At 38.7% G+C, this 144,179-nt stretch overlaps 8 protein-coding genes, 3 long non-coding RNA genes and 3 pseudogenes across 14 annotated transcripts; 4 read left to right on the top strand and 10 right to left on the bottom strand.

The window, feature by feature from the left end:
* Nucleotides 1–11,482: 11,482 nt before the first annotated feature.
* Nucleotides 11,483–19,906, bottom strand: LOC112184915 (annotated as a pseudogene).
* Nucleotides 19,907–38,401: 18,495 nt separating this feature from the next.
* LOC112188694 (7-deoxyloganetin glucosyltransferase) lies at nt 38,402–40,284 on the bottom strand. The gene is made up of 2 exons (XM_024327865.2): nt 39,678–40,284; nt 38,402–39,467 (listed from the first exon to the last, which is right to left on the bottom strand). Exons 1-2 carry the CDS (start codon nt 40,198–40,200, stop codon nt 38,539–38,541), a joined length of 1,452 nt encoding a protein of 483 aa, XP_024183633.1. The 5' UTR covers nt 40,201–40,284; the 3' UTR covers nt 38,402–38,538.
* Nucleotides 40,285–52,201: 11,917 nt separating this feature from the next.
* Nucleotides 52,202–54,531, bottom strand: LOC112184137. The gene is made up of 3 exons (XR_002930017.2): nt 54,417–54,531; nt 52,720–53,151; nt 52,202–52,283 (listed from the first exon to the last, which is right to left on the bottom strand). It is a non-coding gene; the product is annotated as an uncharacterized LOC112184137 (long non-coding RNA).
* Nucleotides 54,532–63,814: 9,283 nt separating this feature from the next.
* LOC112184914 lies at nt 63,815–64,737 on the bottom strand (annotated as a pseudogene).
* A 5,402-nt stretch (nt 64,738–70,139) lies between these two features.
* LOC112189738 lies at nt 70,140–72,012 on the bottom strand (annotated as a pseudogene).
* Nucleotides 72,013–73,065: 1,053 nt separating this feature from the next.
* On the bottom strand, nt 73,066–74,147 carry LOC121051923. Its single transcript, XR_005807472.1, has 2 exons — nt 73,798–74,147; nt 73,066–73,569 (listed from the first exon to the last, which is right to left on the bottom strand). It is a non-coding gene; the product is annotated as an uncharacterized LOC121051923 (long non-coding RNA).
* Nucleotides 74,148–78,971: 4,824 nt separating this feature from the next.
* LOC121048784 (protein TIFY 5A-like) lies at nt 78,972–80,582 on the top strand. The gene is made up of 3 exons (XM_040514759.1): nt 78,972–79,214; nt 79,492–79,570; nt 80,174–80,582. Exons 1-3 carry the CDS (start codon nt 79,117–79,119, stop codon nt 80,366–80,368), a joined length of 372 nt encoding a protein of 123 aa, XP_040370693.1. The 5' UTR covers nt 78,972–79,116; the 3' UTR covers nt 80,369–80,582.
* A 942-nt stretch (nt 80,583–81,524) lies between these two features.
* LOC112188827 (carnosine N-methyltransferase) lies at nt 81,525–90,989 on the top strand. 2 transcript variants are annotated; one of them, XM_024328044.2, is made up of 18 exons: nt 81,525–82,511; nt 83,784–83,856; nt 84,482–84,525; nt 84,912–84,954; nt 85,151–85,375; nt 85,516–85,632; nt 86,729–86,800; nt 87,000–87,044; nt 87,140–87,219; nt 87,394–87,458; nt 87,539–87,605; nt 88,671–88,784; nt 89,270–89,343; nt 89,576–89,673; nt 89,774–89,833; nt 89,923–89,991; nt 90,079–90,132; nt 90,481–90,989. In XM_024328044.2, the coding sequence occupies exons 1-18, from the start codon at nt 82,375–82,377 to the stop codon at nt 90,547–90,549; spliced, it is 1,506 nt and encodes a 501-aa protein (XP_024183812.1). In that variant the 5' UTR covers nt 81,525–82,374; the 3' UTR covers nt 90,550–90,989. The 2 variants fall into 2 exon arrangements, with proteins under 2 accessions (XP_024183812.1, XP_024183813.1); XM_024328045.2 differs by having other exon boundaries at nt 82,199–82,511; nt 85,151–85,360.
* An 861-nt stretch (nt 90,990–91,850) lies between these two features.
* On the bottom strand, nt 91,851–97,548 carry LOC112183624 (protein PAT1 homolog 2). Its single transcript, XM_024321991.2, has 6 exons — nt 97,234–97,548; nt 96,457–96,608; nt 96,065–96,121; nt 95,150–95,225; nt 92,324–94,383; nt 91,851–92,229 (listed from the first exon to the last, which is right to left on the bottom strand). Exons 1-6 carry the CDS (start codon nt 97,289–97,291, stop codon nt 92,143–92,145), a joined length of 2,490 nt encoding a protein of 829 aa, XP_024177759.1. The 5' UTR covers nt 97,292–97,548; the 3' UTR covers nt 91,851–92,142.
* Nucleotides 97,549–98,998: 1,450 nt separating this feature from the next.
* On the top strand, nt 98,999–102,723 carry LOC112190705 (UDP-arabinose 4-epimerase 1). 2 transcript variants are annotated; one of them, XM_024330175.2, is made up of 10 exons: nt 98,999–99,472; nt 100,007–100,142; nt 100,385–100,498; nt 100,606–100,713; nt 100,817–100,908; nt 101,001–101,142; nt 101,343–101,437; nt 101,558–101,687; nt 101,797–101,941; nt 102,055–102,723. In XM_024330175.2, the coding sequence occupies exons 2-10, from the start codon at nt 100,017–100,019 to the stop codon at nt 102,291–102,293; spliced, it is 1,191 nt and encodes a 396-aa protein (XP_024185943.1). In that variant the 5' UTR covers nt 98,999–99,472; nt 100,007–100,016; the 3' UTR covers nt 102,294–102,723. The 2 variants fall into 2 exon arrangements, with proteins under 2 accessions (XP_024185943.1, XP_024185942.1); XM_024330174.2 differs by having other exon boundaries at nt 100,004–100,142.
* Nucleotides 101,428–103,316, bottom strand: LOC121051457 (pentatricopeptide repeat-containing protein At5g08510-like). Its single transcript, XM_040513840.1, has 2 exons — nt 102,733–103,316; nt 101,428–102,224 (listed from the first exon to the last, which is right to left on the bottom strand). The coding sequence occupies exons 1-2, from the start codon at nt 103,314–103,316 to the stop codon at nt 102,215–102,217; spliced, it is 594 nt and encodes a 197-aa protein (XP_040369774.1). The 3' UTR covers nt 101,428–102,214.
* Nucleotides 103,317–103,354: 38 nt separating this feature from the next.
* Nucleotides 103,355–110,976, bottom strand: LOC121051329 (pentatricopeptide repeat-containing protein At2g35030, mitochondrial-like). The gene is made up of 9 exons (XM_040513568.1): nt 110,760–110,976; nt 110,559–110,639; nt 110,311–110,385; nt 109,454–109,534; nt 109,206–109,280; nt 104,491–104,658; nt 104,294–104,397; nt 103,846–104,190; nt 103,355–103,792 (listed from the first exon to the last, which is right to left on the bottom strand). The coding sequence occupies exons 1-9, from the start codon at nt 110,974–110,976 to the stop codon at nt 103,355–103,357; spliced, it is 1,584 nt and encodes a 527-aa protein (XP_040369502.1).
* A 10,271-nt stretch (nt 110,977–121,247) lies between these two features.
* Nucleotides 121,248–130,440, top strand: LOC112184912 (UPF0481 protein At3g47200). Of its 2 annotated transcripts, none has more exons than XM_040513482.1 (2): nt 121,248–121,526; nt 128,798–130,440. In XM_040513482.1, the coding sequence occupies exon 2, from the start codon at nt 128,844–128,846 to the stop codon at nt 130,212–130,214; it is 1,371 nt and encodes a 456-aa protein (XP_040369416.1). In that variant the 5' UTR covers nt 121,248–121,526; nt 128,798–128,843; the 3' UTR covers nt 130,215–130,440. The 2 variants fall into 2 exon arrangements, with proteins under 2 accessions (XP_040369416.1, XP_024178912.1); XM_024323144.2 differs by having other exon boundaries at nt 121,250–121,526; nt 128,805–130,440.
* LOC121051286 lies at nt 129,097–131,689 on the bottom strand. Its single transcript, XR_005805453.1, has 2 exons — nt 130,962–131,689; nt 129,097–130,872 (listed from the first exon to the last, which is right to left on the bottom strand). It is a non-coding gene; the product is annotated as an uncharacterized LOC121051286 (long non-coding RNA).
* Between the last annotated feature and the right edge of the window lie 12,490 nt (nt 131,690–144,179).

Here is a 144,179-nt window from a genome sequence, read left to right as displayed (position 1 = left end):
TGGCCCAAACCCAGCCCAAGTCTCCATCTCCTTGCATAATGGCATTAGCCGTGACCACGACCATGGAGATGCCATTATGGCGCAACCATACCCGTGTCATTCCAATCCCAGATGTCGTCAACAAAGCCACTCCGACCACCCATGAGCCCCAGACGCTGAAAACCAGGCAAGAACCATACACAACTAGGTTTACGTTCACCCAAACTCCAAATTGACAGAGCTCACTTGACGCCGGCGTTGCCTCTTGGAGAAAAAGCATATCAAAATCCAATCCTTCCTAATTCGCCATTGACCTTCCCAGAATCAAAACAGCCTTACCACCATGCTTCAGAGATGCATCACCAGACTCACCGCAGTTAAAGCCGCTCCTGCCAGACTTCAAGCACCAACACTCCAAGGAAACTGCCCCGAGCCCTTTGATGAAATCATCCATTCGGCAGCAGGCCACGAAAAGTCAGTAAAGCAGGTGGCCTGCCCAGACGTTGTGCGAATGCACATATCAAACTCTGCGGCCTTGAGGGCGCATGAAAGCGCGTTCTCCTCTCAAAATACCATTTCAATACTATTTTTTTTTAGCTATTCAATTAGGATATGTTATTTTAAACGATTGTAACCGTTAACTTTTTCAATGAATTTATATATCAATAAAGAAAATCAATATGTTTCTTTTTTCTCAAACGAAAAAAAAAATCTATAACCCTAAAAGTTTAGTCAATTGATTCTCCCAAGAAAACCCATCACCATTACCATAATCCCTTCATTGTGAACAAAATCTCAACCCTATTGAGCAACAAATACATCAAAGAACACTTTATCTCTCAATCCTGGCAATCTCATGGTAAAACGCAATTAACCCTTCCTTTGAGTTGAGTCTAGTCTTACATACCTTAAATTAATTAACCCAATTCCAATCCTTACAGGTCCAGCTTCTTCCCTGACTACTAATTGAGAAGGGATAATGACCACTTTACCCTCTTTGTACTAAAATACATCCCTTACACCCCACCAACTTATTTTATCCTCACTCACACAAAACTTTTTCCTTTTTCTCCCAACTTTTAAATTCACTTAATATTATACCATTAGTACCCCTTTTTCCTTACACCATCTTTTGCTATTTTACTATTATTGTAAACAATATTTTTCAATTTTAATGATGGAGCAAGATGTGCCTGTATCTTGAAATTATTTGTTTAGAGAGCAATTACAGTTGAAATTCATCCTCTATATTCGCAGGTAGATAGTAAATTTCACTATTCATAATTTCAATCTTTTCCTTATTAGATTTACTTGCTATCTGCCACAAAACTAGCAAAGAATTAGCAGAAGAAAGAGAAAAGTTGAGAAACTTAAAAGACTTTAGATCAAGGCTTAAAAGAGAAACTTCAGACTACTGGGATATTATCTTTATATATAGTCCAGAAAAGAATTTGTAAAGGCTAAATACTGATTACTACCATGTAGTTTGGCTCTAAAATCAATTCAGTCCTTGAACTTCTAATTTCAACAAGAACACCCATGCACTTTCAATTTTGATCTAATAGGTCCAATATATTAGCTTTCCATTAATTGAATCATTTAACTTGTTGACGTGGCTCATATATGGCTTATGTTTTATGATGTAGTGTTAAGGTGGCATGCATAGTCAGTTTAAGAGTGGGTCTCACTATTAGAAATTTATGAAATAAAAAGTTTTTCAACAAATAATCAAACTATAACTGGAACCCATAATAGAAGATTAACGAATTGGACCTATTATATCAAAATTAAAAGTTCATTGGACCTATTTTCCCTTATTTTATTTATTCTTTTTTTTTTTTGACAAGTAAAACTCAACCTAATTGGGCAATGTTAATTTTTTTTTTTTAAAAAAACAAAAAAAACAAAAAGAAGAAGCAGACAGAGTAATTAATCCCATCCCTTTATCTCTTTAATTTCGTGTTCAGCTTGGGCTTGGTCTTTGAGGTTACAGAGTTCGACGAAGCAAACAACTCAGAATCCCATCACCGAATTAATTCCAGCCTTCCAGGTATCCAACCTGAAAAATGCACTTATGAGAGCTTATTGTCACCCTTGGCTATTGAGCATGCACGAATCTAAAGAATTCTGAACTAGAGAATTCTCCTATGAATTTCAAAACCAGACATTGATGTCATTTCTGTTATGGTATGATGACCTTCTCTATCTATCACTTTCTTATTTGGTTATTGGTATAAAGTTCTTATCTATAGCTGAAATATTTGGTTACCATCGTAATTCTCTTTGCAACTGACTGTCATGTTTAGAACCAATTTAGAGCAAACAGAACTGTATATATAGTAAAAGGTTCAATACATCTTTGCTTGTTTACGGTGGCAATGGGCGTTATATGCAGTGCCCCTAGTTATTACAACTTACCCAACAATAAAAATAAGAGAAAAATGCACTATCAGTGCCTCAGCTCTTGTGCATAGGCCAGTTTGATACCCACAGTCTCAATGCTATCAATGTGATACCTGAACCCATATTTTACTATCGACGAGGTACTTCCATCATATTTCTCTAACGGCTCCGTTACAAAAGTTTGCACGTGGGCTAAAAAAAAAGGGCAAACACATCTTTTTGCCTAAAATGCATCCCTAATTGATAAAAACCTCTACTTTTCCTTCATCGTAGATCATCCAAAGCAACCCATGCTGGAATTTCCACAACCGACGACAAGTACTTTCTGTCCCTTGTACTTCTCACAGGACTTGTGCTCACAAGCATGGACAACTTCACTGCCAAACTCGCTGAGTCCATCTATGTTAGGCACCACACACTCGACATTTTCACTGGTGGCAACTATGAGCCACCTGCAGATGTACTCGACCTCTGACCAGTTTGATCCAGTTGTTGAAACAGTCTTGACCCTCCAGAAACTGTTGGTCTTGTTGTAGAGGGGCTGATTGGACGGAAGAGTTGGATTTTGGGTTGATTTCAAAGTGTTCAAGGTAGTCGATGAATTGTCTCTTTGTTGGGTACTCAGGGAAGTCCTCAGGGAATGGAAGTTTAGGGAGTTGGCAAAATGCCTTGGGAAGATAAAGCTTGAGCCTGTCATATAGGTACGTTTTTGCCACAGTGAGGCTAGGCACTCGGTGTTTCTGTGTGAGAATACTGGACCTAAAGTAAGAAGCATTATGGAGAGAGAGAGAGAGAGAGAGAGAGAGAGAGAGAGAGAGAGAGAGATGACACAAGCATGTATAGCGGTTCACCTTGCCCTTGAGGCAAGGCTAAGTCCACTTAGAGATTCCACTAGTAGGGAGGCTAAGTAGCCTTTGTAATGATACAAGTATGGGGATCCTGGATCCCATCCCTTTCCAAGAAGGGGAGGACTTCCTCTTATAGCTAATGGAAGTTTCATTCTATTCTATATTTCCGATGTAGGACAATGATACACATATTTGCTTCTCTTGAAGCCTTTTGGAGAGCATGGGAGGGTGGCCCCCCGACTAGATACCGGCTGACCTCAACCATGGCAACATAGCTTGATGTGCTCATATTTTCCTATATTTCTTTGCCTCTTAATCTTGGTTTTTATGTTTAGTTTTCCTTATTTATGATTCATTTACATCTTTTAGTGTTTTTGTAGGTTTGTTCCATAGAAGAAGAAAAGAAGCTAAAATGAGCTAACTAGGATTGAAAAACGCCCAGGTCCCAGAATCTTCCTGTGCAGAACTTCCAACTTCGCCGAATTATTGGGAGTTACTCAGTTCGAATGAGACAATAAGCCTTATATGTATGGAAAGCTACGGATGTCTACTTTCTGTAGAATTTTATGGATCTTGATTTTGATTCTTCTGGAGAAAGTTATGATTATTTGAGTGAAGATAGGTCAGACAGGCAATCTGTTCGGGAATTTACAAACATTCATGGAGAATTCAAGTTTCGCTGCACAAGATGGCCAATCCTAATGTTTCAAGGAAGTTAATTCATCTAAAGATTCAATGATGAACTTATTCCTACTTTTACAAGAGATATTTCAAGGTTTTCCCATTCCAAATGAAGAAAGGAATCTAAACCCAAGTCTTACAAGGAAATTTGAAGCCAAAGATGAGCATAAATCTTCCCTATATAAGGGAGCACAAATTTTACATGAGAAGGGAGTCTCGGAGCACATTGAAGATGCCTAAGGAGTGGAAACAACTCATCCATCTTCCCTATCTTTTTCCTTTCCATCTTTTCATGTTTTTCCCATGTTTTATTTAGTTATCTTTTGCTAAACCTTTTTCTAGGGTTAGGATGATACCCTATCATGATTGTTTATGTACTTTGATATTTTATTGATGGATTTATAGTTTCTTTATGATGAATGCTTAATCACTATTTGAATTGATGCTTTATGTTTAAGTTCTTTGATTGATCACCTTAGGGCTTTGCATATAGTAATTGGAAGACAAATTTGAAGCAAAGATGCAATATAATTTGATTAGCTTCTTGCGATTAAGTGTGATAAATTACATTATTACTTGAGAAGGACTAATGGTTTGCTTGATTCTCTTGTTTTCTAAAGCATAATGAATCTTGCATGTTAAATTTATACCTGAGAAGGATAAAATGCATAGTTAGGATATAAGATCTTTACCCAAGAGGGAGAGCATCATATAAGGAAAACTATGGTCTAGAGTACTTGAGAAGGACTTAGATACGGGAATTATCATCTAGATAAACAAAAGAATCTGTTAATTGCATTGAAACGTAAATAGGATTGTTAGTGGTTGATTCTGAAACCCTAGGTTTTATCATTATTTGTTTGTTTCTTATTTGTTTAGTCGAAAACCTTAAAACCATATCTTATTTAGTTTGATTGTTTATGTGTTTATGTGTTTTTGTGTTTGGATTAATTAGGTTAGGATTTAAATTGATTATCAATCCTTAGTTGGAATGACCTCGTATTTGCATACTATACCAACGACGATTCGTGCGCTTGCGAGTTTTAATTAAAATTTCACAACATAGCTCGGGTGTCGATCTACCTGATGCATGCCATAGGCGGGGCTATCCATGTCGTGGGGATCATCTATGAGGTCGTTGCTTATGCTTGGCGATATGTGATATAGGCGGTATGTATAAGTCCCTCAAGTCCCCGAGTAAGAGGCGCTTCTTTGTTGGGGAGTTTAAATATAATGCCACCAAGTATGAGTAACGATCTCGCTGAGCGCCATACCCGTACTAGTCCCCCAAATCTATAAGTAAAAAGGGACTTTTCCAGGCTTGTAAAGTGTTCCATGGCAGGTTGGTGCCACAGAGGGCTAATCATCGTGCTAGTACCTAAAAATAAGATAAGAGTGTACAAAGAGCATATTGATTGCGCTAGGGCAATCTAAGTGACATTTGAGTCAAATGCATCAAGGTGGATGAATGTTTATATGAGATGCATGTTACACATTGTGTGTATGCCCGTATTATGTAGTGTTGACATTCGACGTATAAGTCTAGAATGTATGTGGTTGTGAAATTATAAGAAAGTGCATATGATGCATAGATGTGTGATGAACGCGATGACGCATACATAATGATATGTATATGTTGTATGCATATGATGCACATGTGGAGCGGGAGTGTTGTTACTCGCTGAGTCCTCCAAGTCACATAGTTAGTAAAAAGGGAATTCGGACTTAGATTATGTTCAATGGTGCCGGTGAGGCTAAGTATGAAGCTCTGGTATCGAAGTGACTACTTGTCATATTAGCGAGACTATGGCAAGACCATGATAATCCCCCGAGTATGAGTGTGTAAGAATTGCGCTCGCTCATATTGAGCGAGTGATAGGTTGTGTGAGTTCTGTCCTATGGTCTTATTAATGGGATGTAAAAGAAATTTAATTGTTGCGATCAACAATAGGCGAAAAATTTCAATATTTCCATTAATAGACCATAGCACGAAAAGTATGAGCGTGAATCTCAATGATAGTCCATGTCGGGTACTACCCCCACTTGTGATAAGTGGTATGAATAAGTCCCCAAGTGTAGAGAACGCTCGGAAGGTGAGATGACTCAAAAGCAAGGGATTGGACCTTGGCTTACCCGTTGGGTGTACCTCGCTCGGGGCAAGGATTATAATGTAAGGGACTGGACCTTGGCTTACGTAAGGGAGCTATCCTTTAGTTATCATGTTGGGATACCTCACTCGAGTAGAGAATTTATGAGGGCCTGTAGGCCTCATGTACAGCGACTTTGGTACCCATTGGGGTATTGTATAGGTGTCGGCCTCCAGTACCCATTGGAGGGCCCGGTCTCTGGTACCAGGCTGGGTAGTGAGATGGCTTGGTGCCTCTGGTACCCGATGGGGTAGAGTGAGGGCTTTAGCATTGTGACCCGATGGGATCACATGAGGGCTTGAGCCTCCTTGACCCAGTGGGATCGAATGAGGGCTTGTGTCTCTCGTACCCAGTGGGATAGAATGAGCGTGATTGGAGGGATTTTATGCAAGGATTTGACCTTGCTTACCCGTTGGGGGTACCTTGCTCGAGACGAGGATTTTAAGTGCCACACATTACACTTATTTAGTGCCATATGTATATGTAGCAATTTTAATGTGTTTGCAATTAAATTAAGGCATGACATTAATAAATAGGCACAATGAATATGCTATTGAAAGTATCAAATGTTGTAGGCATATGCTTAGATTATAGAAATTGTTATTGAAGCATGTAAAGCATTTGTATTAGCTCAAATTTAAAGAGTATAAGTGAGAACTTATCTGGAGACGTTCGAAATTATGTAAGTGGTGTAAAAATTTAGGGTTGCCCATGCTTAGGATTCCATGTGGGCTAAGAAGTACCCATAGTGCACTTGCTTTGCTTTGCTTATATAATAAAGGTTCCCATTAGGGTAATAGTTCCTCGTCAAAAAGAAGGAAGTGAGCAGCAATTTATTCAAAATGTTGAATTGACTAATTAATTGACCATAGAAATATGGAATCGATTAAGCTGTTTTTCTTTTTTTAAGAATTGAACTGAGCATGTTCAATATATAGCTGATATTGATCACTATCAATGTATGAGAATGTTAATCACAGATAACTGTGCTAGGGCAATTGAGTAACAATTTCCAAAATCAAAGTACTTGAAGAAGTAACATAAAGAAAGAAAGCAAATGTGCTTAATTAAACTTGTGTTGTATATATAAATCAAGTGTGCATAATTGGTATGCATGTGCTATGCAAGTGGGTACGGGATCATGCTCGATATACTACAACAATGATAGTCATTTCCAAGGGTGGAGTTTGGTCGAAAAAGGCACTTTCCCTGTCGGAAAAAGCTATTTCCGACAGCTAGGTGCCCTCGGTGGTCCTCGGAAAAAATATCATCGGAAATAGTCTTTTTCCGAGCGTTGGATGTGGTCGTAAATAATTTTTCGGTGGTCGGAAATTGTTACTCCTCAACGACGACAAATAGTATTTCCGACAAAAGATGTTTGTTGAAAATAATTCGTTGCTTGTAGGAAAAAATTGGTTGCTCAGTCCATTTTTTTCCAAGGAATTATTTCTGACGAATAGGAGTGGTTGGAAAAAACTATTTCCGATAAGAATATTTAATTCCGATGACTAGTTGGCATCGAAAATGAATAAGTTTCGAGGGTCATATTTTCCTCGGAAATTGATATTTTCTGTCGGAAAAATATAACCAATATTTCCGAGAATGATATCGTAGTCGCAAAAAGTGGTCAGAAATGTTTTTCACGAGATTTATTCATTGAAATTTGTCAGGAATTTTCACGGAAACTTGCTTGCCTTTTCAAAAAAAAAAAAAAGTACTCGCTAGTATTCTATTTTTTCTCGTCTAGCTATTCTATATAATTGTATATGATCAATCAATGTCTATTTTATACGAATGCATATGTGTGTTGAGGGACAGTCGTACTATATATGTAGTATGTATGCGATCAATAATGAATAGTACTATGTAACAGTATAGTGTGTGTGTGGACAAGCACACATGATCGATCGACAATGAATTGTGTGTGTATGTGTGTAGGAGTCTTTCACTAACGGATATTTTTTTTGGCCATTTTAAGAGATCTCTTGTGAGACCCAATTTTTGATTACATATATCGACATCTTCACTATTCAATTTTAGGTCTTCATGAGTAGATCACTTATACAAGTTTCCAGCACAATTGATGATTGCTAATGTAGTCAAAATCATGATTTACTATTAAGGTTTAGGATTTTAGGGCGGAATCTCCCAGTTAGCATGATCAATCTCTTATCCAAATAGAGAGGAATTTCCTAGTTAGCATCCCAATTAGCGTGGAATCTCCCAATTAGCATGATCGATCAATCAAGTCTTATATAAATAAAAAACACATATGTATTATGTATATATAACTATGAGACTTATAATATATATATATATATGTGTGTGTGTGTGTGTGTGTGTGTGTGTATTATGAGATTTATTCGATCTTACCTTATAACGAATATATAATAAAATTATTTTTTCTTTAACATATAATGCAACAATTCTAATAAACTAATAATATGTCATCAAGTAACCTGTGGAAAAATGGTAAAATTAATTTTGAAAAGTTAGAGATCCTATGCTCAATTCTCCTCTTTAGACATAATATTTATATAAAATTAATACAATTTGGAGAAATATTTTCAAGGGTCACTAGCCGTCGGAAATACTTTGTTCATTACCGAGGGTACTTTGTTGCCCTCGAAATTAAGAAATCATTTCTGACAAAGTCAACTGCCTCTCGGAAATAGGTCTACCATTACCGACGACACAAAATGTTGTTGAAAATAATACTGATGCCAAAAGGTTTGTTTTTCCGACGAAATTGGAACTCTTTTCCTACCGCATATTGTCCCTAGGAAATAAAATATATTTTGACATAACATTTCCGACGACCATTTTTTGTGGTCGAAAAAGGATTTTTTTTGCAAGAACAATTATGTGCTGTCGGAAATTTTCGTCGGAAATGAGGACTCAAGGTGGCATGAATCACATGCATACTTCTACAATTATGCACCACGTAGGGCTGAGTAGCCACTCACGTATAAGAAATTATATGAAGTGGTGGAATACACTGTGCATGAGAAGACAAGTGGTATCATGCTATTTGAGACGTGCCATCAGTTTAGTAGAACGGCAGATCATTTGTCAAGGAAAACATGACTAGTATTTGCATGATAGCTTATGTGTTAATTTATGATAGATACACTATATATAAGCGAGTAGTAGACTTATGTGAAACACTCGAGTAGTTGAAATACTTATCTTGTTGGTAGATAAACACATTGAAGAAGTGTTTCTCGGTTATCTGGAACAGAGTGGTGAGTGCCTTGAGTCAGAATGAACCATAATGGGCCGATGCCCAGAAAATATGTGTATACACCGGGAAGATGAACTTGGAGGCACACTGTGGGTATAGGGATGAGCTATGAGGGTGGGTCACCGAGATGAATTGATGAAGTGGTCGACTCTGCAGTATCTTTTTAAAAGTGGTGGCCACTTAAGTCGGTTAGAAGAATAATGATCAGGGTCGAGTAACTCCGGAGAGGAGGAAAGGCAAAGGGGAACCGGAAAAACCCAAATGGGACTGGTTCTGATGTACAGAGTAGTTTCTTTTCTTTCTCTCTATTTTTTTTTTTATCTCTGTTGCTGTCATGGGCATGGGCGAGACCGCAGAGAGCGAAATATCGAGCTCACACCTTTTGGGAAGCTAGAGAATTCCGGTGAGATACCGGGAGGTGAAACTCTGAGTGCCGGGATAAGATATTGATAATGGGTACCGGAGGCTTCAACCAAGAAGGTGAGTTGGAAGTGTAAATTCCCGGTGACCCAGAGGGGTGAGAGCAAGACCCAACAAGTCTATAGGTGACAGTGGACTACTAGCGGTGTTGGGAGCGACTCGGAGTCCCAGATAATGGTCATGGTGCTAGAAACTGATGGTATTGGTGACCGGGGTCGTGAGGAGTGTTACATAGACGGGTCTGTAGGGAGTTGAGAATGCAGGGATGGTCACTGAAAGGAGGTACCGGGGTGGGTGGTGCCGGGAGGTTGAGTACCAGCCTTCCAGGTGCCTAGAGCTAGCTGACTAGGATGAGTTTCTCCCAGGAAAGAGCTCCATGGTCTGATCGATGGGCTTGGCCCCGTTGGAGGCTAACAGGGTTGGACCCGATAGTAATGCGCATTGAGGCTTGCCCATGATGTCCGGGAACTAATGGTGTTCGAGAGAGTGGTGGTGATCACCGGTATGCGGAAACGAACAGAGACTCAGATCACTTCTTTTCTTCTCTTTTGTTTAAACCCCGGACGAGTGTCTGATGCTTGGAAAGAGCAAGAGTTGGAGGAAACTAGTGGGTGTCGGAAGAAACTTCCGGGAAGTAATTGAGTTTAGCTAGTTCTAGGTTGGTCGTCGAGAGACATTGGCATGAGTCACCCAGACCGGGATGTATGTGTCACTGAGGCTGATGGGGATGAGTCACCGGTAGACGAGTACCGGGAGGAGCCATCGGTGAGGGTACGGAAGATGATCCGAGATTCCTGGGTGCCCAGAGAAATTCTATCCCTTTTTTTTTTTTTCATTTGCAAGCTACCGTGGGCGAGACCCGGTGGGTTTGAGAGTGAAGGTTGACCCGATACATTCAACTAGTGAAGAGTGAAGGTTGACCCAGTACCAGGCTGGGTGTCGGAAGCAAGTTCCAGGTTGCAGCGGATCCAAGTAGAAGTTTGTCCAACTAAGATTTGGCCCATGAGGAGAGGGTGCGGAGTGTGCACGTACCAGCTGGCTCATGAGAGTCCAGGAGAAGAGTGAGGCTTGGGAGTGTGGTTGAGGGCATGGGGATGTGTATGTACCCGCTGACTCACGTACCTGCTGTCTCACATACCTGCTGGCTCCGACCCAAGGTCAGAGGTTCATACCCTCCACTTAGGGGCCCTTCATCTAGAGCCAATGTTTCTATGTGAGAATAGGGGACCTAAAGTAAGAAGCATGAGAGAGAGAGAGAGATGACACAAGCATGTATAGTGGTTCACCTTGCCCTTGAGGCAAGGCTAGGTCCACTTAGAGATTCCACTAATAGGGAGGCTAAGTAGCCTTTGTAATGATACAAGTGTGGGGATCATGGATCCCATCCCTTTCCAAGAAGGGGAGGACTTCCTCTTATAGCCAAAGAAAGTCCCATTCTATTCTATATTTCTGATGTGGGACAATAATACACATATTTGCTTCTCTTGAAGCCTTTTGGAGAGCATGGGAGGGTGGCCTCCCGACTAGATACCTGTCGACCTCCACCATGTCAACGTAGCTCGGGTGTTGGTTTACCAGATGCATACCTTAGGTAGGGCTAGCCATGTCGTGGGGATCATTTATGAGGTTGTTGCTTATGTTTGGCGGTATGTGATATATGCGGTATGTACACTCGGCTCTTTCAAGGACTTCGAATGGGACTCCTTAGTCCCTGAGGCAAGCTTCCATTGCCAAGCCAGACGAACCAGTTCCAAAAGCAACTAATTCTCCACATAGGCTCTCTCGTAAACTGCAGGCAACACCTCCACTTTCGCCCATACCCAAATTGACTGGAAGGAGACCCCAGATGCCCATATCTTCAAGGAGACCTCCTCGGACTGAATAAGGAAGACATGAAGGTTTAGGTTGCCAGTATGGTCACCGCCTCCGCCAAAGCCTAGAGTTCCCCTCAAGTCGCCAGCGGTGAAGTGCTATTTGAAGTAGGCGGCGGTGATTGAGTCCGGGAGCGAGTGGCCAGAACACATAATTGGCTTTGATATGAATAATTTGATGCCGAGAAAATGGACTAGTGGTGTTGCAAGGTTGAATTGAAAGAGAGGAGGATTGAGGAGTAATCTTGAAGATCTATGAATTGAAAGCTCAATCCGCAGCAACTTTTGAGAGAGTGATTGGCGATGTAGTAGGAATTCAACCAGGACCGAAGACATGAAGATTCTCAATGTCAAAAAAGACGGCAGCGAAGGCATTATGTTCATTATTGATGCAAAGAGAATCTCGGTTTTAATTTGTTCGGTTGTTCCTCTGTTCTTATGTTAAAGCTTGAAGCTTTTAATGTGGGTTTGGATTAATGGGTTTCTCTCAAATTGGAATATATTCTTCCATAAGTGATTTCTGGGCAAGCATTGATTAATGGGTTTTTGATCTAGCTCCTAAAAAGGAAAGAAAGCATAAAGCTTGAGTCTATGTTTAACATATGGTTTTTTGATTTTGAAGGATGGTGGAGCACCTGCTTCTGTTTGCGTTTGGTTTACAATGGCAATGCATTCATACCATCTGCGTTTTAGGCCCTTGTCTTTATCTTCTTAAACCTCACTTTCCCTAATTAATTTGCTTTGTACCCTGTTGAAGGTTTGTGTACCATTTGTTAGGTTTTGGTTGTGATTGGAGAACTGGGTTTTGGTTGTGATTAGAGAACTGGATTTTGGTTTAATGGAGCATTGCTTTAGTAAAGTTTGGAACTTTGGATTGAGGTGAAATCGAAATCGCATTGGACATTTTGTATGCTTAAACTTAGAGTTGAGGTCGTGGAGATGGGAGAGGCAGGAGTCGGTTCTGGAAAAACAACGACGGAGGAGACGGTGGTGACGAATTCATTGATGGAAAGGAATTGAATGGGAAGTTTGGTTGGGTTTATGCTCATTACATGTGGTTCAGTGCTTGGAGGGAATGGTGGTCATTCCCTATGGAAAATGGCGGGAAATAAAGGTCTGGTATAGTCTGGGTCATTTAAGTCATTTTATGACATTTTTGGGGTCCACGTACTTGCCACGTCAGACATCTGACAGAACCGTAAGAGAAATATGACGAAAGTACCTCGTTGATAGCAAAATATGAGTTCATGTATTCATGTATCACATTGATACCACTAAGAGTGTGGGTATCAAACTGGTCAGTGCACAAGAGTTGAGACACTGATGGTGCATTTTCTAAAAATAAATTCACAGCCTCGACAAAAATGTTGGCAACATTCTTACGGAGATACTGTATATATTTTTCTTAGTAGTCATTTGATTCACTAAATTGTCTTAGATTGTGGATGAACAAAGATGGGGACTTCTGGCTCCTTGGGCCAGTTTCTTCCTGGTAGACATATATCTTTCTCAATCAGATAAACAAAGTTTAGAAGGTTGTTTTGCATTTTATCTAGTTTTTCTCACTTGCAACCATTTCACTAAATTGTCCAAGTTTTTGGATGACGAACCATGTGGAGCAATGGCTTCTTCTGCTAGTTTCTTCCACTCCATGACCTTATTTCTCATTTCTTTACCCTTCTCTCTTTCCATTAACTCTCTAACAAGCTTCTGTACTTCATCTCTTTCGACATCATTGTTAATCTCCAGGATAATGCCCCATTCCTTGCAAGTATAGTAAAAATTTGTTTGCTGCTCCACAAAGAATGGTAGAGACAGCATAGGTACTCCTGCACACAAACTCTCGATGGTTGAATTCCAACCGCTGTGTGTTAAAAATCCTCCAACTGATGGATGGTTAAGGACTTGTTCTTGAGGGAACCAGCTTGTAATTAGACCTCTTTCTTTAGTTTCAGCTAAAAACTCTAGCGGTAAAACTGTTGATTCACCAACAACCAAATCAGGTCTTATTATACCCACAAGAATGGAAGCATGGTAGTCGCAAGTCCCCAACCAAACTCTACAAGCTGTTGTGGTGTCATGACCACTATGCTTCCAAAATTCACATAAACAACTTAGTTTGGTGCCTTATTGTTTAGCAATTGTAGGCACTCAGTTTCTTCTTCCCATAGGCTGTATCCTATAGGCTTCAAAGGGTCTTCTTGTTTTTGATTGAGAAGTAATTGCAGTGGGCCAATGGCATAAACTGGTGGGAGCATAGATGTAGTGCTAAAGAGAGCATCCAAAACATCTGTCTCCAATGCGTCAAATGTGTGAAGAACAACTGCTGAAGCTCTATGAAGGCTACCCATGACATCAAGAATGCCATTGAAAATGAGGTCACTGGGATTCGTAGTTCGAAACTTGGTTGGTAGATCTTTTAAGCGGATACCTTTCATTCCTGGAATCCAATCTATTAGCTTGTCCAGAAACCCCATTCGTCAAACAGATCTCATCTGTTGGAAGTTGGCATAGCAATTTTAGATAGCGGAGGTCTATCTTAGCCGAGGAGTGGGGGACTCCCTGGGGGACCTAACAGGGGCCCACCCGAAAGGGTATAAAGCGTTTGCTCAGTAAGTCCATGGTTGACAACCCACTGACGCTAATTATGCTTTTGCGAGTATAGGCAACTCCCCAACCAAGATTGCCCTCCTTGACTGGGGACTTGTATTTACATGAGCATTTGTCAAGCATAATTAGCTCTAATGAGCCACGCTTATGCTACTGCCAGCGGTACCAACTCCCACCAGCGGAGTGACCTAAGGTAGCACAGCCAAGCAGGCTACCACCCAAGCCCCAGCTCACCCCCAGATCACCGCCAACGCGCCGCCACGCGCCACATCAAGATAGCATCAGAAGCTCCAGAAGCTGTGAACTGAAGCATCTCAGTCCCACATTGAAAACATGGAAGAGATCAGCCTCTTCCCCACCTATAAAAGGTTCTCTCCTCTCTCCTCATCAATAACGCATTTACTACTTACCTACTGTTATTCTGTCAACACAAATACATTGACTAACTTAGGCATTGGAGAAGAGAAGATTGCCCAACGCGGTCTCCCTCTGACGCCACTTTGTATTTCACTTAACAGGTAGCGGAATCTCTGAGAACATTGCAAGTAGCGATCCACCCATCGGATCAGCGTTAACCAAAGACTTTGGCCACCGCTCAAATCTTAATCATTAACACTACTCAATGAGGTCCTCTTATTTTACCTTGCATGTTTAAATCAGAAGTGGCATTCCTTGATATATGACTGGGCTTGGCCAAATTCGTCTTGTCTTCATCTTAACCTGTCAAATTTCATGAGGGAACTCACCCATATGTTTGATTCAGTGGTGAGTGTCTTATTTTCTCTTAACTTTGTTCTTAATGTGGTTAATGATATGATTGGTTGGTTTCTGGTTTTGTATCTATATACATACTACATGCTCTAGTATTGCTCAACTTGTATTTGAGAATTGCGTTTACTTGATCAAACTCCCTGATTTTTAAATTAACTCCGGAAAAATAATTTTTGGATTGAATTCCTTGCACATCAATGCATGTTCTTGTGAATTTCAATTTGAAAGAGACTCCATTTGCTCTCTCTGAACACATCAAAATTGATTGTGTTTTTATTATGTTTTATCTCTGGTTAAATGATCGGCAAATATTGTGAATCCTTCACTACAGCTCAGTGATGTTATTAAAGGCGAACTATCCAAAGCTTGTTATTTTCAGTCTTATTAAGGAATCTAGAAACCAATTCAGTTTCGTTCAATTTCTGACCAGCTGAAATGTTTTGAGCATAACTTTTTCAATTTTCATCCTTTTTACTTGATTCTTTCTAGGATGTATTCAGTACACCTTGAACTTTATTTCTAGAAATTTTTAGCTTGATTGATCAATGTTTACTATGCCTAAACCATCAGACTATCCAGTTCCAAAATAATCCAGCTTTGCCATCTTTCACTTCCATATAGTTAGTGACACTTGCTTATTTCTGGATTAGGGCCTCCTATAATTCAAAGGAGATCAGTGGACTATGGCGTTGCATCCAACATCGCTTAGCTTTGGACTCCAGGTAGGGGGACTCGCCCTAGTTAGTGGTTTTCTATATCATTTTATAGTTTGAAAATTGGTTTTCTATGATTATTCTTATTTGACATAATGAGGGTGATCTGAGAATGAGAGGAGCATAGCGACTTCCTTGGGCTTCGATCCCCTAAACCTCCGGAGGGGCCATATGGATGGTAGAGTGTCTGACATCCTTTGAGGTGTGGCACTGCTTCTAGGCGATACGGCGTAAGTGGACACTCTCACTACGCCTTGCCGGTTTAAACGATAGTAATCGTGGTAAGGGTGTAGTTGGCTTTCTGATCGATCATCAGGTTGTTAATCGATCATCAGGTTTTACTTACTTGTCGGCACCTATGTTTATATATTACAATTGTTTTCAAACCTAGCTATGGTTGAGCCATATTGGGCTAGCGAGGACAATTGCTCATCCCTACAACAGTTGTGTGATTGCAGGTACTGTGCACGTAGATGGGACAGCTAGGATTGGCGATGGGTGTGGCATGCTTTCTCTCAATTTCGAATTTGTGTATTGATACGTGCAAAAGCAATCGCCAATTTAAACCCTGAAAAATGTAGTTGTTAGTATAGAATAAGAAGGAATCGTTCAAGCCGGGGATTGAGGGTACTTACATGTGAAACAAAAATAAGAGAAAGAATTTACATGACAAATGAAAATAACAAATATATATATATATACAACAATTCGAAATTTACAAAGAATCCAAGTTAGAGTTAAATTAGGAATCCTACTCCTGCTAGAATACATTTTACAAGTCATAGTCAAGTTAGAAAATCCACATACAACAAGGATTACTACTTCTACACTAATTAGGAATACTTAATCTACAAGAAAACAAAATCCCTAAAAATAAGGAACCAATCCCTAAAAAAATAGGAGCATACCCTAAAAAAATAGGAAAACATCCCTAAAAATTAGGAAACCCTAACAAACACAAAACAAATTCCTAAAAATAACCAAATTAATTCTTATAAAACACTATACATGAAATAATATACATGGATTTACTATTCAAGAATTTAAAATATATTTTCAGATTATTAACTTAATTATTTACGATTTCATGCTTCCTAAAAATCTAAATCGATTTTACATATTTACAAGAACACAAAACATAAAAGATAGGGGGTTTTAAAGATCAAAGTATAAATTTTCAGAAAATAATAAAGAACAAAAACTTTTTATATACATAGGTGGGAAAAGAAGAACTTTTGGAAAACAATTTATCAAGAACTAATCAAGATCAATTCATTCATGCTATCTTTAATCTTTGTAGTTACCATGGGACGATATCAACCCAAGAAACAAAGTTACAAGTGAACAATATCCCTTATATGACTTCCCTTTACACAATTGATTAGAACAAGCATCTAAACAATATATTTCAAACGCAAATATCACCGAAGCGACTCATAATCTCATGCATTCAAATCATTAAGAGCAAGTGAAAGTTTAGTCAATAAATATGCAAATTCAAGTACTCGAAGCAAGTCTTTTCATTACATGCATAATCTGATTTCGACCTTTGTACAAAGCCTTTACTACCATATTGAATTAGGATCAACAAGCGTTCACCTAATTACTAGCTCCAATTACATGCAATCATCCTAAGTTGTGCACCAAAGAACAAGAACATGCAAAAGTTTTCTATAAAACAAAACCAGATTATCATTCCATATATTCGGCAACTAACAAGAATCAAACACACATAAACAAATCAAACATTGAAAAGAACATCAAAATTGTACTCAAAAATCAAATTGCATACTCAAAAGTTTAGATTCACACATAGAAAATCCAAAGCAGAAATTCTATCTAACAAATACACCAAACCGTGAATAAATGTATGGTAAAGCATATGAACAACCCTTAATTACGTCTCAAAGACCAAAAGCAGCTCCAAGGTGTCGCACAAGTGAAGAACACAGCGAAGGAAGAGGAGGGCACGGCAAAGCTCCTAGAAGATTGTGAAAACTTGAAACTAGAGAGAAAGCAAGTGAGAAAATGAAATTGTGGAGAAAATTGTTCACCTTGAGACGTCATAAACACTAGGTTTGTATAGGGAGACGTCCAAAGCACTCCCATTTCGTTCCTACTTGAGTTCTCTTAGTTTGTGTTGACTTAGGACTTTGTTGGCACAAAACAGATTTATGGCAGAATGGACCTCAGTGCACTCAAATGGCCATAACTTCCTCTAAAAATAGATATTGACAAACCGTAAAAATCTCTGGAAACTAGACAACCGTAACTTTCCAACCATATGGCAATCAGTTGAAGTTGACTGATCTGCACAGGAAGATTTCTGAATCTGTAATGGATTTGACTTTAAAGCATAACTTGAGTCCAATTCAGTTTTCTTTGCCATCACATGCCTTTCACATGCCTTCCATGCCTTGTTTAAGATTGATATGTCAATAAACTTCAAGATCCAAAGTGTATTCCTCCCATGTGCACGGCATGTGATGATTCAAGAGACTTCTAGATGCTTCATGGACGTTCCATGGGCTTCTCCTAGCTTCCACAGGTCTCCTAGTACAAGTAGAACTCCATATGCAAGTAGGTTTCCTAGTCAAATACATACTTCTTTTCTGAGATTCTTCTACACTCTTTCGGAACCTTCTTGAGTAATCCTTATCCAACAGGGACTCCTTGTCACACTAGGATTCCTTATCTGAGTAGAATTGGGTTTCCTTGTCCAATTAGAACTCATAGTCCAATTCAGCTTCAGACTCCTACTCCAACTGGGATTCCTTTTCCTAGTCAAACTGGGAGAACTTCAATTTATTTATTTTTCTCCATTTCTGCGCCACTTGTGCATCCCTTAGCCATTTTTGGACTTTGAGACTCCATTTTACCTGAAAAACACTAACTAAGTTAAATTGATCAAGATAAAGGAAATAACTTAGCAAAATATAGGGTTTAAACATTATAAACATAGCATTTATGCTCCTATCATGTATTGTTGAAAAGTTGTTCCCGTTAACAGGTTTCGGATTGAGGATTCCAAATCCTATAATCTATTTCATGATTCTACCTATTTCATAATTCCTTGTTTTGTAGTAAGTTTGTAACGATGGATCAGAACATCTTCTTCAATTATTTTCTGCCGGTTATGTGTTTATTATGAAGTTATTGGTTCAGAAATTGAATACTAAGTTCCTTTGGTATTCTACTCAACTTGATTAGCTTATCTCTTTCCAATCTTCTTGAAATATGTTACTTGTGTGCTCTCAATTAACAGTACTCGGACAAATGATTTGGAACTCCATGAAACTTGGTTTTAGAAATGGAATTTATTTTGGTATTCGATGTAACAAGTTATTGCACCAAAAGTCTTCTCAATTTCACCTCATTCATATTCATGCTTCTAGCTCGATTTTACCTTCCATCTCAAAGTAATTTTATGTCAAATCTTATTCAAATGCCTTGCGTATCTTTAGGAGTGTGGCTGAACTATTTTTAGCTTATGCTCCTAATGGTTCGCGGCACTGTAACGTGACCGATTTGAGGAGGTGCAAATTGGGGCATTACATTCTGGCCAAGGCCGAAGGCGACTTGATCTATGTGCAGGGAAAATTAACAGTCTCCATCGACCGAGATATGGAGAGGGTTGAGAGGGTAGCACAGTTGGAGGGCGATATGGCTTTGCTGCAGGAGCAAGTGAACTCCAAGGGCTGGCGTGTCGAGCATCTTCAGCGAGAGGTTGCCACTCAGACCTCCTAGGTGAAAAGGCTGGAGGGCGAGGTTACCCGACTGGGGGCTAAGAAGAGCAGTGCAAAGGCTGCAGTCGTAGAGGCCTACAAGTAGTCTCCAGCATTCAAGCATTCCTTGACGGAGGCGGCAAAGAGTGGTGCCGCTGCCAACCTGGAGCTGTTGAATCAGAAGGGTGCCATTGACTGGGTCAAAGCATCTGGACCTGCCAGACCGTCTCGTGCTAGCGGGTGGGCCTACCGCCGACCAGACTGAGGGTGCGCGCTCTGGTAGTAGTGAGAGTGACCATGGTCCGGCTGACGATTCTCAGCGGACTCCACTGCCTACCCAGTCTGAAGTGTCCCGTGCCGAGTTCTTGGCGCCCCATACTCGCACAGATGGTATGGTAGAGACGCCGAGTCCTACCGCCTATGGCTCCTATCAAACCAGCCGCCTGGCCGTTCAACAGCCCCCAGTTGACAGTGAAGATGCCGCTGCTCCCCATAATCCTTGATGACCACCCAGTCTTCGTAGATGATTTTTTTTTATTTTTGTCGCTTAGGCGCTTTGCCATACTTAAGTTTGACAATATTTTTGGGCAGGGATTCCCGGCCCTAAATATATGAAGTATGGTTATTCTTCTAAAATTTTTGTCAAAGTATGGGATTGTTGCAGATAACATGTGTGGTGTTTGAATGTTGATATACCGTTAGAGTTTTGACTTGCTTTTGTTAATCACTGAAACATTAAAGGAATTAAGATTGTTCCAGGTGCACTGTGTAGCGGACGTGGTCAGCTGAACATTGTTGGCGTTGCCAGTTAACTTTTTGTGCTAGACTTGGTAACAATGGTTTGAATAATTCCTCGTTTCATTGATAGCTGGTAGATCAACGTTTACAAAAGAGGGGTTGTACCCATTGGGTAGCTTCCCTTTGCTAAATACTGAACAAAAATTTAGCTAAGTCAAGATGCTCTTGGGTAGCGGCATGACTATTTGTAATAATACCGAAGGTGTTAAGTATTCCAAGGGTGGGTCGTTGTGACGCCATCCTTGTCCATTAAGTAGAAGGTGTCGGGGCTAACGATTTCCACTATTTTGTATGGTCCTTCCCAAATGGGACAGAGTGCCTTTGGCAGTGGAATGACCTTCTTCATAACCCAGTGCCCCAGTTGGAGGTTTCGGGCCTTAACTCTGGCGTTGTAGAAACGTGATACCCGCTGTTTGTTTTGCAAGTTGTGCGAATGGGCCTTGTGGCGTTTCTCCTTGAGGAGATCCTTGTCGAGGTTGATGCCTTCGCCATTAGTCTTGGAGCAATAGCCCTCGATCCTAGCGGTAGGTAGGGTGACCTCAATGGGTAGTATGGCCTCAGTTCCAAACATCATACAAAACGGTGTTTCACCGTTAGCGGAAGTTGGGGTTGTCCTGATGGCCCACAGAACTTCCGGGAGCTTCTCCACCCACAAACCCTTGGCGTCATCGAGTTTCTTTTTTAGTAGCTTCTTGATGATCATGTTTGCCACTTCAACTTGGCCATTGGTTTGAGGGTGAGTGACAGATGCAAAGCTCATCTTGGTGCCCAGGTTAGCGGCGAAAGATATGAGCTCCTTGTTGGTGAACTGTGTTCCATTGTCTGTAATGATGGTGTAGGGGATGCTATAGAGGCAATAGATGTTCTTCTAGAGGAAGTGAGTGACCTTGGCGGTTATTATTGCTGTCAGCGGTTCCACATCAATCCACTTGTTGTTGTAGTCATTGGCAACAATGATATACTTGAATTGCCCTTTTGCGGTTGGTAATTTGCCAAGTAGGTCGAGGCCCCAAGTGGAGTGGATCCATGGGCCGATGATTATCGAGAGGGGCTCCGTTGGGGCATGAGGTAGGTCAGTGTATTGTTGACACTTGTGGCCGAGCATGGACCAAAAGTACCCTTGTCGCATTGTGCGATTTGCCAATGACCTGGCGCCTGAGTGATTGCCACACTCCCCAGCGTATTATTGCTAGAACAACTTTGCCCTCTTCTGGGGTCAGTCATCGAAGGTTGGGATGGATGAACCCCTGGCGGCAAAGCTTGCCGTTTTGTATGTTGTAGTAGGTTGCTCTCCGCTTGAGTTGCCGCGCTTCGACCTTATCGGTTGGCAGCATTCCATTGCGCTTATACTCGATTATTTCATCCATCCAGCTGGGGTTGATTTCAATGTTGAAAATCTCCACTAGGGTGATGCTTGGCCTGTCAAGGCACTCTACCCTTGTCTACGCTAGACTTTGGTGTGGTTGAGCGGTTGCTAGTCTTGCCAATGAATCTGCCTTGGCGTTCTTTTCCCTGGGGATCTGTGTGATGGTGTGGAATTTGAACTTCCTAAGGAGAGTTTTGACGTACCCCAAGTATGCCGCTAGCTATTTTTCTTTGGCTTGGAAATTGTCATTGACTTGGTTGGCGACCAAATGGGAGTCGCTGAATATGTTGACGCTGTCAGCTTTGGAGTCGATAGCAAGGAATAAGACTGCAATGAGTGCTTCATATTCTGCCATGTTGTTTGAGGCTGTGATGCATACTCGAAGTTCCGCCTCCTCCCCCCCGGTCCTGTTAGGGTGACTCCAGTGTCACAGGCTTTGGCGCAGGAGGAGCCGTCCACATGAAGGTTCCAGCTTGACTGTTGTGTGGGTGATGGTTCTTCAGCGGTTACTACTGTTGTATGGCTCTCCTCTGCCATGGGGTTGGGTTCATCTTGACGCTCCGTGAGCTCAGCGATGAAGTCCGCTACCGCATGGCCTTTCATAGCGGTTCTTGGCTTGTATTCAAATAAAACTCACTGAGCTCGATAACCCACTTACTGAGGCGTCCTGAGTGCTTAGGATTCTGTATGACCTGCCTCGGTGGTTGATTTGTCAAGACATGGATTGTGTGGGCCTAGAAGTATTGGCGGAGATGTCTGGCGGCAACTATAAGTGCAAGGGCAAGTTGCTCTAGTAGGGTATACCTTGTTTCAGCGCCTTTCGTGCCCCTGCCAGTGTAGAACACTGGGAGCTCCTCTTATCCCTCTCTTAGTAAAATGGCACAGCTGACCGCCGAGGGGGATAGCGCCAGATATATGTATAGTATCTCACCCTGTACAGGAATGGAGAGAAGGCGGATTGCTGCCAAATATTCCTTTAAAATTTGAAACGCCGCCTCACAGTACGGGGTTCAGTCAATTTCTTTTTTGTGGGTCCTCTTTATAGCTTTGAAGAATCGAAAACATCTATCGATGAGCTTAGAGATGAACCGAGATAGAGTAGTTAACTTGCCCTGGAGACTTTAAACATGGACCTTCCACACCGGGGACTTCATGTTGAGGATGGCCTGCACCTTGTCAGGGTTAGCTTCTATGCCCCGCTTGCTGACGATGTAACTCAGAAACTTACTGGCGATGACACCAAAGAAGCACTTTTCTGGGTTAAGGCGCATACCGTAGGCCAAGAGGATGGCGAATATGATTTAGAGGTTTGCCACGTGTCTGCTGGCCTTGATGCTCTTAACCAGCATGCCATCCACATAGACTTCTATTATCTTGCCGAGGTGCTCAGCTAGCATGGCATTCATCAACCGCTGCTATGTTGCTCCGACGTTCTTTAATCTGAAAGGCATGACATTGTAATAGTATAGGCCCTTGTCGGTTGTGAACGTGGTGCACTCTTGGTCGCTGGGATGCATCTTGATTTGATTATATCCGGAGAAGGCGTCCATCATGCTGAGCAGCTCATGGCTCACTATTTCATCGACCAATTGATCGATGCGGGGTAGCGGGAAGCTATCCTTGGGGCATGCCTTGTTGAGACCCTTGAAGTCTACATACATTTGCCATTTTCCGTTTGGTTTCTTTATCATGACCAAGTTGGAAATCCATTGCGGATAGTTGACTTGGCGGAAGAATCCTATGCCTTGTAGCTTTGTGACTTCTTCCCTGATTGCACGATATCTTTCTTTGACGAAGGCCCTTCCTTTATGCTTTATTGCGTAAAAAGATGGCTTGATGCTCAACTTGTGACTGATGATCTCAGGGGAGATGCCTAACATGTCAGCGTATGACTATGCAAAGACAGCAGTGTTATCTCACAGGAATTGAGTGAGTTTCTCCGCTACATCTGGGGCGAACTGAGTGCCGATGCTGATCGTCCTCTCAAGGTGTTCGTCGGAGATGCTGATAACTTTCAAAGATGTCTCTGGGTTGATAGGTTCCTTCTTCACATATTTCTCCTCGTTGTCTCGAGGATCTTCCATTGCATCCCTCAACGGCACATGGATTCCCACCGTTAGGATCTCATGGCGGCGCGTTGACCTTGCCACAATTGTTGAATACCACTCTCGTGCCAACTATTGACTTCCCTTCACACAGCCCGTGCCGTTGGGTGTAGGAAACTTCATGAGAAGTATATACCCTGCGATGATGCTCTTTAGCTTGTTGAGCACTGGTCAACCAATGATGGCATTATACGAACTAAAGCAGTCGCCAACAATAAATTCTGTATGTATCTCCGATGTGCATGGGTTGGTGCTGATGGCTAGGTGCATGTGGTCAGAACCTAGTGGTTGTGTGACATCGCAAGAGAAGCTGAGCAGGGGCTCATGATCTTGGAGTAGCTTTCTATCCGTTGAAGTTGGTTATAACAGCCATTCAAGATGACATTGACAGCGAATCCGTTGTCGACAAGGACTTTTCCTACTGACCACCTATCGAGCATGGCGTCAATTAAGAATGGATCGTCGTGGGGGAGGTGCACTCCGCGTTCTTCTTCCTCCGAGAAGGTAATGGGTTCTCAACCAGACCTTGGTAGTTTAGCGGATCTCTCATAGCAGATGTTGCAAACTTCTTTGGGGTAGTTAGCGCGTGCATAACGCTTCCTCGCCCTACGAGACATGTTGGTGATAGGAGCACCGCCATCGATGGGGCGCATGGCTCAATGTTGGCGACCACTGCTGGCAGCTGCCACACCTTGAACTATTCCAACTTACTGTCACGATACAAAGGCTCAATTGCTGTTTTGAGAGCATTGTAGTTATTGGTGTTATGACAGCTGTCCTCGTGGTACTTGCACCACTTGCAAGTGTTTCTTGGCTTGCCCACCCTTAGGTATTTTCTTAGTGGTGGTGGGATTTGGTTCTTGCATTGATAGTATATTTCTTCATAAGAGGCTGTGAGGACCGTGAAAACTGCGTACTGCTGGGAGGACTCCGTCTGTTTATTACGGTTATCTCCTTTGAACGAGCGGTTGCCCTTATGGTAATATTAATCCTTTTGCCGTTTGCTCTGGTAGTTACCTTGTTGCCACCCTCTCTTTTTGTCAATTTGCGGCGTAGTAGAGGGTTTGTTAGCGGTTTTCTGCTGGCTGCAGAAAGGTTGACTGGGTTTAGCTAGAGTTGACGGTGGTGGGGTTTCTCCGTATGTGATGGATTTTGCTTGTGCATGGAGGACGGCCTCACCCATGACATGGTCATATGAGGCATTTAGATGGTTGTAGTTGAGATGATAGAGAAATGGTCCCTTTAGAAGTCCTTGCTTGAAGGCTGCCAATGCCATTGTTTTGTCAAGGTCCGACACCGAGATACCGCTGCTCTCCACCTAGTAACGAATGCCTTCAATGTTTCTTCCGCGCCCTGCTTGAAGTTGAACAACTAGCTTGTGTTGTGATGTCCGACGGCCAATAGGATGAATCGTGACAAGAAGGCGTTTGAGAATGCATGGAATGAGTCTACGGATCCCGGCGGACATTCGAAGAACCAGCTCATCGCCTCACTATCCAAGGTTTCACTGAACAAGTGGCAGAGGGTGGCGTCATCGAATCCCTTATTGTTGATTACCTTCTTGAAGGTGTCCATGTGGATGAAGGGGTCAGTTAGTCCGTTGTATTATGGCATCTTTGGCGTCTTTGCATGTGCTGGTATGACAGCCTGCAAGATTCTGGCAGTAAATGGTCCTGGCCTATAAGCAAAAAGCTGATTTTGAATTGACGCTGGGGCGCCTGCCTCTGCCTTGATTAGCCTTTGTTCCAATTGTTGCATTCTTTCAAGGATTAGGGCGGTTGCGTCACCAGCGGGCCTAGTTTGGGTGTTTCGATGTGCCAGCTTTCCTAGGGGCAGGTATATTGCCTTCAGTTCTTGCTCTGGTTGGGAAGCGGTTGGTGTGCGGTTGTGACTCCCCTTCTTGTTCTATCATTAATTGTGGTAAGGGCGGTGGGCCCATTCCCAATAACTCAGACTGGTTTAGCAGTACTTACATCTGTATGATTGGTGCTGGCACCAATCCTCCGACATTTGGTCAACTACGTCTGGTGCTCTGCGATTTCTGGCTTTGTGTTGGGTTAGCGTTTTCTTCCAGTGCCTTTTTTAGTTCGTCGAACCTTGGCATTAGCGTGGCCACCTGTTTTTGGGGCTCGGCCTTCTCCCTGAGCTCCTGTTCGCGCTCCCTGTTTGCCAAGTGAAGGTTCGCAAGTGTCAGCTCATACGTAGCGGCGAGATCACGGATAGGCGGGCTGCAGCTGCTGCTTGGATGAGTCTCAGCTGGAGTTTCAGTATACGGGATCTAGGTAATGGCCTGTGGCTCCACACTAGGGTTAATCGGAGTGCTGAATAGTGCGCGGTTTAACGTTGACCGCTGGGTTAACGTTAATCGTTGGGTTGGTGGGTTGGGGATCTACGGATTGGTCCGCTTGCTTCTCAGTGTTTCCCCCATTACCGTTAGTCATGCTGATTGTTGTGGTGGGATGGCATTTTGCTCAAGCTTTCCCACAGACGGCTCCAATGTTAATGTCTGAGATTCAGCGGTAGCCAAATCTAGGTTAACGCTGGTCTGATGGGCGGACCGCTACTTGTGATGTTTGTATGACCTCCGCTATCTGTCAAATGAAATACAATAGGCATCAGAGGGAGATAGCATTGAGAGGTCTTCTCTTCTCTGATGCCTAAGTTAGTTAATGTATTTATGTTGACAGAATAACAGTACGTAAGTAGTAAATGCTTAATTAATGAGGAGAGAGGAGTGAACCTTTTATAGATGGGAAAGAGACTGATCTCTTCCTTGTTTTTGATGTGGGACTTATATTGTTTAGTTCCCAGCTTCTGATGTTTCAGCGAGGCGATCTTGGCGAGGCGAGTAGCAGTGTGTCAGCGGTGATCTAGGGGTGAGCCGAGGCTTAGGTGATAACCTGCTTGGCTGTGTTTTTGTAGGTGACATTCTTGGTGGTTGTTTGTATCGCTAGCGGTAGCATGAGCGTGGTTCATTATAGCTAATTATGCTTGGCAAATGCTCATGTAAGTACAACCGCTATACATTCTCCAGTTGATCGATTACGAGAAGATCTCGCATAAAAGGATAACAACAACCGAACCAAAATAGATCTTAGCAAAGAAACCTGAGATTTGAAGAGGTGATTGTAGATCGAGGAGTATGAACTCTTCCATGGCAGGGCAATGTAGACAAGAAGAAGGAGATTTGTTCACAGTTTGGACATCTTGAGGAGCAAAGGCAGAACAAAAACTGAGAATGACCATGAGAACAAATCTATATCTTAGAGATTCATATCTAAGATCTAAAAACATATTTGAACAGTGAGAACAAAAATCAGTTGCAGAAGAAGAGGAAAACAAGGAAATCAAAACACGACTTGGGTGAGGAATCACCACAGAGGGTGAGAAGTCACCACATGGGTGAGGAAAATCAAAGAAGAAAACGTTGCTGCAAAAAGAAGAGAGAGCCTGGGTAAGAGAGAAGCAGGAGCTTCTCTCACTAAAGGGAACATGAGCTTCTCTCACTAAAGGGAACAGTACACGATTCTCATTAATGAATTTTTTTTTCAATACAACCAATAATAGTAATTATTCAATAAAATTCTCAACATATTCGAGAAATGATACAAGGAGGGAGAGGGGGATGAATGCCAATACCTCTCCCAATAAATATACAAACAAAAATACATGATTGAACAAAAAAAAAAACACATTCTCCAGATTTATTCTTTATTTTTCCATCTTCCCGTTCTCTTCATCTTCTCCTTCATTTGCTGCATCTCAAGGAGACCAGAACCCCCCTATGTTTTTGTCAATTGATGATCAATAACACCAATTGAAAAAACATTACATAAAAAATCAACCAATAAATATTCTTAAGAGAGCCCAACTAATGCTGGAACTGAAAATGGATTCAAAACCACCACAAACAAGTACCCAATTTACATAAATCTCCAGGAACTAAAATGCAAAAATCAGGGGAAAATATATATCACCTTATGCCAAATGACACCTGAGATCAACACCAAAGTATCTGCTATCTGTTGGAGTACGCCATTTAAACAAAAAAGCATCGACGATCAAATTATAAACCAAAGAACCCATGAAAGGCTAATTTCATTGATTATAAACAAATCAAACTAGTTCCCAAAATAAAACCAAAATTATAACTAAAAAATCCGATTTTACCTACGTCTCAAATTTTTCATCTGAGCTCTCTTTCACCTCCTCAAATAACCACAAAAAAATAAAAAATAAAATAAAGATTCAAGATCCAATAACAAATTGAACATAGAGAATTGGGATAAGTGATTAAAGAACAGACCTGGAATCGATCTACTTCCCCATCTAACAGAGGCAGGAAACGATCTATTTCTCTAATAAAGTTTTGGCTCATAGAAAAGTTGTTATTTCTAATATCCTTGGGATCAAACACATATCTACCATTGGTAAATATTTGGGTATCCATCACATTATTTTCTGGAAAGATCCAGTGAATGCTAAGGAATTGTTACTCAAAGTTACTAACAAGCTTAGTGGTTGGAAGAATGCTACTTTGTCTAGAGCTAGGAAACTAACCCTGATCCAATCTAATATTTCGGGAATTCCTAATCATGTTATGTCATGTTTCAAATGCCCTACTAAGGTAACTAATGCTTTAGATAAAGAAGCTAGAAATTTCTTTTGGGGGAAGGATGTCCATTCTCCTCCAGTTGCTTGGAGTTAGGTTTGTCTTCCTAAATCTGCTGGAGGTCTTGGAATTAGACCTGCTGCCTTCTTCAACAAGGCTGCTGTACTTACATAGGCATTCGCCAAGCATAATCAGCTATAATTAGCCACGCTCATGTTGCCTCCAGCGGCACCAAATACCATCAACGGTGTGACCTACGGAAACATCGCCACGCATGCTACCACCGAAGCCCTGGCACACCCCCAGATCACTTCGGAGGAGCCGCCACGCACCGCGCCAAGATGACACCAGAAGTTCCAGAAGCTGGGAACTGAAGCACATCAGTCCTATATCGAAAACATCGAAGAGATCAACCTTTTCCCCATCTATAAACGGTTTTCTCCTCTCTCCTCATTAAATACGCATTAATCATTTACTTACTATTATTCTGTCAACATAAATACATTGACTAACTTAGGCATCGGAAAAGAGAAGACCGCCCAGCGCGGTCTCTCTCTGACGCCGCTTTGTATTTTACTTGACAAGTAACAGAAACTGAGAACTCAGCAAGTGACGATCCGCCCATCGGATCAGCGTTAATCAGACTTGAGCTACCGTTCAAATCTCAGACATTAACAGCTGCTTTAGCTAAATTAGGATGGAAAGTCCTCACCAGCCCTAACAACTTGTGGGTTGAGCTTGTCAAGAGAAAGTATCTTAGGAAACATTCGTTCTTTACTTAAAAAATCAAGCCAATCACTCTTTGGCTTGGAAAAGTATTTTGGATTCTAGAGATCTTATCTTAGAGATCTCTAGAGGGTATGAGATGGATTGTTGGAGATGGTCAGGATATTATGTTTTGGACATTTAATTGGATTTTTCCTTTTCCTCTTATTAACCTTGTTGATACAAATGTTAGATATCGTGTTGATTTGAATGAGAAAGTGTGTGACTATATTCAGAATGGTTGTTGGAATGTTCCTAAACTTGGACTTGTTTTAGATCAAAATACTATTAGTACTATTCTTAGTATTCCTATTCCTTTTAGTGATTTTAAGGATGAGTTTGTTTGGGGCCATGTTGCCAATGGACAATTTTCTATAAAATCTGCTACTTGGATGCAATGTAGTGATATTCAACCTCACTTGAATGCCAAGATTATGAATGTTATTTGGAAATTAAATATCCCTCCCAAGACAAAAATCTTTGCTTGGCTGCTAGTGAGGGGTAGATTGAAAACTAAATTAAGAATTGCTCGTTTTAATAACAGCTTTGATACCAACTGTGATCTTTGCCATTTCGGTTTGGAAGATATTAACCATTTATTTTGCTCTTGCCCCTTTTCCGCAAGAATTTGGAATTTGTCTAGACTCACTGCTAACTCCAATCTTCTTTGCAATTTTAACAATATCTCTGATTGGTTTCATCAGATTTTTAACATTTCAAAAAATCTCACCTTTATTGAGAATACTATTGTGCTTTGTTGGAAAATCTGGCAAGCCAGAAATAATCACATCTTTAGGAACATATCTGCTTACCCGAACATGGTGGTGCATGCTGCAGCTGCAGCTGGGAATTCTTATAGAGCTCACAATCCTTCCCACATGAAGAGATCTGTTAACAACTATGGACTGATCAGATGGCTTCCCCCCTCTGAGAACAAATTCAAACTCAATTTTTATGGCTCAGTGAAGCATGACAGGATGGATGCAGCTGGTTTTGTCATTAGAAACCATGCTTGCATGGCTCCTCTGTGGTGGCTGGAACTAGGAAGATTGGCTTCACTACTGTTCTTGTGGCAAAGTGTAGCACGCTCAAAGATGGTCTCCTCCATGCGCTGCATCTCAACTGCTCTAAGATTCTAGTGGAGGGTGATTCAAAGCTAGTGATCGACTGTGTTAACAAGATTAGTGACCCTCCTTGGAAAATTCGTTCTCTTGTTCGTGACATCCAAGGCATCTCTAGTATGTTTGAGGAAATCTCTTTCTCTCATATTCCTCGTGAAGCAAATTTTGTGGCGGACGCAATTGCCTCCCTTGGACATCAATCTTCGGATGCGATTATATGGCGAGACAAACTTCCTCTTTCAACTTGCTCGGCTTTTAATTTAGACCAATTTAGTTTTGGTGTTGTTAGAGGCTTTGTGTTGTAATTTTCTTTTCCTCTAAAAAAAAAAAAAAAAAAAGGCAGGAAACGACAAGTTTGGTTTTTGCATATATTAGGGTAAAATTATATCCTGCCAAATCTGACATTTTAGAGAAAAGAAAGGAGAAAAAAATAGGGAAAATCGTCCGTACAGTACCTGACCTTTGCCCCATTCTAAACTTTAGTACCTCACGTTCAGAAAATATCAGAACGGTACCTGACATTCTAACCCCGACCGAAGATTGGTACCTGGAGCCGTTAGCTCAGTTACAAAAATTGACAGCTGCCATATTTTGATTATTAAATGACTAATTTACCCTTTCCCCCCCCCCCCCCCTCCCCCTTTTTTCTCATATAATTAAAAAAAAAGCAAAAAAAAATTTGTTTTATGAAAATGCCAAAATGAAAGGGTGAGGAGGGCCGTAGGTGGGAAGGGGTCAAGCGGCGACGGCGGGAAAGCTCAAGTCATGATCTGCCCCCAGCAATTTCAAGGCGGCGGTGCAGCACAACAACACTCCAACAAAGTCGGTGAGCAATCATCCATCAGCTACAACCATCATCACCATTACCACAACAGCACTCCAACAGAGTCGCTCGAGAGGCGAGAGTGGCTGGCTTCGTTAGAAGGTAGCGGAGGAATTGGAAAGTCATCATCCATCAGCCACCATCACCACCACCACAGCCAAAACCACAGCCACACGACCCCGTCCCCAAACTTTTTGATTCAAACAACACCTGTAGCAAATTTCAACCCAGACAAAGCCAAATCCTTGAGCAAGTCATTGGGTTTACTTCTAGATTCTGAAAAATTGTTTCTGGGTTTGGTGGGTTTGACCCAAAGACCCCAAAATCTCCATCAGCTCCGTCCAGCTCCCCTCCTTCTCCATCCTCAACTCCACCATCAACTTCACCTTTTCCCAATACGTCGTCGTCCGCAACCCCAGCCGCTCGCCACCTTCTGCCATTACCACAACACCAAATTGGCTTCATGTTCATCCCTCCCAGCAAAATCGAGCTCGGTCAGACCCAATACATAGCTGCCACTTTCGCAGTCAACTCCTTCCCCATTTCGGATCCCAATCTTTCCGGGGCGATCCATGGCCCGATGGTCTCTCCCGAGTTCGGTGTCGGTCTGAGCATATTTAACTGCGGCGGAAGAGGCGGGTCTACGATGGAGATAGAGTCGAGGCTGCAGACGAGAGAGAGAGAGAGAGAGAGAGAGAGAGAGAGAGAGAAGGGAAGAGAAGAGAAGAGAAGAGAAAAAGGAAGAAAATAGAAAGAAAAAAATGAACAGTAGGGAAGAGAAAAAAAAAAGAAAAAAATAATTAGATAAAACAAAAATGGATTAAAATATGAAAGGACGAAAATATCCTTGAACTCTTAGTTTTTGTAACCGAACTAACGGCACCAGGTACCAATCTTCGGTCGGGGTTAGAACGTCAGGTACCGTTCTGATATTTTCTGAACGTGAGGTACTAAAGTTTAGAATGGGGCAAAGGTCAGGTACTGTACGGACGATTTTCCCAAAAAAATATTGTTGACTATATGATTGTTACAGATATCTGTAAGTATGAATTTATTTTATAGGGAGAATTCCACAAATTGTCACTCAACGATGACTCATTCGACACTTTGGTGACTCAAGTTTCAAATATATCACTTTTGTCACTCAACTATTACACTGTCAATCATTTGAGTCACTCAAGGAGTATTTTTTTTCTCACTTTAATCACTTCTCCCAATCATTCTAATACATATTTCTCAATTTTTCACAATTGGTTTGATGAAAATATCATTAATATTGTGGCAAATAATTTTTTTTAATGAAAAAAATTAACAAAGTGACTAAAGTGATTGATAGTGTAATAGTTGAGTGATCAAAGTGATATATTTGAAACTTGAGTGACCAAAGTGTCAAATGAGTGGAGTAACCATTTGTGAAATTTTGCTATTTTATAAATTATATTTTTGTTATGGGTCCGGATCAAGGGACATATTTTTTTACACAAATTTTGACACACCTTGTGAGCCATTAGATTTTAAAATGTCCAATGGTTCAGATTTATTATTTAAATGATGTCAACAACAACAAAGTGACGTGGCAAATGACATGGCATTACATTTTCAAATCTAAAATTAAACTTCTCTTCATTAAAAGAAAAAACAAAATTACTATTTGAAAAATCAAAATCAAATCAACAAAAACTAAAAACAAATAAAAGAGGAAGAAGAATAGCAGAATAAGGATACTGTACACGATCAAAAGGAAAAAAAAAATAGCACAAGAACACGCCATTGAAGCTCTTAACATTCTTTAAAATTGCCTAGGTCATATTCTTTCCCTGATGCATCTACAAAATTGCCCAACTTTCCATCACCATGAAGCTTGAGTGACAGCTCTTTGCCATCATAACCTGGGTTTTGATTGAGCATGTGAGACTTGACAACACAGTGAGCATTGTTATCTCTTACCTGGTTATGAGAGGCCCCCATAATATATCAAATTCTGGTCGATCGATCAGTCATTGCAGTACAAGACTTCTCCTGATTAAGAGAATGGCATGGGATCTATATATAGTGCGATATCCAAACATATCATTTAAATAGAAGAGACCATTCACCTTTTATTGAATCATATGGAACAAAGATTACGGTGTCACCGGGAATAATTCTTCTGAGGTTGATAATTCTGTTGTTATTATGTCTTGAGGATGACAAAGTCGTTTCATGCTGGACTTCTCTGCAGGGACATCCTTATTTCTCCAAGTGAGGGCAGCAGAAAGCAGCAAGATGCAGACACAATAGCTTTGATAACATTAAGTCCCATGTACGGACTACAGTCCGTGCTACTTGGGAGTGTATTGCATACGTGATAATCACTGGTTGCATTTATCAATTGTTGGCAGTTAAGTTAATGAGATTGTTGAATGGGATTTTACTGTATTGGCTTTGTTTCATAGATAATTAAAGTATCTAAAGCATGTTTTCCTTGTGTGTATATATATTGTTATTGATGGTCTTTTAAGAGCCCGAAGAAGGTATTAATTTGCACACACTCGTAATTGCCACACTCATTGTTTGATTGGCACTGTACCAAGTTGAATGTGACCAATATAGACCCGATCACTGTCATATTTTAGGTTTTCTGAGAAATGTCCTTTCAATTTCCAGTGCTGGTGTCCTTTGCTCCAGTCAAATTCATCAGGTAAAAATACAGCTGCAGCCTGCAGTCTAGTAATTAATCCTTGTCATCCAACCACTGTTAATGAAGAAGTTGCAACTAGAGATCAATCTGATATGTGTATAATTCACCTATTTTAGCTAGCTAGCTAGCAACACATGGAGCATTCTAATGAATCTGGTTGACTCATTAAAACAACAAACAAATTAATAAATGTAAATGCAGAAGAAGATATATAATTTCACGTTCATATATGTAGAAGTATAGATCTGATTTTCCTCCTTCCATGTGTTCTCAGTAAGTGCTTGTCACTTGCTGTGGATACATCACGTATTTGAACTAACTACAGCAAATCCATTCTTCTTGGTTACTGTATGAATCTTCCTTGTTTGAATCTTTGTCCGACTCTTGCATATTTCTTCATCATCTTTCGCTTCTTCCTTTATCATATCATCCTCTTTTTGAGTCTGCATGACATGTTTACCTTGATGTGCACAAACAAATAATCTACTCGTCACTTCATTTGACTGTGATCTAGACTTTGATGAACTTCGAATACAAGTCCAAAAACCTTCTTGTCGACCATAATCTTCATAATATCTTCCTGGCTCTTCCAATGTTTCAAAAAAACATTCCCACATAAGGTGATTTTAATTTTTGAACATTTTTCTCTGGAGAATGGTGACTAGCTGCTTCATCGCTTGTAACTTGGTTCAATGAGGATCCAACATATATTGCAATCTTTTGAAGTTAAGTTCATCAAGGCCAACTAAAAAAAAAAAAAAAGGTGATGAAGCAATTGCTAACCAGATTTGGGGGGCCGGGGGATATGCACAGATAAAGCAATTGCTAAGTGAAAAGCATAAATTAACATGACTTCTATTCATAATAATCTGAAAAACAGAAGGAAACACCATACCAAACACATGTAATTTATATTTTGTTTGTTGGTCATCATATAGAAGTAATGAGTAAACATATATCTGTAAGCATAACTACATTACCAAGCTGCTATTTGATTATGCTATTTAGGTTACCATGAAAATCTCTAGAAAAAGTTGGCTCTTGTTACTATGATCAGTGCTATGTGGCATGATAATTAAGGGACACTGCTATAATTCCTACTCCAGTTGCAATAAGGTAGCACAGGTCATGCAATCATATAATATAATTTGGATTCGTTATGAACATTAATGCCAAGTAGTTAGAGTAATGTCTCTGCATCTTTTAAACATTGATCATCAATGCCAAAGAAGTTAAATTAGCCCCTTTGTTGGGAAGCAAATTGTTTTCTATATCAGAAAGTTCAGAGTTATAAGTTCCTTTTTTTTTATACAAGGGATGAATTCATTAAAAACCAAGAAACGTACCGAACAAACTGAAAGCAAAGATACAAAAGCAAGAAATCTGCTTAACAAGCAAAGTTATAACTAATCTAACTAAGAGCAGGAATAGCGTCATAAAGGAGAATATGAGACAAAGTTTGGAATGCTTTTGTTTTAGCTGCTAACTGTATTAAACATACTTCTTCTAGTTCACAGCCGCCAATATTGGTCAATAGAGGATAGGAAAAATCTAAGTTTTCGACCCTGAGGTAGAAGATTTGCAAAAAGAAAGAAAGAAAAGAAGATGAAGAAGCAAAAGCTAGGAAAAGAATGTCAGACGCAAGCTTGGTTAGCAAGATTAGTATAGGTAATTGAATACCATAAACTTCACAACCAATTCTAGGTCTAAACCCTAAATTTCGTTGTTTTTGTGTCGGCAAAAGAACAAGATAAATATGTACATGTGTTCTTATTGTAAGTATTGTTTAGTTCCAATTAGCTAAGTAATTGGGAAGATGGAGATGAGAGCTTGGAGTTGGAAAGGACGATGAGAGCTTGAAGTTAAAGAAGACGATGTTCCTTTTGGTTTTTGGCGTGTTCTTGTGCTATTTTTTTTTTCTTTTGATTGTGTACACAGTACTCCTTATTCTGCTATTCTTCTTCCTCTTTTATTTGTTTTTAGTTTTTGTTGATTTTGATTTTCTAAATAGTAATTTTATTTTTTCTTTTAATGAAGAAAAGTTTAATTTTAGATTTGAAAATGTAATGCCATGTCATTTGGCACGTCATTTTGTTGTTGTTGACATCATTCAAACAATAAATCTGAACCATTAAACATTTTAAAATCCAATGGCTCACAATGGCTCACAAGATGTGTCAAAATTTGTGTAAAAAAATATGTCCCTTGATCAGGACCCTTTTGTTATTACCCATAAATATCTGTGTGTGAAACTTTAGCTACATAACTATGAGTTTAAAATTAATAAATAACTTATATTTTTGTTATTACTCACATATATCTATGTGTAAAATCTTTATCACAGATGTTTGTGAGTATAAAATTATTTAATAAATTATATTTTATTATTACCCACAATTATCTGTGTGTAAAATTTTTCTCACAGATATCAGTATCTGCTAAATATGTAGGACATACGGACATCTATGAGAAACTTTATATCACACTGATTTCAATAGGCAATAGTTGGACACACTGACATTACAAATGTCTGTGAGCATAAAATTATTTAACAAATTATATTTTTGTTATTACCCACAATTATCCGTGTGTAAAGCATTTCTCACATATGTTAGTATCTGCTAAATACGTGGGACACAGATGTCCGTGTGAGAAACTTGATGTCACACTGATTTCAGTAGGCAATAGTGTGAACATGTGCTTATGTAGGGTCCAATTGATCAATTCACACTGTTATCTGTATCTAGAAATCAAATGTCATAAATGTTTTATCAGTGTGAAAGTCAGTGTGGGTTGTTCATTTTGCTAGTAGTGATAATAGAGGTCTCCTTATATAGAGGCTTACAATGCATAGAATCTGAGCTGTACAAGGAAATGTACACACACACACACACACACACACACACACACACACACATATATATATATAGCCCTTCCACTAAGGGATCCCTTTTTAAGTCTTTCCTAGGGATAGGGCATTAGACCAACTTTTCGATCACATTTCGGCATCTCAACCTTTCAGATTTTAGGTCCTAATGTGTAGATCACTTCTGCAAATTTTCAGCCAAATCGGGGATCGTTAAGGTATCAAACTAGGTTAAATCAGTGGACGAACCAAATCTGTCAAACCTGAACTGTTCATACTTATAATTTTAAATCGCTATTTTGAATGCCTTAATGATAATCAATTTGGCTGAAAATTTGCAGAAGTGATCTACACATTAGGACCTAAAAATGAATGGTTGAGATGCCAAATTATGATTGAAAAGTTTGTCTAATGCTTCCCTATAAAAGACGAAAAAATGATCCCTCATTAGAAGGGCCTTGTATGTGTGTGTGTGTGTCTATATATATATATATATATATATATATTTATATTTATATTTATATATCATAAATTAATTATCGAATAGGCAATATTTTACTCTTTAGATGTGTTATCCGCAGGTTATTATAAAGTTTTACTTTCAATAAAAATAACACCAAAGAGTAATACAGAACATAACAATTTTTTTTTTTAAATTGAATAATCATCTTTACTGAATGAAGCCTCAAACAAGTTTTTTTTTTTTAACCGGTAAATGATTAGGCGATATTAGTTCCTCGGAGGTAGACGATGTAGGGAACAAGTCTCACCCTCAATCCTAAAGGAGAGGGGCCTACCACACTCTGGGAACCCACCGCCCGTCCCCTTATCGTAAAATTTTATTAAAGAAAAAGCTAAAATTACAAAAACATGGGACAAAAATGAACCCCCAAGTACAATGCAGAAAAAGAAAAGATGGAAAAATTGAATTCCATCGGCTACTCTAAAAAGGTTACAACATAACCATAAACATGTGGTGCTGCAGTAAATCCTTGTTGCAAAGGAACCATGAGACCACCAACCCTTAGGTATCACGCTGATAGGGAAAACCCAAGTCATCCATTCGAAGAAAAAGAGAGAGAGCAGGCGGTGGAACCTCATACCATACCAACGAAGAAGAAGCCAAACCCAAGTTTGCCATTCTGTCTGCAACAGTATTCCCTTCACGGAGAACATGAGAGCAATAAAAGGACATGGATCGGATGCATGATAAGCAATTTAACCATGCAATATGAAGAGGCCATGGTGGAGAGAAGGAAGAAGAGGTAATGCATGCAAGAATACTAGTAGAATCACTCTCAAGCCAAATATAGCGCCAACCAAACTAAAAAGCATAGTCAATCCCAAGAATAACTCCCATTGATTCGGCGAAGAAGGCAGTTTGGTTACCTAGCCCACGACAGAAACCACCAATGTAATGACCATTACTATCTCTAAACACACCACCACAAGCTGCAGGCCCAGGATTACCCTTAGCCAAGCCATCAGTATTAAGTTTAACCCATGGAGGGATTGGGGGATGCCATAGAAACAATCTTGAAGCAGTGTGAGACCTTGAGGTAGGCTGAATACCCAACCCAATCAATAAATTATTATCTACAATACCACTTGAGTAACCAGGCATGTGGGGAGCAGCGAAACGAAGCCAAGCTTTAGTGGACCGGAAAACTCTCATAAGAGAAGGAGGTTTTCATCAAAGCGTAGCCTATTGCATGTCTTCCATATAGCTATTAATACATAAAGACAGCCACCAATCCAAAGATTCTTCAGTTGAGGAGAAAAAGGCTTACATGTGATTGAGAAGTTGATTACAATTTGATTGTACAACGTCCAGAATGCATTATGGAGCCTTATCAATCCAAACTGATATACTTATCATCAAAAGCTATACTAGCTAGCTATACAGTACATAACAATCTTAATCAAACTTGAATACCAAATAACGTTGTGCTAGTTTTATTGACCTCAGTTGTAAACTCCTAGCTTCTTCTCATAGTAGGACTTGATTCACCAAGTAGTCCAAGTTTGTGGATGAAGAACCATGTGGACCAGTGGATTCTTCTGCAAGTTTCTTCCACTCCATGGCCTTGTTTCTCATTCTCTTACCCTTCTCTCCTTCCATCACCTCTTTAACAAGCTTCTCTACTTCGTCTCTCTTCACATCATTACTGATGATCTCAATGCCAATGCCCCATTTCTTGCAAGCAGACCAAGTATTTGTTTGTTGGTCCGAGAAGAATGGCCAACAGAGCATAGGCACTCCTGCACACACACTCTCAATGATTGAATTCCAACCGCTGTGTGTTAGAAACCCTCCAACAGCTGGGTGGTTAAGCACTTGCTCTTGTGGGCACCAACTTGCTATTAGACCTCTTTGTTTGGTTTCTGCCACAAACTCCGGTGGCAAAATGGCTGGTTCACCAGCAACCAAATCAGGTCTAATCACCCAAAAGAAGGGAAGCTTGGTATTTGCAAGTCCCCAAGCAAACTCTATAAGAGTTTTTGATGTCATGATCATTATACTGCCGAAGTTCACATAAATAACTGAATTTGGTGCCTTGGAGTTGAGCCACTGGAGGCACTCAGTTTCTTCTTTCCATAGACTGTATCCAATAGGGTCCAAAGGGTGTTTTGGTATGCGATTGAGGAGTGATTGGAGAGGGCCAATGGCATAAACACGTGAATGAAGCATAGAAGAGAGAGCTTCCACAACATCTTCTTCCAACGCATCGAATGTATGAAGAACAACGGCTTCAGCTTTACCAAGTCCTTCAATTACTTCAAGGACTAAGTTCCAGACGCTGTCATCAGGATTTGTGACTTGAAAGTTGGTGGGGAGATCCCTTAACCGGATATCCTTCATTCCTGGAATCCAATCTATGACCTTGTCCAAATACCCGTTTGTCAAACAGCTCTCATCTACATGTTTTTTTTTTAAATAAAAAAATAAAAAAAATAAAAATAAAAACTAGCAAATTAGTCAAGGCATAGATGTTATTCACACTCTTAGAATGTCGTCATGCACTACACGGCAACGAATGTTATCAAATATTTTGTTGTTTAAAACACTCGTAAAATAACCATGAAGTTAATACGAAGGCCAATAAGCTAGTAATAACTATTTCTCACCTTTGAGTGGTGCGAGTCCTTTTTCCATCAAAGTGGGGAAGTGTGCATAGGCCATGATGCTGCTTGCACTCATTGTAAAGAAGAGTGTGACAGGAATTTGATGTTTTTCTGCTGCTGTAAGGACATAGGCATTCCAACCATCTGAAACGATGCGAGTCACCGGAGGATAAGTGTTTGAAGTACTTGCCAAGTCCTTGAATTTTGTGAGGAGGCCATGAAACGGAGCCAAGAAGTTTTTCCTCAAAGACTCGCAAAGCAAACTGACGTCTTGCGATGCATCTTCATCCGAAATCGGAAGGCCATCTGGAATGGTTTCAAACCGGAAATCGGGCAATCCATCGAGGGAGTTGGGTCCGAGAGATTTAAGAAATCTTTTGTGGTTGAACTCTGTGTTGACAAAGGTTATATGGAAACCTCGGTGGTGGAGGAGTTTTGCTAGCTTGAGCATTGCCTTTATATGACTTTGAAATGGGAGTGTAACACAAACAACATGAGGCTTTTTAGCTACTTCCTCAGAACCCATCTTAGACTGTGTATATGAGTGTGTTCAACACTGGAAAGATGCAGGTTTTATAGTGATCAATATAAGAACAGCGTAAGGCTGAGTCACTAATGACATGTTTCCTGCATCAATAATTCAATATATGGCTTTCGCAGTGGGGTTTCCGGCTGTTAATGCATTTAGCTAAGAAATCTGTAGTAGGTCGGCCCAATTCTTGAAGATGCTCTAGAGATTTCGAATGGACAGATACAGATGATGAAAACACATGGTTAAGTCGGACCAATATTTATATTAAAAAAAAAGTACGTAGGGCACCAATTAGTAAAGACGAGAAATGTCAGAAAACGATGGAAGTGATGAATTCATAATTTATTTGGTGGCAAGTTCTGATGCATACGGATAGCAATTTCGAATGCGCTGTGAAATTTCTAGCCACTCAGGTCACGTAACGGCAGGGGAAAACGTCGTCTTCCATACAAGTTGCCCTCGAAGCATTCCAGACTTGCCGAATGCGCTGTGAAATTTCTAGCCACTCAGGTCACGTAACGGCAGGGGAAAACGTCGTCTTCCATACAAGTTGCCCTCGAAGCATTCCAGACTTGCCCTATAAACTTTATATTGGAATGAGAATGATTTAGGTAGTACAGTCTCCGATCGGAGCAAGTAGAGCTCGCCTGGTTCCCTAGTCGATTCGGGTTTTTTTTTTTTTTCCCCTTGTCTTAAACGTGAAAAGGCAGCAAAGCAGGAAGCCAGGAACGTACACTGTAAATTAATATTGATGTATATATGGATATATGTGTTATGCTCAAGATTAAGAATACGAACTCACTCATGCATAGGGAATGAAGATTGTGGAACTTAATACAAACCTGGTGTAGATATGGTCGAATCTTGGTGCTTCTCCTCTGAGCTATCCCTTAGGCTGTCTCTAATGGGCAGATAACAATGTATGCTTGATAATAGCTAGAGCAGGGACCAAGTACTTAAGTAGGCAAACAAAACTAGCCACCTTCCCATAAAGGTTTGCTAGTCCTAATTGCAATAGGGATATCAATCCTGGTTCAAATACAGAAGAGTTTACTAATGATACAAAGCATGGCCATTACATAAATTTGTATCCTCAATGCAGGAGGAATTAAACTAGAATAGCACAACTCTGTCCGATTACTTTTTTTGCAAGTAGAGTAGCAAGTTATTGCATTCCTAATCGAGATTGATAAGTCCACAAATTCTTACATACACATGTTATTAAAAGAAGATCATGCCAATACAAAAACGGATTGGACCTTGGAACAAAGGCATTCTCGATTCTCTTAGCACTAAGACGTGACAGAGAGTGTGGATTGGAACACGAGACGTACGGCTAGGTATTTTCTCTATATAGTTGAACCAAAAAACCTTACAAACTGCATCAGTAATCGCCAACAAAGTGCATCTTGTGGCTAACACATATTATACTCTTGTCCAGTGAGTAGACATGTATTACACTGTGTATCTTTTTCTTTGATGAAAGAGGTTTATTTCTCAATCTTTCAAAATCATCCTTGAATTGGATTCCTTGTCCTTGACCTCTGATCTAAATAAATAGGAGGTTGACATTTCAGTAGAAAGTGTCTTAATTGAGGAGGTGAAGACAATGTTGCACCCCTTTCCTTTAGTAGTTTGTACCTATTGCCCAATATACATGTTAGCTAGCAATGCGCTTTTGTTTCCTACATTTCAAGTTTAGTAGAGGAATTAAGTGTCACAATGACTCTCCTATGTACTTTTTGCTTATGTATGTATCTAAGTGTTTCAATCAATATATTTCTTGAGCGGTGCCAGGAAAGAAATCTTGATAAAAGCAATAAGTGATTCAAACGGTTCCAAATTATGTGATGAATTGTTATATGTTGCCTCTTGGTTTATGTGATGATTTGCATCAGTTGTGTGTCGAATATTGGTGGGGTGGTTCTGAGGAGAAAAACAAGATTCATTAGAGGTCATGGGAACGTTTATGTGTTCCAAAGCAGGAGGGTGGAATGGGTTTTAAAAATTTACATTGGTTTGACCTTGCAATGCTGGCTAAACAGGGTTGGTGTTTAATACAAAATGGGTTAAATTCTGTTTAGTCCCTGTACTTTGCCTCTCTCGTCGTTTCAGTCCCTGACATTCTAATTTAATCTAAAAACTCTCTGACCTCACAATTTCCCTCCAATAGGTCCCAGCGGCGTCAAATTAGGAGTTGCTTGGGTGAAATGTCCAATATACCCTTCTGTTATTTCTTTTTTCTTTTTTTTCCTTTTTAATTTTTTTTTCTTTTTAATTTTTTTTTTCTTTTTTCTTTTTTCTTTTTCCTTTTTAATTTCTTTTTTCCTTTTTTTATTTTTCTTTTTTCCTTTTTTATTTTTCTTTTTCCTTTTTCCAATTTAATTTCTTTTTTCCTTTTTTCTTCTTAATTTCTTTTTTCCTTTTTTTTTCTTTTTTTTCTTTTTCCTTTTTAATGACCATCGTATTCTGCTGCATCAGTAGCGCCACGTTAGCGAACCAATCCATATCGACCAGAAACCCCAATTCTTGTTCTCCACGTCAGTGACCATTTTTCTTTTCCATCACTATTCTTCTTCTTCACTTTTGGTTTTTGTCAACTTGGCCATCAAAAACCACCATTTCAACCAAACCCAAAATCCAAATCACCATTTTGAGCAAGACCTAAAAACCTCAGAGTCTGAAAAAATGGTAGTTTTCAGTGAAAAGTTAAAAAATGGTAATTTTCAGTGAAAAGTTTCCAAATTGAGACTTGATGTGGAGAGAGAAAATGGGATTTGAATGGGAGAGAGAGAGAAGTAAGCTGTGAAAACAAGAGAGGAGTGGTTTAGCGGCGAATTTCCGAGCTGATTGGGAAACAGATGGGTTGTGGAGTTCGATCGGAATGAGATTGGTGGGTTGAGGAAGGAGAAAGTAGGCAGAACGAAAAAGAAAAAAAAAACTTAAAAAGGAAAAAAATTAAAAAGGAACAATAAAAAAAGAAGAAAAAGAAAAAAAGAAATTAAAAAGGAAAAAAGAAATTAAAAAGGAAAAAGGAAAAAAAAGAAAAAAAGAAATTAAAAAGGAAAAAGAAAAAATGAAAAAAAGAAATTAAAAAGAAAAAAGGAAAAAGAAATAACATAGGGGTATATTGGACATTTCACCTAAGACCAATTCCTAATTTCCCGTGGAAATGACCTATTGGAGGGAAATTGAGAGGTCAGGGAGTTTTTAAATTAAATTAGAATGTCAGAGACTGAAACGATGAGAGAGGCAAAGTACAGGAACTAAACAGAATTTATCCCATACAAAATCATGATTCTTTAATTGTTCAAATGCATCAAGCATTATATTATCCTGAGGGTGATTTCACTAAGTCACAGTCCCCTTCTTTTGCTTGGCGTAGTATCCTGGAAGCAAGAGAAGTCTTGGTACGGGGTTTGAGATGGCAGGTGGGGAATGGAGAAAATTGCAATATGCATGGAAGGATAGATGGATTCCAGATGTTTATCCTCATTTCCCTTCTTCACCTTCAAGTAGGGATGCTCCTCGATTTGTTTCTGAATTGATTGATCTGCTAACTAGAAAATGGGATCAAGAGAAGTTGGAGAGTTTTTTGCACCGGTGAATGTGGATCTTACTCTTGCTACCCCCTTAAGTAGTAGAGATTCAGTGGATCATCTTAAGATGAGATCAAGAGAAGTTGGAGAGGTATTTTGCACTGGTGAATGTGGATCTTATTCTTGATATCAACTTAAGTAGTAGAGCATTAGTGGATGGTTAAATCTGGCATTGTCACAAAAAAAAGATTTTTTAGTACAAATAGTGCATACTATGTTGTTAAAGACATTGCATTGGGACTAGTCTTAGCCTCCACATCAACTTTGGATCCTTACACAGGCCTTTGGATTGCCACCTGGAACTCTAAAGTTCCTAGTAAAGTAGCATTGCATGCTTGGAGAACATGTACTAGTATCTTGCCTACAAGAGAAGGTTTGAGTAAGAAGGGTTATGTGGGAGACATGAACTGCTTGTTGTGTAATCATGTACGTGAAGATGGATAGCACTTATTTGTGCACTGTACGTACGCTCAAGGGACTTAGGCAGCAACTTGTTTAACACATGCTACTGGAGCTACAAATGTGCAGGATCATTTGCTTGATATATCTCAAAGTATACAAAGGAAAAATTTATGCAAGTACTTATGGTCTATATGGAAACAAGGAATTCTCAATTATGGGAGGACAAAAAACAGAGACCAACTGAGACAGCTATGTTAAGCTTGAGTTGGTATAATGACTTCAAGAAGGCTAATAGTAGTGAGGCTACTCAGTAATGACAAGTCATGCATTGGGCTAAACCAGAGTAAGAATGGTTCAAGTGTAACAGTGATGGTGCTTACATTGCAAGCTCTAGTAGAGAAGGTTGTGGTATGGTTATAAGGGATGAGAGAGGTGATTTCGTTATGGGGGCTATCAAACCTTGCTTGCAATCGATGTCACCTTTCCATGCGAAATTGATGGCTCTCTTTGAAGGAATGAAGTTGGCTGAAACTTTGAATTATTGCGAAGTTATATTTAAGACAGATTGTTTATTGTTATTGCACGCTTTGAATCAAAGTGCAACTGACTTACCAAGCTTGGGTCTTATACTTAATTAGGTGGAAGACATTATGACTAGACATCCAGATACTCAGCATGAAACTAATAGAATAACTCACGTACTTACAAATCATGTTCTACTTTCTTATGAGAGTCAAATTTGTAACTGCTCCCAAAATGATAGGGGATGTTGTTCTAAACGATTGTAATAGTTAATTTTTTTCAATGAATTTATATATCATAAAGAAACATAGAAGGACTTTGTAGTTTACAAAGTGACCTTGAGAGGTGAACCTAGGGTTCACGTGGTGGTGACGGCAACCTTCTGGTCCCCTGACCAAGCAACGGTGGTGAGAAGACTACGACGTGACTCGTGTGTTGTTTTCTCGACCTAATGTAGCTTGACAGAAAGGTTGAAGCGATGTCCAAGGCTCTGATCGCGGCTATAGGCTGTTATAGGTATGGATCCGAGTGCGTAGTTCTGCGGGTGGTTCTCTCTTAGGTTGGGCATCGAAGGATCCTGTAGCGATTGCGTCGGAGGTTTCTGGTTCCAAAGAGGGCGACTGTTGGCTTTTGCTGCTGATCGAGGTTGATTGAGCCCAAGTCAGGGTTGGGGTTTTTTGTCCACTATGATAGTAGAAGAGCGCGGTCATCCGCCAAAGTAGTGACGGGCGGCTGCTCTTAATGGTCGGTGTAAGCGGATCTAAGGGTTGGGGTAGGGATGGTGGGCTTCAGGCCTTGGGCTTCAGCTAGCCTGGGTTGCAGCACTGTAACCTAGTTGGGCTAGCCCACTTTTTTTTTTCTCTTTTTCTTAGATCAGGCTTGAGTTAGGCTATTGAGGAGCAGCTCAAAAAGTCCAGTTAAATTTTTTCCCTACTGCCCTCGATTATATCTATTTGCTGGTTGATGAGTGGCGCTGTACACCATGAAGGTTTTAGGCGTCAACGCTTGTCAAGACAGTGGCTCTGATTTAGGGCTGAGTTTTTCTATTAGAACCTCTAAATTTACTCACTTGACCTCCCATGCTTTTTACACCTCCTATCAAATTTTCAAATACTAAATTTACTCACTAAACCTCACTGAATTTCCTCAAATAACCTCACTCATATAAGTTGCAAACAAACTATTATCTTTAAAAAAAAAACTTAGTTAATTCAATGATTAATTACTCTATAAATCTTAATTACATATCCATTCCTTAATCAGACAACATAAATATTTTTTTCAATAAAAAAATTAAACACAAGGTATTGAGTTTTAAAAATTAATTTCTAATCAACAAGAAAATAACATGAACTATTTTATGGTTTTTTTTTAAACTTTTTTTTGTCTGTTTTAGCTCTGCAAAAAAAATGAATTAATCATTTTTTCTTAATGTTTATTTTATGTACCTCATGATTAATTATTTAAATTTTTTTTTTTAATTGCTAGCTCATTTTTTGTTTTTGGTTTTTTGCAAATATAAAGGATAAACTTAGATTTATGTCATAATATGATTTGTTTTGTTTTCCCTCACCAATATGTGTTCAATATGTATATCATACATTTTTATGTCGCATAATCATAGTTTTAATTCTTATTAAATATATATATATATATATATATATATATATATATATATGAATGCTTTAATAAGTATGTAGTGAAATTGGAAAATGAAAATAGATAAGGAAAATAATAAATGCAATCTAATATTATTGAATTGGAAAGTCTATAGAAAATTAATGTAATATTTTTTGGTATAATTATTGTCCTTAATAGTCATTTTATAGTAGGTTATATATGTCATTTAATAATTCATAATAGAGTGATGTCAAGTGAGCAAATTTGGAGATCCTGATAGCAACACTTTTTTTTTTTTTAAAAAGGGGTTTGGAACCCAGCCTAACTGGGAGACTCAACCCCACGCCCGATAATATTATTAGTAGATAACATAGAGTACAACGGGGAGGACATAACACCTAAGCCCCGGGTAGAAATACAATTATCCTCGTAGAGCACATCTTGAATAATAACAGGAGCCTCCTCTAACCATAGTTCATCAATATTACTAAAACTAGCAAGGTAAGCCAGCCTATAGGCTACACCGTTTGCTTCCCGATACACATGGCGAAAGTGAACAAAAGAAAAGTCATGAACATACCGCTTGCAATCATCCACTATCCTGCCAATAAGTGAGAAATCTTGTTCAATGGTAGTAACAGTAGTAATAAGAGCCATACAATCACTCTCCACTTCGATCTCATCCCAACCTTCAAGAATGGCAACAAGTAGACCTACATGGAGGGATTCAGCCTCCATATGTAGAGCAGAACAGGCATAAGGGAAGTGGCATGCCATGGCTGCAATGATAAATCAAAGGAAATTAATAAAGGAGAATCAGCTCTTAAAGAGTGAATCATTCTCTTAAAGACCCTATCAATGTCTTTATTTCCTTTTGTCTTAATTAGCTTGATTCTAGCTCTCTGATTTTGTAACTGTTACTATCATTGAATCACACATTCATTGTATATGGACCCAACTGTAATATAAATAGAAAAGCAATCTCAAGTTTGAGGTATGCAATCCAATTACAAAATCATTGTTTCACGGTATCACATCCCTAGTCTTATGACACAAATTTTTTTTCCTTCCTCCCATTCCCTTGTTACGATGACTACCTCCAGTTCTACTTCTAGTACTATTTCCTCTTCCATTTCCAGTCCCACTTCCACTACCATCACTTCCTCCAGCACCAATTCCAACACGACTCCATCCATTACCACTGCTCCTGCACAGGCCTGCTTGTCGCCATTCCTTGAAATTATCCCACCTACTTTTCTCCTCCACAAACTTCAACACCACATAACACTACTCTGCCAAATTCTCCTCCACATACCACTCCTTCTCTGCCAAATTCTCCTCCACACACTTCAACCCCAAATAACACTACACCTTTGCCAAATTCACCTACCCAAACTGCAGACCCTACAAACCCACCAACTCCAACGTCTCTTCCTTCTTCTTCCCCACATTCTCACCCACCTTCAAATGTCGTCTCTAGTCCATCCCCTTCTAACAATGCCCATATCGACCCTACCCCACCAGCGCCTCCTCCTCCACCTATAATACCACCTCATAATATGCTTACAAGAGGAAAGTGTGGTATACGAAAGCCAAATCCCAAATATATTGTTGTTGCTTCTGTTACGACATATCTCATTGAACCCAAGTCTTATAGTCAAGCAGTAAAGCGGCTTGCATGGCGTCATGCCATGGGTGATGAATTCAATGCCCTTCAGCAAGCTAGTACATGGACTCTTGTTCCACCCTCCTCTTCCATGAATATCTTACCCAATAAATGGGTTTTTCGGATCAAGCGGCATTCTGATGGTTCGATAGAGCTGTATAAAGTATGATTAGTGGCAAATGGTTTCCATCAACATGAAGGTGTTGATTATGGTGAGACTTTCAGTCCCGTTGCTAAGCATTCCACCATACGCCTTATTCTTGCCATTGCTGTCAATTTTGGATGGTCTGTTAAACAGTTAGATGTTCAAAACGCCTTTCTACATGGATTTCTCACTGAGGATGTATACATGAAACAACCTACTGGATTTGTTGATGCTCAGTTCCCTCAGTTTGTTTGCAAATTAAACCGATCATTATATGGCCTAAAACAGGCACCACGGGCATGGTTTTCTTGCTTCTTTTCATACCTTGAAGAACTTGGTTTTGTGTTTTCCATGGCTGACTCTTCCCTATTTGTCTACCATTCTGGAACTGTGATAATTTATTTATTAATCTATGTTGATGATATTCTGATCACAGGAAATAATTCATCTTCTATTGCTACACTTATTACTCATTTGGGCAAACTATTCTCTATGAGGATCTGCGCAATCTTCATTATTTTTTTGGTATTGAAGTTCAACGTTCTGCTGCTGGTCTCTCTCTCACTCAATCTAAATATGCTCTTGATCTCTTACACCGCACAGATATGATTAATGCCAAACCCTTTGCCACTCCAGCTGTTAGTGGTAAACTTTTGAGTATTCATGATGGTGATGCCTTATCTGATCCTACTGTTTTTCAAAGTGTTGTCGAAGCCCTTCAATACCTCACAATCACACATCCAGATATTTTCTTTGTTGTTAATCAAGTATGTCAATTTTTACATAAACCTACTAACACACATTGGGTTGCAGTGAAGCGTATTCTCAGGTACATCAAGAAAACTCACAATCATGGTCTCCTTTATAGGCCTGGTTCTCTCAATATAAATGCTTTCTCTGATGCGGACTATGCTGGAGATCCGGATGACCGAATATCTACCGGTGGCTCTTGCATCTATTTGGGTCCTAATCTAATCTCTTGGTCTTCTACGAAACAAGGAGGTGTCTCTCGATCAAGCACAGAAGCTGAATATCGTCAGCTAGCTTATACGGCAGCAACCATTTCATGGTTTAGACATCTATTCAAATACTTCAAATTGCCTCTCTCATGTCCCACTTTATGGTGTGACAATATCAGCGCTCTTTCTCTAGCATCTAATCCAGTATTTCACAGCCGTACTCTCCATGTAGAGGTAGATTATCACTATGTACGTGAAAAGGTGGTTCGTCGTGAGCTTACAGTTCGTTATCTCTGCACAACTGATATGATTGCAGATCTATTTATCAAAGGTTTGCCATCCGCTAGATTCTCTTCTCTAGTTCTCAAGCTTCCTATTCGTGCATGACCCGTCAGCTTGCGAGAAGGTGATAAATCAAAGGAAATTAATAATGGAGAATTAGCTCTTAAAGAGTGAATCATTCTCTTAAAGACCCTATCAATGTCTTTATTTCCTTTTGTCTTAATTAGCTTGATTCTAGCTCTCTGATTTTGTAACTGTTACTATCATTGAATCACACATTCATTGTATATGGACCTAACTGTAATATGAATAGAAAAGCAATCTCAAGTTTGAGGTATGCAATCCAATTACAAAATCATTGTCTTTCATGCAAGACACACTCCATCAGCATCACGTATCACTATTCCCACACCACCCACGCCACTGGCATTAATAAATGCTCCATCCATGTTAAGCTTAACTCGGCCCGTCAAAGCAACTGACCACTTCCCAGTCTCTTTCCTGTTATGCCTCACATGTGTAGGCCCCAATGCATGGGAAGGACGTGCACCATGAATTTCCTCCAACCACCTTACTGCCCAATTAAAGACATTCTGAGGGCTAAAACAAGAATTATTCCATAAAACATTATTACGTTCAGTCCATATAGCCCATAATAACACACAGAATAACTCAAGGAAAGGTCCAAAGAGATACTCAAAAGCAAACCTAACCTACTCATGGATGGAGAGATGCTGAAGGCTAGAAAAATTAAACTTGAAATTGCTGCACTTCCAAACCATTCGCACAATCTCACAATGCAAGTAGAGGTGCCTATCTTCAAACTTGTTATAGCACAAGATTGGGCAGCTGTACCAGTTTGGATAACGCCGTCTTTGTGGGTCAAGGACTTAAAAATCGATATTTTCGCCAAAATATCGGCGAAATTTTCGTTTTTTTGAGTTGGCGATATTATCTTCATATACCACCATTATTTCATGTGATATTTTCGAGATATCGCAATATTTATGGAAATTTCGGATATTTGGGTGAAACTCGCGAAATTTCCTCCTTTTTCTCGTGGCCCAACTTGAATTTCCTTAATTTTCTCGTGGCCTAACAGCCCAATTTGCCAAGTCAGATTGAAAATTCGAAAAAAAGAGGGCTGACAAGCTTGGGATTCGAACCTTGGTTGTGTAGGGAGAATACAATCAATGCAACCAATGCTGCTGGAAGAAGACTTCATCATTTACCAGTATCATTTTATATATATCCTTCTTCATTAATCTCCTCTGTTTTTATAATCATTTTTTCAATAGTTTGTTTTATTATGTTACTAATTAGAATTATTATTTTAGATACTTTGTATCCTAACAAACTATAATGAAATGTATTATATTTTGTATTAAGATTATAAATATTCATTAAAGTTAAATTTCAATAAATGTATGTACTCAATGTATATTTTATTCACTTTAAATTATACTAATGTATTATGTAATAATATTTGCCTAATATATATATATATATATATATATATATATATATTTGAAATAGAGTAGATTATTGATCAACTAGACATATCCTAAAGTTTAATTTAATTTTTTTATGTTTTTCTCCAAGTTTCCATAGATTTTGTCGAAATTTTATCGATATCGATATTTTCTCGAAATTTCCTTCGAAATTTCCATTTTTTAAATAGTCGATATTTCCTCGATCATCGGTATTTTAGTCATTGTTGTGGGTAATATCATCCCCTTCACCAATCTCCAAGTATGCATCTTAACTTTAGGAGGCACCTTTACTTTCCATAGCTTCTGCCAAAACTGATCCTTCTGACCCCAAGTAGTAGAAGAAGAGGACGATTGTTGGTACATGTGATAGTTTAACAACCTGGCTATGTGATAACCATTATTCACAATATATCTACCAAATTTGTCATAGTGCCAAATAAGCCTGTCTCGTGAAGAACCCATGCTCAATGGGATACGTGAAATCAGTTCCACCTCCTCGCACTAGTACAAAATCGAAAATAGATAATGGTTCCGCACCGTTGTCTGAAAAAATATATTTTCATTGTCTAGGTGAGTGTTGTCTTTTAACACTTCACTCCACAACAGTACTTCACTGATGTTGAACTTAATAAAGTACAACAGCTTTTATTCAAAAATCGTTATAGATATACTTAGCACATACTGTTAGCACTAAATAAACCATTGTGTATTAATCATTCAATAACTGTTTTCACTCAGATACCTATGCGGTAATATAATTAACACATCACTTTTGGCCTTCAACAACTTTCATACACAACGGTTGTTACCAAAAAAATGTTGACTTCGACAATTGTATACACCGGTTTTTAGTTGAAAAGTATTTTCCAACTTCATTAGACAACGGTTTCTCGTCAAAAACGTTGGCGTTGAGAAATTGTTACATCGGTTTCTAAATTGACAACGTTGTTGGTGATGATGAAGATAGTAAATTACAACGATTTCTAGAATAAATCCATTGTCTACTAGCCAGAGAGACGATGATTTTTTTCAACCATGATCTAACACATCAATTCAGGAAATTGAAATGAAATTGCAATATATATATATTAATATATAGAGAAGTACTCAAGTAATCACATTTACAATGCTTTCTCAATTGAAATTTTTTTAGTGAAGTTTGCAAAAAGTAAAAGAAACCTAAATAGTACTAGCTGTCATAAAGGTACTTAGCTCTCATATAAAGGAAAAGATAAATTTTACAACAAATTAAAGAAGTTTCACTAGGTACGTAGTTAAACCATAGAACTAAGGAGTCTAAAGATACTTCTCGCTAACGAATTATGCCCACTCATCACGAACTTCATCGATTTCTTCTTGAAGGTATGTGGTCTTCATAGTTCCTTCCCACTACGAAGAAAAAAGAAAAAGAAAATTATTAAACATTGGAGCATAAAACCATATGCAATTAGTCACCAGTCTGCTAAATAAAAAAAAAGTATTGTAAAATTCAATTGTGAATGCACACATCGGTCATGTAATTCACTAAAAATTGAATAGAAAGAACCTGTTCACATGCTAAATATAATGAATTACTTCTAAATATATAAATGAAACATAATGCAAAATACTCACACAAGATGCATTAATCATGCAATAGTTACCTAAAAAAACAATCAAGTCATGCCAGAAGTTACAATCTCAAACTGAAAACCTTGAAGCTAAACTAAATTTCTTTTAAGGACATAATGTAGCAAAATTGAGTACCAATCCAGGCCAAGCAACCAATTGAAGCTACCAAATGATCATGCCAGCAAATGCTGAATAACTTAAATAATGAATATACCTTAGCTAGTACACCTTGAATATCTTCAAGTTTGAAGCTGACTTGGAAGGCTCTCCGTGCCATATTATCATCCATATGCACCGAGTCAGAGTCAATCACAGGTTCATGTTCATCTACACTATCAGCTTCAGGTTTATGTGTATTACCAGGTCCACGTTTATGTGTACTATCAGCACGAGAGTCCAAGTTTGAAGCTGACTTGGAAGGTTATCCGTGCCATATCCAATTCTGATAGTTTGGTGTAATACCATAGCTAAACAAATGACCTTTGATAATTCCAATGCCAAAGTCTTTTGTATTTCCACACTCCCAACAAGGACAAGGAATTCTATTTTCATTTCTAGCATTTTCTACTGCAAACTTTAAGAATGCTTCAACCCCTAGTTCATACGCCCGTGATCTTCTATCCTCAAGCATCCATGACTTATCCATCTTAAAATTATTACAGAATAACAAGAGGGGTCCATTTACAAAACAATACTTCATCTTAAGAAAAAATAAACAACTAAATAGATAGATAGAAAAGTGTAACTCCTAACATATATAGATCAGCATGCATGTAGAGAAATCACATCATCAGTTTCTTTAATGATTTATGTCAATAAAGCAGAAGAGTCACATATTTGGACAAATACATATCAACATACATATCAAGCATAATTAAGAGAAATTTTAAATACACACCCCTAATCACTCAATACACATCCCTATTATTTTATATTTCAAATTAGATTTTGTAGGTATGTTAAATGACAAAAACAGACATCTATGCATTTTAGAAGAAAAAAAATAGTCATATTTTCCTTATATTATTCTATTTAAATATTTATGTATAAATAGTTTGATAAACACAAAAAATTTCTAAACATGGCCTCCCAATTTAATACAAGAATAAAGTTAGAAATTATCTAATTTAATTTTTCCTTAAATAAATTGTAATTAAATGAGGTTAGAAACCATAATATTTAGAACATATCACTAATTAACTCTATTTTTAAAACATATCACTTTACTCCCATTTTTTAGTTAATTTTATTTTTTGTTCTAAGAGTTATGATTAATCAATTTATTTTCTAATATAAAACATCACATGTGAAAAAACTTTGTAACTGTTAATTTGTTTGATCCCTCTAATGACAACTTTTTAGTTCCACTACGGTGGAGAAAATGAGAAACTACTGATATAGTTTGGTTGAATGTTCAACTCATAATTTTATACTTGATTAACATGGTGTTTGGTGGATGTGAGCTCAAATAACACAAAACCTATTTATATGCATCTATTTAAAGGGAACAATAATAAATGTTTATGGATTTCTCAATAACAAACACAAGTAATCAATATTGTTATTTACAAAACGTCAATATAATAGAATATACTAATCATATTAAATAGTAATCCTAATATAGTAAAAAAGTAGGATATATATTTCATGATTTTTTAGATTAAGGATATTTTAGGTACTTTGGGTTGTGTATTTAGTAAAATATTAGAATGAGAAATTAAATGGGTGGTGTATTAAGTATGGAATGTGTATTAAGTAATTAGGGGTGTGTATTTAAAACTTCTCCATAATTAAACAAACATATCGGGATAATTAAACACATATCAACATACATAGCAACAAACATATCAGGCATATTTAGATTTTACTACACAAACATAAGGAAAAAGTCAACACTAAAGGTAAGTTTACCTGAAGCAGAATCGAAGTAATCCAAATCTTTTTACCAACCAAGTAGCATCCCCAAATAGCAAACCCATCAGATTAAGAAATTGTACCTGCCCATGACGAAGTGAACTGATCAATTCCAAGAAAAAAAAAAATCTATTTCAATCCATGAAAATATTAAAGAAGAGTTTGTGGGCCGGCCATTAGAATTATTAGAGAGGTGTTTGATGCCTGCATTGCTATAGAAGTGTATTGAAAAAATAAAGGATTCGAATTAGAAGGAGCACAGAAAATAATCAAAGTAACACAAAGCTCTAGCTAGCTACTACAGATTTAACATATGCACCAGTTCCAAAAGTACAATATATATGGAGTTTTGGTTTCAGTTAAGATTAAAGAAAAATAACAACTCGATCAAACAAGAAAAGAAACAGATCATAACAAACAAATAAAGACAACAAAATTAGCACAAGCCAAAATACTGGAAAAATCTCTACTAACAACATACCAGCAGTAGCAGGTGGTATAAGCCTCTCACTCTAGCAAGCAAGGTAAAATAAAGCTAACGAAAGTCTTGACTCAAGCCTCTACCACAAAATAAAAATTGGAATACGACAGCAACAATTATCTGAGGACCATTGCTCTTATACCATTTGTAAAATCCCAGACCCAAAAAAACCAAGTTCAGTACAAAAGTCAAGTCAGTTATTACAAAAAGAACAACGAAAAGTAAAGAACAGAAGCACACAGTCCAAACCCTTCTAAACTCTCTCAAGGATCTGCAAATCAACCAAAATGGGTGATGAGCAAAACAAAAGCTCAGTGAGTAACTAAAAAGGTTTTTTTTTTAAAAAAGTCAAGTAAATCTGAATTTCAATTTACAAATGTACAAAAATTCAAGAATGCAACATATTGCTTTTCCAAGTATAAACACACGAATTCCACAAACAAGATCAACACGATGATCAAAAAAATTGTAGCAATAAGCTGCCACTGAAATTGAGGCTTTCACAAATGAATCAAATTCTCAATGACCAGTCTACTACAAATTCTCAGAAGAATAAAACTTTAAAAAATGAACAGAAAAAATACAGCTTTACAGAAACAATCAATATACCAAAGAAGAAGCACCAAAAGCTTATTTAAATTTTCAAAAGTAAAATCCCCAAGAAAAATAAACTGTACATGATTAAGGACTACAAGAACTACTAACATGAGATTCATGGCTGGAAACCTTGAAAACTAAATGAAACTAAAACTAAATAAGATCCATAAATATTGAAGATATTGGAACAGAAACCTTTTAAGAGATTGCAGAAATCATTGGGTTTAAGCTGTATATTTATATGCACAAATCTTAAGTGTTAAGGGAAAGGGCGATCGCAGCCTAATGCAATGAACAAAGGAAATTTCTACTACACAGCTACCTATACTACTAATGCTTTGCGAAACCCAGACCAGCTAATGTCATTGAAACTTGATGTCATTAGCAGTTACTACTCCAGCAAGATCATTTTTGCTCAAATACGATGGATAGGCTACCCAATGAATGAGATGGTACTACATGATGAAGCTACAAAGAATCATGATTCTAATTTCATAAGCCTGGTACTTTGTAGATAAACGATGTGTTCTTTGAATTCAGGCAGATAGCCATAGGTTATTACTGATAATCTAAAACCAAGGAATAGGAAAACACGATCTGTAAAACAATTTCCATCAAAGACCACTTATAAGGCTTGAATAAACACCGTTACTTCAACCACATGGATTGCTATTCCATTCTACTGAAACAGAGGTTACAACAACTAAATTAAGTATTGCAATAAACCCTAAAATAATTGCACAGATGGTAATCAAGAGATCCTTCTTTCAGCATAAGAGAATGCACCAAGAATGAAAAACACAATCCGTAGACAATTCAAAATGACAGAAGTTCTTGAATAAATTCAAAGTTTCGAGTTTAGTTTTGTTCCCTCAATCTATCACATTTCGTTTATCGTCAATGCAAAGTGGTTGAAAAAAGAAAGATTAAACCTGAATCTACATAGCCTAAGCAACTTATCTGTGTAATGCATTCATGATCAAGCAGCAAATAAAGTCTAAATAATGCTGCTGTCCTTTTAAATTTTGCATGCCTCCTGCACCACATCCATCTCATTACAACCATTAGAACCGTAAATCATGTATAAATGAGCATAGGATATAGGAATTAAATTCATGACACAACACAAGAAGGCAGTGTAGTTGACCATCCATGATCTACTGCTAGTATATTAGTTCACAATCATGACTACATTACCTTCATTATTACATATAGGTATTACTGATAAGCTGTTACATTTTTCCCTCTGAATTTGCTTCTTTGTTGACTCTTATTCTAGGATTACAAGCAGCAAATTGGATCTTTATACACATACCACTAATTGGACATAAAAAAACAAAGACATCAACTACTATTAACATCATTTCTAAGGGCCATTTCCAAAACATTCAGCATGCTTAGTGGAAGATCAACATCAAGAATAGACACGACTTAGGTCAAACAACTAAATTTTAATGTTTTTATTCAGAAGCTTTATAAACTAAAACAAAGGAATACCTTCTTTTATCAACAAGTAGGGGACTTCTGTTCTACCAAAAAATTAAAAGTAGATGACTTGAAATTGATATATGATCTTAATAACAAGGACATGTAATAGGATATGGAAAACCCTACCAAAAGAGAATTTTAGAAACAGATATTGAATAGATGTCAATAAACTTTTCTTTTCCTTGTTTTTGCCTAACAATTAAGAGAAATTTGTAAAAATAGCCACTTTTAGGACCTTAAATTGAATTATAACCCACCTTTAGAAAATAGTTGAATTCTAACCTTTTTAGCGTGTTAAAAGACATGAATACCCACAGTTCGGTTTTGTTCCAAACAGTTTCGACTACTTTTTTCTTTTTTCCTTTTGCTTGGCTCAAGAACATCATGATAGGTCGGGTCGAAGGAGGATCCGAGCGGCGGAGGGGTTCAAAGTTGCAGGTCGGGTCGCCGGAATCGGAAGGTACTTTGACTTTCTTCTTCAGTATGGTACGGGTACTGATTAGATGACGAACAAAACTTGTTCTTAGTATCTTAAGGTATGAGTTTCTGCTCAATCTTGTTCAGAAAAGAATCAAGGCAATTTGATTCTTTTATGGGTACCTGGAGTGTGTTATGGGTAATTGGTATGATGAACAAGGTTTCTGGGTAAGACTTAAGAGCACTTGCTTGATGTTCAAGCACAAGTTAGGAATGATCTGGGTTTGGTAAAAAAAGGATCAAGATCAGTTTATGCCACCGTACAATATTCGTCCAATTAGACATGAGGAATCACCACCTTCTCTGAGTATAAGCCACCAGCATGAAATTGAAGCAATTTCATCATCAAACACATCCACCACAGTCAAACTAGTCCCATCCACAGCTATATACCCTTATGGCACCACATACTTGAGTATTTCCTTCGTTGTCTTCACCTTGATCCACAGTGAATCCGGCTCGTCGGCAGCACCGCCCGCTCCAGATTGACCAGCGAACCCGGCTCGAGCTCCACCAGCGAGGTCTTTCTGCAACGTCTCCTGCACCAGACCGACGGTGAAATGAGAATCGTCGAATTTCGTGACGGTGAGGCAGGTGCCATTGACAGCGATGCTGTCTTCGAGGTGGACACCATCGAGCACGGTGGCCGCGCCGATTTTCATGTCGAATCCCGGCGGCGCCGAGCTGCTTGATTTTGCCCATTTCCTCGACGGCGCCGAGCTGCTTGATGCGTGAGGGGTGGTTTCGCGAAGAGCCGAAGAGATTTAGGGTGGAGGGTTTGGAAAGAGGGTTGAAGGTGAATCTAGCTTATGGTTTTGGTCTTTTGGAGGAGATACTGTAGAAGGTGTTTTGGGTTGCCATTGTCGGACCAGAGGAGCAGGTTTGAGGAGTTAGTGAGAGTGAAGTGAGAGAGAAACAAACTGCCTTTAGTGTAGGGTATTCATGTCTTTTAACACGCTAAAAAGGTTAGAATTCAACTATTTTCTAAATGTGGGTTATAATTCAATTTAAGGTCCTAAAAGTGGCTATTTTTACAAATTTCTCAACAATTAAGCCACTGCTACTAACTTGTTGATACATATATAGTCAAAATAAGTGATTCCAGAATCCTAAACTAACACATTGGCCTCCCCAAATCATAAACCCAGAAAGAATAAACTACATTAGGATATCAAGACACGGACAAAAGCCCATGGTAGCTAACATGATACCACTATTGCACTCAAGGCCAAACTTAATGTCCCAAGAACTCATTTCAGCTTAGTAGTCCAAAACCCAAGTTAAACTTACTATACATACTAAGACCTACCCCAACCAAGAGGACAATCAACCTCTACAAAATTCCAAGAACCAATAAAGTTCATTCTGATCGTCAATTAAAAGTTCCCGTAATAAGTCCATATCCCAACTCTTAGAATCAGGGTTAATCAAATCACTCACTCTAAGTTCCTCAGTGCTTGGCAGAACAACAGAAAATGGTGTAAAAGTATAGGGTCGTGGCAACCAGGGGTCATTCCAGAGTGAGATTGCGTCACCATCCCCCACCTGATATCGAACACCCCGATGGAGAAGATCACAGCCATAGATAATGCTCCTCCAAGTATATGAAGCTCCCTGAGGAACAGCAACGTGCATGAAATCTGTATGAGGAAAGTACCAGGCTTTGAGTAATTGAAACATAAGAGAGTCCGGGCGACACAACAAACGCCAGCCTTGTTTCGCCAGTAAGGCCTGGTTAAAAGAAATCATATTATGAAAGCCCATGCCACCCTTAGATTTTGGGATGCACAGGTTTTCCCAATTCATCCTATGGATCTTCTTTTCAGAAACACACTCTCCCCACCAGAATCTAGCCATCAATCGATGCATTTCCTCACACAAATAAATTGGAAGTTCAAAATAGCTCATAATGTAATTCGGAATAGCCTGTGCAACTGCCTCAATCAGAATTTCTTTACCAGCAGTGCTAAGCAATTTATCCCTCCAACCTTGTGTCCTCTTGCGAATCTTTTCATTCAAGTAACCAAAAGCCTCCTCCTTTGAATAGCTTACCTCAATAGGCAGTCCTAAATACTTGTCATGCTTCTCTACTCTTTGAACACCTAGTCCAGCCGCCAATTCATCTTGAAAATACAGAGGCACATTACGGCTGAAAGAGATGCAGCTTTTTTGAAAGTTAATTTGCTGCCCAGACAATTGTTCAAAATGAACAAGTATCTATTTGAGAGCCATGCATTCCTAGACTTCAGCTTTACAGAAGATGAAAGAGTTGTGAGCGAAAAAAAGGTGAGTAATGGAAGGTGCACCAGTACAAATACGAACTCCATGGATTAAACCCCTTGTCTCCGCCTGAACTATGAGCCTAGAAAGGAATTCCATATACAACAGGAACAAGTATGGTGAAATCGAATCTCCTTGTCGGAATCTCCGTGAAGGCTGCAAACAACCAAATGGCTCTCCATTCACCAGGAAAGAGTATGACACCGTCCGAATACAGTTCATAATCCAAGTAACCCACTTATTACAGAAACCCAGCTGCCGTAGCACCCCCTCTAAAAATGACCACTCCACTCTATCATAAGCTTTACTCATGTCCACTTTATGAGCACCATAACCCACATGACCACTTCTTCGACGCTTCAGAAAATGAGCAATTTCAAAAGCCATCAATGAGTTGTAGAAATCAATCTTCTAGGAACAAAAGCACCTTGAAATGGAGAAATTAAGTCTTCCAGCAGCAGAGGCTTGAGTCTATTGGCCAAGACCTTTGAGCCAATTTTGTAAATCACGTTGCAAAGGCTGATTGGGCGTAGATGACTCATATCCTTCGGCGACTTGACCTTAGGGGTAAGTGTGACTTGACTCATATCCTTCGGCGACTTGGCTCATAGCAACACTCTTTATTGCTGGATAAGGGTAGGAGTTTTTACTATTTGTTTTTTATTTTCTCTTTCTTTCTTTTTTTAGTTTAGTTTCGTTTTTGCTAACTCTGCTATATGTAGTCTGATTTGTGCATTGAGATGTAATCTGAGGGAATTTCAAATTCCTCTAACTTGACCGAGCGAAGTCGTTATATTTATCGAACCTAATTCCGTTCCCCTAAAAAAAATGAAAAAAAAAAATCTACCCTAAATCTAATTGAAACTTTAAAAGTTTAGTCAATTGATTCTCCCAATAAAACCCATCACCACCACTACCACTCCACTATAATCCCTTGATCGTGAACAAAAACCCTATTAAGCAACAAATACATCAAAGAACACTTCATCTCTCAATCCTGGCAATCTCAATCCTTTGAGTTGAGTCTAGTTTTACATACCTTAGATTAATTAACCCAATTCCAATCCTTACAGGTCTAGCTTCTTCCCCCAGGCTAATTGAGAAAGGAAGCAGCAAATCCCTTACGATGTAAACCCAGATGAGTTGTCGACATTAATTTTCACGAAGGCCAGGTCAGGAGTCACCCAATCTTCAAACTCATTATTTTCAGTACCTTGATGAGTATAATGTATACATAACTATTGATTGAATGAGCCGTGCAAGAATCCAAAAGATTCTCTAGTAGAATTCTGACTATGTAAAACGTAAATAATATCAAGTTACCATCTTAATTTTCTTCGCAATTGTTGCAAGCAAGCAACACTGGATCATATAATTATGCAAGACATCATCTTTATTTAGAATTAACCAATTGAGATCACTTAAAGCTTAGAACAAAACATAAACTCCGTTGAAACTATGCAAGGCCTTTAGAGGCAATACAATCTTTCTAGATCCTGAGACTCAACGATTAAAAAAATTAGCAGCCCAACAAAAACTAATAATTAAGCAGTTGGTTGATCACTTGATATTATTTCTTTTCTGAATTAAACTTCGTTCTGATCTTTTCTTGGTAGCACTTGATTCACTACATTGTCTTTAGTTTGTGGGACGAAGAACCAAGGTGGACTACTAGTGCCTTCATCTGCCAAATTCTCTCACTCAAATATTGTTCTTTAGTCTCTTGCTACAATGCACGGATACGTGAATTTCGATCCAGGATACTGGTACGAAACGGCTCGGATACGCTCAGATACGTGTATCCTGATTTGGATATGGTTTGGATACGTCCGTATCCTATGCAGATACGCAAGTATGTAAATAAATCGGATACGTAGGGGTAATACTGACTTTTTACCCTAAAAACAAAAAAACAAAAGACCCAGATTGAGACCCACCTAATCTCAGATTCTCAGTGCCGCTTCGTCGGACTTCTCTTTTGGTCTTCTTCGCAAGTCGCAACGTATCCTATTCAGACTTCTCCAGTTCTCCTCTTCTTCGATTCCCTTGGAGCTTAGAGCTTCAATCAAACTCTCTTTGAGTACTTTTGTTCTCATATTTGTACTTCAATCAGCTTGGAGCTTGGTCTGATGGTTTAAGAATCAAATGCAACTAGGCCCTAGTAGTAGAAATCAAGTGCTTCAGTTGTGTTGTGGGCATGGTGCGGCTACGTGCAATAATCAATGCTATATGCTTTCTGGAAATGTTGAAAGGAACAAACCGGTTTGTGAATTCAGATATGATGAAACAAAACAAAAGGGTTTGGTATTTGGGGGAGGCCCGTTTTTTTTTTCTAATATATATAGGGGCCATGACTATTTACCCAATTTCAGCTTAAAAATTGCCCATTAACTCCACTAAGAGTTTTTTAACCTCATTTACCCAATTTAACAACTATTGACAATTTTTCCCCCATTAAACAAATTAAAACTCATCATCTCTCTCCTCTCAGAATCTCTCTCTTCCCGGACTCTCTCTCTCTCTCTCTCTCTCTCTCTCTCTCTCTCTCTCTCTCTCTCTCTCTCTCTCTCTCTCTCTCTCTCGGCTCTGACGGCACCGGAACGGCTATGTCAGATTCCTCCAACCTCAGGTCGCGGCCCTCCATGCCATGCCCATCGTCGCCTCCGACGCCACTGACTCCTTGCCTGTCCTGAAACGCAGCTTCTGTAGCACTGATGATGTAGAGGTGCTGTCTAGGCTCAGCCTGAGCCAGTTGTTGCAGGTGGTGGTGAACTCGCCAGTGGTGCATATGAGGATGTCGGATCTCGGTGGAGCAGCTGGATTTGCTGAACAAACAGAGCGTCATCAGGTCCATGGATCCCTCAACTGCACCCAATGTCTGATCGGTGCAGAGGTTTTCTATTTTTCCTCTTATCTGGAGACGTCAAGAGATGGTGGCTGTGACGGTGGAGAGTGCCGGCGTGGGGCACCTGCAGGCACGGATGAGGCTGGTACGGACGAGCAAGCAGGGGTGTTGCTGCATCAAGGCTGGGACCGGTCAGAGACGGGCTACAAGTGAGTGACTGGAGAAGACGAAGGCGGTCCTATTGGAATCGTGCTAGAATCGGGCTGGAGGAGCATGGGTGTCCACAGGGGAAGCGTGGGTGGCCGGAGAAAAATTCTGATGGTTTTTTTTTTTCTTTTCTGATTTCGATGGGAAGAGCTTCGAGAATGGGGAAGGAAAAAAAAGAAAGAAAAAAAAAGTGAACGTGTACAATTGAACATATAAATTCCATTGATCAATTGTGTTGGTAGTGTATTCATTTTGGTTTTGAGAGTTTACGAAATTCACTTGAGGGCAATAATATAATTATTAGAGGGAATAATATGATTATTGGGGGCAATAATATGATTATTGGAGGGTAATAATATGATTATTGGAGGCAATAATATGATTATTATGAGTCAATAATATAATTATTGGGGGGGGGCAATAATATGGTTATTGGGTATTATTAGGGGACAATAATATGATTATTGGGTATTATTATGGGGCAATAAATTCAAACGCCAGAATCTGGTCACCAGTCCAGTAGCCGGATTCCGGTCACTGGAGTCCGGCAAGGTCTCCTATCACTTCTCTCTAAGTGAAAAAGGAGGGGCAAAATTGTCCTAAAAATAAATAAAAAAGAATTAAAAAAATACTTAATTGGGTAATAGGGAAATAATCTCTCAGTGTTTGGGTAAGTGAACAATCTCTTAAAGTGTTTGGGTAAATTGGCAATTTTTAAACTAAAATTGAGTAAATGATCATTTCCCTTTTTAGTATGCATGGTTTAGATTCTTTTCTTTATAAGACCATTCATAGGGAGGGACTGAGAGTTTTGTTATTTATTTGTACAAACTTAAGATTCAAAGTAGATATATGGGAGCGAGCATTGAGATCGATTAGAACTTTAAATCTCGAACGAGATGGAAATTTACCGGGATAATAAATCTTGCTAAATTATTGAGTCAAGACTAGTCATCGGTAGAACTAAATTTAGTTATTAAGATAGATCGACAAGAATAAGATGAAGAATGTCTGTCATTCTTATAGATATATAGTGGATATTTTATAGCATCTCCTGTGTTCGCAGACTCGCAATTGATTCACTAAGTTGTCTAAGTTTGAGGATGAAGAACCATGTGGAGCAGTAGCATCTTCTGCAAGTGTCTTCCACTCCGTAGACTTGTTTTTCATTTCCTTACCCTTCTTTCCCTCCATTAACTCCTTGACGAGGCTTTGTACTTCTTCTCTCTTCACGAGCGTCATCACTAATCTCCATCCCGATGCCCCATTTATTGCAAGCACACCACTTATTTGTGTGTTGTTCTGCAAAGAATGGCCAACAGAGCATAGGAACTCCTGCAGATAAACTTGTGGGTGAATGCCAACAGCTATGTGTAAAGAACCCTCCAACTGATTGGTGGTTGAACACTTGCTCTTACGGACGTTCAGCTAAAAACTCAGGTGGAAAAATTGTTGATTCTCCAATAAATAAATCAGATCCAATGACCCAAAAGAAGGGAATCTCGGTATTTGCAAGTCCCCCAACCAAACTCCAAATTCATCGATCTTTCATTCCTTGAATCCAGTCCATTACTTTGTCTAAAAATCCATTTGTTAAACAGCTCACATCTACATGTTAGAAAATAGAAACTAGCAATTAAGGCATGTAGGCTGTAGCTGTTGTTCACACTCTTAGAATGTAATTCTGCACTGCATTGACATCCTTAGTATTTTAAGATACTCACAGATGCAGTAAAATGACAAACTGGGAGTAGAAATAACCATAAAACCCAAAAAGATTGTAACTCACAACTTTTCTCACCTTTGAGTGGACAAGAACTAACTAGTTCTTTTTCTACCAAAGTGGGATATTGTACATATCCCATTAAGCCACTTGCAACAATAGGAAAGAAGCTTGTGACAGGGATTCCAGTTTCTTCCGCAGCGGCAAAGGTAAAGGCCATCCAACCTATCGGTACAATGGTGGGTCACGGGCCACGCTTGTCGCTGTTTAACATGATATCAGAGCAGGTCTCTCTCCAATTGTCATGGGCCCGAATTTGGGTTCCTTATATTGCCATCGGAAAATTCCGATTGGATTGTTACCAAGTGTCCGATGTGGGCCTTGGATTGTTATATTGGCCAAGTCTCCAATATGAGACTTGTGTCCCAATTTCTAATGTGGGAATTGGATTGTTAATTAATTTCACTTGCAGACCTAGGGTTAGGTTGCATGTGAGGGGGCGTGTTGGAGAGAAAAGATCACACATTGGAAAAGTGACAAATAAAATATAACTAATAAGTGGGTGGATCTCACCCAATTGTACCGAAGCCTTTTGTTATTAAAACCCAACACCTATCGGGGGTTAAGTTGGGACAGTATCGGTACAATGGTGGGCCACGGGCACGCTTGTCGCTGTTTAACACAACCATCTGAAATGATGCTAGTCACAGGGGGATTGTCATTGTTGGAAGTACTTGTGGTGTCATTGAGTTTTATGAGGAGCTCATGTTGTACGGGGCCAAGAAATTTTTGACACAGAATCAGACAGAAAATAGAAGTCTTGTGTGGTATCTTTATCTGAACTTTGAAGGCCATCTGGTATGGTTTCAAACCGAAAATCAGGCAAGTATCAAGGGAATCAGGTCCTAGAGATTTAAGAAAGCGCCTGTGATTGAACTCTGTGTTGACAAAGGTTATATAAAAACATCTGAAGTGGAGAAGTCTTCTAGTTTGAGCATTGCCTTTATATGGCTTTGAAACGGCAGTGGAATGCATACTGCATGTGGCTTTTTAGCTACTTCCTTGGAACTAATCTTACTTCCTTAGATTGTGTGTATGAGTATGTTTTTCATTCTCATACAATGTTTGATAGTGAATACAATAATTATGTATCAGTGAGTTTATACCGGTAGCTAGCTCACCAGTACGTCAAAATCGAATTTTGGAAATAATTCTCAAGGATACCAATAAATAGATTAATTAACCTAAATGTTTTTCAGGTTGCATAGCTTATTAGTAAATATAATTTCTCATTTCTGCAACTTCCAACTTTGTTTTTTCCATGCAACTGCTCTCTGTATATGTTTCTGTCTACATCAAGTTGTTTCTCTTGTTACACATGATTTATCAGAATTCATTCACATTCTTTTTGGGATATTGCTTTTAGTTATCCTGTGGTTCAAGTATTTATCATGTTATTGTTGGGTTAAAAAATTATACAAAGTGTAAAATGTCACCCAACGTAATTTCAGTTGTATTCATTAACATAATAGAGTTTTAATTATTTCAGATTCGATCCATTCAAGACAGAATGTGTCTCTTAATTCCAATCTCTCGTTACAAGGGAAATACCCTTTGATTCCATTTATAAAGAAACCAGTATGTGGTTGTTTGTTTTTGTGGTTGCACCCAAACTTTCAAATGGGTTGCCTACATACCCGGGAGGGGATCAAGCCAATCGTAGTTCGAGAGTTCCAATGAGTGAATGACCCATTGGAAAGCTTGGATTTTTGGGGGTAGAAATAGTGTTTGGGATGCAGTTGCATCTAGATTATTTGATTTCAGATTGTCTACATACCCTTGCAGGATCAAACCACATGTAGTTCCTGCATTTGGGATTTAAATGGGTAGATGATCCATTTATTTTTGGATTTGTGTTTAAGATATTTGTGAGCATTTAGAGCCCTTGAATTTGCTTTTGGTTAATTTAGGAATGACTTGATTTTTCTGGAGTTTTGGGTGAATTTGACTGGTTGAGTCAGATATTCAGATTGGCTGAATTTGACTGGTGAAGTTAGGGATTCGATTTGAATTTGTGGTTGCATCTAGTGGGTCACTAGATTGCCTACATACCCTGTGAATGGATCAAACCATTATAGTTCAAAATTTTGGATTTTTTTGGTTTTGTACCGATTTTGGGTATTTGTCTTTTTCTTGGTTTTGTACCCAAAATATTTCCATTTTTGGTTTCGAAGCATTTTTTTTTTTTTACGAAACCAATATTAGGGCATTTTTAATTTGGACATTTTTAATTTTCATTTGAAGATTAGAGGCACCCATCGAGCTTTTCTTTTTCTCCTTTGGACACCCGGATTTATTATGGGTCACCATCAGAAGCTTCATAGAGGCCCAAAATGGTGCGTAGGCCCAGCTGCCATATTTTCCCAATTTCCTTTTTCTCCTTCTTTTTTTCACTTCTTATATTTCTTTCTTTCCGCCGTCTTTACCCAAAACCCAGGCAAAACATGAGCTCGGTGCTACTGCCAAGTCGAATTGGAGATGGGTCCGAAGATGGAATATGATTTGGAGATGGGAGCACGCATGGGTCTTCGACTAGAAGAAATCTCTCAACACTTAGAAGCTTGAAATTTGCTGTATTGCTTCTTCCCGTGAGAAATTGGGTAAGGTCGTAAGGACTTTCTCCTCCTAGCTCTCGCTTCCAGCTTTGTAATGAAGGCCAAGTACTGATGACACTCCTTCTATTTTATTTCACAAGAAAATTGGCCGTCGTTTCGTAGGTGAGGCCAGATTCATTTTATCACCTAATTCAATTGTGAATCGACAACTTTGTGAAGCGGTAAACTTCTTTGTCTTCATTGAACATTTTAATTTTCTTCATTTGTGTTCACAGGGCCAGTACGAAAGGCTTACAACTTTGGCAAAAGCAAAATCTTGGTTGCAATTTTTAATGAACTATTTTGTCTTATGCATATATAGCTTAAACAATTAAGCTTTATCCTCTGCAACATCACCACATTCTTCCTTCTCTCTTTTTCTTTTCTTTTTTGCTTTGTGCTTTGTCAACTACTGCAATTGTCTTGTTCACATTGGTTATCATTGTTTAAACTTCCAAGTTCAATCTAGAATACCACCGCCAACCTCTTGGAATGAATTTGGTTTAGCCTCGATGTATGCTTCAAGCCAGAGCTTGTTAGTTTCTAGAAAAACAATGGCTTTGGTCCTTTGTGAACGAGCAGACACGCGGCACCCCATTTGTATCACGAACCCCCACGAATTTGGGGCTTTTTAATTTGACAAGCCCTTTTTATGCAGGTATAAAACACGGACGGCAGCTGAAATGTCATAGACTGTCAAAGTTTCAAAGCCTTAAATTCGAGGGTGAGTCCTTTGTTTATTTCTTTAAATTTCTTTGCGCCGATTGTGTTATTTTCATCGGTGCTTGTGGATGGATAGTCATGGTTTTGTTGTTATTTGACAGGAGATTCGGCAAAGCTTGTAGCTATGATGGCTTTGGGAGACGGGGCTCCGGGATGAGTTCATCAGGACACTAGGATGCAGGGCAGGCCTTGAGCCTAGGAGAAGCAAGCCCAGGCCTAGAGCCTCAGATTTCAGGGGGCCTCAAAAAAAAATTTATGTAGACCTGCAATAATAATAATAATAATAATAATAATAAAAAGATCGTAAAACTCATCTTTTTGTAAAATCTCCTGTTCTTCTCCTTCCAAGGCTCTCTCTCCCTCTCCAGTGTTCTTGTCAAACAAATCACCAGTTTAATTTCACATCATTATCACCACCAATCCCCCATCCTCAGTTTCTTTCTTCCCCCCTTTTCTCTCTTTCTCTTCTATTTTTCCTCTCATTCTTCATTCTCACAACATAGAGTTATCTGGGTTTTGGTTTGATCTGACAATGGGAGGGTGGGTCTCTTTGATATGTTGTGTTAGTCTGTGAACATTTTGAACTCAGTTCAGAAAGAAAGAAATAAAGAAGCAAAGTATAATATTGCATACCAAATTATTTTGAATTCAATTCAGAATCTCGACCGCATTCCGGCAATCGTAGCCCCCCTGTTTTGCCTTTATGCAGCAACCTCATTGCCTCACCGTTCCTTGTAATTAAACCCTTTTGCTCTACTCATTTGGTTTGGATTTTTCTCTAAATTAATACACAATTTGTCATCAATTCCTTATTTGTCATCAGTTTCTTCTCATCGTTTGGGTTTTTGGTTTTTGGTTGTGCTATTTCTATCTCTATGTCTTTGGTGTTTGGGTAGCTTGATCTACTAAGATTTTGATCAATTTGGTGTCTGAGTAGCTTGACTTGGTAAGAGCTGTGATCAATTTCATGGTTTTTGCTTTTTTTCTTCTATTTTTTCTTCTTCTGGGTTTAAGAAATGGTTTTTGTTCAAAGACTGAGTATAATTTCTCACCAGAAAGGCAGAAATTTGAGTTCTTGCATGCATTCCGATTACCAGAAATTCGATTTGGGTTCCTAGTCAGTGGCAATAAAGACCTCTGATTTAGATTATGAGAAGAAATAAGAAAGTGCATTCGTATTGGTTTGAGCATTTGTTTTTGGGGCCTCAAAATTTTTTTAGCATTGAGCCTTCAAACTCACAAGGTCGGCCCTGGACGCTACCCGACATGGTTCATTGGAGACGCTGCTCCGGCATGTTGTCTTTGACATCATCTATGGTGGTTGACACAGAGCAGCATGGATAGTCATGGTTTTGTTGTTATTTGACAGCAGATTCAGCAAAGCTTGTAGCTATGATGGTTTTGGGAGACAGGGCTTCGGGATGAGTTCATCGGGACGCTACCCGGCATGGTTCATCGGAGACGCTGCTCCGGCATGTTGTCTTTGACATCATTGACACCCGGAGGTGCCGTTGTGGGGAGAGCCTGCAACAGAAAAGAAAAGGTGGTGGAGAGCGATGGAATGAGGTCTGAACCTTTTGTCTTCCAAGCTCCTTTGCTGCTTTCTTCTTCTGCTTGTCCACCGCTACTGTGCTCCTTTGCGTCCTCCCCTTTTCTGCTCTTCATGTGGTGCTTATATACTGCACTCGAGATGAGTTTGGCTTGTATACAACATAGAGAGTTTTAGAGTTCAACTTGAAGTGAACTAGTTGGACATTTTATCTCCTTTCTCTTTTGACGTGAAGACTGCAACTTCTTTCTCAATTGCTTGTCTAGACTTTCAAACAAGCTAGAAGTCAGATGCTTTGCAAACCCAATATAAGCAGCTTAATTATTTCCTTTGTTTAGAGTTTCACTAACTATCAAACTCGTCCCCTATTTTTCTTGAAATAAAAGGCTTTTAATTTTACATAAAGTAAAGCACACTCTTATTTTCTTTCAGTGGACGAAACTCAATGTAATTGGGTCTGTATTTTTTTTATTTCAACAGTTATCAGTCTTATAGTACACCTTTGAACCAAAGAAATCTAAGGTCATCATCTCTCATGAAGAGAATTATTTGAGTTTTCTAAAATAGAATTGGACCAAGAGTGAATGATTAGTGATTGGTAATACCAATGTCTGAATATTTAGGGAATGCATAAATATACTCGGCTCTCTCTTACAGTGGCACAGAGCATTTTCTTACAGTAGCACTTGATTCACTAAATTGTCCTAGGTTTTGGCTGAAGAACCATGTGGAGAAGTTGCTTCTTCTGCACATTTCTTCCACTCCATGGCCTTATGTCTCATTTTCTTACCCTTCTCGCCCTCCATTAACTCTTTAACAAGCCTCTCTAGTTCATCTCTCTTCACATCACTACTAGATCCCAATACCCCATTCATTACAAGTACAATAACAATTTGTTTGCTGGTCACCAAAGAATGGCCAACGAAGCATAGGCACTCCAGCCGTCACGCTCTCAATGGTCGAATTCCACCCACTGTGTCAAAAACCCTCCAACTGATGGGTGGCTAAGCACTTCCTCTTGCGGACACCAACTTGCTAGTAGACCTCTATCTTTAGTTTCGGTCACAAACTCCGGTGGCAAAATTGCTGATTCACCAACAACCAAATCAGGCCTTATCACCCACAAGAATGGCAGCTGGGAATTAGCAAGTCCCCAACCAAATTCGACGAGATGTTTAGGTGTCAAATTCACTATACTACCAAAGTAAACACACAGAACTGAGTTTGGTGCCTTGGAGGCAGTCAGTTTCTTCTTTCCATACACTGTACCCCATAGGCTTCAAAGATTCTTCTGGTAATTGATTGAGAAGTAGTTGGAGAGGCCCAATCGTATAAACAAGCATAGTTGAAGAGAAAGCTTCCAAAACATGTGACTCCAGAGCATCAAAAGTATGAAGAATGAAAGCTGAAGCTTCGCCAACTCTTTCAATTGCTTGCAAGCAAAAGGTCCAATGGGTGTCATTGGGATTTGTAATCATAAAATTGTTTGGGAGATCCCTTAAACGTATAGATTTGAATCCTGGAACCCAATCTGTCACCTTGTCCAAGAAACCATTTGTTAACCAGCTCTCATCTACAACAAAAGAAATAAATAGATTCTATTTAGTCATAAAATTTGACAACAAATGCAAATTATTTCTAGGTATATCCTTTGAGTGGTGCAAGTCCTTTTTGGACCAGTATGGGAAATTGCTTGTATCCCATAACGCTACTCGCAGAAAAAGAAAAGAAGAGCACAATGGAGATGCCAATTTCTTCAGCAGCTGTGAGGGTGAAAGACATGAAACCATCCGAGACAATGCGAGTCACTGGAGGATTGGTGGTGGTGTTTTGAGTTTTGTGATGAGGTCAAGCAAGGGAGCCAATAATTTGTTTCTGATGGACTCACCAAGCAATATGTGGTCTTGGGTGGTATCTTCATCCGAGTTTTGAAGACCATCCGGAATAGTTACGAAACGAAAATCAGGGGAGCCATCAAGAGCGTCAGGTCCTAGAGATTTCAAAAAGCGCTTGTGGTTGAACTCTGTGTTGACAAAGGTGATGTGAAAACCTTTATGGTGGAGGAGTCTTGAAAATTTTAGCATTGCCTTGATATGGCTTTGAACTGGAAGAGTGGAAGTGGTACACAAACAACATGAGGCTTACTATGATCAGATTTGGAACCTCCCATCGTAGGTTAGTCTCTGTTATTAGTTTGCTGTTATGTGTTTAGAGTCCCACAAACAGGAAAATCCTGCCAATAGAACCCATTTGCAACCCTCAGTTCCCCATTGCTGTACTCAAATCAGATCAAAAGTTTGGAGTTTCGATTTAAAAAAAAAAAAACCCAAATCAACCCATATACCAAAATGCAGACTTCAGATTCAATAGTCATTCAAACTTGGGGATAAAGAGAGAACGTTCACGGTCATCCAAAAACTGATCGAAATCAGATAAAGAGGGACTTACCCAGCCATGGGTAAACAGCGATGATGACAATCGAAGATCACTGACTCTGTGCCTCTTCAAGTTCCTGGATTGAACAATCGTAGGCGGTATTTATATGATTAATACCCAACTTGCTTTTCCTTCCTTTGGTCTGAAGAGGAAGAAGAAGAGGGAGAATGAAAGAGTGAGAGAGAAGAAGTCGAGAAGGAGATAATGAAACCAGAAGGAGAAGGACTCGAGAAGGAGAGAAACATAGTTTTTTTTTTTTCTCCAAATTGAAGTATATACACTCAAACTTAGTACTCAACTAGAACCAACAAGATCGATAACGTTAGCCAGAGCACTTTCCTAATTCATCTTTGACTTGACCCTTTTCATACTAAAACCTAATTTTGCCCTAATTTCTCAGTGATCACTATAATCTGATAACTAGCTAGCTATGTGGAGTTTAGGATTAGCCAAATTAAGCAAGCATCTAATTTCTAGGACGGTTGGTGAGATTGTGAATTAAAAAGCGCGCCTCAAGGCGCGCCTGAGGCGCAAAAAGCCATAATCTGGCCTGAAAATGAGTGTGCGTAAGGGGCTAGGCGACGACGCTGGTGAGGCGTTCTCAAAGGCGTGAAAGGCGTGGAAGGCTTCCTCCAAGGCGCGAAAGGCGTACGCGCAGAAAAAAATGGGAAGTGACATCGTTTTGAAATAGAATGGGTTTAAAGCTGTCTAGGTCGCGACTGCTACCCCGATTTCGATTTCAGCCCCGATTTCAGCCCTCTGCCCCTCTCTACGCAGCAGTCAATTTGAGCTTGATTGGAGGTCGATTCGGAACAGGCCATTTGAACTTCTGAAGGTATGATTCCTGATTTCCCGTCTATATTTGCAGATTTTGTGATCCCATTGACTCTGTTCTAGCTCTGTTCTGGATCCCGTCTATATTTGCCATTTGAACTGGGTTTACTATATTGAGGAAGATGATTAGCTGATTAATTGTTAATTGATATATGATTATCTCTTGTGTTAATTGATATATGATTAGCTGTTAATTGTTAATTGATAGCAGCAGGAAGATAGGAGATTTTGATTGTCTCTTGTGTATGAGTCAAGTACTCATTTTGAGCTGCAGGGGAGAGAGATCAAAATGGGAGATTTTTTCTTTTCTTTGTGGAGAAGTAATCTCAGAGTGGGGATTAACCAAAGGCAGTGGTCCACAAAATACTTTAGCTGTAGTATGTAGATGTGAATATATTGCGAATACAACCCACACATATAACATTTAATTAGATCCAGAAAATACGACGTGGTGGTATGAACTATGAACTATATAGGTAGTTTCTTTAGTTCCATGCAGCATGTTTATTTGGATCTAGGATCAGCTCAGTGCATTCAGTACTTCTACTCAGGCCAACTTATTGTAAGGTTGGATGCGAATGTGAAACCCTTCTTTTGGAACAGGATTCAAACCGCCTGCAATTTTGGCCTTTGTATTTGTCACTTCCCATTTGTATCTTGTAACGACGTGATGGAGGAAACACATAAGTTGAAGTCGAGCATATTCTTTTCCTGGACAGATTCGAGGACCGCTTCCGAATGGGATATTTGAGTAAGCTGGAGCGGCCTTTCCATTCCCAAACCTGCTCGGATCAAACTCTTCTGGTGCTGGAAAATGCTCTGCAATTTTATTCGTGCTGCTGGAGGACCAATATACCTGAAAACAATAAGATAAAGTAGATATTAATAGGAGATTTTGAGCTGCAGGGGAGAGAGATCAAAATAGGAGATTTTTTCTTTTCTGTTGGTAAGCTGCACATTTTGAGCTGCAGGAAGATATTAATTGTCTCTAGTACTTAATTTATGGTGAGTGAATGACAATTAATAGTGTTATTTTGGTTACTCTTAATGTGGTATGTATAAGAGTAGAAATTAGTTAAATTACATGAATATATGTGATTTATACGAAAGGCTTACGCCTTATGCGCCTTATGCCTCAAGGCTGCAAGGCTCTCCCGAAAACGCCTCGGGTACGCCTTCAGCGTTTTAAAACATTGGGTGAGAATGTGAGATACAGGGGAATATATAAGCTAACATGGCATGTGCATATATAAATCATCTACGCTAATCTGTGGTTATGGTTTTGCTGAGGGATCGATCGTATCCGATATGAGATCGAATTCTGGTATCTCTTTGCATTCTGAAACCAGAAAAGAAAACTCAGATCGAGCAGAACCCTCAACAGCATCTCAGTTAATGATTCCAACTCCCTTTTCCACATGGATGTTGATATGATCATGATCTTAGCCAGCTCGCAAGGTAGGATTTCAAGCACGTGCTATATAAGCATATGTGATATGAAAGGGGTTAGAGAGACAAGTTCATGTGCCAATGGCCCCACACTTCAGTGAAAGGAACTTATCCTCCGAGAAATTATACGTTCTATGAATAATAGGTGCACGTTGGAAATTTCTAGCCGCCGAGGACTCCTTGTGATGAGGAGGACGTTTGATGTAACCGAAAAAATGAGAATTGAGAAGGACACTTGTGGAGCAAGTTCCATAGGATCAAATATTGTCTCATAAACGACCAAAAATGACATATTCTGTCATATATCATTTGGTACATTTCAAATTTAGAGTTGATGGGCTTTCTGGACAATGTGATTAATCGGATACCAACAAATGGAGAGTTTTTAATGTAAACCACTAAATTAGGATTTTATGAAGACTTTTTAGTCAAAGGTTGTAAGATTCACTTTTTTATTACATTACGCTAAATGAACCGTTAGATGTTTATGTATGCATGAGTAATTCACTTCTGAAAATTTTCTTTCAAATTATTAATCATTAAAGTACTAAACTAGGTCAAATCAATGCACAAACCAAATCTGTCAATTTTGAATCGTTCGTGTTCATAGATGATAAATCATGAGTATGAATGCCTTAACTATTTTCAATTTAGTTGAAAATTTTCATAAATGATCTACAAATGAATATCTAGACATCTTTGATTTACGAAAATATAATCGAAAAGTGGGTATAATAAGAAAGTTCTCATAAAGTCTTCATTTTAGTGATTCTCATTAGAAACTCTCCCACCAAAAGAAAGTATCAAAATTACGGCATTATATGCCTTAAAAGGGTTACTAATCATTTTATTAGCTGAGCAATAGCTAAAGAGTATGCCCAAAACTAAAAATACATCACTAGGCATGATCCAACTCAAAATCAACATTGTACGGCTCAAAACGACCTCAAATTGATGAGTAGGCCCCTAGAACAAACACAACCTTAATGTTGATAATCTAACCAGCCACTGGTTCTGGACCAAGCTAGATGGACGCCCCGACCAGAGGCGGACCTATCAATAGGTTTGAAGGGGTCCAGACCCCCCCCCCTCCCAAACAAAATTTGGATTAGTTCAGTTAAAGCAACTCCAACAGCTTTCGTATAATTTCTGTATTATCGGGAAGCAAAAGTTAAAACTTTAGGCTCTTTTTCTTTTCCAACTCCAATAGATTTCCTATTTTATAGCAATCTCTCATATCTCCATAATTCTTCCTTAAAATTTTAGAGATTACTGTAAATATAAGGAATTTGATTTTCTCTTTCCTCACTTTCCCTAAAATATGAATAGTTATAGGGAATCTGTTAGAGCAAAATATGGTCATTTTCCCCTACAATAGAGAAAAATTAAAATATGGGGGAAGCTGTTAGAGTTGCTTAAAGTAATTAATTTGTCTTATAGAGGCTTAATTCAACCATTAGATCCCCCTTCTCTCGTAAGTCGTAACCAATCAATATTATGAATGTAAAAGTCAATCAGTAATAATGTTCGGTCTCTTTAACCAATCAAAAAAGGTAAAGTAATTAATCAATATATCAAAAAAGCTAAAGTAAAAAAATGAATAATTTACTCCATTTGAAACAATGATCACAATTTTGAGTGACCTATACAAGTTCTCTCTCTCTCTCTGGAGAAAACCCTAAAGAAGCTGCCGACTTCTACAACCTCGTTCTCTTCCGATGGTGATCCAACGTCACTTCACCGACGTCGTGATGCTGCCGGATGGGTGATGAAGGGAATATAGTATTTGGTCCTTTGGATTGTTGTACCCATGGATTTGACAGGTTTAGTTTGGCGTGGTTTTCCCATATTGCTCTACGGCGGGGCAACCATGAACACCGATTCAAGGCATGAGTGGGCGGCGCAAGGGTGACTGGATTATGATCCAGATCTTCTCCAAGTGGGGTGATGGTGACATCGAGTTTGGCCGGGACTTAAAATCTGTTTGGGGTTAGGTTTTTCTCGATGCGGCTTCGTGAGTCTTCTTGGTGTCCTTGAGTCATGGCGGCGTTGATCGACTTTCGATGAGCTGCAGGTGGCAGGTTTGCCTGCAGCTAATTGTGGTGGCAGCGCTGGCCGGGGCATGCCTGCTTTGCACAAGGAGGAGAAGGGGCTGGGCTAGACCAAGTGTGTTGGGTCTAGGGTTTCAGCCGTTCTTTGGGCTTTGGGCTTATATTTAGCTGGATTTTTCCTTCTTGCTTTAACTCCTTTTGTTTTGGGAGCCCTAGGTTAATAACGAGTCTATTTTCAATAATTCTCTTGTTGTTAGAGAGCTATGCATTTTGTTGTGCTTTTAGCGAATCTTTTGGATTAGTGACGAAGGAAGATTTATGCTATTTCGATGTATTTAATGTTAAACGAGTGCCCTAGTTTCTATGTACCACTGTGAGTACTAGCACAACTTCTTGCCAATCCCTAATTGGTAACAAGAGGATATGTAATGGTTCGTCATTCTGGTTTGTGATCAATATATTGGTTTTTGTTTTGATTCAAAAAAAAAAAAGATCAAAATTTTGAAGAAAACTCATTCGGCTATATATTTTCTTCACTAGTATTTATATGAATTCTAGTATCTTTCAGTGTTTAGAGAGTGTATAAAATATAAATTTTTCTTGATTTAATGATTAAATATTCTTTTATAATTTTTCTTTAAAAGAAGAATACATGAAACTTTAAATTTAATATTGTATCGCTAAATATTGAGTTATTGACATTGCGATGTTGTACACTAATGTAATGTCTTGGACCCCCAAATTCCAAATCCAAGTTCCATCCCTGGCCTCGATACCTCCTAAGCCAACCAAAGTATGATTGAAGCAATGCCCACCTTGCAGACCGCAACGACTCCTCTTGAACAAAATGTATCGAAAAATCGAGTAAAACTTCTTGGACTCATAGATGGCGAGTAGAAGTCGACTACCAGCATTGACAAAAACTAACGCCAAGGTTGCTGCCCCTATACTTTTTTTCTTTTTTTTAAGGGAAGACAACAAACTGTATTATGTGAAACTAATGAGTACATGGAGCGATGTAGAGGCATCGAAATAAAACAAAAAAACATAACAAGATGCACAAACGCATCTATAATGAAAAAACAATAATAAAAGATAACAAGATGCACAGACGCATCTGAAATGGGAGGTAACTAGGATGTGACTTGATGCTGAACGACATAGCTGCACTGCATATGTCATGAAAGCAGCATAAATGTAATAGTAACTGTAGCTGTTACGGGTGATATGACCACCTAGGAGAGGTGATTGTTCGAAAGTAACTGAGGGTGTCAAAAACTTGAAAATTAGTAAACGAACTCCTAAGAACCAGAACCAATACCAGTTCAAAAAGAGCAACTGTCTTGGATCTAAGATCAGGATTTGAGTGTTTCCTGGATCCCAAATCTGGCCTGAATGAATGAGGTCTGACCAAGTAGGCTTGACACAGATATAGGCCCAAATAGATCTGTTGTGGGCACCCTCGCTCCAACCCAACTTTGGACACCCAAAATGCAGGGCACCCCTCCTGAGTCGCACCGCCATGACGTCGAGCCGCACTGCACCGCCACTGCCATCCCCTGACCAAGACCGGACCGGGGGTCCTCTTGCAACCAAAGTGTCCAACTCCGGCGCCTCCAGCCTTCACCCGAAAGGCCCGATCTCTGTGTCGCTACCCACGACAGCCAGGATCGCCACTAACGTAGAGAAATCAAAAGCAGCTTCTCCAACCATCGCCGGATTTCAGCAACAACCCGGAGCCGAATCGCTATCGCTGAAGAAAGTCCGACCGTACCTTTTACCAGACGCCTCCACTTGGTAGATCCGGGATCCCACGTCTGGTTTGGATCCACCAAACCACGGCTTCGCCGTCCGTCACCACCTCTGAAAAGGGCGACAGAGGCACGAGAAAAACCCGAAGAGGGAGGATCCCACCGATAAACCAATGAGATGAGGGTGCAGCAACCGTATGGTTGAAAGGGAAATGTACATGAGTTCAGAGAACTCACCGGGCAGTGACCGCGAACACCATTGACGCAGGCCAAAGAAAACGAACAGCAAAACCCTAGGGTTAGCCGCCGCAAGGAAGAGGGAGCGAGAGCTCTCATTGTTTTTGTATATTAGTTATTAGCTTATTTAAAAAAAGTTAAAACAAAGCCGATAATTATTTTAACTCGCGTAAGTTACAATATTGCTGCCCCTCTACTTGAGATCATGAAGTCTCCCACATTAATGCTATTCATGCATTTAATCTTAAATGTTTATCATATATCCATTAAAAACTTAAATGTTTATCATATATCCATTAAAAATGTTCAAAATCAATCGGTCACATTATTTATGACTCAAATTTAATACTAACTTTAAGTTTCTTTATGTTAAATACTAACTTTAAGTTCGTTCATGATTTTAATCTCTTGCAAGTCAAGTAAACCATGATTCTAAAGAATCTGTTGGATGCAACAGTAAAGCAGCTCCTCAGAAAGCTTAGAAAAACGTTCCATTTTGAAAAAGCACGTGTTAAAAAAAAATTTGGTTACAAAAAGCACGTGTTAAAATCAACAAGTAATTAATCCCCAGAATAGATATTTATTCATTTATCTAATAAATGCGTGAAAAACTGAAAACTAAGAGGAGTGACCCTACTCTCCCGGTGTGTTCGTAGTTCGACAGGTGGATCGAGAGCGCATTTTAAACGTGGCCAATAACGTAGCCCGCACGATATTGAAATATTCACCTTTCCTGGTCGTCCTTATAAAACATTAAAACAAACCGCACGAAAGGTCTCTGTTCTATGGCCCTAGTTTCTCGCTAACTTTTGACTTTTCTTCTCCACTTTCTTTATTCTTTGTTTCAGTGGAGTGTATTGTAGGGTAGAAGTAGAATCTTCCATGAAAGACTGACTCTCTCTCTCTCTCGCGACTATGGCAATGGAGAAATGCAGCTCGAAGGAGTTGGACCTCGGCCTTCCTCCGATGACGGTCGATTCTTTATCACAGATGATTTACCGGAAAGCTTTGATGTAAGTTCACCAGTCCCGGTCAGTTTATCGTTTTCCATTTCATTTGCTCAGATGCTCTGTCCATCATCATACTCCGTACGTATGTACGGGTGATGGTTTTCTTCTTCTTCTTCGATCTTCAGCTGGTTCGAGTGTTCGTGTGATGTGACCACAATCACCACACGTAAATAACACATTGATAAAGAGATATGTCAATGCAAAGATATGTCAATATTATGCGTTGTTGAGAATAATATACATGAGTATTCCTATGATCTTTTTATTTTGTTACGTTTAGGGATGATCCGACCAGCCAGGAACCGATCACCATTTTTTATGATGGGCGGGTTTATGTTTTCGATATCATGGAACTTCAGGTAATGCAAAAAAATATGTTGTTACATTTACTATAAAAGATATTACATTAATAGGTTCTAAATATGAGGTATTTTAAAATGTTTCTTTGTGCACGTGTTTTATGAATATATGATACTTCTTATTGTTGTATATGTTGTGTGGTGGTTATTAAAATTATAAAATAAAAATATTTTGAACCTAAGTATATACTATTCTAAAGTTGTTGCTTTGCAAAAAGGCAATGGAAAAACATAATATTTAGAAAAGTAACAGAATTCAGGAAATCACTATTGTTTTTCTCATTTTCATTTTCTCTGTTCTGTTTGGTGTGGTGTGTTTACATTATTTTAAACGTGTTCCTTACCCACCTAATCAAAAGTAAAAAAACGTTTTGCATGAGGAGAGACCAAGGAAATATTCTTGAACGTACCAAAGGAATCGACAAAGAAAAAAACAGAAGACTTCATTTCCAAAACATTCCTCTTCATCAACTGTCATATTTTCCTATTAATACGTACAATTACATGTCAATAAATCTCACCTTATCAGACAATCTAACACGTAATCTTACGATATGAATCAAGTCGAGAATATTATTAAACCATAATTCTGATTTTGTGTAGGTTAGAGCCATAATCTTGTTTGCAACTAGAGAAATGGAAGGAGGGATGACATCAAGGTCCTCCAAAGAAACAGTATCACTTGCATTGCAATCTCAAATACTTGTTCCTCCATGTGGATCCGTGAAGAAATCTCTCCAAACATTTCTGCAAAACAGAAAGAACGAAGCTTCTGATCCGTACAGCCACAATTCATAGTCAACTGGAATCAAATATGGCCTGGCTTTTGGATCTAATAAAGAGGATAGTGAACTATATATGGTACCTAGGATCTAATATTTGCTAGAATGTCAGATGATCCCCATAGAATGCTCTTTTTTAGGACAACTGTTTTTTTCGGAGGTGTGATATTACATCCTCCGTTGTACTCTTTGGTTCTCATTTAGTAAAACTTTTCGAGCGAATTAATGTACTACTTAGGCTAAATTGAACTTTTAATGCTTCTTAAATTAAAAAATATAGAATTTCAGCTTTTGAAAGTTGGATTTAGGAGAGAACGTACTTGTGACCTCATCTCCTTCCAAACCCCTCAAATTAGAAGAAGCAGAGGCGGAACGTCATTGGGGCCAGAGATGGCCCGCGCCCCCCCCCCCAAAAGACATATTATAATCTGATGTGGCCATATATAATTGGCTGGAGTTTATTGAAAAATAATTATGTTGTGACCCCTCCACATTCCAAATTACTCTATTTTATATGATTTGTGAAAGGAAAATACTAATAAATTCTTTGATGTATGGGATTTCAACCTATTAGTTAGTGCTTTCGAGAAGGAAAAATACATGTTAAGGAATCAAATTTAAATGGAAAACATTAATACATGCTTTAATATCTACGCTCTTAATGAAAAGAATAAATATATTTTATGTCTTTTTTATAAATAAATATTTATTATTTTTTTGGCCCCTCTAGAAATAATTTTCTAGTTCCGCCACTGAGAAGAAGGCAAAAAAGCGTAAGCTTCATGATTAAGAGTTCCCTTGTTCTTGTACCCTATGACGAGGGCCCGTCTTCTTCCTGTTGCCGCTAATCTCATTTCCCAGCTCATGCTCTCCAAATTTGAGAAGAAGATGCAGCAGCTGGAATTACTCAACCGGAAAATTTCCAAGCCCATGCATAGTGTGAAGAGAAATTGTCTCACAATTAATACACACAATGGAATGAGGAAACCGTCATTTTCAACTTGCCACAAAATGACCAAAGTATGGATGAAGAACAAAATTATTCAGTACGTGGTTTGGTTTGTAGAAAGAAAATTAATTTTTTTGTATTTTCTATAGGAAAGAAAAACCACCCACGAGCTTTCATTTCCACTGTTTAAAAACGTCAGGTAAGCAACATGAAAATGTGTGTTTATTCAGATTTTCTCACCTAAAGGACAGTTTTAAGGGACTGTGAGTGACAAATGCATCTCAACCACATGTGTTAAGCAGAAACTATAACAACTTAAAACTGTGCATTTATTTTCAGCCATTAGATTCATTTGTCCCTCACAGTCCCTTAGGTGAGCATGCATTTATGTTTATTTCCATTTTATAGTGTTTAGTTTGTGTAAGGAAAGAAAACTAAATCATATTAATATTCCATTTATATCCTCATATATTAAAATATATAATTACACAAATTTCTTATTTTTTAAATAAAATTGTCAATAATAATATTCAACAAAGACATAAATGTATTTATATTATGTAATTAATGCAAGGAAAATAGAAGAGAAAATGAATCATTTGGAGGATAGGAGATTCATTTCCCCCCATATTTTTCCTTCTTAAAGGAAAATTGTTTCTTTCTTTGTGGACACCAAACATAGGAAAGAAATAAGTTTCATTTTCCAATCCCTCAATTCCGCAAACCAAACCGTAACCAGCAGAAATGACGATATTTATATGTGGAAATACCGCACTGCCCCCTAGATTATACCTTTTAGTGTCACTATGCCAAGGGTAGTTGGGTATATTCCCAATATCATTTTTGTGACAATGTTCAAGAAAAAATAACCTTTTTTGTTGGTTGCTCCTGGGGCAGCTGCGGATCTGTAAAGCCCAACGTTACAGACATCCAATAACTGTTGAAAGGAGCCCAAAATAACGTTGGGCTTTGGCTCCATATATATACGTAATTTGACTCATTTGGGTAGTGTTAGTTTGAGTAGTTGAGTCCTCCAGCAAAGAAGAAACAGCGGAGGAGAGTGAGTGGCACCAATGTCAGTCCCAATGAACGACACTCTGATTCTCCGAAGAGAAGAAGAAGAAGACGACGAGGAACGACGTCGTCAAAGGAAGCTCGAAGAAGCCCTAGAAATCAAATCTCTTAGGCGCATCATCAGCGCCTACCTCAAGTACTTCTCTCTTTCTCTCTCTCAATTCTGTAACGCTTTTAAGTTTAATTTTCGTGATGGTTTCGGATTTATTGGTTTCTTATCTGAATTTTGAAGCGGAATTGGGATTGATTTTGGTAATAAGAACTAGGAGCTTCGAGAGCTTTCTCATTTCGTTGTTGATTTTAATGTAGAGTCGGTGGTCTCGACATTGCTGTAATTGTAGTGATTGTTAGATATTGAGGGTTCCGATTTTGATTTGTTTGTGTAGGATTTCGTAAGCATTGTCTCTTTCATTTTGTAGTGCTGGGATTTGGTGAAGATTTTTGAGCTTTGTCATTGATCATGTATATTTAACCTATTTCTTATGAAATACCGCCATCTAGTTTGAATAGTGTTTCTCATTCTGAATCCTGATGTACAAAGTTTTTGACTTTCTTTTTAATTTGGTGATTTTTGTGAAGATTTTGATTGATGATGTATGACGAATTTCGTCAGTTGCCGAATACATATCAAATATTGCGCTGTAGTTTTGAATGAATGTGTCGCATCATAAAGTTTTTTCCTTTCTTTTTAATTTGGCGGTTTATTTTCATATATAGCTTGAGCTTTTTCATTGATGACGTATAACGAACTTCGTCAGTTGCCAAATACATATTAAATATTGCACTGTAGTTTTCAATAAATGTGTCTCATCATAAAGTTTGTTCCTTTCTTTTTAACTTGATGACTGACTTTCGTATATAGCTTGAGCTTTTTCATTGATGTTGTATAACAAATTTCGTCGGTTGCCAAATACATATCAAATTTTGCACTGTAGTTCTGAATAAATGTGTTTCATCATACTGTTTTTTCCTTTCTTTTTAGTTTCGCGATGGATTTTTGTATATAGCTTGAGCTTTTTCATTGATGATGTATAATGAATTTCGTCAGTTATTTTTTAATAAATGTGTCTCATCATAAAGTTTTTTCCTTTCTTTTTAATGTTGCGACTGATTTTGATATATAGGTTGAGCTTTTTCATTGATGTATAACCTATTTTGTTAGTTGCCAAATACATATCAAATATTGTACTGTAGTTCTAAATATATGTGTCTCATCATATAGATTTTTCCCTTCTTTTTAATTTGGCGATTGATTTTCGTATATAGCAGCTTTTTCATTGATGATGTATAACCTATTTCGTCAGTTGCCAAATACATATCAAATATTGCACTGTAGTTTTGACTAAATGTGTCTCATCATAAAGTTGTTTCCATGCTTTTTAATTTGGCGATTGATTTTCGTATATAGCTATCCGGAGGCTGCAGAAGAGGACGTGAGAAGATATGAAAGATCTTTTAAAATGCTTCCACCAGCCCATAAGGTACTACTGCCCTTCTCTCACCAGTTACAGTTCCTGTTTTATATGAGGGTTAACTTTGAATCAGAATGATTACATTCATCTGAAAAAAAAAAAAAAATTAACAGAAAAAGGTCTAATCTTTACTAGAAATAATAGTGCTAGAGTGCATTGTATACCCTGGAATTCATGATTGATGATAGTACAATTTGAAGGAAACCGTCTGCAATCTGGAGCATGTGCTGTTGCCATTCTAAATGGTACTACGTGCTTAATTCTATTTGGGATTGGTAGCATAGTGATTATGAATTATTAGGGTATAGGATGTTTGGCCAGAGTTTATTGCGGTATTTACTTTGATTTCATAGATTTGACATGATTGATTCACATATTTATTATAGTCTTCATTATGAATAAAACTTAGTTCGGTATCTTTCACATCTTTTGTCATCTACCTTGGCGCTCAGAATATCTATACATGCCTAACATTAGTATGAAGGCTTTTGTTTTTGCTAAAAAAAATAACAAGAAATCAGAAAAGATTAACATTCTTCGAACAGTTTGAAACTATGCATGAATTGATCTTTCTTTCTTCATCTTTTCATTCCCCAATCTTCCAACTCACCTTCCAACTTTCTCTTCATTGCAGGCTCTACTGTCTCACTACCCTTCTAAGTTTGAAAGACTAAGACGGTAAATTTTCCTTAATTCATCATTAGTTTTTGAGTTTATAAAATTGAGATGACACACCAAAAACTGGCACATGTATTGTTTAATATTCTGGAGTGCATCTGCAAAGTGGCTATGCTGCAACATTTAACGAAGGAAACTTTAGAAAATCAAGTTTGTGTCTAATCCCAAGGTTCAGTGGAGGAATTTGCTAACAATTTACTTGTATAATCTAGACTAATATAGTCCAATTGTGTTTCCAACCAGCCAGTATCTTCATATATATAAGCTAAGAATGCCAAAACTATAGCACGTAACTTTCAAGTACTCTCTTACAATGGTAATTCTGAAATAATTTGGCAAAAGGAGAATTTGGAAAAATGCAACTGATGTGGCAGTTAATTCTGCAGGTGTATTTCTGCCAATTCATATTTCATTTTTGATATGCTTCAGGTTAGTTCCAACTTCCCTCGTATCTCTTTTTCTTTTTAACGTATCATTTTGATGATATTCTCATGTCTTTTTGATATTGCAACATTTCATGACTTGTCAAAGGACTTAAATATGTGCACGATGCCCCCAATCAAGATTAATTGGTATTAAGGTATATTGACTTATTTTGTTTTGCCAAAACTATATTATGTTACAGGAATTTGAACCCCCACTTGATTTGAGCCAGGATGTAGATGTTTGTGATGGCCTACATGAAAACATCCCATCTGATCATGATGATTCTAGAGTAACAAATTGCTCTTCTCAATCAACCTCTGCAAGTCAAAGTATGTGTGTCTCCGAATCTGATCATTCCTGTCTGGGTCTGGTGGAAGGGAGCAACAGAGTCTGCAATTCACCAGTAGGGGTGAGTACCAATAAGGTCTCTGCATCACTTATGCGACTGTTAATTTTCATAAGATAATTACTGAATGAATGGTCGGTTTCATCTAGCTCTCTCTCTCTCTCTCTCTCTCTCTCTCTCTCTCTCTCTCTAAATTTGACATACGTCCGTTACTGCAGGAGGAGAAGCATGGAGGTCATGGTGAGTCCATCAATGGGAGTCACACTTTAAGCTTGGAATATACCAAACAGATACATAATTGTCATGCGAACAATGCCATTGATTCCAATGGAAATGTAAGGTTTTCGCTTTATTTGAAGCTATAATATCTTATTTGAACTTGTTGTCAACTCCTCTGTAGCCCCATTTGTTAGCCAGGAAATCAGACTTGGAAAGAGAAATAGTTTCTCACTCCACTGAATTGTAGCGTTTGGTCAAGTCACAAGCTAGGAAAGGAAAATGAAATAAATGAGTTGACCGGAGTCAAATTTCATCAAACAGACGGAATAGAAATACCAGATAACTTGTGGTATTTCAGTTCCTTCATTCAACGGAAATGAAAAGTTACTTGTATTACCCTTTCTAAAAAATTTTCAATTTCATAATCGTTAATTCTTATTTTCACCAGTGTTTCTTCTTCAAAGACTTTTACTACAGATCCAACCTCCCAACACCATTCCCTCACTTCCCATCCTCTTTGGAAAGCGAAGAAATGGAATAAAAAGAGTAAATAACACTTTTCATCACTCTTGTAAGCTGGGCGATATGTGTCTTGGTAGAAAAGAAAATTGAAATAATCAGGTCTGGGTTTAGGTGTATACAGATGAGAGAAGTGAGCAAATTTTGAAGGTAAAGTTTCACAGTCAAGAATGTAGAAGGAGAAATGACATTGATTAGAGAAACACAGGTTTAAGAAAGAAAAGAAAAAAAGAAATAGAGAAAGATTGAAGGAGAATCCAATGGAGATTATGGAGTTTAGAAGAATAGTCAGTATTGGATTTTTCTTGATGGAATTTGACCTAGAACTCTATCATTTTTTAGTTTGTGTGGTTATCAGATTCATATATATGCCCAGACTCCTCATATTCATGATATCAAAAGTGATTAAAGTTTGAATGTTTTTGTTTTTGATTTGTGTTGGAAATTGATTTCGAAGTTCGATTTGGGTATTATCGGGAAATTTTTTTTTTAATTAATTCATCCCGATCATTTCCTAATTTCAATTCCTGAATTGTTCCAAATTCCATGCATAGAAATTCTTAATTAATTCCATTCCATCCCAGAAAGGAAAGGAGTTCGATTCATTTTCCCATTCTAACATTCTGGTTAACCAAACAGGGCCTCAGACTTGGGTGATATTGATTCAAATCTTTCTTTGTGTTGCATATTCAGGTGTCCTCATCAATGCGCACGTGGTTGGATCCATCAATTCAATTACATGTTCCATTAGTTGATGTTGATAAGGTATATTGACTCAATTATGGATTGGAGTTCTGGCCCTACAATAATCTTTTGAAAAAATTGATATAACAAACAAATTTAACGACAAGATTTTCCTTTCTAGTTTTTAAGACGTTTGAGCAAAGTCAAAGTGAATCCTTTTGCTTGAAAGTTGAAACTTTATGTTAATCTAGTAGAATTTTATTTTCTTTTCCAACTACAGGTTCGATGTATTATACGGAACATAGTTAGAGACTGGGCAGCAGAGGTACATGATGAGTTATCCTTAATTTCTAAGTTCTAGGTCATCTCATCTGTGGATCCAAGATTTACTTGTTAATTATGTCATCGTATCTAATACAGGGTCAGAAAGAACGTGATCAATGCTACAGGCCTATACTTGAAGAACTTGATTCACTATTTGTTGATCGCTGTAAGGAAAGGTACAATTGTTTTCTATTGTTTCTGTTATTCTTTCATTTTGTCTTACTAGGGGTGCTTCTTTTGTTGACCATGGTAACCAACATGGTCATGTTCCATATTGTCTAAGACTCTAAGTACTTTTATTTTTTCTATATTACTATAATGTAAAAATAATGATAGATTATGTTGAACAGCCCTCCTGCCTGTTTAGTTCCTGGTGCTGGACTTGGGCGGCTTGCATTGGAGATCTCATGTCGAGGTGTGCATACATTGTGGTTGTTAAAAATTCCTGTTCATATATTCATACTCAATGCATAAAGTTTCTCATCCTATATGCAGGTTTCATTAGCCAGGGAAATGAATTTTCATACTACATGATGATATGCTCAAGTTTTATTCTCAATGTGTAAGAATGTCACTACACTTGGTCAAAAATCATTTTCCTATATATATATATATATATATATATATATATATAGAAAAAAGTGACCCTTATATATATATATATATATAGAAAAAAGTGACCCTAAACTCTAACCTCGCACTTTAATTTCAGAGCGAGGCCTCGCTCTGGATAAATATTATATATATATGTACATATATAGGATCAAGGGACACATTGTTTGACACATTTTTTTACCTTCTTTTTTAGCCTTTAGATTTCAATATATCCAATGGTTCTTATAGCTCCACCAAATGATGTGGCAATAATGTAGAAATACAAATATATAATATATAATCTTCCCTAAAATACAAAAATCAAGAATCATAAAAATAAATAAACATAAAACCACACAACCCGATACCTACAAGTAACAAGCTACCATCCTAAATTAACAGAACAAGTGGATAAGTATAGTAGCTTTCTTCTTCTTATCACCCATGAAAATACCAACGAGAAGAGAGAATTGTAATTAAGCTTAAGATTAGATTGGTGTTCTGAAAAAGGGGGATAAAATAATAGAGTTGAAGAGGTGAATAAATATGGTCATCGCATGAAGAGAAACAATAGGCTTCTTCTTCATCATCTTATACTTCCTTTCTCCTTTTCCTCCGCTCCCATAGTAACACATTGCTTCTGATGTTCAAAACCAATCCTCAATATCTGGGCCAAAGAGTTTGACTCCTCCATCTATATCATTGACCAATGATTCTTCTTAACATTCCTCTCTGCTTCCTCCGAATTTGATCTCATCTAACTCAGAATTTTGTAAAATATAGATGGAGAGAGTGTTATTTTATTTTTTAGTCTTGTATTTTTAATATAAAAAAAATATTTATATTTCAATTATCACATCAGTAGTGGAGCTATGAGGACCGTTTGATGTAATTATATCTCAAGGCTAAGAAAAGATGTGAAAAATTGTGTCAAAAAACATGTCCCTTGATCCTGACCCATATATATGATATCAGGAGTTTTCAGTTTTCAGATTGTTCTTTCCGATGTAATGGGTCTTGATTTGTTTATCAGTTGTCAAACTGCTGGGGAGTGGACAATATATCCGTGGATCCACAGCAATTGTAATTCACTTTCAGATGATGACCAACTTCGTCCCGTTTCAATACCAGATATTCATCCCGCTAGGTACTCATGCTGCTACTCGTGTTCTTTTGTCTTTAGTAATGCTACAGAAGCACACTTTTCTGGTTGAATTTCCATTAGTTATGTTAGAACTTCTGCTCTTGTCCTTTACAAAGATATCATTTCTTGAAAAGCTTTAAAGGATGCTTTAAACTAGTCGTGTCCATGAATCATGAATTTACACTGAAATTCTGGGTGCTATTGATGGATACTTGGATAGTCTTCATTTTCTTATCACTATGACCTAGAAACAGATGAGAATAGTTGCCATCAATTGGTATCCTGGGTAGAAACATACCCTCACAATTTTTTGTTACCGTGCTAATACATATTCCTTACACTTTATTTTGATGAAACAACATGCCATGATGGTTTATGTTGAATCTCATGCTTTTTTTTTTCCTGTTTTAATAATTTGAATACCATTTTCCCCCTAAAAGTTTCACTTATGCTCTGTTTACTATCAATTTGGATTTTCATGCAAGCAGTGCAGGGATTACTGAAGGCTTTTCTATGTGTGGCGGTGACTTTGTTGAGGTTTATAACGATCCAAGCCAAGTAGGTAAGCAAATATGTATGTCATAATGGTACTATTTTTATACTTATATATGGAATTTGATGCTCATGAAATTTAATCTTATTGGCATGGATATTTAATCTGCTCTATTTTAAGACTCACAAGGAATGGCATGGATTCCTTGTAAAAATTGATACATGCATCCAACTGCTGCAGGAACATATATGAACTAACCTCTCTATGTATATCTCACGGAGATTATTTGTGGCACATACAGGTGCTTGGGATGCAGTTGTGACCTGTTTCTTTATTGATACAGCACACAACATTGTTGAATACATTGAAATCATATCAAGAATCTTGAAAGAAGGAGGCGTAAGTTATTCACTCTTTATTGATACGGCACACAAATTGTTGAATACTTAAATACGTTACCCTATGTTGTTGCACTATTAATGGCTTGAGTTAATAACAGGTTTGGATAAATATGGGTCCCCTACTATATCACTTTGCAGATGTATATGGACAAGGAGATGTAAGTTTCTGTTCGGTAAAGCACATTTCATGTCCTGATATGTTCCAATAAAGAACTAGATCTTTAAACTTGGTTCTTTGGTTTTTTAGGATATGTCTATTGAACTGAGTTTGGAGGATGTGAAGAGGGTTGCTTTGCATTATGGATTTCACATAGAGGTAATCTCTTTTTCATTCTTTTTTGTTTATTAGACATATGGGGACAACTATATATGTATAAATTGACTACTTGTTCATCGACTGCAGAAGGAAAAGACCATTGAGACAACGTACACTACAAATCCCAGATCAATGATGCAAGTAAGTATCCCCAAGAGCCCAAGTACTGAAGCTTTTCCTTTTTTCTTTTTTGTCCCTCTTTTATTGTATCAGATCTTTGTATTTTTTTATCCTTGAGTGCTAGCAAGATTCATCTATATTCCCATATAATTGCTGTATGCAGCAGATCTTAATGTCATTAGGGTCCAAAACTGCTTCTTTGGATAAACGTATGGTTTTGAAACTAAAAAATTTACAAGTTATATAGGGGGACTTTGAATTCTAAATTCAAGGGTTGTTTCTTTTCAAAGCTTTGATGCTTTATTCATTGTAAGGTCAATTCAACAACTTTGATGGGTTATTCATTCTAAGGTTATTTCTTCCTTGCAGAATCGATACTATGCTGCTTTTTGGACAATGAGAAAGAGATCAGCAAGAATAGAGCACAGCACTCCTTAACTGATTGGCTTCTTCTTCTTCTTTTTTTCACATACTTCAAACTAGTTATTTGTGGATGGATTATTTTGACAATGTGAAGCATTGAAATATAGTTCAAGGTGATTTATCTAGGGATGGCAAAATTCTTCATCGGGGCAGGTTTCCATTGGATCCTTGACCCTAATGGGGGAGGAATTTGGGGCAACTGGGGAATGGGGATGGGGACCCCTAATCTTCATTCTTTAAATCAGGGATTGGCTGGGGATGGTATTGTGATCACCATCTTCAAACCCACCCCAATAATAGTTTCTCGACTTTCTTTTTAATTTAAAAGTTTTAAAAGTATATATTTTTGTGCCTACATTCTTTTTCTTTTTGTGATTTAACTTTATATTAAAATATATATTTTGTAAGATTGAGATTTGTTTCAGTATATAATTAAATATTAAGAATTTATATTACATTGATTCTTGACCAAAAAAAAATGTTATATTGCTTTTAACTTTTCATAAGAAAATAAGGAAAAAAAAATTTTGATTAATTCAATTCTTATTGAAAATCGGGGTGGGTAGGGAGACCTTATGCCCAATGGGAATGGGATGAGGAATCTCCGATAATGTTCCTTGGGGATTGAGGATGGGATGGGGATATTGTGATCGTGACCCCTAACTCACCCTATTGCCATCCTTTTTTTTCTTTTTCTTTTTATCCCAGTAACATGATGTTAACAAAGTACAATGGTTGCACCCTGATGGATTCAAAGGCATTTATGTATCTTCGTGCAACGTAAAATAAAATGAAGAATGACTGAAAATTTGTGAACTGCAGGCAAATAACTACTTAAAGAGTTGCTTTATAAATTATCTGATAATACTTAGTCGGCAAAGCAAAGTCACCTCAGTTTATTTAAAAGGTTTTTTATTATTATTAATTTTTTTTTTTTTGGACAAATGTTTCATTGGAAAAAGTGTGTCCCTTCTTGGACATAAATGGGTCAGCCCTGAATTGAACATACAATCCTTATTGCAACTGAGGTGGATGTGGTAACAGGTTACATGAGCACAAATGGTGTGAAACTAGTCACAAATGGTAACAATTTTAGGCTCGGACAAATCTCAGCCAGCCTCTTAGGGTTTGAAACTTGGAAGCGTGCAACTAAAATTGCATATGTATAGGAGCAGGATGGAAAGTATGTACAGAAAAAGCAGGACATTGGCCAGAAACAGAACACTAACCACAATGTAAAAATGAAAAATAAATTTCCCACGTAGATGACAAAACTAGAACTGCCAAAGAGGAGATAAATAGTAAACGAAAGGGCAAGAAAAGAAAAAAAACCTTCATCTTACATAACTGAATTTTTAAACATCAGACAGGAGGAGTTCTGAAGGTTCTGTAAGACTACCCTGTACATTCTATCCCTATGCTTCCAGTTCAACACAGAGCACCAAATTAAAGCTCCCAGAAGAACCAACTTCCAGACTCAATCTCCCGTCTAGAGTTCCCACCATATTACACATTTGAGCATGACTACGAATTCATCAAAACGAGCATCACATGTTTACTTAATTTTTAGAACAGTAAAAAGTTAAAAGAACAAATAAAAGCGAAGCTTTATAAAATTACTTCGATGGGGATGCAGTACCCTTGCACTCCCCAGAGATGAGCACCCCCTCCACTGTAAAGCAGATTCACATTCCCCTGATATGCATAGAATCACCATCAATCATCTGATTATGTTTTCAAAGACACCTTCAAGAAAAATGTCCAGTAGTATTCCCCATTATCCCCTTACCGATTCCGAGTTCATTTGACCACTGCCACCATGGGCATTAAGACCAGAAATGGGCATGGATCGATGAGCAAAATCTGACAAAAGCTTCCTTTGGTGCTCATTCGTATGAGGAAGACTGGCACGTAGAAGCTCCACAGGCATTTCCCGGTGTATTGCTTTGGTGGCCTCTGCACCAATAACTTCTGTGCTTTGCTGGGACTGTGTAAATATTGATTGCACAATAGTTTCATATTTAGTCAGACAGTACTTGGTAAGAAGACCAAAGAATTCATCGAAGGAAGCCTGCCAGAGGGCACGATTAGAAACACTACAGTTCCCAACAGCATGAGGGTCAGTTAAGAGTTCAGTTGCCCTTTCAAGAACAGATTTCAATATAATAGCGGCCCCATCACCAGCAGGGCTTCCAAGGGGACGAAGAGGTGGCTGCTCTGATGAACAAACGACCGCAACAAGACAAGCACTTAGAGCACGAAGATCCATACCATTAATACATGCAGAAACCGTCTTTGCAAGACTGGTAGTTGTATCAGCAGCTGCAGGATCAGATGGGAGACCTCCAAACAAAAATCTTAAATGACGGAATACAGTCATGCACACAATACGGGCTAGCTCACTACCAGGGAAAAGAAGCTGGATAAACCTAGAAAGGAGCTTTCGGCCTTTAGGAAGAGCCACCAACCTTAGGAACACGAGGTCATCCTTTGAAGACAACCCAACTGCATGGCTGCCTTTCCCAAGTGGATCCACAAGCTGAAGTGACGCTGCCAACCCTTCCAGCAGCATTTGCCGCCTTCGCCTAAGTTGAACTCCACCGTCTTGGGGCTGACCGCATTGTATAAGTCGATCAATATCATCAACATCCAGAAGGAGACAAAGGCCATCTTCAATGGTTATTCTAGCAGCAAGCATTGGTTCCTGTTCCAAAGGCTTCTCAGAGGCATGTTCAGAATTCCCCTCACCAGGAGGGGGATCGACTTCAAGGAGGGGACGTGGTCTACGGATAGAAGACAGAGGAATCCTCCCGAGAGCATCAACAGAAGAATGAGAATGCTGATCACTACTATTACGACCTCTGGAAGAGAACTCTCTCAGATGAGATGGGCAGAAAGGCTGTTTTGACCTCGATCCAGTGGCTTTTTTGGAAAGACTTGCCTGGTGGTAATAATCATCTATGTAGGGGTCATTGCTATGTGTTGCAGCATGCTGCATTTTGAGAATACTCTCTATCTCTTCGGAAGTCATATGCTTAGACCGGAACTGGATCCACCCACTATCACTTTTCTGACTACCAGCATCAGAGCCTTGAGAAAACCGATTGTGTTTGCCTCGATGTTTAGGTCTATGCTCTCTTATGTCAGGCAATCCATGCATTGGCTTGTGTGAGGGAGAAGGATGGGTATTATATAGTTGGGACTGCATTGCTGCAAAATGGGCCAAAGATGGCGGAACTGGACGGTGCAATCTCTGCTGTTGTAGCTGCTGCTGAGCTGACAATAACTGTGGGGACAAAAGTCCATTTTGATGAGGTAGCTGTTGCTGCAATATATTGTTTAAGAGGTTGGAATGATCCCCATGCAGTACTCCAGCATGGTTGACCCAATGATTTTGTGACCTGCTATTGAATGAAAGGGCGGGGTTGGTGAACTGAGGCATGTTCGCTCCATAATGCAACCCATGAGGTAAACCACCAGCCAGATGAAGATTAGAGTTAGATAAAGAAGAAAGATTTGATGAAGAAAAAGGCGACTGAGAAGCACCAGATAGAGTAGAAAGACTCAGATGCTGTGGTGATCCCCCCTGGGACCTATTTCCAGGGGGAGGGAATGAGGTATATGCTGATTTGGGTACTATAATTGGTTCACTGGAGTAGTGCTGTAGGACAGGTGGCTGCTCAGGGTATGAGGATGTTCTCTGCAAAGGTTTTGATTCTGGATAACGAGCGGACGATTGTGGCTGTGATGACCATCTTTTTCCGTCCAGAGAATTGTCTGTATCAAACATCTGCTGGTCCAACCAGTTACCAAAATCTCCATCTTGGGCCCAATCAGTAGCAGATGAACCTGATGAGAACTTGCCGTTAAATAAAAGCATTAATAGAAACTACAGAAATACATAAAATTGGTTTAGAAATGCTGGAAATCAAGCACCTCACTCGATATCAAAAATGTGTTTAATTTAGGATGGGGAGAAAAGGGAGAAGGTTGTATGGTAACCATTCCATGGGTTTAATGTATACAATCTAACTGCGGCTATTTTTCACCCAATTTACTTCGAATATTGTACAATAAAAATGAGAAGCAACAGATCCAGTCAATCGTGTATATTAAATTATTAGAAAGCAGGCCTAAATCCTGATCCAGATCTAGAAAGCAAACAAAGTCTTGTCAAGCCTCACATTAAAAGTATAAAAGCTCTCCAATTCATACCTACATCAAGCACCATCATCCAGGAGATAAAACCGTATAGGTAAGAAAGTTTACATTTTAGAATTGAGACTATAACTGCTGAATGAAACGGGATTCCTTAACATAAGAAAGTCTGGTTAAAACACATGACAGAGGACAAAAATTTACAATTTCTAGGAGGGAAAGTTAGATGATATTTTTTCCTTCATACCACAATGACCGAAAGGCCTATGCACTTGAAAATTCAATAACACCCGGTACATCCTAGTAAAAGATTACAGTATCACCTAATAGCTACATCCTTATGATATATATATATATATATATATATATATATATATAAAAGACCTGGGCAGGTATACAAGCGCAAAGGACCTAAGAACCACTAATAACATGATGACAGAAGAGCTGAAATACTTACTTTCACGTGAAAAAGATCCAGAACCTCTATCTCCAATAACGCCTGGGTGTCTAGGTCCAATTACAACTTTGTTCAACTGTGTAATAGAAAAGCAAATAAAAAGAAATTTTATATTTGTTTAGTGTACATGGTTAATTGAAAAAAATAACATTATTCAATTATCTCAAAACTACATGTCACATGTAGGAAAAGCACTGCCCATTATCTTAATACTAAATGCTCTCATTCGTATCACTCCTTGAACAGTGTTTACATGTTAACATATGATCATAGAAATGAAAGAATACTAATGAAGAAAAATATCTATAAATTTATCTAGACGAGAAACTTCGATAATATAGATGTTACTATAATGTTGTACCATTAACAAATGCTCCATAAAATAGGTATAGATAAAAATAGGGTGCTATTTTAAACAAGATCATGATGAAAGAAACAAGACTAAGGAATGGAGGTATCTATTCTATGGCTGGAAGCATGGTTTTAAACAAGTCAATTAATTGAAGAAGCTGTTTTTTTACATGCAACAACAATCAACCAAGCTTTCATTAGTACCTCACTTGAGAAAATTCCAAACAAATTTCTCAATAAACCTTCAAATTTCTTCAAAAACTGTTATCTTTTTCAAGAAAAAATATTAATAAGTTATGAAAGCCTTATAAAAAAAAATAACAAAAAAAGAAAGAAAAAGGGTATTGGGGAGCAGACTTATAAACAGAGGAGAATCATACATTACTAGTATTCTAGAAACAAAAGAAAAATGGTATAAAGGAAGAATATAAAAACACTACACTTGAATATCTGAGCATCAGCATTAAATTTAGGGATTACAGCAATGAAAGATTGCAACTGAAATACTTTGAAATCAAACCATATAAACTTAATAGCTTAATCATCAAAGTTAAGGAAGCTGACCTTTGCAAAAGTAGTCGCCAGATCATCCACATCAGATAAAGATCCCAACCCTAGGCCCTAAATACAAAAACGGAATGAGATTAGAGTCAAGGAATATGCTTTATATCGCAGACAGTTCTGAGTCACCAATAAGCTGCATAAGTTCATAGTATATACCCATAGACAACCAGCTACTAATACAAAAGGGGGAAAAAAGGGAGGGAGAAGGCTGCATACAGCAAAATGCAATGTGCTTGAATACCCAGAATGAATAATGCAGAACATACCCACTCCAATGTAGTGGAAAGTAATTTTTTGTATGAAGTAGGGATCAAATACAGATTTTACAAAATCAAATACTGCAAGAAGGCTTTATATTACATTGTAAGATTCAATGGAGAAGAGAATCTAACCTCATCCTTCTCGAACAAATGGTACTCATTATCAACGGACCCAAATACAGATTTTCTGTCATTCTCATCGTCTAAACCCCCCAACTCAACTTCTTCCGCCACATTTTGGCCGAAAAATTCATATTGTGATGCATCGAAGAGCGCATTATTCTCTGCACGACAATTGCAACAAAGTTAGGCATCCAAATCAGTAGAGCTGATACTCTAGTACTTAAAATTTCAAAAAAAAAAAAATAATAATGTAAATGAAGGTGATGCTAATTGTGCAGTTCACGCTAAACATGAACAATTGTCTCATCACTATCCAAAGCCCTGAGCAGGAAATCATCAATTTCAACCACAAACACAAACAAATTCTTAACCATCGTCATAACTAGCCTTATCAATTCAGTCAAGACAAAGAACTTGCTTCAACTCAGATACAAAGCAAACCAAATCGACAATCACAAACGCCAGAAATCGATTTTACCACAACCAATACAAACAAGCTCCCCAAACAAGTTCAACAATAAATCAAAAACATCAGAATCAGGTCCAGACTGAACCAAAAACAATCTCCAGATCAGAGAATCCTCCAGTCATCGAAAAAAAAAACCCTAGTTTCTTCATCTCGAAGCTGAAAAAATATTCCGAAAAGCCAAAAAGCTCCTCATGCAATTGATTCCTCAAACTCTAAAAAAAAAATCAAAAAAATTCACGCTTCCACAAAAAACAAAAATCCAAAGTCCGAAGAAACCAGGAGTAGATCTCGAAAAGCTTAAGAAAACGAGACCGGACCTGAGGAACTCCGAAGCAAGTCCCTGAAATCGGCGCTGCCGCTACCAGATCTCTCCATGTCTAGAGAGCCGATTCGCTCCGGTGAAGAAGCCGCAGAAACGACGGCGTACGGGGGGGGGGACCGGATCACGGCCGCGGAGAGTGAAGGAGGCGCGAGGGTTGCATTGGGGGAAAATGGCGGGAGTGTAAATAGAAGGGAATCGGAGGGCGCGGTGGGAAGGAATAGAGAAAACGAAAAAAAGGGTACCCCTCTCTCTTCAGAGAGGGATATAAACCTGTGTGGTGGGTTAGGTCATTTTGCAAAGCCACAGAGAGAGAGAGAGAGAGAGAGAGAGAATGAAGACGACGACTTTCGCATTCGCGCACGTGCCGAGCTCAGAGAATGGCGGTGAAGAAAGAGAGAGATAGAGAGGGAGTGGAGGTTACGTGGCGGGGCGGGATTGGGTGGCGTGTAACTGTTTCTTTTTCTGTATTAAAGTCGGATATTCGGACTTCCGGAGGGGCAATGTGGGTCGTTGGATCCGGTCGGTGTGGGAGCGAATCGGAGAGTTACGCGTGGCCTGACAGCTGCACTTGACCTTGACTTGATAATAAGAAGGAGCTCTGTGGGCTCCACGTGGGAGGGTTGTTGACACGTCATCGTCGGGGGACGTGGCACGAGAAAAAGGATATTCCATGTGGCTAGGATTTAGAGAAAGCATATAAGACACGGTGGTGTTCTTGCTAGAATTTCATTTGGTATTGTAGGAGAATTTCTCATTTTGTATGAAATAGGCTTTTAGGGAAGTATACATATCTGAAAGCGATTTTATACAGACATTGGACGAGACTGAAATGATTTCGTTAACAATCACTAATCACCTTTTCATAGGTTACGTCACGAGAATAATACATTTTGTAAGTAGAATACACATTACGTTATGTTTCGGTTGATATTTGTTACACAGACAAGTAATTGTGTTGTGTGGTTTTTGCTTTTCTTTATTCATCACTTGTCATTCAAAATGCGTACATAGCTCTAATATTGCAATCAACTAACTATAAGAATATACACTCTAAACTTTTTAGAGGAGTGAAACATGCACTCATCATATTACAATCCACAATCCGTGTTTCTTTTTTAGTATCTCAACATCACATTTTTACAATCTACACTAAAAAAAAAACAACAAACAAACAAAACTTATATACTAAAAAATGAAACATCGAGTGTGGATTGTAAATTGAAGATCGTGAATTTCACTCTCAAATTTTATCCTAAATTCAAAATCAATCACATATCAATAATAATAACTTCTATCCAAAAGAAATGTACTTTGATCATCTAATGGTCTATAATGCAGCCAGAAAGCTATGCAGTGCAAGAATGAGGTAAAGTAATCCTACCATTTTAGGTAGAAGCTTAGGACTCTAGGTGAGTAGAGGTACCTCTTATAATTGTGGAGACCCACGAAGTAGAAAGTTTCGACTTTCAACACAAAAACACAAACCAATGGAATTTTCAATGATCCCAATAATAATTTAATTTAAAGCTTGGAAGTACCTTAAGCACTGCTCAAAGGAGTTGGAGAAGAAAGCACTTGGGGCCAGATCCTGGATTACAATGAAGGCAAAGCGACCTGTCTTTTTCTGTAGGAATTATACTAATCTCAGAAGCTGAATTATTAACCAGACTACTAGAGTATCCCAAATGGCTCACATATATCCAAAATTACAAATGATTGGGGGAGAATATATAGTTGTCACGAATCAAAACCAGACGAGTCCAATAGATCATGAACAAAAACAAATGGAGTAAACAAAGAAAAAGAAAATAAAAGACAGGGATGAACATGTTGTATACCTCAAGTTTTGTAATATGAAACGCACAGCTTCAGGCACCATCGAAGCTTCACATGCAGATGGCGCTGACCTTCAACGCATGCACGTGTTTTGCTTTGTCATCCCTTAACGCTCAAATTCGCGCCCTCTTCGACTTTTACACACACAACCCTGGACTTGGTCCAAAAGTCTCTCATCCCTCTCAACTTTCATGCTTAATTTGCTTATTCTTCTTTCCCTTTCACTCTTCTTCATGTTCTTTGGTGGACTCATTTGTTAATAGTATTTTCTGTACCGGTCATATAAATTCCAGTTCTTCTGCAACATTTACAGAGACATTTTCCTTTATATTCTCCAACAAAGATCCATTAAGTGATCCTCCATCGTTTCCGTTTCTATATATCTCTGGTTCACCGAGGTGAGCAGTTGAGGTTTCTTTCATATGTTTCTTGTTCACTCACTGTGTCTTTATTGATGCCTGTGCCTTCTGGTTTTCCATAACGTTCCATTAATCTGTGTTAATTTATGTAACTCCCTGCTTTTTAAACCTGTTGTATATGATCTCCTTGACGTTTTACGTTTGGCTTTTAGACTTTCTAGTGTAGGATTCTTGTGTTGGTTTGAATTTCGATATGAATCCTCAATTTCACTAGTTGAAAACTAATCGGACTTCAGTAGTTTGAGCTGTAAACTTTACTGGGTTTTCTTCTCTCTGTGTGTGTGATTTGCCAAGTCAAGGCCAAAAGTCTATATAATTTGAAGGTGTTCGGCAAACTTCTTGACCTTTAGTTAACTACAAGCATAGGACACATCGAGAGTATACTATGGCCGGAGTGATTAAAATGAAGAATTGGTCCTTGTCTCAACTCCTGCTATAAGCACAAAAAGTAGTAACAGAGAGCTTCACAGTCCATTTAATTTTTCACTTCACTTCATTCTGTGGTTGCAGCAGCTAGCTAGCCATGGATTTTGCAGACTCGAAACGAAGGGGCAATGTTCCAGGCAGATTTTTGGCAGCTGCAATCCTCATTACTGTTTGCATTTTCGTCTACAAGCAGTCACTTAACTCCAGCAATGAACGCAACCTGGTATTTTTCTGATTCATATAAGAAACTCACAGTCATAGCTAGCTTGGAGTCTCTGGCGATCTTATTTGTCCAAAACAACATTGTTTTGGTGTTTGATGGATGAGTGTGGGGGTTAATATCAAACATATGCAGAAGACTGCCGCCAAAAGATCAGAAGAGGATCTGAACTCTCTCTTGTCATAATTTTGTTTCCTGGCACCATGATTTGTAAAATTTGACTTTGTTATCGCTTGTATGTGCAGTTCTCTTATCACGAAGCAGGAGTAACACATGTATTGGTTACTGGAGGTGCTGGCTACATAGGCTCTCATGCTGCACTTAGGCTGCTGAAGGATTCATATCGTGTAACCATAGTGGTAAAGAAGCCTTTTCTTGATCATATTCACAAACATTGTTAATATTGAATATAATTACTTACTATATTCACTACTCGACATTACTGATTTGAAATCTCTTGTTACAGGATAATCTTTCTCGAGGAAATATTGGTGCTGTTAGGATTCTTCAGCAGTTATTTCCAGAACCTGGGAGGCTTCAGTTTGTTAAAGCTGACCTGGGAGATGCAAAAGCTGTATCCTAATCATGCTAATTGAAACTATCACTAATTTTTGTTTTTCTCCATTTCTTTCAATAAAACACTGGGTGTTGGACATTCCTTGATTCCTATATTTTAGGTCAATAAAATCTTCTCAGAAAATGCATTTGATGCTGTTATGCATTTTGCAGCTGTTGCTTATGTTGGTGAAAGTACACTTGAACCTCTTAGGTATCTAATCTTTCATTATGAGCTGATTGCATTACTAACTATAAGCTTTAAGCTTTAAACATGCTAGATATTCTAATCATTTTGTTCTGCAGGTATTATCATAATATCACATCAAATACTCTATTGGTTTTGGAGGCAATGGCAGCACACAATGTAAAGACATTGATCTATTCTAGTACTTGTGCCACATACGGCGAACCCAAGACAATGCCCATTACGGAAGAAACTAAGCAAGTAAGAATTCATTAGAGAATTGCCATAATTCATTATCTTAGTCTGTGTTATCTGCACAAGTGTATTATATTATGTTTATAGTCAAATATCAAACCATATACAACAGACACTAACACCTGTATCAATGCTGTGGTAAATATAACAACTTTTGTTCTCTATCATGGTCCAACGCTCTGTATTTATAAATGTACTAATTTCAGGTTCCAATCAATCCATATGGAAAAGCCAAGAAGATGGCAGAAGATATCATACTGGATTTCTCCAAAAACTCAAACATGGCAGTCATGATCTTACGGTAGTTGAATCCTGTGTTTCTATACCTCATCTTTATATTGTTTGTTATGTTCTGCTTACTTGGAAGCAGTATAGTGCACATATTGCCCACCATCACTAACATATATATGGCTATATGCAGATATTTTAATGTTATAGGATCAGATCCTGAGGGAAGATTAGGAGAGGCTCCTCGTCCTGAGCTACGTGAGCAGGGCCGAATATCTGGAGCTTGTTTTGATGCAGCTCGAGGAATTATTTCTGGACTGAAGGTACTTCATCTCCTTCCACTTCCACCCTTCTCCCCTGGAGTTGTGAAGGGAAAAATCCTCTACTAGTCTTTGAATTGTAGAAGTGAATTGCTTTATTCATGTTTTCTAGGTCAGAGGAATAGATTATGCGACACCTGATGGCACTTGCGTGAGGGACTATATTGATGTCACTGACCTGGTTGATGCTCATGTAAAAGCTCTTGCCAACGCACAGCCAAGTAAAGTTGGCATCTACAATGTGGGAACTGGAAAAGGTTGGGAAATCCAGGTTCTTTCTTAAATTTCATTTTTCTCCTATCCTCGACTTACCCTTCTTTTCCCTTCTGGCTCTCAGTAATCCTAATCTTTTAAATCACTTTGATAACAGGTAGTTCAGTGAAGGAGTTTGTGGAAGCATGTAAGAAGGCGACAGGGGCAGATATCAAGGTCGAATATCTAGGTCGAAGGCCAGGGGATTATGCTAAAGTTTATAGTGATCCTTCCAAGATAAGGGAAGAGTTAAACTGGACGGCTCAGCACACAAATCTTCAACAGAGCCTACAGACAGCATGGAGATGGCAAAAAAAACATTTCAACGGTTATGGTTCTTTAAATATTATGGCTTGAGAAAATGTCAAAGATATTGAAGTGGAAAGAAATATGTTTAGTGATGGTGCTCCATTGAGTTGAACATGTACATCTTTTACTTGGATTGGCCTGTAGAAGTCCAATGAGCGCAACTAGAAAATATCTCTCTTTGTTCATATCTAACAAGATTAGGCCTGTGTGCATTTCTATTTCTGTACTTTGTTCATGCCCAAAAAAGAAATCAAAAGGGTCGTCTAGATGATTAAAACAGAGAAAATTTTGATACTCTACTGTATATGTTATCTGCACATATGCTCCAAATTACTTGGAACATTTTTTTTCTTTCCTGCCATGTCCATGGAAATGTACAAGTTCTCTACCAAGAGGACCCCAATAATTTGTATATGCACTAACAAAAGAGTCTGATAATTTACAAAGTGCTAAAATGTAGCAGTTTAAGAAAAGTGAAAAGGCGTACCATTTATCGTATCTGTAGGTGGTAAAACATTCATCAAAGGAACTAGTGTTTTTCATCTCTCTGGCTAGGGAGTTCAGTACACTGCATATCTCTGCTGTTCTGGGTTGCACTGGATCATCAAAGAGAATAGCATGATTCCCAACTGCGGCTGGGGCCATTTTACGTTGGTTAATCAACATACTGACTATTTCAACCTCATCCCATCTGCCTGCCTCAGCATTCATGTTTGACAATAGCACAAAATTTGAAGTTTTATCAGGTTTGAGTTCTAAAAGTTTCTTCGTAGCATAATTGGCAAACTTTAGATTCCGGTGTATCCTGGAAGCTCCAAGTAATGCACCCCACATTCTTGCAGTTGCCTTGATCTTCATATCCCTCACTATTTCAAAGGCTTCCTCTAACCTCCCTGCACGGCCAAGCAAGTCTACCATGCAAGCATAGTGTTCAGCTAGAGGTTCAATAAGGTTAACTTGAGTCATGCTCTTAAACAATTTTAATCCCCAATCAACCAGCCCACTGTGACTGCATGCAGACAACATCCCAACAAAGGTCAGTTGATCTGGATTCACCCCTTCTATTAGCATCTCTTCAAAGAGCTCTACTGCCTCTTTACCATACGCGTTTAGAGCATACCCAGATATCTTGGAATAATATCCCCATGATTGATATCTTTGAACGCTAGTTTAGCACTCACAACCGTTCCACATTTAGCATACATCGTAATCAGAGCACTGCTGACAAACAAATCATTTAGATAGCCAGTCTTCACAACCAAATGGTGAAGTTGCCGTCCCACTTGTAAATCTGCAAGATTAGCATATGCACTTAGACCACATGAAAAAGTTGACTGATCAGGCCTCTTTCTTTCCTGTCCCAAGATCACAATACTCTTAAGTGCATCCAGATATAACCCGTTCTGCACATAACCTGTAATTAGAGAATTCCAAGGAACTATGTTCTTGTCGCCCATCTCCTCAAAGATTTGAAGGGCTTTATCCATCTCCCCTACTTGAGCATAACCAGTTATCATAGTATTCCAAGAATCCTTGTTAGCATTTTTCTGAAAAGAGATAGAGCTTCAACCATTCTGCCACACTTAGCATAGCCTGAAACCATTGTGTTCCAACAAACACCATCACGAATAGCAATCTGATTGAAGATCTGACTTGCTTCATCCATCCTTCCATTATGAGCACATCCAGATATCATTGCTGTTTGTGCTGCAATGTTCTTGTATGGCATCCAGTTTAGCAATTCCCTTGCTTCGTCAAGCTTGCCAACTCTAACATACCCATTGATCATTGTAGTCCATGATACAGAATCCGTCTCTGGCATATCCCTAAAAATTTTCACAGCCTTGTCAATTTGGTGGTCTTGAACATAGCCTGCAAGCATTGCATTCCAAGCAACCACATTTCTACTTGGTGTCTGCTCAAAGAGGTCCCCTGCCTGCGCAATCTTCCCATTTTGCGCAAACCCACACAACATTGTAACCCACGAAACAATATTCGGGTCTGGAATCTTCTAAAAAAAACTGCCAAGCAGAATCCAAATCACCAACCTGCACAAACCCATCCAACATCAAATTCCACAAAACCACGTTCCTCGCCAGCATCTCCGCAAAAAACCTCAACCCGAAACACATTTCCCTATTCTTGGTGTACCCTGCAAGCATTGAATTTCAAGAAACCAAATTTTTCGCCCGCATTTCATCAGACCTCCCCTTCTTCGCATACCCTGCACTCATGGCATTCCAACAGGCCGCATCGCGCTTATCCGGAAGCAAATTGAACAGTCCTCTGGCTCTCTCAAGCTCACCATTCCGCGTGCAGCAAGTTATCATCAGAGTCCATGAGAAGAGATCTCTTTCCGGCATTCTCACAAAAAGCCCATAAGCTCTCTCGACCTCATTATTATGCACGTACCCTGCAATCGTAGTGTTCCAAGACACCAAGTTTCTGTGAGATTTGGCGTGCATTACCAACCCTACCATTTTTAGCATAGGCAGACATCATAGGGTTGTATGTTGTCAATGTTCCTTTGAGTCATTTGTGAGAAAACTTTGATAGCTTCTTCGATTCGGCCCAACTTCCCCCACTGGGTAATCTTCAGGTTTTGGTTAAAAACCTGGCTTCCCTCTTCACCAATTGATCACCAAAACCTGGCTTCCCTCTTCACCAATTGATCTCAGCTTGACCAATGCTGTGCATTCCGTGGTGTTTAATATCAAACGCGACTTACCTCCATTTCTAACGCGGTTGGCTTACAGAATAATAATTTTTTTTAGGGATTTTGACAATTTACCCTAATTTTAGAGATTTTTGCCTCACTTACCCTATTTCCCCGAAGACTCCAATAAAGTATTCTCTAATACTCAATTATGTTTTTTTTTAAAGACTATTTTACCTTCACCTTTTAGTTAGAGAGAGAGAGAGAGAGAGAGAGAGAGAGAGAGAGAGAGAGAGATAAGGGAAGAGAGAGAAACCATAGGAGACTTCGCAGGAGTTCAGTCACCGGCCACCACCCACCGGACTTCTCTAAAAACCTCACCGGAGGTTCCAAAAGAGGTCATCGAAGATCTCATAAGTTGCCAAAAATATTTATTGCCCCCAATAGACGTCTATTGCCTCCCAATAGACATCTATTGTCACCCAATAGAACTTTCGGTAGCCGGAATGAGAACTAATCTCCCTAAATTTTGGACAGATAAAATTTTAATTAAAGAAAAAAACGAGGAAATTACATCAATTCAAAACGTCTATTGCCCCCCAATAGAACTTTTGGTCGCCGAAATTGGAACTAATCTCCCTAATTTAGACAAATAAAACATTGATTAAAGAAAAAACGAGGAATTTACATCAATTCAAAACATCTATTGCCCTCCAATAGACTTTTAACAGACCTCTATTGCCCCAATAGAACCTTTTTTTTCCTTCTAAATACTGCTTACTCCCTATATTTATAGGGTTTCATCGTTTCAGTCCCTGACCTTTGAATTTCACCTAAAAAGTCCTTAAACTCCCAATTTCTCCTAATTAGTCCCTGCCGTCAAAAACTCCGTTATCTTCTCCTAAAAAAGTCTATTATACCCTCAATTACTTCCAAAAAAAAAAAATTTATCTTCCTCTATTTTTTTTATTTTTTATTTTTTTTTTCTTTTTACCTCTTCTTCTTCCGGCTTTCTTGCATCCTTTTGTTCATATCCTCATCAAGATGGTTCCAATCCACACACCTTCAAGAGTTGAAATGAAAAAAAGAAATAAAAGAGAGAGAAAAATAAATTTAAAAAAATAAATAAAAGTGAGGGCATAATAGACAATTTTGGCAAATTTAACAGAAAAATTTTGACGGCAGGGACCAATTGGGAGAAAATTGAGAGTTCAGGGACTTTTTAGGTGAAATTCGAAGGTCAGGGACTGAAACGATGAAACCCTATAAGTATAGGGAGTAAACAGTATTTAATTCTTTTTCTTTTCTTTTGGGCCTTCTGCCCCCATTTTACCCATAAAAACAAAACAAAACAAATGAAAGAAAGAATTTGATTTGGGCACCTAGAGAAAAGCTCCGGGCACTAAATCATCGTTCTCTTGAGATGGCAAAATCTCAATTCTTTGAACTCCAACTAAAATTGAAAACTAAGAGTATCAATATGTAGAACTCGACTAGAGGAACAATTCTGATACCCCGATCGTCCTCAAAATGCTAGAGTTGCTGGAAAATATCGAAGAACTCACGAAGCTTTCTGACTTCATTTCTCAATCAGCGATCATTGTTTGGACAAAGGAAGAGCATAGAAAGATTGATGACCTCGAGACAAAGCTGCCGGCACTTGTGAGACGCTGTGAAGTGGCCGGAATCGGAAAACAGCTGGCAGACACAGAAAGCTTTCGAGGACGTTTGGAGCTGAGTAGATGGTTGCAGTCCGTGAATCGGTTTCTGGTTTAAATTGATGATTACGATCGATTGTCGACAACATGACGACGTTCAATTAGAAAGCTCGACTACAGTGTTTGGAGAGCCTGAGGTGGTACTCAACGCACCCGCAGGTAGCTGGCCATGTCGACGGTGAAACTTTCTCCAGCCACGATCTATGCGTACGCGAGAGAGAGAGAGAGAGAGAGAGAGAGAGAGAGAGAGAGAGAGAGAGAGAGAGAGAGAGAGAGAGAGAGAGAGAGAGAGAAATTGATGGCATGGATGTGATTCATTAATTAGATAGAGGGTAAAGTTGTCATTTTAATTGAAATTTGGTAAATGAGAATAAAAATTTGTTGTTAGGATAAGTTGGATAATTTTTGTAATACCCTAAAAATTAGTTATTAATTTCTTGAAACTTCCGGGAATTAATAAAGTGTTCATTAGTACAATTTTGTGGTTCGAGAGTGGAGTGAAAGTGTTGTGAACGAATAATTACTCAAAACATTTTATTTTTTAGGATTCGTTGAGTTTTTCTAAAAACTTCATTCACTAAAGTTGTAGAGCGCGTCGATACGAGTTCGTGGATATGCGGAATGCGAAAATCGGAGTTCGTATGAAGAAGTTATGGTCATTGGAAAAAGTTTTCATTTTGTATAAAGGACAAAACTTCAGAAAAATTGCAAAACACCCAAGTTTCCAAAATTGTAAACCTGAGCTCTGTTCTCTCTCCTCCCACCGGAAATCACCAGTTTGTTTCTTTTGGCGATATCTCCACTGTCCGGCCACCTCAGGCCTCGCCACTGGTCCCAATCGCTTCTCCTCTTCCTCATCCGTTGATCTAGGGTAGGATCATCACCCATCTTGGCCCCTAGGTGGCGCAGTAAGGAGAATCCGATCCTAGCTGCAATTTCAGGTCAACGCCAATACTCCACCGTCTGGTCATCATTGGCTGCACCATCAATCATTTCTTGAAGCCTTGAAGATGTTGATCATGCTCCCCAAGTGGCTTTAACCAATTCGAAGCATGGAGGATGAATCGCAGCAGATCGGAAAACTGGCCATTTTTTTTATTTCTTAAGTTGTTGAGGTAATTTCCGGCCAATTGTCTTTGATTCAGACTTTGTGCTAGTTGTGAAAGTTGTTATACATGTTGAGATAAAGATTTTGGCATAGGTCTCTTCACCCAATTTGGCTGCACGTCCGGCCGAGTTTTTGGATTCTATTTTCATGGTCGTCACTTGCTTGTCGATACGAGCTTGTCAATATATCATGAGGTCATATTGTGATAAATTGAAGCATGCTAGATTTACGTGATTTCGGTTTTCTCGGTTTGTGATCCGTGAGGATCTGACTGTTGGATCGTCTTATAATTTTGAGAAATTGATCCTAGAAGTGTTCAAAGACCTTGGGAGGTCTCGGAGGAAGTTTTGTCTCGATTGACAAAATCTTCGGTTTTGGGTTTCAATATTTAGTTCGAACTGTAATAACTTCTTTTTTAAATCGTGTACTAAGTTGAGACTGTATGTGATTAGGTACTTGACGAAGTTGTCTTGGGTAGATATTTTGTAATTGTGTCATCTCAGCTGTAAGAGAAGATGCCGCTAGATTTAGAGATGAGTAAATCACACGTGGTTTATTTATGAACAGAGCTATCTTATTGTTCGGTTTAATCGCTAAATTCTGAAATTGTTTTATGGAAATAAATATTTGTTTTAAATTATATGAACTTGTTCGGCTACGGTTTATAGGTAAGTAAAATGATATTTTAAGTATAAAAATTATTTTTCTCGAGTTTTCAATTGTGAACTATAGTTGGTACTAGTGACATTCCTGAGTGGATAACTACATATATATATATATATATATTTACGTGAAATATATATTTTGGTGGTGTGACATTGTGAGAAGTATAATAATTGCTGTTTTATTCTGGTTATGGCTTTGAGCATTACTCTTTGTGGAAATACAATATATCATATAATTGTTGATTTTATTGTGTTGAAGAGTATCTTGAGTCGAGTGTAACATTTTGAGTCATGTGAGATTTTTTAAATGTTTTTGGTTGGAGGACCTATTGTCACAGTGGTGATTGAGTTGAGTGTAACATTTTGAGTCATGTGAGACTTTTTAAATGTTTCAATCTGAGGATGTTTTGTCACATTGGTGATGGAGGCAAGGAAATGGCCACGCCTTTAACCGGGTGAGTGGTTACGATCAGTTAGAGCTCTAATTTGTCTGCCAATGTATTGCTTGGAGGAAAACTTTGAGTTATCGTGCTCATGAGTATAATGTATTACTTGGGGGATAACATTGTGTTATCGTGCTCATGAGTACATGTCTTTAAAAGAGAGTTTATGGTGTTTCTTTCTTTATTGTCCATGAGGGACTTGGATTCTTACTAATTTGTGGAGTTAATTTTGGTTACTTTAATTTACTCTTGAGTTGAGAAACTGTTTTTTTTTTTTTTTAGAAAAGAAAATATCCATTAATCAATAAAGCTTACAATTGGGGGGGGGGGGGGGGGGACATGAACCAAAATCCCAAGAAACTACGTTTACAGAGACCATCAGGCCAAAGGGCCCAAACTCTAACCATCAAACGCCCATTTCCAAGGCTACTTTGAGCATATGAACCTGAAAATTCCAGTAAAACCTTGTAATCAATCGCAAAGAAGGCAACATCATCTTCAACACCGTGTCCGAAGGTACTAGATCACATGTAAATGATCGCTTACCAGCAAATTGACAACAAAAGTAAACCAGAGTTGAACAAAATAGTCCTCGTCCTCGGAAATGACACCATTTACATGGCAGAACACCTAGACCAACTCCTATCTCAACAGAGTAGGAAACCAACCCTAGCTCAGAAGAGTAAGGACTTATTAAACCTGAACAAACCAAACAAAAAACCTTAATTAAAACACAACTAAAACCAAAACAATCGGAAACCATGCCACACCAGCAAGGCCCAAAGACAGGGGCCCGGCCCAACACCCACTTCCTCCAACAGTAATCAACCAATACAAAAAACCATTCCTGCTGCCGACAAGCACCATCAACACCACCCCGCCGCTCCACCTTGCCAATATGCAAACAGATTCTACACGCAGTTGACAACCGCAACCAGATCCAGAACCACGACAGAAACATATCCCAATGGGGATCCCTTTTGTCTCGATTTGCCCGCATCTGCCATAACCCAAATCGCTTGTTCGATGACGCCATCTCCCACCGCCGGGCATAAACAATTTGCCGCAGCCCTACAACCACCGTCGCCCCCGATCCGAGAGGGACAAATCGAGAACGATCTACCCAATCCAAGGTCAAGAGCCCACCCTCCTCCCCTAGACCGCGTCTCTGCCCTGAGGACCTACCACTAACCAGCAATGACATCCCCTCCCTGGCCGGATCGCAACTGCAGGATCGCCGATAGCATTCGGCTGGGAGAAAACGAACAAACTTCGGGGTCTCTCTCTCTCTCTCTCTCTCTCTCTCTCTCTTTCTCTCACTGTATATGAAGTTGAGTTGAGTTGAGAAACTGTTAAACATGTGTTGTTTGAGAAATTTTAATGGAGTTAAAAGAGAAATTTCTTGGCTTTAGTGTGAATTGTTTGATTTCCTTATTTAATTCCAAGATCCCAAAATCCCAAGAAACTACGTTTACAGAGACCATCAGGCCAAAGGGCCCAAACTCTAACCATCAAACGCCCATTTCCAAGGCTACTTTGAGCATATGAACCTGAAAATTCCAGTAAAACCTTGTAATCAATCGCAAAGAAGGCAACATCATCTTCAACACCGTGTCCGAAGGTACTAGATCACATGTAAATGATCGCTTACCAGCAAATTGACAACAAAAGTAAACCAGAGTTGAACAAAATAGTCCTCGTCCTCGGAAATGACACCATTTACATGGCAGAACACCTAGACCAACTCCTATCTCAACAGAGTAGGAAACCAACCCTAGCTCAGAAGAGTAAGGACTTATTAAACCTGAACAAACCAAACAAAAAACCTTAATTAAAACACAACTAAAACCAAAACAATCGGAAACCATGCCACACCAGCAAGGCCCAAAGACAGGGGCCCGGCCCAACACCCACTTCCTCCAACAGTAATCAACCAATACAAAAAACCATTCCTGCTGCCGACAAGCACCATCAACACCACCCCGCCGCTCCACCTTGCCAATATGCAAACAGATTCTACACGCAGTTGACAACCGCAACCAGATCCAGAACCACGACAGAAACATATCCCAATGGGGATCCCTTTTGTCTCGATTTGCCCGCATCTGCCATAACCCAAATCGCTTGTTCGATGACGCCATCTCCCACCGCCGGGCATAAACAATTTGCCGCAGCCCTACAACCACCGTCGCCCCCGATCCGAGAGGGACAAATCGAGAACGATCTACCCAATCCAAGGTCAAGAGCCCACCCTCCTCCCCTAGACCGCGTCTCTGCCCTGAGGACCTACCACTAACCAGCAATGACATCCCCTCCCTGGCCGGATCGCAACTGCAGGATCGCCGATAGCGTTCGGCTGGGAGAAAACGAACAAACTTCGGGGTCTCTCTCTCTCTCTCTCTCTCTCTCTTTCTCTCACTGTATATGAAGTTGAGTTGAGTTGAGAAACTGTTAAACATGTGTTGTTTGAGAAATTTTAATGGAGTTAAAAGAGAAATTTCTTGGCTTTAGTGTGAATTGTTTGATTTCCTTATTTAATTCATTTTTCATTCTATTGTTTGATTTTAATGTAATCTCCTAAACTAAACTATATGCAAGGATTACTATAATTTCTATTTATTGATTTTAATGTGATCTCCTGAACTAATTTTCTATGTAGGGATTACTGATTTATTTAGGAGTTTTTCTATTGGAACCTCCAAATTTTCTCACTTGACCTCCTTGCTTTTTACACCTCCTATCAAATTTTCAAATACTAAATTTACTCACTAAACCTCATTCAAGTTCCTGAAATAACCTCACTCATATAATTTGTAAACAAACTATTAATTACATATTTATTCCTTAACCAGATTACATAAATCTCTTATCTAATAAAAAAAGAAACTCAAACACAAGGTATTGGGCTTTAAAAATTAATTTCTAATAAAAAATAATTTTTTTTTACTTTTTTTTTTCTCTTGTAGATGTACAAAAAAAAATGAAGAGTAATTTTTCTTAATGTTTAATTATTTTCTCTATTTTCTGTACCTCATGATTAATTATTTAATAGCTTTTTAGGGCATCTCCAACAGACTAGTTATTTCAACAAAAAGTTATAAATTTGGCTAATTTGAGATAGTTTAGCACTCCAGCAGAATAGCTATATGAAAGTCAAATTTGGCTTTTGCTAAAATCTCTAGCTAAATTTAGCTAGGGAGGAGAGAGAAAATAACAAAAAATTAAACACTCCACGTTCAATTTTTTTAGTTTAGCTACACTGCTGTAGAAAAAGCTAGAAATTTACTATCTAAATTTAACTTTTAGATGATTTAGCTAAAAAAATAGCTTTTACTGTTGGAGATGCTCTTAGATTTTTTTTACTACTAGCTCTTTTTTTTTTTTGTAAATATAATAAATAGACTGGGATTTAGGTCATAAAATGATTTCTTTTGTTATCCCTCACCAATATGCGTTCAACATATATGATGATAGAAATTTTTCTGTCACATGATCTTGATTATAGTTTTAATTCTTATTAAATATATATAAATTCTTTAATGAGTATGTAGTGAAATTGAAAAATGAAAATAGATAAGGAAAATAATAAAGAATGCAATATAATATTATTGAATTGGAAAGTCTAGAGAAATTAAATATAATATTTTTTTGGGTATAATTATTGTCCTTAATAGTCATTTTATAAGAGGTTATATATGTCATTTAATAATTCATAATAGAGTGAGGTCAACTGAGCAGATTTGGAGGTCCTAATAGAAACACTAATTATTTAGTTTAATTGAGAAAGAAAAAAAAATTCTTGGATTTGTAGTTTAGATTTCAATTGATGTGGTTTGTCATGGTGGTGACATGTGTTTCCTTAAAAAGAAAAAGATTTAATGTTGAAATTAATCATTATGTTGATTTGTTGTCCTTGAGTCATGGTACACCTAAAATAGGCTTAATAATTTAACCTTGCAATCACAAATATTAGTCAATCGTAGTGTAGGAAAGAAGGGGTCTCCTGCAGAGAATTGTGCTTAATATACAAATCTAGCTAGACTTGAAAACAGACAAAACACTAAAACTGACCTCTAATAAAGATGAAATTAAAACCCTATCTAGACTCAACGAAAAATTATAAAACTTTACAGACACGAACTAGACACACTAATAACGACTCACACAAAATTTCAGAGGAATCGGAGTTGATTTACTATACTAAATAAATAAAACAAAACAGAGAACCGAAAGTGACAAAAATATAAGAATTGTTTTTGGGTTTTTGAAATAGATGAGATAAACGATAGCTAGGAACAACCATACACCACTAGACCATATTTCACCTAAGATTTGTTAACCTATATGCTTCTTTTCAATTGAATGTCTTTACTCAAGCTAAGCCAATGATGTGTTGAACTTAACCTATTAACCTTTCATACTTGATATGTTAAGTGCATGATGTCTGCATCCTAACCTAGCTTCTAACATGGAACCTAGAGTGATGTTCTCGCACAGCTCTCAAGTCAAAAGTCATTAAGAACAAAAAGGTTGTGAATAAAGCTAGGCAATTTCGGTATTGATGTTGTCCTAATCTACCTAGATGCTAATTCATATGAATGGGGCACAAGTCACTCATGTGCTACTGTAGATAACATGCTTGACATGATGATCTAAACACGAAATTATAGCAATAAAATCCTAGCATGCTTACTATGTTTGCAACCATAATAAACGAAACCAGAATTTATCAATGAGAAACCAATGAATTAACAAACACTCAATATCCAAGAAACTATAAAATTAACGCCAAAATCTTAGTTTCACATGTCTAGGGCTTAGGCAGCCCCTAACTATAAAAAACTAGTAGCAATACATAAAAGAAATAAAATAAAACATGAAAAGAGAGGGAGGAGAGGATGGCGGCAATGGACTGATGTTGTGTGTCCAAAGATGTCTCCAATGATGCCCTAAACTCCTTTTTATATAGTTATTGCGTCAAGACTTCTTCTCCTCCAACAACTAAGGAATTTGATCTCTAATTAAAGATGGACTTTTAATTCTTCTTCCCTTATAGCTCTAGGAGACAATCTTTCCTTCTTTGAACTCAGATTCGCGTGCAGCATGACCTCCTTGTACGAAATCGGTCATAACTTCTTCTAGAAAAATCATATTCACAAACTGTAAAAATCTTTGGAAACTAGACATCCGAGGCTTTCCATCAATAAAAAGATCATTATCTGGATCGTCCTGAGATGCTCTCAGTACTCTGTCGAAGTTGACTGATCTGCACAGGCAGATTTGCTGATTTTGGCTTTCAATCCCTCTTTTGCTTCTTTTCTTCTTCTTTGCTCAAAAATACCTATAAAACATATAAACACAGTAAATAAATAGAAAATATCAAGAACTAACAATGAGAATATAAAGGAATTTGATATAAATAATGTACAATTACGCTCCTATCAAGTCAAAAATGAGAGTTTGTGGTTATTTTGGTTTACTCATACGAGCTTGCAAAAACTTACTAGGTTTACTTTTTCAACCAGGTGCACTATTCCATGGTGTAAGGGTTATTATGCAGGTTAGAATATCAAGTAACCGTCTTCGAAATTGAGGTGTACTTTCTGTAGGGTGGACTTAGAAGGGTACTCTTAGTTGTAATACAAAAAAAATGAATTTATTGATAGTCCGATAAGACTTTTTTTTTTTCTTTAGTAGAAACTATAAATTTATTATCAATGTGGTAACATTATAAATACACTTTCCATGCAGTGGCTCATAAATATAATTCCCTCACACATAGTGTAACACTTATATATGTCCGGCCGCTCAGAAATACAAAGAAAAGTAAAAGCACCATAGTACATAACAAAAACATAAAGTCAAAGTCCTCGTACATACTATCTGTGTGGCCATCATAACTACATCAAAATTAGAGTCTGCCGCAAGGCAGCACTCAATACCCTAATTATGGGTTTTTTGCTATTAGGGAGTAAGTGCTCCCTAGCAAAATCGGTCATTCTATTTTTTTTTGAGAAGCAACGTAAACACTTTTATTGATCGGACTTAAGTACAATCAGTTGATAACAAATCCTCCAAGAAGCTTGGAGGACCAGTAAAAGAAGAAAAAACTTTTGAATGAAGTGCCCACCCAACTAAGTGATGAGCAATTGCAATCTTCTCCCTAAAAATATGTTCAAAATAACAACTAGGGAATTGAGAAAGAAGTGACTGTAAGGCCATGTAAAGCAAACGAAGGCCAGGTTGAGACTCCAACGGAAGAGCTACCGAACCAACCAACTGCATACAATCAGACTCAAACTTCACCACCTGCAAACCCAACTCCCGCGCCAATTCCAAAGCTTCAAAACCCGCTAGTAATTCAACATGCTCAGCTGAAGAAACCCCTGGATGTATTTAGCCCGTCCACCTAAACATGTCCCATTGCTATTTCTAGCAACAACTCCCACACCCCCCTCCCAAGAAAGAGAATAATTAAAAGCACCATGCAAGTAAATACTCACCCACCCCAGCAACGGTTCAGAGCTGCCCGGGTTATGCACCTGTCGCCTTTGTGCTCTGATCATCTCCCGGTTCTAGTGGAAGTGCGTGTGTGTTACCGCTGGTTGGGTTTAATGATAGGAGGTCTCGTCTTTGTTTTGAGGAGATGTGGATGTGTGATGAGTCCTATGGAGATGTGATTCATGAGTTTTGGAAGTCTGACAGACTAGGCACTCAATAATTGTTTGACCATAATTCATATACATATTTATGTCTTAAAACATGAAAATTACTTGTTCTAAAGTCCAATTTAATGTTGACTAATCCAATTCCATTATTCCCCTAATCATGTACTTTTGCTTAACCTTTGTGTTTATATATATATATATATATATATATATATATTATGTTTTCCTTATCATGCTAGGAAATGATGGAGAAACATGGAAATGCACTAAAAAGTCAACCTTAGCACATTTTCATACTCCGGCTAGGAGAAAGCAAGCTAGACAAGGAATGAGGGGCGGCAGCTTGATCAAACGAACTCTAAATGAGTTGAAACTTTCCATATCATTTTAGACATCCTAAGGATTATTTCTTATGAAGAGTGCAAGTGCTATTTTGGAGTATAAGGCCTTGAAAAGATCGGTCCAAGTTTCTAACTAAAAGACAAAAAAATGGCAAAACCGGACCTTTACAGATTCCGGCAGCATTTCCGGCCAAAGAACGGTGAACAAAGCTCTAAAATTTTACCAAAAAGATCTACACTAATCAAGGAACATTTGGTATGAAGAAGTCGAAGGCCAATTCTGAAGTCTCGGTGGAGATTCAATTGAAGGAAGCTTCAGAAGCAGAAAACAAAGTCAAAACATGGCAATTTGGCCTAGAACCTTCTTTGGGCGGATTTCTTGTGCATTTTTGGAAGGTCTATGATGCTAAAATTATCAAGGAGAGCCCTAGAAGAATCCCTCAAGACTATGACAAGATTAATCTATCATATTATCTTTTGGATACTAGGCATCCCTTGCACACTTTCTCTCCCATGCTTGTCACCTTGACTTTGGTGAGCCAAAATCACTCCAACACTCTTCATTTTCATGTTTCCCATGGACAACAAAGAGAGCAGCTGCTCCTCTCCTTTCCTAAGTCATATTTTTCTACTCTACACTCTCATAGCTCATCATTACTTCCCTCTTTTTACTCCATCTCTTCCATACCCATTTCCCTTGTTTTTAGGATCTATTACCACTCTCATACTCCACCTCCATGCTTCTTACAATCCTAGAGCTGCTCCTTTTTGCTTCCATTCATCATTTTACTCATCTCTCTCTCTTCTCTATATAAACATCCCTTCATCACACTCTTAAGACATCACCCATTCCACCCCATTACATATTCTTTATCTCTTCATCTCTTTTATAAAACCTCCATATCCATCTCCCAAAATCCAAACCCATAATATTCATACTCCCCTTACAACTCCATCACCAACACCATAAACTCTATCACCACCACCATAAACTTCATCACTACCACTCAAAATTAGCCAAAGAAGCATCATATCTTCATCACCATTCCATTCATCATCAACATCAACAAGTTCATAATCCATTCATTCCACCATCAAGGAGGATCTAAGGGCATTGAAGGAGGAAAACCATGAAGGAGCTAGTCATCAATTTGTCAAGCTTCAACTAATTCACTCGATCTTTCCTTAAACTCCTTAATTTTCCTTGAGGTATTTTAGATTTGGTGTTAATTTGTATGAATATGAGTGAGTAGTTACTTTGTTGGGGCTAGGATTGAAAGCCCTAGCCAATCTTGTATAGATTGATGCTATAATATGATGTTATGCAATTTTCTTTAACATGCCTACATGCTAGTTCAAGAGTTGAATGCATATGCTTAGACTTTACCACTTTGAGTAAGTGTGTTTGCCATATCATGATATATTGTTTAGAGATTGGTAATCTTTGAATGTTAAAGCATGAAAGCACACTAGGTGTGCATGTAGGGGTTGTAAATTACAATCAATTAGAGATAAGCTTGGTTAGTTTGCATGATTTCTTCATCTCTAAACTTTATGCACTTAGGGTAATGCACTAGATACCTAACCGGATTAAAATGCATGACTCAAGTAGTTAATTACTACACCCGAGAGGGGTTGCTTGATATCACAAAATGAGCATGTCCCTTGTCATACCCGAGAGGGATGCAAGGAGAGAAATTGGTTAATTAATTTAGCATTATTCATATTGAAATGCATCAATACTTGCAAGGGAGGTTAGTGGTAGACAATCTAAATCCTAACTTTCATTCATTTGATCACTAGTTTAGCTTAGAGTAATTTAGTTTACATTTGAGCATCTAGTTGTTTTCAATTCAAAAATATCTTCAAAAACCAAAATCAAATCACTACTCCATCTTGCACATACTCACCATGAGCCTAGATTTCCTTATGAATTTAGGTTTGTGATTGTACATTTGCATATTCTAGCTCTCCTTAGGTTCACACACTAGCTAGCGAAAGGAATCCAATCCTCGTGGGTTCGACAACCTTTCTTAAATCCCTATACTATTACTTGTACTCTTTATACTTGAGGGTGACTATTTGGCTAACAACAATTCATCTTCTCGGGTAACTGATGAACACTAGACTCGCTTTGTTGAATTGGAAACCGGAGGTGTTTGTTGCTCAGCAGGGTGAGCTTGAGGAGGTTAGGCGTAGGTTGGATAGGCTTCTTGCTAGACCTTTTTGTTCTGCCGATATTCCAGAACGGAGAAGACTACAAGGTCTGCTGGAACTGTTGTCGGATCAATAGGACCTGTATTGGAAGCAGAGGTCTAAGACTCAATGGCTCAAGGATGAGGACAAGAATACCCTCTCTTTTTTTTTCTTTTTTCTTTTCACTAGAAATGGGTCATTCTATTGACACAAAAGTAAACTGATTCTGGCCAACATCCACAAGTTCATAATCCAACATAGTTGTCAAAGTTCCAAACCATACCAAAGTCCAAATCTAGTCCTAGGCCCGGCCCAGAAGTGACTAAGCTCGTAGCTAAGAGCATCTCCAATTGAAATGTGTTTTGGCTTGTGTCAAATTTAAGTTTGACATATTACATGGCAAAATTGACTTCTTGTTTTAAATTTGACATTTGACTAATCTTAGCTTCAACCAATAAGTGGTGGACAATGAATTGAAATTGAGAAATAGAGAGGTCAATTTTGACACATGAACAGAGGTGTCTTTTGCCATGTATGAATTGTAATATGTCCAAAGTAGTTGTTAGACTTACCATGTGACAAAATACATATTCATTAGAGATGCTCTAAGGGAATGTCATAGGATCTGCTTCATTGAAACCATTGTCTTGGCGACGATGTCGCCAACGTTGAACATTTGGATTTTCAGGGCTAGGTTGAAGAGAAAGAGAAACAAGAGAGTCTGAATCAGAGATTAATAGGTGGGGAAAAGGAAGAGAAAATTAAGGGAGAGGAGATGACAGTGAGGGAGGTTGAGAGAGTGAGGTAAAGAGTAGATCGAATTGTAGGGTCTAGCCTTGCGGCTCGGGTTTTAGTCGAGAGGAGGGAGCTCGATGAGAAGACTTGCCAGAGACTTGGCTTGTTAAACCAACAGCAAACTTTGGTCCAAAACAAACAGTAAATGATTAATTTGAATTTCCCATTATTCAAGTGGGAGCTGAGCCTACAAATAGATAGACATGAGGTTGTGAATCCGATCCAGGCAAAAGAACAGCAATTAAGCACTCCATCACATTTCAATTATCAAAGTAAGAGTGTGTGTCTTTGAAGTGCTGTCCATCTGCCCTACTTGAGCATAACCAGTAAATGTGGTAGTCCAAAAAATAACATCCTTGTTAATCAATTTTCTGGAAAGAGATAGAGCTTCAGCCATTCTGTCACACTGAATAGCCTGCAACCATTGCATTCAAAGCACCCACATTTATACTTTCTAAATGAAATGATGAAAGAGTGGAAGTTATACAGCAAGCATAACAAAATATGTACTCTTTTCAGCAACTCCCTACAAGAAGAGACGATAAAACTTCATAGCCCCATAAAAACTCATAATTAATAATCAGGAAGATACAAATAATTAAAAGCTAGCTACCAAGGATTTGGTGTGAACCAAAGAGTCTGATCCAGTCCCGTATGCAACTGTTCCTTATTAGGAAAATTCAAAGGTTTGATGCTCCTATTTGTCAAGGAAAACACCCCAGATTCACATGTTTCATACCAATCAAAAGCAAAATAGATAGAGTTTCTTTCAAAGGCTTGATCATGTGAAACACTGCCAGAAGAGATGAACTTGTTGTTAATCCCGCTCGTAAACAATACCTGATCGCCAAGGTCCACAATCTCTACCCACTGAGGACCAGTAGTAACATTATTCTCCAACTTCAACACCTGAAATCCTATGGTCTTGCCACTTAAAAAGTCACGCTTATGCAAAATCAGAAACAAGTCATTTGATTCAGAACCTTTTGCTAGGTAACAGAACTGATAGCAGAATCTGTTTTCAACTTCAGACCAAAAACTAGAGTATCTGCATTTGACTATTCTCTCGACATTGGGGTGAAGAGTAATAAACATTTCAGTGGTGTAGGTATGAAGTCCGCCACCATTGGAATCTAATTGGATGTCAAACAACATTAAAAACTTTAATGGGTGTCTACCTACCGCATATAATTTCCCATCAACTATTTCTACATCTCCAAGTTTTAGATCCGCATTGGCCTCAACGAAGGTCCATGATTTATCAGCGGGCGCACAAAAAGCCAAACCACCTTCTTTTTCAAAGTGAATGCAAGACACATAACACCGCCGCCGCTGCAACATTGTTTTTGTTGGTACTGAAGAGGCTACTGCTTTCATTCCGCAGAAGTAATTAGGTGCGGAATGTGATGGGAGCATAATTCTAGCTCCTGATACAGGGTTCAAGAGGAAGAACTGATGAAGTACTGATGCATGTCCAGTTCCTTCGATTATCAGCCAACCCTCAATTGATCCAACACAATCCGAGCAGTAATGTGCGCGCCATTTCTTTGGTTCGTAAATTTTCCGATCACTCACAAAGCAGTCATCTTTGATGTAGAATGAGTGATGAGAACCGATCAAAAGCCATGGGAGTTGATTAGCAGGAAGACAACGCTTGCTGTCAATTGCGGCTCGCCAAGAACGGCACACGTCACGGCAACTCAAATAATCTGACATGAGCAGTCGTTGTAGAATCAATTGCATCACATCTTCTGGGAGTTTCTTAGACCACCTGTCCTCATGAACAGTAAAGATCGTTTTGAGCCAGCGGCGAATAAAATCAAGACACCATAACAACTTCCTTGATAGGCTTCTTAGATTGAGGATCTTCATGCTAATTTGCTTGCTTGAACAAGAGTCTTCACCCAATTATTCGTACTGAGAAGAGTCCCAAGGTCTCGTCTTTTTTGATTAAGTAAGGCATTAGGAGACTATTATTTGTTTTATTATGATAAACTAAAAAGATAATGATCACTAAGTTGGAACAGTTTGGACTTTACCTCTATAAAGCTTGGGTCCCTGCACTCCGATCCCTATACACCCGTAATACAGTTTTTTGTTGGATTGGGTCTCCTATTACAATCTGAATTTCATATTAACATAATAATTATATAATACGGTATATATTGTCTCATCAAATTATGACGATAGGACGATATCATAGATTTTATTACAGTGAGTCATTTGCGTTAAAATATTTATTTACTTATTTAACTGCTTCGTCAATTGGCCCTAATCCACTGACAGAGACATCTGCTAGTGTATAGATTAGTTCAAATCAAGTAACCAATTGTGAAAGCACAGAAACATGAACGATACCAAGTAACTAATAAAACAAATTCGCTAGAAGGGTGAAGAAGAAGATCAATCATAAGAGGGTAAAGTGAGATGACTGAAGAAGGTTAGGTGCGAATGATGGTTTTGAATTCTGTACGCAAGTGATTTGAGTGGACACAATTCACAAAGGCAAGCTTTGGCATTGAGACTTAATTCGACCTGGCCAAAACAGCAAATAATTCATTTTCTCACATTATTTGGGTGGGATGATGTCTAGCAGATAGATAAGGTCTTAAATCATCCGATCCCAACAAAGAGCTAGGCTGCAAGGAGATCAAGCACTCACTTCATCACAGTTCCAGCTTCAATTCCCAGGTAAGAAAAAGCATTAGCACAAATATTTATTCTTAGACCTCTGTTTCTTTGTCGATACATTTGCAAGCTCTGAAATATGTCATTAGTATAAAGACAAGATGACGAGATTGTAAATCTATATTTGAGCTAAAATCAGATTCTATTAAATAACAAAAAGAACAGTGAAGAAGGTACAGATAGGGGGGTGTGGGGCATGAAAAGAGATTGTAAATCTTGTACACAACTGGAAACAAGAAAAGAGATCCTAACCACGTACCAAAATATAAAAAAATGTTGAAGGAAAATCAAGTTTAGTGTGCCTTATCAAACTAGGAATAGGAATAGGAGAGAAGGTTCTAGATTTCCCAATCCTACACGGATTGGTATTCCTTGTAACATTAGATTATGCACTTTGTAATCCCTATATATAGGGCTCCTATTCTCTATAATGAAACACACTTCTCTCATCAATCTCTCTCAATACCAATATACTTAAACACGTTATCAGCACGAGCCCTAAACCACAAAAGCTAAAACCCAAAAACCCGAAAAGAATTTCTTCTCCTCAAAAATCTGCGCAAGCTCCTAGCCCTCGATAGCATCGCTGCGCACCTGCCCCTGCAGCGCACCTCCGCAGCCCCTGCTGCCCCGCAGCCCCCGCTGCGCACCTGCCCCTGCAGCGCACCTCCGCAGCCCCTGCTGCCCCGCAGCCCCTGCAGCGCATCTGCTCCTACCGCGCACACCTGCGCACGCTGCTGCCCCTGCAGCGCTACTGCCTCTGCAGCTCCTCTTTTCTTCTGCTGCAACTCGCTGCCACTGCAGCATCTCTGCAGCCACTGCTACCCCACGTCGCTGCAAACTTCTACACAACTTGCTTCGCTCCATCACGCCTGCATCGACACGCGCGTGATCCAAATACAAGTAGGTATTCAAAAGAGTAAGTTTTAAAGTTCCTATAATTCGAAGTTAAATATTTCTTCTTTTCTCGGGGACTTAAAAACCTCCCTTCTTCTTCATCCCACCTTTCATAGAACGTGGGTTCGATTCAATGCGGAATCGTGGGGATTCACGCAATTAACGAACTAAGAGCGTTCGTAAGACTTCGGACTAAGAGCGTCCGCAAGCATCGATTTATGACCTTATAAACATCATTGTTTCGGTCTAATCCAATTTTCTTGGAAATCGATTTCTTGGTAGCATAGCTCGGAAATCTTAATATTTAGTTGTCGTGGAAGTTTTAAACTCCGAAACTAATATATTTCTTCTTCTTATTTCAGGATGTCGAAACTAGACTTTCCTGCACTTACCTCAACTGGCTCGGAATATCATAGTTGGGCCACGGATGTTGAGCACCATCTCACTTCAAAAGGGATCCTACCCTTAATTAAAGCTCCTAATCCTACTCTCATATTTGAGCGTACGGCTACGAATAATGCCACCGCCCTCATATTGATGAGGCGCCACATGGATAAATCACTCCGATTGGAGTACATGGCAATCAAGGATGCTAGGGAATTATGGGTTGCGCTAGAAGAGCGATTTGGTAATATCAAGGATACCCTCCTCCCTGACTTGAAAGTTCAATGGGGCAATCTACGATTCGCCGACTTCAAGTCTGTAGCTGAATACAATTCAGAAGTTCTACGCCTCAAAACCATGTTGGGGTTCTGTGGACAACCCGTCACAGAGCAAGAACTAATTGAGAAAACTCTCTCCACCTTCCCCGTCTCAGCAATTTTGCTCTCAAAGCAATATCGAACGGAGTTCGATACTAGACGGATCACGAGATTTCATCAGCTCATTACTATTATGTCTGTAACTGAAAAACATGATAATATCCTCGTGAAGAATTATAATTCAAGGCCTATCGGAACTAAGAGCGTTCATGAGGCGAATTATAATAATGCCCCCAAAGGAGGGCGCAAGGAGCGGAACCCTAAGAATAAGGGACACAACGGACGTTCTGGTCCATATAACCGCCCTACAAAGGAAGGTACTCGTCAGAATGAAGGACGATCACGTGGCAATACATGGCAACGTGGGAGAGGAGGCCGTGGGGCTCCAGGACATGGAGGAACCACCCAGGGCCGTGGGAATGGCGCCAACTCCTATGGGGGACGCCACCCAAGTGCAAACAATGCACCTCAATTAAAGGGAGGAAATCACAATGACATGTGTCATCGATGTGGATCTAGTGAGCACTGGTTCAAACAATGCAACGCAAGCAAACAATTGGCTGCGCATTACAAGGCATTTAGAGACTTCAGAGAGCATGAAGCCAACTTTGCCGAAAATATAGAAGAAGATGGTGATGATGTCAACGTCAATCTCACCATAGCGGACTTCAAATCTGACAAAGAATTGCACAAGGATGCTGCAGATTTTGATTAGTATAGTCCTTTACTTTTCCAAGAATTATGTAATGGCTATTATGCCTTAAATCAATAAAATGACTTATTGTATTAACTCTTTCCCTCTAGGCGTACTCAAGAGTACTTGTGATGTCTAGGCAAGGTTTGATCTGAGAGAACGGTTTTAAAAGTGAGCAACGCTCCACCAAAATCTCGCCTTACCTTACCTGGTCACAACTAAATTGAAATTACCGAAAGGATTGAGTGACTACAATTTGTCTACTATTTGACTTTATATTGGATTAGATTTTAGTCAAGAAATTTTGATGTAATCATTGGCTATCATTAATAAAGTGTCGACTTATTTTTGTCTTGGACATATTCTAAATTCGAACTTTATTATTTTTCAGTATGTTTCCCGGAGAGCTCGAATGCCTCGTGGATAGTGCCACTACACATACCATCCTTCGAAACAGGCAGCTATTCCTATGGATGGCGCCTACTCGATCTTCTGTGACTACGATGGCTGGACCATCTCAATTGATTCATGGTCGAGGACCAGCTCAATTTATGTTGCCTAATGGCACTACTTTGAATGTCACCGAAGCTCTTTATGCTCCTAGGGCAGGAAGAACCCTATTGAGCTTCAAAGATATAAGAGCCAATGGTTTTCATGTGGAAACACATTGTGAGAATGGACAAGAGTTCCTTTGCATCACCTCTAATGACTACGGACATAAACGAGTATTAGAGAAACTTATGTGTCGCTCTAGTGGGTTGTATGCAACCACTATTCGAGTCATTGAATCCAACCATGTCATGAGAGATGATTTATGGGATTCCGACACGTATAGGCTTTGGCACGACCGTTTGGGACACCCAGGTCGTGACATGATGATCCGTATATTAAAGACTTCACACGGACATCCCTTTTTCAGAACGAAAAGAAGTAAAACTCGGTTTTTGGACACCGAAGGAGCCCCTGCGCCTCACGGCGCCGTTCACCCCCAAATCCGGCCATCCTTGGCCGGCGCCGCCTTCCCCCTGCGGCCTCAGGGTGGCATTGACGCCACCAAGGGTCTTTTGTCTCCAACTTTTACTTCTAAAGTCACTTGTGACTTTGTGGCTCAACCAAAATCCTCATTGGTTGTTTCTAAAGCCCATCATTCGTTCTGCAAAGCCTGCTCTTTAGCAAAGTTAGGATCAAGACCATCCTATGCAAAGGACACCAAGGAAAATATACCATTCTTGCAAAGAATTCAAGGTGATATTTGTGGACCTATTCAACCACCATGCGGACCATTTAGATATTTTATGGTGTTGGTTGATGCATCGACACGCTGGTCACATGTCATGCTATTGTCCACAAGGAACGCTGCATTTGCTAAACTCCTAGCACAAATAATTAAGTTACGGGCTCACCACCCTGATCATCCCATTAAGTCTATAAGATTAGACAATGCTGGGGAGTTTACATCAAAGACTTTTGATGATTATTGCATGTCCATTGGGATTGATGTTGAACATCCTGTTCCTCATGTTCATACCCAAAATGGTCTCGCAGAAGCCACCATTAAACGACTTCAAATGGTTGCTCGAGCATTGGTGATGCGCACCAATCTCCCTATTTCTGCTTGGGGCTATGCAATATTGCATGCAGCTGTGCTTATTCGTCTGAGGCCCACTGCCACTCAACCCTTCTCTGCGTCCCAGATGGTTACTGGGTATGAGCCTGATGTCTCACACTTACGCATATTCGGGTGTGCAGTCTATGTGCCTATTGCGCCGCCACAGCGCACCAAAATGGGTCCTCAAAGACGATTAGGCCTTTATGTTGGATATGATTCTCCAACGATTATCCGCTACATAGAACCCTTGACAGGCGATCTCTTTACCGCTAGATTTGCGGATTGTCACTTCGATGAGACAGTCTTCCCGTCGTTAGGGGGAGATAAGAACATCAATGTTCAACAGGAACGACAGGAATTGTCGTGGTCTGTCCCCACTATGTCTCATCTTGATCCCCGAACCGCACAGTCAGAAATTGAAGTGCGGAGAATTCTCGATCTTCAGAATGTAGCAGATTCGATGCCTGATGCGTTTTCTGATATCGCTAAAGTGACGAGATCACACATACCTGCTGCAAACGTGCCTGCAAGGATTGATGTCCCTAAAAGTAGAGGACATGACGCCAACTCAAGAATGCATGAGCATGGCGCCAACGTCCCATCTCTCAATGATGGTGACGTTGTGGCTAGGCCCACGGCTCCCGCCAAGAAGCGCGGGAGGCCCATAGGTTCGATGGATTCTCGCCCAAGAAAGAAAGCGAGTTTGGCACAGAATAATCCATTAATCATCGATATAAATAATCCATCTCATGAGAATATTCCGGATTATGGTTATGTCCAAGAGACATCATTGGGGGACGCTCCAATGTCAGAACCAACTCCAGAGAATAGAGAGATCTCCATAAATTACACTAGTGTACATGAGATGATGGATAGAAATTCTATGGCGATTGATGATGCATTTGCATATCATATTGCGAAAGGGATTATAGAATATGATGATATCGAACCTCGCTCTGTTGAAGAATGTCAACGAAGAGCAGATTGGCCTAAATGGAAAGATGCGATCCAGGTTGAATTGGATTCACTAACAAAGAGACAGGTATTTGGGCCTGTAACGCAGACACCCCCAAGTGTAAAGCCTGTTGGCCATAAATGGGTCTTTGTTAGAAAGCGTAATGAGAAAAATGAGGTAGTAAGATATAAAGCCCGCCTTGTGGCGCAAGGTTTCTCACAACGCCCTGGAATCGACTACGAGGAGACATATTCTCCCGTAATGGACGTTATAACGTTCCGCTACCTTGTCAGTTTGGTAGTTTCCGAAAAACTTGACATGCAGCTTATGGATGTGGTTACAGCATATCTCTATGGGGATCTAGATTCAGAGATATATATGAAGGTTCCAGATGGACTTCAATTACCCAAATCAAGTGACTCTAAACCACGGAGCGCGTTTTCAATAAGATTAAAACGCTCACTATATGGATTAAAACAATCCGGACGGATGTGGTATAACCGTCTAAGTGACTACTTGATTGGGAAGGGATATATTAACAATGAAATATGCCCATGCGTGTTCATTAAAAGAACAAGTTCCGGATTTGCAATCGTAGCAGTTTATGTCGATGACATGAACCTAATTGGAACTCTAGATGAGTTAAAGGAAACTGCTAATTACTTGAAATCCGAATTTGAGATGAAAGATCTTGGGAAAACACGGTTTTGTCTCGGTTTAGAACTCGAGCACCGTAGTGATGGAATCTTGATCCATCAGTCTGCATATACTCAGAAAATCCTGAGGCGCTTTAATGAAGATAAAGCAAAGCCTGCGAGTACTCCCATGATCGGCCGTAGTCTTGCGCCCGGAAAAGATCCGTTTCGTCCAAGGGATGAGGACGAAGAACCATTAGAGGCCGAGGTGCCCTATTTGAGTGCAATAGGCGCATTATTGTACTTAGCTCAATGCACAAGACCGGATATCTCATTCGCAGTGAACTTGTTAGCTCGACATAGCTCTGCGCCAACACGCCGCCATTGGATTGGTATAAAGACAATCTTTCGATACCTAAGAGGTACGATTGATATGGGCTTATTCTATCCCTACAGAGAGAAAAGGAATGACGGAAAATTGGGATTGGACCCCAAAAGGCAAAACGCCCCCGTCCATGGAATGGCCGCCGGCCATGTTGCCGCCGCCGGCGCCGCCACCGCTCATGGTGGCCGGCGTTCTCCTATCTCCCTCCATCAAAACGACAATGATGTCTTGATGGGTTTTGCTGATGCAGGGTACCTCTCTGACCCTCACAAAGGTCGCTCCCAAACAGGTTATGTCTTTACCATGGGAAGCACCGCGATATCTTGGAGGTCTACAAAACAGACCCTTGTTGCTACTTCCTCAAATCATGCAGAGATTATTGCTCTACATGAAGCTGTACGTGAATGTGTATGGCTAAGGTCTGTAATTCGACACATTCAAGGAAGTTGTGGTTTGAAGTCTACCACAGATGAACCTACATGCATTTATGAGGATAATGCAGCTTGTATTGAACAAATGAAGTTAGGTTTCATCAAGGGCGACAACACCAAGCATATATCGCCTAAGTTCTTTTATAATCAGCAACAACAATCACTTCTAAAGATTGAAGTGAATCAAATCCGATCAGAGGATAATGTAGCGGACTTATTCACTAAGTCGTTACCTAAATCCACCTTCGAGAAACATGTGAAGAGCATCGGATTGAGAAAGTTATCCGAACTCCCACGATTGTAGCAATTAGGGGGAGATATCGACATCAGGGGGAGTTATGATGTCTACATGTTCGATCTCGAAGAGTGAAGGACGTGTTGTGCTCTTTTTGTCCTTCGACCAGGATTATTTTTGTCCCACAGGGTTTTTGTTACCTGGCAAGGTTTTTAACGAGGCAACGGATGAAGCGTCACCACCAAGTTTGAGCAGCACAAGGGGGAGTGTTGAAGGAAAATCAAGTTTAGTGTGCCTTATCAAACTAGGAATAGGAATAGGAGAGAAGGTTCTAGATTTCCCAATCCTACACGGATTGGTATTCCTTGTAACATTAGATTATGCACTTTGTAATCCCTATATATAGGGCTCCTATTCTCTATAATGAAACACACTTCTCTCATCAATCTCTCTCAATACCAATATACTTAAACAAAAAACACATAGTTAAGCAGACTACATCTTCTTCTTTCTTTCCTTTTTTTGTTCTTTTTGTTCCTTTTTTTTTAACATAACAAAAGAATATTGACTTTGGAGTGTAATTTTGTGACTGTCTGTTGATCACAGCATAGATCCTAAATACATGTGTGTGGATTCCAATTAATGTTGAAATTTGATAGTAACAATATAAAGTGCACAGCTTTCGACTACGTATCTCGAAGTCAGAAGCAGTTGCAGGATGACAGAGAGCAATGTGAACGAGCACTACTTGATCGAAATTAAAGAAGAGGAAGCGAGTGTGATAGCAGAAAACAATGTGAAAAACCAAACTTCGAGTGGAAATCAAAATGAGGAGAGTGTCAACATAGCATCCTCCATTAGAAGAAAGCTACCTAGCAAAGCACCATCACCACCTAGTACTTGCATATACAGAGTCCCTGATGCACTAAAGAAGCTTCACGAAAATGATTTTGTTCCTAGTTTAGTTTCAATTGGACCATTTCACCATGGCACAAAGAATCTGCAAGCCATGGAAGAATTTAAGCTTTGGTACTTGCACCAGCTGCTTGATCGAAAACCCAATCTTGAGACCAAATTGGAGCACATTGTTGAAAAAATCAGAAGCATGGAAGACTATTGTCGTGAATGCTATAACGAAAAACTTGATCATCTGAGCAGTGAAGCATTTGTAGAAATGATGGTGGTTGACGGCTGCTTTATTCTTGAATACTACCGCAAAAGAAAAGGAGAAGTGCCTGCAGACGCTGATGATCCACTGTTCAATATTAGTTTAGCAATGTCACCAACACTTACAAGTGACTTGGTTATGCTAGAAAACCAGCTGCCTTGGAGAGTTCTTGACTGTTTATTCCAACTCACAAAAGTACCTAATGGAATGTACAAGTCACTATCTGAGCTTACTCGCAGTTGTCTCCCGATTCGGGGGTCCATGTCTGATGATCATCTAGAGCAGACATTGGAAAGCAGACATTTACTTGACAATGTCAGGATCCTTTCTGCTGAATTAGACAAGAAAGAGGAGATTATGCCATTTTGGGACTCTATGCCCTCTGCATCGCAACTTCAGCAAATTGGAGTCATATTTCAACCCAACAGAAATAACATCAACATAAACATAACCTTCCTCGAGGGAGTGATGGAGATTGCACCAATAACCATCCAGGGTGATAATCCTGTCTTTAGAAACCTCATCGCCTTGGAACAGTGTGAATCAGGGCCCCATAAGTATCAAATTAGCACATATGCCAGGGCATTGGGTGACCTTATTAAATCTAGTAAAGATGTGGAGTTTCTCATGGAGAAAGAGATTATTCATACCAGTTTAAACAAGGAAGACATAGCCGATTTCTTCAACAACATTTGCAATGGTTTTGCAACTTCCTCCTGTTGCAAGTCTTGTTGGCAAGTTTCCTTGACAGTGAGACAGTATTATAAACAACATTGGCTACAAAGATTGATAGTATACATCAAACATAACTACTTGTACAATCCCTCATCAATATGGTCAGTTTCTAATGCAATTGTCCTTATTATAGTTCTTACGGTCCTGCAAACCATATATTCGGTCCTCTCTTACTACAAGTCATAGCCCTTCCGGTGAGCATATCTGGTTTTCTCAATGTTTTTCTTGCAAGGTTCAGAAAATTGTTGTTATGCATGTTCTCTGTAAATGATAACTACGAACTTCACAATTTATGCTGTAATATCATTTTTTCTGTTGTTGTTGAAATAAACTTAGGCCGTAAGTGTGTGCATGGCCTGGAATTTGAGTGATAGTAATTTCATTTATTAATGGAGTATGCAGTATACCTTGTAATTGTTTGCCTCTGTTTCCCACCTCTATTTAATTGGATAAATGTCAGCAAGTTCAATTAGGACGAGTGTGGTTTTATAGCTTTTGTGGAATAGTGTTTCTGCTAATCATTTCGTGATCAAAACGAAGGAGTGTTGTTTCATTATGGCCAGAGTTGCTGGCTTTACCTCCAGCAGAATTGCTTTCTCAATTTAAGGTTTGGCTTGGGAATTATGTTAATTCTGGTAAGCTAGTATGCAAAAGGACTACATTCATAGGGAAAATGATGTCAATTAAGTTTCCACTTAATGCAGCAATGTACCTTGTATTCCAGATCACACACCTTCAAGTATAGCAAGTTACCATCACAGTCCCGGCCAAGATAAAAGGTCTCTTTCCTGCGTGTTAACAAAAAGCCCTTTACCATCCTCCACCTTATGGTTCTGCAGGCACCCTGAAATCATAGTGTGCCAAAAAACCAAGGTTTCTGTTAGACATATTATCGAACAGCTGGCGTGCATTACTGACTAGGAAGAAAATTACAATGAGGTTTCGGTTTGGTTTTCAATATGGAGAATAGTGAGGCTGGCTAGAGTACTAATCACCACGTTCAGATATATGGGCTGGGAGTTGCTTTGGCATCACAACAAGCCTTTACACATATTGCTGAGAACAAACCCAATCACCCAAGTTTCCATAATAACACATGCACGCAGTCTCAATTCTGCAAGGTGAATCAGATCAACCGGTAACTTACAACGAGCAGATAAAATGAAGAAAGCAGAAAAACTGAAATAGTAACCAACAAATGGCCAGCAGGAAAAGCATAGTAACCGAGCCTTCCCTTGTTGAATTGCACACGTAAATGAAATAACACAAGGACATGCAAGAGCATAAGAAAAGAAAATAAAGACACTAACAATACACCTGAAAGAATAATTTACACAGTCGATCTGAAGAGTCGTACACAAAATTGAAACGCATATCTATATCCTAATTATGAGCTAGCTACCAAAAATTTGGTGTGAACCAAACAGTACGATCCATTCCCATATGCAAATGATCCTTGGGACTATTCAAAAGTATGATGCTCCTATTTGTCAAGGAAAACACCCCACATTCGTATGTTTTGGACGAATCGAAAATAAAATAAATTGAGTTTTTTTCAATTGTTTTATCATGAAAAGTACTACCGAGAGAGATAAATTTGTTGTTGAGCCCACTGATAAATAATACTTGATCACCGAGGTCAACAATCTCTACCCACTGAGGACCAGTCGCAACATTATACTCCAACTTCAACACTTGAAATCCTCTGGTCGTGTAACGTTGATGCTTATGCAAAATCATAAACAACTCATTTGATTCAGAACCTTTTGCTAGGTAACAAATCCGATGGTAAACTCTGTCTTCAACTACGCTCTCAAAGTTGGGGTGATGAGTAACCAACCTTTGCGCTGTGCAGGTATGAATTCCGCAGCCATTGGTATCTAATTCAATGTCAAACACCATTAAAAACTCTAATGCGTGGCTACCTACCGCATATAATTTCCCATCAACTATTTCTATATCCAGAAATCCTAGAGCCATATCATCCCACTCCGCCGCGTCGGCCTCAATGGAGGTCCATGATTTATCACCGGGGGCACAAAAAGCCAACTGACCTTGTTTTTCAACGTCAATGCAAGAAACAAGGCAAGACACATAACACAGCCGCCGCGGCTGCTGCAACCTTGTTTCCGTTGGTATTGAAGAGGCTGCTGCTTTTATTTTATAGACTTTACCTGCGGAATGTGATGGGAGCATAATTTGAGCTCCTAATACGGGGTTCAAGAGGAAGAAGTGATAAACTGATTCATATTTAGAAGACATGATCAGCCAACCCTCAATTGATCCAACACAACGCGGCCAGTAAATTGTGCAATCCTTTTTGGATTTGTAAAGCTTTCGATCACTTACGAGGCAGCCATCTTTGATGTAGTATGAATAACAAGAATCGAGCAAAAGCCATGGGAATTGATTAGTAGGATCATTAGCCGGAAGACGACGTTTGCTGACGATTACAGCTCGCCAAGAACGGCATACGTCACGACAACTAAGATAATCAGACATGTGCAATCGTTGTAGAATCAATTGCATGACATCATCTGGGAGTTTCTTAGACCACCTGTCATCATGCACATTGAAAATCGTTTTGAGCCAGCAGGGAATAAAATCAAGACACCATAGCAACTTTCTTGATAGGCTATTAATCATCTTCATCAGTAATTAGCTTCCTCGAACAAGATCCATCTAGGGTTAATGTACTTATGGACATATATAAAGAGCTTTATATAGGGGTAGTGTCGGAAATTTACTCGTGGAATGGGGACTGTTCAACTTAGGACTCTATATTAAAAAAAATTATTATTTATCGTACCGTCTTACGTGCTCACCTAAGAAACAATTTTAAGAGTCTGTGATCGATAAATTCAAAACCTAAAATTATAACAGCTTAAAATTATGAATTTATTAACGTATACATCACATCAAGTTACACTTTCCCTGAAACTAGAAAATGAAAATACCTAGCGGGTTTGCTCTGCTAGGGTTGGGAGAGCGTCGCCTCCTGCCTCTCCGTACTTTTCTCCATCTTCGATGGAGTACTGTTCCGGTACCGTCCTCGGTGTCGGGTCTTTCGCTCACAGCTCCTGTCGTGCTTCGCACCTAAGCTTGTGGCAAGTTCTCCCTTTTAGATCTATTCTGATCGTGGATGAAAAAGCCATGGCTGCATTGCCTTCCTAGATAGGGTCTGCACCGAGAGTTGGGCGTCTTCGGCCAAGTCGGGCACGACTCAAGTCGCCGGTGTGCTGCGTTGGTTTGGAGGGGATGTGGCTGAGTGAGGGGCTCGAGAGGAGCCGGATTTCAACTCAGTTTCCCAGTGCACTGGAGTGGCGGTTGTCCGGTAGCGTCCCAGATCGAGAGGGTGATCTGACAGCAGGGCGATTCAATGTATGGGGTCTAGGCGGCATATGCGTTCTGGCAGGTGACAGTGGTGGCGGTGGGGGGGCTTCGTGTTGGTGGGGACTGGATGATCTCTCTCAGGCCAAGAGTGGTGGAGCAGAGGCTGGGGTCGAAGTCAGGGACGGTCTGGGTGCCTAGAGAACTTCTGGGTGTCCAGAGGAGAATCTTGTGGGCCTTTTGATTGGGCCTTCCTTTTTGGGGCTTTACAACTGGTGTATGAGTCCTGTTAGGGTTCATATCTGGGATCCAGGAGATTTCTTATGGGCCCAACTTTTCTTAGCATTTTGGAATGCGTTTTTTGGCTACTTAGGTAGAAAATTGCTCTCTATTCAACGTATTATTCTGTGTGTAGTAGGCAAGATCGGTCAAACTATCGCCGGTTACCTTGATAGAAGGTCACCCTCTATTCGACGCCTATCATTGCGTGGAAGTACGGTTGACCATACTAATGGTACAATTTTACATAGCCCGGATTATGTCCGATGCCTCATCAAATGCTTAATTGCATCTCTTAATCTCCTTGTTATGTTTTATTTCCGATGCCTAGTTGCATCTGATTTTGTTCTTATTATTTTATATTTTGATGTAGTTTCTACATCTATAAGTTATACTATTTCTTCTTATTATTATCAATAAAGTGACTGTCTATTATCTTTAAAAAAAGAAGTTATACTTTCCCTTTTTACTCTTGTTTTTTTTTTTTTTTTTTTTACCAATTTCCTATAGTTTCTACCTTGAAAGCACAAGGCATTTTTCCTAGGGGTGGGCGTGGTGCGGTTCGGTTGGGTTTGAGGCCCAAACCGCTTTTTTCAGTTGGCTTATATATCAAACCGCATTACAAAAAGGTTGAACCGATTATTTCGGTTACACCATTTTTCGGTGCGGTGCGGTGCGGGTCGGTTTCGGTTCGGAGCGATTTATTAATTTCAACTAGAAAGAGAGGGCCAAAATCAGGCTTACTTTTACCTAACAATTTCAATAAGGCATAAATAAATTTTGAATGCATTTAGAGTCCACACAAATCGGCAAATGTCACTCAAATATCAAGCAACTTGCAGAAAGACCATAGCAACTTATTACACACACACACACACACACACACTCATTGATATATATATATATATATATATATATATATATATCAATGATCAAGCAAACATAGCAACTTATTACAAACTAAAAACCTAATCAAAAATGGATTTCTTATATATTGAAAACCAACATTTCCATCAATAAAGAAATAATAAATAAATAGAATGTAATTAAAATAAATTCGGTGTGGGTCGGTTTAAATCGGGCTGTTTATGACTCGAAACCCCAACCGAACCGCTTTTATACGGTTCGGTGCGGTGTGATCATAAAACGACACCGTTTTAGTTCGGTGCGGTTACCGAACCGTTTTTTCGGTGCGGTTCGGGTCGGTAACCACATTTTTGGTACAAAATGCCCACCCCTAATTTTTCCCCACAAACATAGAACCTCAATATCAGTCTGTTGAAGGCTAGTTAACGAAGATCATGGTCTGGGCATGAGATGCCTATCGAAAGTGTTGGCTAGCTTAAAAGCTACCTCTATGAACGACAAACGTGGATCGAAATTGTTCAGTTATGTCTTATCAACCATAATGCATGTGGAAGATCAAATTTGTCTGAGACACAATATCAAGCCGTCATCACCAACCACCATTCTTGCATAATTTAGACAAAACACCTCTTGCGCTAGTGTATAAGTTTGATCAAGTAACTGATTGTGAAAGCCCAGACACATGTATCATACTATGAGTAATGTTAGGTGAACCACTTTTTTAGATATTACATGTATTTCAGATTTATTTTATTAAAAAATGGATGTGTGCCTACTATGCCAATGCTACATGAAATTTTGCAGAGAGGACAAAGTGGAAAAAACGTGGGTGTTCGAAGTAATTTTTACGAATTTACTTTATTAAAAAATATTTTGTAATTGTCACAATTATTCTAAACTGATTTTCAAAGTTACTTAGATTAAAGTACATGTTTGGTAAATGTAGGGGAAGGTGAGAAAGTAAATGAGGATAGAGCGTCTCCAACAGTAGAAATTACTTTTTAATTAAATTTAGCTAAAGTTAAGAAATATAGTTATTGATTTAATAATGTTGCTCCAGCAATAGTAGCTATTTGTAAATGTACATTTTATCGAATTATAAATTGACATGTGGACAAAAGAAGAGAGAGAAATAGAACTTTTGCTTTAGCTATTCTTGATTGTCTAGCTAAATATAGTTAGCCAATTTAGCTAAAGTTAAATTTAACTTAGTTATAGCTTGTCTGTTGGAGTTGAGTTTTCTTTCAAAAATAATTATATATAGCTAAAAATTGAATTGATCTATTCTGTTGGAGATGTCTACAGACTACTATCTACTACATAGAAGAGAATTGAAGAAGTGTTGGATGGAGTAAGTGCGGATGATATGAGTCTGTTGGAGTTGAGTTTTCCTTTAAAAATAGTTATATATAGCTAAAAATTAAATTAAATTATTTTGTTGGAGATGTCTACATACTACTATCTACTACCTAGAAGAGAATTGAAGAAGTGTTGGACGGAGTAAGTTAAGAAATATAGCTATTGATTTAACAATCTTGCTCCAGCAGTAGTAGCTATTTGTAAGTGATATACTATATTTTATCAAATTGTAAATTGACATGTGGACAAAAGAAGAGAGAGAAATATAACTTTTGCTTTAGCCATTCTTGATTGTCTAGCTATATAAGTTAGCCATTTTAGCTAAAGGTAAATTTAACTTAGCTATAGCTAGTTTGTTGGAGTTGAGTTTTCCTTCAAAATAGTTATATATAGCTAAAAATTGAATTTAGCTCTTCTGTTGGAGATGTCTACCTACTAATATCTACTACCTAGAAGAGAATTGAAGAAGTGTTGGATGGAGTAAGTGCGGATAATATGAGTCTGCTGGAGTTGAGTTTTCCTTCAAAAATAATTATATATAGCTAAAAATTGAATTTAGTTATTCTATTGGAGATGTCTACCTACTACTATCTACTACCTAGAAGAGAATTGAAGAAGTGTTGGACGGAGTAAGTGCGGATGATATGTGGTTTTGAATTTTGTTCATATCAAGAAATCAAAATTCAAAAGGAATAGCTATCAAAGAGCAGTTAGAGATAACTTAGCCCAACTAGCTAAAATTGCACATTAGACTTGTTTCTACTAGAAGACCAGCTGCCTTGGAGAGTTGTTGACTGTTTATTCGAACTCACAAAGGAAGTAGACATACACAATCAAGAATCTCCTGGAAAGTCCAAGTCTTTGTGGGAGCTTTGTTGCAGACTCTAGGAGAAGGAGCTTCATGGCAGAATGTGGCGGAAGGATCCGGTTATGACTGTAGAGAAGACATCCAAAAGCCGTCATCTACTTGACACTTATCGACTCCTTTCAGTTGAACCAGACAACATTATTGGAGTTTTCCCATCATGGTTCTCGCTCCCTCCTTCTGCAACGAAGCTTGTGCAAATTGGTGTCTAATTCAAATGTAGACAAAGCGAAGATAAAATCCTTACCATAACCTTGGACAACGGAGTAATGGAGATTTCATCGATAGAGTGGGGGCGTAATAATTTCTGTTTATTGAGAAACCTCGTCGCGATGGAAGAGTGTGAATCGAGGGGTCCCCATCGGTATCAAATTATGTTTTATTGTAGGATCGTGAATGACCTTATTAAATTAACCAAAGATATGGAGATTCTCATCGTCAAACACATTCTTCCAAAGTACGTACGACATCAGCAAGGAGGAGATGGCTGGTTGCTTCTGCAACATTTGCAATAATACTATTACAACCTCCTTTTCTTCTTTGTCAATTGCACTTATTTCCTTAAAAGTGAAGGAGTATTACGAGAGGCGTTGGGTATAGAGATGAATAGCATCGATCAAGCGTGACTATTTGTACAATCCATCATCAATATGGTCAGTTTCTAATGCAGTAGTTCTTGTTATAATTCTTACCGTCATACAGACTATATGTTCGGTTCTCTCTTACCACAAGTCCTAGACTCCCAGTGAGCTAGCCCTTCTGCTGTTCTCAGTCTTCCTTGCAAAGTTTCGAAATTGGGTCGTAATCTCTATTTGTACTTTTTTTATTTTTTATGTTAACAATAAGTTTAAGCTGAGGTTGTGATTGTGTGCACGGCCTGGGTTTAAGTGTGATTTGTGTGATTGTGATTTTTGTCTACTGGACTATATATGCATTGTGTTGTAACATTTTAATATTTTATTTATTATTGAAATTAAATTTAGGTGAATTTATTTTGTGTTTAAATTCTGAATTTATTTTGAATTTTATTTGTAACTCATGGTGATATTTTGATTTATTTTGAATTTTTAATTCTTGTAACCTATGGCATTTAGTTACTACCCTATTAATTGTAGGGAGTGTCCTAAGAGCCTATAAATAGCACCATTTGTTGCATGCTAAAAAACACTCCAACTTCTACTCAATTATTCACCCATCAACTTTCCGTAAAAAAACTCCGAAGTGCCTTTTGTTCTTTTTTGGCCAAAAAAAGATGTTCTTTTGGTGGAGCTTTGGGTTCCTCCAATTTGTGCAAATTGGTGTGAGCCGTACAAGTTGTTGTTAGGCTATTGTATCCTGGAGGGGATAAGTCAAGAGATTTCTGATGCATCAGCATTGTTCCGCAGAAGGCTTGAATCTCCTTAAAGAGAGCGAGATACCCACGCCTCAACCTAACGTCAACGAGTTTCTCAAATAGAAATTATAATTTTTATTGTAATTTCACCAACAATTTTAATGAGATTCAAGGAAGATGGAGCGTACTCAAGAGAAGCCATTTCACAATGTGGGAGATCTCAATAAGCTAGCCTTTCCGCTTCAAAGGTGCACATTTCAAGATATGGAAGGGAAAAGTTCTCTTCTACCTTAATCTTCTTAAAGTTTCCTAGCTATATGCTAACGGAGAAGAATCCATCAAAGAAGAGTACTGAATGCATGAACGATGATGAACTCCTTGTTCATGAAGAAAAAGTTGAAAATTTCCAAAAAGATGAGTATAATTGTTGGTACTATCTCTTGAATTGTCTTGCTAATCATTTTTATGATTATTATGATACAACATACTCTTCTGTCAAGAACATTTGGAAAGCATTACAGAGCAAATATGACGCCGAGGAAGCCGGTGCGAAAGAATATGCTGAAAGCCACTTTTTCCGCTATCAAATGGTGGATGGCAAGTCAGTTAAGGAGCAAGTCCAAGACTTCCAAATGATTGTAGCTGAAGTTACATCAAAATGTGTCAAAATTGGTGAAAATCTAGTGGTGGCTGGTATCATTGATAAATTTCCACCTTCATGGAGAGAGTTCCAAAAATCCATGTGTTACAAACAAAAGGAGATTTCCTTAGAGACCTTGATCACTCGCATCCGCGTTGAGGAGGAAGCAAGAGGTCAAGATGTTCTTATGCAAGATACAAACAATGACACATCCAAGGTAAATTTAGTATTTTCCAATAATAATATGCCCAATGGTCATTTTCATAAAAATTCTCATATGTATGCAGCCAAAGAAGAAAAATATGAAAAAAGTTGGTAAACCTCACCAACAAAATAAAGGCAAACCAAGATATGTGAATAAAAACCAATATCCTCCTTCAGAAAATAAGCAACAATATACTAGTGGGCATATTGCTCGAAATTGCAATTATCGAAAACGTGAGGCTGTTCCTCAAGCTCACGTCACTAAAGAACCATATATATGTGGCAATGATAACTGATGTAAATATGGTTCAAAGTGTTGAAGGATGGTGAGCAGATTGTGGTGCTAATAGGCATATCTGCTATGATAAAGATTGGTTCACTCATTTTAAGGAGCCCAAAACAGTTATGCTTGGAGATTCACATACTACTCATGTGCTTGGAACTAGTGAGGTGGAGCTCAAATTTACTTCTGGTAGGGTGCTAACTTTGAAAGATGTATTGCATACACCCTCCATGAGAAAAATTTGATGTCTAATTATCTCTTAATAAGGCTGATTTTAAACAAACTGTGGAATCTGATCAATATGTGATCACCAAAAAAAGTGTATTTGTGGGTAAAGGTTATGCTTGTGAAGGCATGCATGTTCAAATTGAATGTTGAGAATAATAATAAACCATCTACTTAAGTTTATATGCTCTCTTCTTTGAATTTTTGGCACGCACGTTTATGTCATATAAACAGTAGATATGTGGGAATCATGAGTAGCTTGGGTTTAATTCCTTCAGTGCAAAAATATTTTAAAAAATGTGACACTTGCAGTAGAGCAAAAATTACTAGAAGGCCTCACAAAAATGTTGAAAGGAATACCGAGCTATTGGAATTAATTCATACAGACTTGTGTGAATTTGAGGGAATTTTAACTCGTGGAGGTAACAAATATTTTATCACTTTTATTGATGATTGTTCTAAATATGTTGATGTCCATTTGTTGAAAAATAAAAGTGATGTTTTTGCCAAATTTAAAGAGTTCCTCCTTGAGGTTGAAAATCAATTTGGTAAAAAAATTAAAAGGCTCCGAAGTGATAAAGTGAGAGAATATGATTCTTCTGAATTCAATTCTTTTGTTCAATCTTTAGGAGTGATTCACGAAGTTACTCTACCTTATTCACCTACATCTAATGGTACGGCAGAAAGAGAAAATAGAACTTTGATTGAGTTAACAAATGCCATGTTGATTGATTCAGGTTGTCCCTTTAATCTTTGGGGTAAAACAGTTTTAACTGCTTGTTATATGTTGAATAGAGTGCCACATAAAAATACAAAAATTACACATTTTGAGGTGTGGAAGGGGCACAAACCAAATTTGGGTTATCTTAGAGTTTGGGGTTGTCTAGCCTTTGTGAGGTTAACTGATCCTAAAATACCTAAATTGAGTACTAGAGCTACTAGTGTTTTCATTGGATATGCTTTAAATAGTACAGCCTATAGATTTCTTGATGTTGAAAATCATGTTGTGATTGAATCTGGTGATGCAATTTTTCATGAAGAAAAATTTCCTTTTAGATCAAAAAATAGTGGGGGTCAAGAATCTAGAGAAAATATCTTTACCCACCTAGTTCTTCTTCTTCTAATTTACATATACAAGAAACTTATGAAAATGAACCTAGCTAGGAGAAGTAAGAGAGCTAGAGTTAAAAAAGATTTTGGCTTGACTATCATGTTTACAATGTTGAGGAAAATCTTATTTCTTTATATGAAGATTTATCATCACCAGATGCAATTTTCTGGAAAGAGACTGCGAATGATGAAATAGAGTCTCTGATTTCTAATAATACTTGGAAATTAGTAGATTTACCAACATGTTTTAAAAGCTAGACTTGTTGAAAGTATAGACCGGTTGAAAGTATAGACAAATATAAAGCTAGATTTGTTGCTAAAGGTTTTAAGCAAAAAGCTTATCTAGACTTTTTTGATACTTGTTCTCATGTTACAAGGATTACATCCATTAGATTATTGATTGTTATTGCTGCAATTCATGATTTGATCATTCATCAAATGGATGTAAAAACAACTTTTCTAAATGGTGATTTAGATGAAGAGATCTATATGGACCAACCAGAATGTTTTATAGAACCTGGTCAAGAGCACAAGATATATAAGTTATCTAAATCCCTTTATGGTTTAAAGCAAGCTCCTAAACAGTGGCATAAAAAAATTGATTCCTACATGATTGAAAATGACTATAAATCAAATGAATGTGACAAGTGCATATATTATAAATCTTGAGAAAATTCACATGTTATTATTAGCCTCTATGTGGATGATGTCTTAATTTTTGGCTCAAATTTGCATGTAATTGATGAGACAAAAATTATGCTTAAGAGCAATTTTGATATGAAAGATCTTAGTGAGGCTAATGTTATTTTGGGCATGAAAATAACAAAAACATGTGATTATATTTTTCTTGATCAGTCACATTATGTTGAGAAAATTTTGAAGAAATATGATTATGTTGGCCATAAGCATGTGTCTACTCCTTTTGATTCTAGTGTTCACTTATTTCCTGTTTCAAAATGAATATGCTAGCATAATTAGCAGTTTGCGCTATGCAACTGACTGCACTAGACCTGACAATGTATATGCAGTTGGAGTACTTAGCATGTTCACAAGTAAACCAGGTAAAGAACATTGGCATGCAATTGAGCGTGTTATGAAATATTTGCTTGGTACTAAAAATTATGGATTATTTTATAAAAAATATCCTGCTGTACTTGAAGGCTTTTGTGATGCCGATTGGAATACTCTGTCAGATGATTCTCTCTCTACCACTAGTTATATTTTTACATTAGGTGGATGTGTTATTTGTTGAAAATCAAAGAAGCAAACAATAATCTCTAATTCAACCATGAAAGCTGAACTTATTGCTTTAGCTTCAGCAAGTGAAGAAGCAAATTGGTTGAGAGATTTATTGCATGAAATTCCCTTGTGGGAAAAACATATACTACCTATATTGATTCATTGTGATAGCACTGCAACTATTAGTAGAGTAAATAACCGTGATTGTAACGGTAAATTCAGACCTATAAGAAGAAAGCACAGTACTAAGAGATCATATTTGAGTGATGAAATTATTAATGTGAATTATGTTAAATCATGTGATAATCTTGCAGATCCTTTAACTAAGGGCTTGGCAAGAGAAAATGTCTAGAGTACATCCAGGAGGATGGGGTTGAAGCCCTTATCGTCATGAGCCATATATGAGGACACCTAACCCGGTGATTAGAGATCCTAAAAACTGGGTTCAATGGGAAAAACGAATCGTAAGGTGGCCGTAAGAAAAATACACTATATTTTCTTACTCATCCCTAAGATGTAAATGCATTAATTTTGTAACATATATGAAGGTTGAGTTCACTCAAAACTCTTAATAAAATATGTAGCTCATATGAGTGGGATGTCATAGTTACAAGAGCATCTTTGACGGATTTTACCTATATGAGTGTGAGAGTGGAGCCGCTCTCTATGAAAATCGGGCTTATTCTTGAAATGCACTCATAAAAACTGGGATAAGCACAAGGCTGTAACGTGCTGGCTAATAAAGCTCATATTAACACCTGAATTATTATGTGTGAAAAGTAGTTCTTATTTTCCCTTAAGTAGTTGTAGTTCAAGTCTGAGACCACTATCAACTTTGGAGTAGGGATTGCTGTTTCACTAAGTGAAGGTTCAATGCAGAGCACACCTTTATGACGCATAATGGTTCGTCTTTGGCTGGTAACTTTGGTTTATATTTGTTTTTAAAATATTAAAATGAACGGGGGAATGTTGTAACATTTTAATATTTTATTTATTATTGAAATTAAATTTGGGTGATTTTATTTTGTGTTTAAATTAAGAATTTATTTTAAATTTTATTTGTAACTCACGGTGATTTATATTTATTTTGGATTTTTTTTCTTGTAACCTATGGCATTTGGTTACTACCTACCCTATTAATTGTAGGGAGTGTCCTAAGAGCCTATAAATAGCACCATTTGTTGCATGCTCAAAAACACCCCAACTTCTAGTCAATTATTCACCCATCAACTTTCCCTCAAAAAACTCTGAAGTGTCTTTTGTTCTTTTTTTGCCAAAGAAAGATGCTCTTTTGGTGGAGGTTTGGGTTCCTCCAATTTGTGCAAATTGCTGTGAGTCGTACAACTTGTTATTGGCCTGTTGTATCCTGAAGGGGACAAGTCAAGAGATTTCTGATGCACCAGCATTGTTATGCATATGATTTGAATTTCCTTAAAGAGAGCGAGATACCCGCGCCTCAGCCTATTGTCAATGAGTTTCTCAAATAAAAATTATAATTTTTATTGTAATTTCACCAACACATTGCTCCTCTGTTTTGCCTCTCTTCTCCTCTGTCTACCTGTATAAATATTACTAACGATTAAGGTGGTAATGGTGATCAAACGCAAGACGACATGACCATTATTAATCCACATGGCTACCTACTACATATAACTTCCCATCAACTATTTCTATATCCCCAAATTCTGGAGCCTTCTCATTCCCCTTCGGCCTTGATGAAGATCCATGATTTATCAGCGCGAGCACAAAAAGCCAAACCACCATCTTTTTCAAAGTTAAGGCAAGACACATAACACCGCAGCTGCCGCTGCTGCTGCTACCTTGTTTTTGTTGGTACTGAATAGTCTACTGCTTTCGTTCCATAGAAGAATTTAGGTGTGGAATGTGATCGGAGCATAAACCTGATAGCGGGTTCAAGAGGAAGGAAGTGATAAGTTGTAGCAGACAGGATCAGCCAACCCTCCATTGATCCAAGGCAACCCGGCCAGTAATATGTGCGACATTTGTTTGATTCGTACATTTTCCGATTGCTTACAAAGGCAAGTAGAATGAATGATCAGAAACGAGTAAAAGCCATGGAAATATATTTGCAGAAAGACAAGTAGGCAACACGTTCTGTCAATTGCAGCTCACCAAGAACAGCACACATCACAGCAATTGAAATAATCTGACAAGGGCAGTCGTAGAACATTTGCATGAGATCATCTCAGAGTTCCTTAGACCACCTGTCCTCTAGATCAGAGAAGATCAGTTTTGAGCTTACGGCGGATAAAAACACCACCCCATATCATCTTTCATCACTGAGCTTGCTTGCTTGAAGAAAACTTAGCACACAAAACGGTTCAACACTTCAACTGGATCAACTCCAGTTAGGGTTAATGTAAACAGCTTTATATAGAGTTGGAAATTCCTGGTGG

This window comes from Rosa chinensis, chromosome 2, assembly GCF_002994745.2.
Source record: "Rosa chinensis cultivar Old Blush chromosome 2, RchiOBHm-V2, whole genome shotgun sequence".
Taxonomy (NCBI): Eukaryota; Viridiplantae; Streptophyta; class Magnoliopsida; order Rosales; family Rosaceae; genus Rosa; species Rosa chinensis.
The sequence above is the reverse complement of the archived record's forward strand: the minus strand, read 5'-3'. Positions and strand labels throughout refer to the sequence as shown.

Excerpts from the sequence above, each read along its gene's own strand:
- LOC112183624 (XM_024321991.2), bottom strand. The coding sequence starts at position 97,291 with ATGGAGAGATCTGGTAGCGGCAGCGCCGATTTCAGGGACTTGCTTCGG. Across the intron at positions 95,226-96,064 it reads TGGCGACTACTTTTGCAAAG|TTGAACAAAGTTGTAATTGG; the intron begins GTCAGCTTCCTT and ends TCTATTACACAG. Across the intron at positions 92,230-92,323 it reads GTCAAATGAACTCGGAATCG|GGGAATGTGAATCTGCTTTA; the intron begins GTAAGGGGATAA and ends TATGCATATCAG.
- LOC121051457 (XM_040513840.1), bottom strand. The coding sequence starts at position 103,316 with ATGCTAATAGAAGGGGTGAATCCAGATCAACTGACCTTTGTTGGGATG.
- LOC112188694 (XM_024327865.2), bottom strand. The coding sequence starts at position 40,200 with ATGGGTTCTGAGGAAGTAGCTAAAAAGCCTCATGTTGTTTGTGTTACA. Across the intron at positions 39,468-39,677 it reads AGGACTCGCACCACTCAAAG|ATGAGAGCTGTTTGACAAAC; the intron begins GTGAGAAATAGT and ends AAAAACATGTAG.
- LOC112188827 (XM_024328044.2), top strand. The coding sequence starts at position 82,375 with ATGTCAGTCCCAATGAACGACACTCTGATTCTCCGAAGAGAAGAAGAA. Across the intron at positions 87,045-87,139 it reads TTAGAGACTGGGCAGCAGAG|GGTCAGAAAGAACGTGATCA; the intron begins GTACATGATGAG and ends TATCTAATACAG. Across the intron at positions 89,674-89,773 it reads GAATCTTGAAAGAAGGAGGC|GTTTGGATAAATATGGGTCC; the intron begins GTAAGTTATTCA and ends AGTTAATAACAG.
- LOC121048784 (XM_040514759.1), top strand. The coding sequence starts at position 79,117 with ATGGCAATGGAGAAATGCAGCTCGAAGGAGTTGGACCTCGGCCTTCCT. Across the intron at positions 79,215-79,491 it reads ATTTACCGGAAAGCTTTGAT|GGATGATCCGACCAGCCAGG; the intron begins GTAAGTTCACCA and ends TGTTACGTTTAG. Across the intron at positions 79,571-80,173 it reads TCGATATCATGGAACTTCAG|GTTAGAGCCATAATCTTGTT; the intron begins GTAATGCAAAAA and ends GATTTTGTGTAG.
- LOC112190705 (XM_024330175.2), top strand. The coding sequence starts at position 100,017 with ATGGATTTTGCAGACTCGAAACGAAGGGGCAATGTTCCAGGCAGATTT. Across the intron at positions 100,714-100,816 it reads ACCTGGGAGATGCAAAAGCT|GTCAATAAAATCTTCTCAGA; the intron begins GTATCCTAATCA and ends CCTATATTTTAG. Across the intron at positions 101,438-101,557 it reads ATGGCAGTCATGATCTTACG|ATATTTTAATGTTATAGGAT; the intron begins GTAGTTGAATCC and ends GGCTATATGCAG.
- LOC112184912 (XM_040513482.1), top strand. The coding sequence starts at position 128,844 with ATGACAGAGAGCAATGTGAACGAGCACTACTTGATCGAAATTAAAGAA.
- LOC121051329 (XM_040513568.1), bottom strand. The coding sequence starts at position 110,976 with ATGGCGTCATCGAACAAGCGATTTGGGTTATGGCAGATGCGGGCAAAT. Across the intron at positions 104,659-109,205 it reads CCTTTGGCCTGATGGTCTCT|GGTACGTGCATAATAATGAG; the intron begins GTAAACGTAGTT and ends CTACGATTGCAG. Across the intron at positions 104,398-104,490 it reads GGATAAGCGCGATGCGGCCT|GGTACACCAAGAATAGGGAA; the intron begins GTTGGAATGCCA and ends CAATGCTTGCAG.